We start from the raw sequence: 140,850 nt of genomic DNA, 5'->3' as shown, positions 1-140,850 counted from the left end.
GTCGTTAGCGCTCTAACCAGGCCAGTCGGTCGTTAGCGCTCAAACCAGGTCAGTCAGCTCTTAGTGTTCTGCTAAGCAGGCTGAGTGAGATGAAAGGACACACCCACTGCTTGATGAGGGGTCCTATGTCCTAACTATTAATCTGCTATTACAGTGTTATAGTCACGTTACAACCTCTCCCTCCAGTGTTCTGATTGACAGGTTAAAGGATACACCCACTGCTTGATGAGGGGTCCTATGTCCTAACTATTAATCTGCTATTACAGTGTTATAGTCACGCTACAACCTCTCCCTCCAGTGTTCTGATTGACAGGTTAAAGGATACACCCACTGCTTGATGAGGGGTCCTATGTCCTAACTATTAATCTGCTATTACAGTGTTATAGTCACGCTACAACCTCTCCCTCCAGTGTTCTGATTGACAGGTTAAAGGATACACCCACTGCTTGATGAGGGGTCCTATGTCCTTCCCCGACACGTTGGAGATGGACTTGAGGAAGCTGTGGGTGGATACCAGCATCTGACTCCACATATGTGACTGGTACTTCTGTGAGGACGCTGTACTGGCCAGGCTTAGTAACTTGTTGAACACCTAGCAGATAGGAAACAGAATAATCTAGTTCATGTATCTGACTCCACATGCATCTGGTACTTCTGCGAGGACGCAGTACTGGTCAGACTCAGGAGCTGAACAGGGGAAGAGTCAATGTAGTGCTGGGAGGGACCTGATGTAGTGCTGGGAGGGGCCTGATGTAGTGCTGCGAGGGGCCTGATGTAGTGCTGAGAGGGACCTGATGTAGTGCTGAGGAGGGACCTGATGTAGTGCTGGGAGGGACCTGATGTAGTGCTGAGAGGGACCTGATGTAGTGCTGAGAGGGACCTGATGTAGTGCTGGGAGGGACCTGATGTAGTGCTGAGAGGGACCTGATGTAGTGCTGGGAGGGACCTGATGTAGCGCTGGGAGGGACCTGATGTAGTGCTGGGAGGGACCTGATGTAGTGGGAGGGGCCTGATGTAGTGCTGGGAGGGACCTGATGTAGTGCTGGGAGGGACCTGATGTAGTGCTGGGACCTGATGTAGTGCTGGGAGGGACCTGATGTAGCGCTGAGAGGGACCTGATGTAGTGCTGGGACCTGATGTAGTGCTGGGAGGGGCCTGATGTAGCGCTGGGAGGGACCTGATGTAGTGCTGGGACCTGATGTAGTGCTGGGAGGGACCTGATGTAGCGCTGGGAGGGACCTGATGTAGTGCTGGGAGGGACCTGATGTAGTGCTGAGAGGGACCTGATGTAGTGCTGGGAGGGGCCTGATGTAGCGCTGAGAGGGACCTGATGTAGTGCTGGGAGGGACCTGATGTAGTGCTGGGAGGGGCCTGATGTAGTGCTGGGAGGGACCTGATGTAGTGCTGGGAGGGACCTGATGTAGTGCTGGGAGGGACCTGATGTAGTGCTGGGAGGGACCTGATGTAGTGCTGGGAGGGACCTGATGTAGTGCTGGGAGGGACCTGATGTAGCGCTGGGAGGGACCTGATGTAGTGCTGGGAGGGACCTGATGTAGTGCTGGGAGGGACCTGATGTAGTGCTGGGAGGGACCTGATGTAGTGCTGAGAGGGACCTGATGTAGTGCTGGGAGGGACCTGATGTAGTGCTGGGAGGGACCTGATGTAGTGCTGGGAGGGACCTGATGTAGTGCTGGGAGGGACCTGATGTAGTGCTGGGAGGGACCTGATGTAGTGCTGGGAGGGACCTGATGTAGTGCTGGGAGGGACCTGATGTAGCGCTGGGAGGGACCTGATGTAGTGCTGGGACCTGATGTAGTGCTGGGAGGGACCTGATGTAGCGCTGGGAGGGACCTGATGTAGCGCTGGGAGGGACCTGATGTAGCGCTGGGAGGGACCTGATGTAGTGCTGAGAGGGACCTGATGTAGTGCTGGGAGGGACCTGATGTAGCGCTGGGAGGGACCTGATGTAGCGCTGGGAGGGACCTGATGTAGTGCTGAGAGGGACCTGATGTAGTGCTGAGAGGGACCTGATGTAGTGCTGGGAGGGACCTGATGTAGTGCTGAGAGGGACCTGATGTAGCACTGGGAGGGACCTGATGTAGTGCTGGGAGGGACCTGATGTAGAGTGCTGGGAGGGACCTGATGTAGCGCTGGGAGGGGCCTGATGTAGTGCTGGGAGGGACCTGATGTAGTGCTGGGAGGGACCTGATGTAGCGCTGGGAGGGACCTGATGTAGTGCTGGGAGGGGCCTGATGTAGTGCTGGGACCTGATGTAGTGCTGGGAGGGACCTGATGTAGCGCTGGGAGGGACCTGATGTAGTGCTGAGAGGGGCCTGATGTAGTGCTGGGAGGGACCTGATGTAGCTGCTGGGAGGGACCTGATGTAGCGCTGAGAGGGACCTGATGTAGTGCTGAGAGGGACCTGATGTAGTGCTGGAGGGACCTGATGTAGTGCTGGGAGGGACCTGATGTAGTGCTGGGAGGGACCTGATGTAGTGCTGGGAGGGACCTGATGTAGTGCTGGGAGGGACCTGATGTAGTGCTGGGACCTGATGTAGTGCTGAGAGGGACCTGATGTAGTGCTGGGAGGGACCTGATGTAGTGCTGGGAGGGACCTGATGTAGTGCTGGGAGGGACCTGATGTAGCGCTGGGACCTGATGTAGTGCTGAGAGGGACCTGATGTAGTGCTGGGAGGGACCTGATGTAGTGCTGGGAGGGACCTGATGTAGTGCTGAGAGGGACCTGATGTAGTGCTGGGAGGGACCTGATGTAGTGCTGAGAGGGACCTGATGTAGCGCTGAGAGGGACCTGATGTAGTGCTGGGAGGGACCTGATGTAGTGCTGAGAGGGACCTGATGTAGTGCTGGGAGGGACCTGATGTAGTGCTGAGAGGGACCTGATGTAGCGCTGGGAGGGACCTGATGTAGCGCTGGGACCTGATGTAGCGCTGAGAGGGGCCTGATGTAGTGCTGGGACCTGATGTAGTGCTGAGAGGGACCTGATGTAGTGCTGAGAGGGACCTGATGTAGTGCTGAGAGGGACCTGATGTAGTGCTGAGAGGGACCTGATGTAGTGCTGGGAGGGACCTGATGTAGTGCTGAGAGGGACCTGATGTAGTGCTGGGAGGGACCTGATGTAGTGCTGAGAGGGACCTGATGTAGTGCTGGGAGGGACCTGATGTAGTGCTGAGAGGGACCTGATGTAGTGCTGAGAGGGACCTGATGTAGCGCTGAGAGGGACCTGATGTAGTGCTGGGAGGGACCTGATGTAGCGCTGAGAGGGACCTGATGTAGTGCTGGGAGGGACCTGATGTAGCGCTGGGAGGGGCCTGATGTAGCGCTGGGAGGGACCTGATGTAGCGCTGAGAGGGACCTGATGTAGCGCTGGGACCTGATGTAGTGCTGGGACCTGATGTAGTGCTGGGACCTGATGTAGTGCTGGGACCTGATGTAGCGCTGAGAGGGACCTGATGTAGCGCTGGGAGGGACCTGATGTAGTGCTGGGGGGACCTGATGTAGCGCTGAGAGGGACCTGATGTAGTGCTGGGACCTGATGTAGTGCTGAGAGGGACCTGATGTAGCGCTGGGACCTGATGTAGCGCTGAGAGGGACCTGATGTAGTGCTGGGACCTGATGTAGCGCTGAGAGGGACCTGATGTAGTGCTGGGACCTGATGTAGCGCTGAGAGGGACCTGATGTAGCGCTGGGACCTGATGTAGTGCTATGTAGTGTATTAATAAACTGTAGTGTTGAGTGCCTGTAGGTATCAGTGTTTAAACAACTAGACTTGACGTGTAGCCAGATGTTTACCAGAACCAGCGTGCATACTAGATGATGGATGGATTATTGATGGATTAGAAGTTGCTGACCTGCAGCATGAACTCCATGCTGATCCTGTTCTCAATGAGCCTCATTACCAGGTGGGCTTTACACTGGAACATCTTGTAGTACTTCCAGGACAGGGTGTGAGGGTGCTTGATGGAGAAGTGGAGGTGAGGGGTAGGGCTAAGAGAGGGAGAGACAGAGATGAGAGGAAGGGAGGGAGGGAGAGAGGGAGGGATGAGGAGAGAGAGATGAGAGGGAGGGGGAGAGGGAGGGATGAGGAGAAAGAGAGAGAGAAGAGAGAGGGGGAGAGGAGGGAGAAAGAGAGAGAGAAGAGAGAGGGGGAGAGGAGGGAGAAAGAGAGAGAGAAGAGAGGGGAGAAAGAGAGAGAGAAGAGAGGGGAGAAAGAGAGAGAGAAGAGAGAGGGGGAGAGGAGGGAGAAGAGAGAGAAGAGAGAGAGGGAGAAAGAGAGAGAGAAGAGAGAGGGGGAGAGGAGGGAGAAGAGAGGAGAGAGATGTGAAGGATGAGGAGAGAGATGAGAGGGGGGAGAAAGAGGAAGAGAGAGGGAGGAAGATTAAAATCAGAAAAGAAAACTACTTCTCAACAACTCACTATCTTCCCTCCTTCTCCTCAACTTGTAAACTGTAGCAACTTTAAGATAAACTACAACGTGGAGTTACTAGCCAAGTCATTGACAGGCAGTACACAGACAGGCGTAAGTGTTGGCATAACGTGTAGATAGCTCTCCAAGCCCACTTCAGGAGAGGAGAGAGAGAGGTCTGATTCATGACAAACACTTGAGATGGTGCCAGCGGTTTATTGGGCTGGAATGAATAAACCCCACTCTTCACTTGTTTTTTTACTCTGCAGCAGTGTTGGGAGGTGGAAATCTTCACATGGACATATAGGTTTTTAATTAAAACTAGAACACCACTTCTCTGTGAGACATATAGGCTTGTAGACCAACACCCTCAACAGCAGTAGCAACAGGAATGTCTAACCTGTCATTTACTTGCTACTAGGTGGTTTTAGACTGGTAGAACAGAAAACACATTCATCATCCTCATTGGAGCCACAAATCAAAGTGTGTTGACACTAAAAGTAAGAGGTTGTTTAAGCAATAAGGCACGAGGGGGTGTGGTATACGGCCAATAAACCACGGCTAAGGGCTGTTCTTGACCACGACGTAGCCGTGGTATATTGGCCATATATCATAAACCCCCGAGGTGCCTCACTGCTATTATAAACTGGTTACCAATGTAATTAGAGCAGTAAAAATACATGTTTTGTCATACCAGTGGTATACGGTCTGATATACCACGGCTGTCAGCCAATCAGCATTCAGGGGTCGAACCACCCAGTTTATAACAGAAAACACATTCATCACCCTCATTGGAGCCATATATCAAAGTGTGTTGACACTGAAAGTAGGTGGTTCTCGTGCAATACATCATCCATGTTAAATGACCTTTGAACCAACAGGAAGCTGCTCTCACTTGTCCTTGTCTTTGCCTCCACCGAAGGTCGGGTGTAAGAGAACTCCTCCCATCTTCAGCTCATACTCCACCATCTTGTCCAGTTCCTGAGAGAAAACCACACTTCATATAGTCATGTGTTTATTTGGCAGAGTGGGACCAGCATTACCAATATAGTCATGTGTTTATTTGGCAGAGTGGGACCAGCATAACCAATATAGACATGTGTTTATTTGGCAGAGTGGGACCAGCATAACCAATATAGACATGTGTTTATTTGGCAGAGTGGGACCAGCATAACCAATATAGACATGTGTTTATTTGGCAGAGTGGGACCAGCATAACCAATATAGACATGTGTTTATTTGGCAGAGTGGGACCAGCATAACCAATATAGACATGTGTTTATTTGGCAGAGTGGGACCAGCATAACCAATATAGACATGTGTTTATTTGGCAGAGTGGGACCAGCATAACCAATATAGACATGTGATTATTTGGCAGAGTGGGACCAGCATAACCAATATAGACATGTGATTATTTGGCAGAGTGGGACCAGCATAACCAATATAGACATGTGATTATTTGGCAGAGTGGGACCAGCATAACCAATATAGACATGTGATTATTTGGCAGAGTGGGACCAGCATAACCAATATAGACATGTGATTATTTGGCAGAGTGGGACCAGCATAACCAATATAGACATGTGTTTATTTGGCAGAGTGGGACCAGCATAACCAATATAGACATGTGATTATTTGGCAAAGTGGGACCAGCATAACCAATATAGACATGTGATTATTTGGCAGAGTGGGACCAGCATAACCAATTCCCTATATTTGTATTTTTTATTTAACTAGGCAAGTCAGTTAAGAACAAATTCTTATTTACAATGACGGCCTACCCTGGCCAAACCCCGACGACGCTGGGCCAATTGTGCGCCGCCCTATGGAACTCCCAATCACGGCCGGATGTGATGCAGCCTGGATTCGAACCAGGGACTGCAGTGACTCCTCTTGCACTGAGATACAGCGTCTTTGATCCAGTGGAGGTACTGGTTCACTCCCTACCTCTCTGATCCAGTGGAGGTACTGGTTCACTCCCTACCTCTCTGATCCAGTGGAGGTACTGGTTCACCCCCTACCTCTCTGATCCAGTGGAGGTACTGGTTCACTCCCTACCTCTCTGATCCAGTGGAGGTACTGGTTCACTCCCTACCTCTCTGATCCAGTGGAGGTACTGGTTCACTCCCTACCTCTCTGATCCAGTGGAGGTACTGGTTCACTCCCTACCTCTTTGATCCAGTGGAGGTACTGGTTCACTCCCTACCTCTCTGATCCAGTGGAGGTACTGGTTCACTCCCTACCTCTCTGATCCAGTGGAGGTACTGGTTCACTCCCTACCTCTCTGATCCAGTGGAGGTACTGGTTCACTCCCTACCTCTTTGATCCAGTGGAGGTACTGGTTCACTCCCTACCTCTCTGATCCAGTGGAGGTACTGGTTCACCCCCTACCTCTCTGATCCAGTGGCGGTACTGGTTCACTCCCTACCTCTCTGATCCAGTGGAGGTACTGGTTCACTCCCTACCTCTTTGATCCAGTGGAGGTACTGGTTCACCCCCTACCTCTCTGATCCAGTGGAGGTACTGGTTCACCCCCTACCTCTCTGATCCAGTGGAGGTACTGGTTCACTCCCTACCTCTCTGATCCAGTGGAGGTACTGGTTCACTCCCTACCTCTTTGATCCAGTGGAGGTACTGGTTCACCCCCTACCTCTCTGATCCAGTGGCGGTACTGGTTCACTCCCTACCTCTCTGATCCAGTGGAGGTACTGGTTCACTCCCTACCTCTCTGATCCAGTGGAGGTACTGGTTCACCCCCTACCTCTCTGATCCAGTGGCGGTACTGGTTCACTCCCTACCTCTTTGATCCAGTGGCGGTACTGGTTCACTCCCTACCTCTCTGATCCAGTGGAGGTACTGGTTCACTCCCTACCTCTTTGATCCAGTGGAGGTACTGGTTCACTCCCTACCTCTCTGATCCAGTGGCGGTACTGGTTCACTCCCTACCTCTCTGATCCAGTGGCGGTACTGGTTCACTCCCTACCTCTTTGATCCAGTGGCGGTACTGGTTCACTCCAAAGGTCTTCTTCAGGTACAGACCATAGATGTAGCCAGAGATCCCCTTCAGCACCCACTCATCAGCCCTACAGAACACAGACCAGACAGGTAAGGCGACCGGCCGGGCGACAGGCCAGACGACAGGCTTGGAAGTGGAAGAAAAGCAGAACAACAGGCATGCTGGCAGAACAACAATGGAATGATGTCATTTTAACCAGTTTGGCAGACGTTTAAACTTACCTTACCATATATATATATATATATATATATAAAAAAGAGAGAAACAATGTACTTTATTCAACCATGGTGGTTTTTAACTCACTAATTTAATGAATACTGGCCAGTAGCTTCATGAAGTGAGATGAAATCATGTGAACGACACAGAAAGTGCTAAACCTCTCTTTACAAGCTGGATACGAGCTCAGTTTCAGAAAACAAGCTGACTTCAATTACAGTCTTGAAAATAAATGAAACCAGGCCTGTTTGATTTCTCTGTGGTCTTACACAACTGTGGTTTTTGATACAAGCCACTTCAATAAGACTAAGTGGAGCTTCCACATCTGACTTAGTTTTAAACACTTAATAAGACAGGGGGTCCATTGTTTGCAGTGATCCTTTGAAGGCGTCGTGAAACCTCAGCCTCCCCAACTGACAGCAGCCGCACTTTTGCCAAGACACACACACACCCCCCTCGGCTGTAGACACATTGCCAAACACATACACAGATTCATCATACTGAGACACTCTCAGCTATGCCAAAGCTTTGTTCAATTTATGCCTGGTACTGAATACGATGATGAAATATCATTTCAATAATCTCTCTGTACTAGACTTCTAGAAATCTGGATAGGAACCCACAGTTACCACACTGTTCTTAGGAAACAACAAATCCAAATAACACCGACGAGCTCCTAGGTTACCGACGAGCTCCTAGGTTACCGACGAGCCCCTAGGCCACCGACGAGCTCCTAGGTTACCGACGAGCTCCTAGGTTACCGACGAGCTCCTAGGTTACCGACGAGCTCCTAGGTTACCGACGAGCTCCTAGGTTACCGACGAGCTCCTAGGTTACCGACGAGCTCCTAGGTTAACCGACGAGCCCCTAGGTTACCGACGAGCCCCTAGGCCACCGACGAGCTCCTAGGCCACCGACGAGCCCCTAGGTTAACCGACGAGCCCCTAGGTTACCGACGAGCCCCTAGGCCACCGACGAGCTCCTAGGTTACCGACGAGCTCCTAGGTTACCGACGAGCTCCTAGGTTAACCGACGAGCCCCTAGGTTACCGACGAGCTCCTAGGTTACCGACGAGCTCCTAGGTTAACCGACGAGCTCCTAGGCCACCGACGAGCTCCTAGGTTACCGACGAGCTCCTAGGTTACCGACGAGCTCCTAGGTTACCGACGAGCTCCTAGGTTAACCGACGAGCCCCTAGGTTACCGACGAGCTCCTAGGTTACCGACGAGCCCCTAGGTTACCGACGAGCTCCTAGGTTACCGACGAGCCCCTAGGTTACCGACGAGCTCCTAGGTTACCGACGAGCCCCTAGGTTACCGACGAGCCCCTAGGTTAACCGACGAGCTCCTAGGTTAACCGACGAGCCCCTAGGTTACCGACGAGCCCCTAGGTTAACCGACGAGCTCCTAGGTTACCGACGAGCTCCTAGGTTACCGACGAGCTCCTAGGTTAACCGACGAGCTCCTAGGCCACCGACGAGCTCCTAGGCCACCGACGAGCTCCTAGGTTAACCGACGAGCCCCTAGGTTACCGACGAGCTCCTAGGTTAACCGACGAGCCCCTAGGCCACCGACGAGCTCCTAGGTTAACCGACGAGCTCCTAGGTTAACCGACGAGCCCCTAGGTTACCGACGAGCCCCTAGGTTACCGACGAGCCCCTAGGTTAACCGACGAGCTCCTAGGTTAACCGACGAGCCCCTAGGTTGAACCAGGAGTGCTTCTTACGTTTGACGAGTGTGTGTGAGAGTGTGTGTGTGTGCGTGTGGTTTCTGTAGGCCGCTCCACCACTCCACTATACTCAGTCTGGTAGTACTCAGTCTGGTAGTACTCAGTCTGGTAGTACTCAGTCTGGTAGTACTCAGTACGTTACTCACCAGGACATCCTGGAGATGAAGCAGCCAAAGAACTGCTGGGCCAGGGCCTGAGCTAAACACTGTCTGGTCAGGGGGGTCTGGTCTATGATCATGGCACTGTGGAGCAGATTAGTACTGAGAGGAGAGAGGAAGAGAGAGGGAAGAGCGAGAGAGAGATGGGCAAGAGATAGAGACAAAACAAGTCAGCATTATGAAAAGTGAAAGTGAGAAATGAATGGATGAGGAGAGCTGTTCTTTGTCACCGAGGGAAACTGCAAAAGCACCTGAGGTGCAGGTCTTAACCGAGTAAATATTGACATAATAAATCAGAATTTAATTGGACCTACCAATCGACCTATTTTCAGTGACAACTCGTGGAAAATGTAAAACTTTAAAACAGCGAGAAGTTTCCACAATACAATGTGATATCCAAACGTCGTGAAACATTGTTCAAATGTAAAATGTGTTGTTGACGGAGAGTAAAGCCACATAAAGAACGGAATTAGGACGAGACAAGAGACTGTAGCCACCTGAAGATGCTCATCGACGCGTAGGAAGACACCTGGACGTAGGCCTCGTCCACAAACACAGTCTTGAAGCAGGAGTAAGGATATCGACAGGTCAGGATCTCCTCGTAGAACTCAAAGATCTCATGCAGGTAGGACATGGAGTGTTTCAACAGGGGCAGGAGCTGGGGCAAACAGAAGTGGGTCACCTGGGAAAAGGGAAAATATCTTTAAAAGGTGTCAACGCAGCAACATTCCAGAAGTTCCCTCTGGGGGGCAATACACTTATTCTGTATCTGTTGTATTCTATTCTATCAAAATGTATATTAGAAGAGAGCCATCTTGGACAATATGTCAGCATAGCACGCCGGGTTCCTAGACTGATTCACACATCCCTGAAGCGGCTTCAACTTACAGAGTATAATGACTCAATCTCCACCTAGTGGTCGTAGGTGGAAAGGAAATCTGCTTAAATATACACACAGAGGACAAAACATTAGGAACACCGGCTCTTTCTATGACATGCTGACCAGGTGAATCCAGGTGAAAGCTATGATCCCTTATTGATGTCACTTTGTTAAATCCACTTCAATCAGTGTAGACGAAGGGGAGGAGACAGGTTAAAGAAGGATTTTTAAGCCTTGAGACAATTGAGACATGTGTGTCATTCAGTGGGTGAAAGGGCAAGACAAAATATTTAAGTGCCTTTGAACGGGGTATGGTAGTAGGTGCCAGGCGCACCAGTTTGTGTCAAGAACTGCAACACTGCTGGGTTTTTCACACACAACAGTTTCCCGTGTGGATCAAGAATGATCCACCACCCAAAGGACATCCAGCCAACTTGACACAACTGTGGGAAGCATTGGTGTCAACATGGGCCAGCATCCCTGTGGAACACTTTCAACACCTTGTAGAGTCCCATGCCCCGTCGAAGGTGTTCCTAATGTTTTGTACACTCAGTGTATATATGTCAACATATTTTACCCTATATGGTTGCCCGCCTCTATTCTCTATGGGCGTCTACTAAATCCATTCTCCTTTCAGAACACCCTACTGGCTTCTACTAAATATATTGTGATGGGTAATGCTGGGTTTCTATGCAATGCTTTTCCACACACACAGTACCTCATGCATGTAGGGGTCAACCAGGATCTCAAAGGGCCCGACAGACAGTGAGATGTTGGAGGCGGCGGTGGGGATGGGGAGGACGTAGTGGAAGGTCTTCTTCCTCATGTCATGGGTGTAGACAGTCTCTACCAAGTCCCCACAGGACACAGCCACCATAGAGGCATCCACTGTGAACTCCAGCTTCCAGGTGCACAGCTCAGAGTACGAGTCCACACAGGGGAACCAGAACCTGGGAGAGGAAGACCGGTGGACAAGAGTGTAGGTAGTCAAGGAGCAAGGAAGGATGAGGCTTGTGACATATCTGATAGTATTACATGGAGGAGAATGAGAGGGAATGAAAGGTTGGATGAGGCTTGTCACAACATATCTGATAGTATAATATGGAGGAGAATGAGAGGGAATGAAAGGAAGGATGAGGCTTGTCACAACATATCTGATAGTATAATATGGAGGAGAATGAGAGGGAATGAAAGGAAGGATGAGGCTTGTCACAACATATCTGATAGAATAACATGGAGGAGAATGAGAGGGAATGAAAGCGAGAGAGAGTAGAGAGAATGACAGAGAGAAAGGAGAGAGAGAACGACAGAGAGAGACAGAGAACATGGAGAGAGAGAATGACAGAGAAAGAGAAGAGTGAGGAAAAAGAGAGAGAGAATGACAGCCTAGACAGCACAGAGAATAAAAGTCTCAATATGACATCAATCAATGTCTCCCTCCCCACCTTGTGGAGTTCTGGTATCCGAAGGAGAAGACGTGTGCTCCTCTCTCAGCCATGCTCCCCTCTACGTCAGGCACCACAAAGTGAAGGCCTCCTTTAGGCTGGTCCAGAGAGAACTCTATGTACACCTTCAGCACATTCATCTCTGAAGACACAGAAACAGTCAATTATTTAGAGGGCACTAAGTTCAATTGTACATAAACAATACTTTAAAGCTTCTGATGCTATGCATTAAGCTAAGAGCATTGCAGGACATTAGCCTTGTTCCAGGTGTGTTGGTGCTATATAAACAGATCTAGGACCAATAATGGCTTTCAGAATACGCCTTGAACCTTTATATTCAAACCACAGACCCAAGACTCAAGTCAGATGCAACGGAGGTCAGTCATTCACCAAAGGTCATAATATAGATGAACCCAATTCAGAGACAACATTTCACTGTATTACCGTCTCCTTGCTTCCACAGCTCCGAGGGGACTTTGATGACCAGCTCGCCGTGTCCTGCATCAGGGTCCACAGCACTGACTGCTGCTGTGTAGGCACTGGAGAAATAGTTCAGGTTCCTCCTGCAAGGGACAGAGCAGAGAGAGGAAGAGGTGAGGACTTACTGCAAGTCACTGTTATGAAAGTAGCTGTGGAATTACAGGGGTGAATCTCAAATCTCCTCCATGATTCCTCCTGTCCTCTTCCCCTCCACTTTACATACATTTATGTAATTTAGCAGGAAGTCTTATCCAGAGCAACTTAGTGTGCCTTCCACTAAGGTAGATAAAACATCCACATATCCCAGTCATTGTTTCTTGTGAAAACATCAGAAAGAAGAAAGGAGAATATTGGAGGATAAGATGTAAGATGTTTTCTGTTTCCTTCATGGAGAGTTATGAATACTAGACCATGTGTGTATGAGGACAATACTTACTGCTTGGACTCGTGGTGGCAGACCTCTAGAGTAGGGTCATTGTAAATGAATGGTGCTTCTAGGTCGTTGACTCTAACCCTGTAGATCCTGCACTGCTTGCTGTTGAGTTTGATCCGGTTCAGGTTGACCACAGTTGGGAAGATGGTCAGCTCCACAAAGCCCTGTCAAATAGAGGGGTGTGTCAGTTGACATGGATGAGAAACTAGACTGGTTCTACACGGCCAAATGACTAAGACTACATATACTTCTACTGTTGTTTTCAATGTCTCTCAGTAGAAATATGTTTGGTTCTTAGTCACGTGGCTAGGTTCTACAGATACAACAACAGGGATATAGCCTACAGCTAGGTTCTACAGATACAACAACAGGGATATATCCTACAGCTAGGTTCTACAGATACAACAACAGGGATATATCCTACAGCTAGGTTCTACAGATACAACAGGGATATAGGCTACAGCTAGTTTCTACAGATACAACAGGGATATAGCCTACAGCTAGGTTCTACAGATACAACAGGGATATAGCCTACAGCTAGGTTCTACAGATACAACAGGGATATAGCCTACAGCTAGGTCCTACAGATACAACAACAGGGATATATCCTACAGCTAGGTTCTACAGATACAACAGGGATATAGCCTACAGCTAGGTTCTACAGATACAACAGGGATATAGTCTACAGCTAGGTTCTACAGATACAACAACAGGGATATAGTCTACAGCTAGGTTCTACAGATACAACAACAGGGATATAGCTTACAGCTAGGTTCTACAGATACAACAACAGGGATATAGCCTACAGCTAGGTTCTACAGATACAACAACAGGGATATAGCCTACAGCTAGGTTCTACAGATAAAACAACAGGGATATAGCCTACAGCTAGGTTCTACAGATAAAACAACAGGGATATAGCCTACAGCTAGGTTCTACAGATACAACAACAGGGATATAGCCTACAGCTAGGTTCTACAGATACAACAACAGGGATATAGCTTACAGCTAGGTTCTACAGATACAACAGGGATATATCCTACAGCTAGGTTCTACAGATACAACAGGGATATAGCCTACAGCTAGGTTCTACAGATACAACAACAGGGATATAGTCTACAGCTAGGTTCTACAGATACAACAACAGGGATATAGCCTACAGCTAGGTTCTACAGATACAACAGGGATATAGCCTACAGCTAGGTTCTACAGATACAACAACAGGGATATAGCCTACAGCTAGGTTCTACAGATACAACAACAGGGATATAGCCTACAGCTAGGTTCTACAGATACAACAACAGGGATATAGCCTACAGCTAGGTTCTACAGATACAACAACAGGGATATAGCCTACAGCTAGGTTCTACAGATACAACAACAGGGATATAGCCTACAGCTAGGTTCTACAGATACAACAACAGGAATATAGTCTAAGTGATTGTGATGAGAAACAGCATTTTATTGCGGGTTCTTGGGGGACTATAGTTAACGAATTTATTTACTACGATATACTTACAATCACAGACTTTCTTTGGAAGTTGATGTTGTTGATGCAGACAACCTGGTGAGTCGTGTAGGAATAAACATAACATATAACAGGTTAACACATTGAGATATAACGTCGCTACAGTATTATATCACGTGCCAAGTAATAACTTAAGGACAAACGTGTGTGCACAGCTAAGCCAAAGGTAATAGAAAATACTTATAATTTAAAAGGCCGCGGGCTCTCAAATCCCTTGTCCTTCTTCCTGTTCATCTTGATTTCATGCATTGATACGGCATATGAATTTGATCATGTTCGTGAACTACGGGTTTGACGCGATGGTCGTGTGGATTGGAAAGTTCTTCCTGTATCCACAACAAAAGCACCAGTGATGCTCAAGTGTTTCCACGCATTAAATATTGTAAGACAACTGTAATAATGTAAACGGCTAGCAAGCTATATTTCCAGTCCTAATAAATCCCAACGCAATGAGTTCATGCGCAGTGAATGTGACGGTTTAGCTGGTCAGTTGGCTAGTGCTAACGCTAGCTAGTCAGTTGGCTAGTGCTAACGCTAGCTAGTCAGTTGGCTAGTGCTAACGCTAGCTAGTCAGTTGGCTAGTGCTAACGCTAGCTAGTCGGTTGGCTAGTGCTAACGCTAGCTAGTTAACAGCCAACGTTAACACAACACTTCCAGCCATTCTTCCCCGCTGGCTGTCTATGCAATGCTGTCAGTGTCTCAAACGTTTTTTCCACATATGCACGCCACCAAAGCCTATCATTCAGCTATACAAGAATCAATTCGGCTTCAAATGAGCATTTTTGTCAATGTTGAGCTATAAAAACATTCAACTACATCCTCTCCGTCCGTCCGTCCGACCGCCCAAAGTTCTTGTTCATGTTTAATGATTTTAAAATGGCGGTTGACAACCAAAAGGTGCATTACCGCCAGCAACCGGACTGGAGTGTTAATCCATTACACTTTACTGCTCGAAGTGTTGGGATTGTTGAGCGGCCGTCACTAGTTAACTTTTTTATTAATTTTATTTTACCTTTATTTAACCAGGCAAGTCAGTTAAGAACAAATTCTTATTTACAATGACGGCCTAGGAACAGTGGGTTAACTGCCTTGTTCAGGGCAGAACAACAGATTTTGACCTTGTCAGTTCAGTGATTCGATCTAAAAACCTTTCGGTTACTAGTCCAACGCTCTAACCACAAGGTTACTTGTTTCTAACTTTCTTGTTTCTATCATTGCATTGGGCTTAAAATTAACCTAAACCACACTGATAACCTTATACATAACCCTAACCTTAAATTAAGACCAAACATAAATGTTTTGTTTTCATGAATATTAACGATATAGCCATTTTACAAATACAAAAAATAAAACAAATATCTAGCGGGAACCGGTTGTGATTCGGTCAGTGCTATCTTGGTTCCTCGGGATGTCCCTACTCCATTGAATTTGACATTTAAATGGTTAAGGTTAGGTTAGGACTTTTAGAGCCATTTTTGACTTTTTAACATTAAATAGATTTGGGAATGGATGGAAAAATGAGCTTTTGGATGTCACATCCAGGCCTGTGCTTAACCTCAAGGATCATATCACCTCTACCTTACCTGACACCCTAGACCCACTTCAATTTTCTTACCGCCCTAATAGATCCACAGACGATGCAATCGCCACCACACTGCCCTGTCCCATCTGGACAAGAGGCATACCTATGTAAGAATGCTGTTCATTGTCTGTAGCTCAGCATTCAACACCATAGTACCCTCCAAGCTCATCATTAAGCTCGGGGCCCTGGGTCTGAACCTCACCCTGTGCAAATGGGTCCTAGACTTCCTGACGGGCCGCCCCCAGGTGGTGAAGGTAGGAAACAACACCTCCACTTCGCTGATCCTCAACACAGGGGCCACACAGGGGTGCGTGCTCAACCACCTCCTGTACTCCCTTTTCACCCATGACTGCATGGCCATGCACGCCTCCAACTCAATCATCAAGTTCGCAGACGATACAACAGTAGTAGGCCTGATTACCAACAATGACAAGACACTCTACAGGGAGGAGGTGAGGGCCCTCGGAGTGTGGTGCCAGGAATATAACCTGTCACTAAATGTCAAGAAAACCAAGGAGATGATTGTGGACTTCAGAAAACAGCAGAGGGCGCTGTGACCAATAAAATTTGATTTCACATGAATGTAGTCTTGGACTGGTCATATCTGGGGTGGCAGTGGTTAGAGAATTGGACTAATAACCGAAAGGTTGCAAGTTCAAATCCCCGAGCTGACCAGGTCCAAATCTGTCATTCTGCCCCTGAACAAGGCAGTTCCTAGGCCGGCCCAAGGCAGAACAAGGCACTGTTCCTAGGCCGTCATTGAAAATAGAATTTGTTCTTAACTGACTTGCCTAGTTAAATAAAGGTTAAAAAAATATATATCTAAGTCCAATTTCAAAGTGTACATTCTGTTTGACACTAGAGGGTGCTCCACTCACTCCTCCAGCATATGGTAGGTGTAGGGATGGACTTGGTAAGGGTAAGCTATGGATGTTCTGATTGGCTGAGGAGTCGGGGCGTGTTCTAATATTCTTCACTTTTTCCATATTATGTCCCTTATTCTAAAATGTATTAAATAGTTTCCCCCCCTCAATCTACACACAATACCCCATAATGACAAAGCAAAAATAGGTTTTAGAAATGTTTGCTAATTTATTAAAAATGTAAAACTGATCACATTTACATAAGTATTCAGACCCTTTGTTGAAGCACCTTTGGCAGAGATTACAGCATCGAGTCTTCCTGGGTGTAACGCTAGAAGCTTGGCACACCTGTATTTGGGGAGTTTCTCCCATTCTTCTCTGCAGATCCTCTCAAGCTCTGGATGGGGAGTGTTGCTGTACAGCTATTTTTAGGTCTCTCCAGAGATGTTCGATCGGGTTCTGGCTGGGCCACTCAAGGACATTGAGACTTGTCCAGAAGCCACTCCTGCATTGGAAGGTGAACCATCGCCCCAGTCTGAGGTCCTGAGCAGGTTTTCATCAAGGATCTCAATGTACTTTGCTCCGTTCATCTTTGCCTTGATCCCAGTCCCTGCCGCTGAAAAACATCCCCACAGCATGATGCTGCCACCACCATGATTCACCGTAGGGATGGTGCCAGGTTTCCTCCAGACGTGATGCTTGGCATTCTGGCCAAAGTTCAGTCTTGGTTTCATCAGACCAGAGAATCTTGTTTCTCATGGTCTGATAGTTTGCCTTTTGGCAAACTCCAAGCGGGCTGTCATGTGCCTTTTACTGAGGAGTGGCTTCCGTCTGGCAACTCTACCATAAAGGGCTGATTGGTGGAGTGCTGCAGAGATGGTTGTCCTTCTAAAAGTTTCTCCCATTTCTACATATTAACTTTAGAGCTCTGTCAAAGTGACCATCGGGTTCTTGGTCACCTCCGTGACCAAGGCCCTTCTCCCCTGATTGCTCAGTTTGGCCGGGCAGCCAGCTCTAGAAAGAGCCTTGGTGGTTCCAAATGTCTTCCATTTAAGAATGATGGAGGCCACTTTGTTCTTGGGGACCTTCAATGCTGCAGAAAATGTTTGGTACCCTTCCCCAGATCTGTGCCTCAACACAATCCTGTCTCAGAGCTCTATTGGCAATTCCTTTGACCTGATGGCTTGGTTTTTGTTCTGTCATCCACTATCAACTGTGGGACCTTATATAGACTGTTGTATGCCTTTTCAAATCATGTCCAATCAATTGAACTTACCACAGGTGGACTCCAATCAAGTTGTAAAAACATTGAGGAACAATGGAAACAGGATGCACCTGAGCTCAATTTGAAGTCTCCTAGCAAAAGGTCTGAATACTTAAAGGTATTTCAGTTATTTTTAATACATTTGATAAAATTTCAACAAAAAAATGTACTTTGTCATTATGGGGTATTGTGTGTAGATAGCTGAGGATTTTTTAATTTATTTAACCCATTTTAAAAATTAAGGTGTAACAAAATGTGAAAAAAGTCAAGGGGTCTGAATACTGAACAAAATATAAACGCAACATGTAAAGTGTTGGTCCCATGTTTCATGAGCTGAAATAAAAGATCCCAGAAATGTTCCTTACACACAAAAAGCTTCTCTCAATTGTGCATACGTTTGTTTACATCCCTATTGGTGAGCATTTCTCCTTTGCCAAGATAACCTATCCACCTGACAGGTGTGGCATATCAAGATGCTGATTACACAACATGATCATTACACAGATGCACCTTTTGCTGGGGACAATAAAAGGCCACTAAAATGTGCAGTTTTGTCACACAACACAATGCCACAGACGTCTCAAGCGGAGGTAGCGTGCAATTGGCATGCTGACTGCAGGAATGTCCACCAGAGATGTTGCCAGAGAACTGAATGTTAATTTCACTACCATAAGCTGCCTCCAACGGTGTTTTAGAGAATTTGGCAGTACGTCCAACCGGCCTCAAAACCTCAGAACATGTATAACCACGCCAGCCCATGACCTCCGCTTCCGGCTTCTTCACCTGTGGGATCGTCTGAGAAAGGTGGGGGGGGGGGTGCTGATGAGTATTTCTGTATGTAATAAAGCCCTTTTGTGGGGAATAACTTATTCTGATTGGCTGAGCCCCTGCCCAGTCATGTGAAATCCATCGATTACGGCATAATGTATTTCTATTGACTGATTTCCTATGAACTGTAACTCAGTAAAAATGTTGAAATTGGTGAATTTATATTTTTGTTCCGTATAAATTTAGCCAATGAAATTGTGAGAACGAAACAATTTGTTGTTGCATATTTGACAAACTGGCTTAGATTAATAAAGAGCCCTACAATAATAATAAGAGCTAGTGAGCAGGCAGACTAGTCCCAGTAAACGGCCATCTTGGATGCTGTCTCCAGTTCTTTTATGGTGACTCCACCTTCAGTTGTCACTAGTTACCACAAAGTCAAAATTGTCTAGATCGTAAAAATTAAAAATGGGGGAAAAATAAATAGGTCCTTTATATTTAGACCAAAAAAAGAAAAAGTTATGTTAAGCCTAAGATTATCAGTGTGGTTAATGTAAGATCAGATTTTAAGAAAATACCTTCTAGAAATGGGCTGTGTTAAGTCATAATTAGGACTTTGTGGCTGGGGTAGTGACAACCCGTTTTAACAATGTTTGGCCATTTTATTTAACCATCCTTTGACCCCGGGCCCCTCCCGCACAATTATTTTAAAAATATTTAGGATAAAATCATTTATGGTGCTTTTTATTTATATTTTATCCTAACCTTGTTTCCAACAGTAAAATATTGGGTTGGATAATTTTTTGTGTTCTTTTAGAAATTAAAACAAATTTTCTTTGAAAGCCTTCTTGTCACTGCTCTTCTGCCTCTTGCCACTGGAGGTCACTAAATTATCAAATTGTGACTGTGGTATTATGAATAAAGTAGAAGATATACAGTATAGGTGGGAGGAAAAACACAAAGTCGGTAATAATTACAAAAACATTAGATTTTTATTACAACACTTTAACAAATACAACAATACACTGATTCCAAACAACTTTGCTCGTCAATTAAGATATCCAAGCGTCTTCATGTTGCCACTGGCCTTCTTGAATTGAAGACTTTTATTCCGTTTTGCGTGGACAAACGAGCGTATTTGGTTAGAAGAGCTCCAGTTGTTTGCTTTTCTCCACACAAGTCCCTGCATGAAAATAACAACGATTGGTCCTCAATAATTTAACACAGAAAGCTTTCCAGATTAAGCAAGAACGTTGGACCAACACTACCTAGCTGTGTATCACACCACAAACATCTGGCACACAAGTCTAAATCTCTAATAGTCATTATTGTACAGTACAGAGACAACGGTCATTCTGATGCTCAGTTTTACTCACTGTATGTAAGGGGTGATGTCCTCCTCGGTCCACTTCTCTCTCATGGTGAAGAGATGGGTGAATCTCTCCAGTGTGTCCTCGGGAAGATCTTCCACTCTCAGCAGAGATATGGTCTCTGGTTTGGAGCTGCGGTCCACAAGGGCTAGACTCTGTATAGAAACCCATAACCATCTGGTCATATTACATCTGGATAATCTTGTAATCATGTCTGCCAACAACCATCACGTCTTTAAAATGTGTAATTACCATATTTCTAAAGCTAAAATAAAGCCTAAAACGTAAACATCCATTATGAGATATTTTGCTGTAGAATCTGAGAATAGTCTTGTCCATATGTTAAAAAAAACTGTCGGTAAAGACATGCTCTGGAACTTTGACTAGTCAGTATTTTTCAACCTCCCAACTTGGACTGGATGTGTCAATGTGTAGTTCATACATGCATAATCTGCGCGCAGAAAAACATCCTAACCTCAAATTAGCCACGAAATCCCTAATTTGAAAGCAACTGTTTTCTGGGAGCAATGCGGCGCCATTTTCCCTACATTTTCTGGACCAGGTTTAATCTGGAAAACTGGCCCATCCATCTGTGCACTGCCAGTCTGGCCCCCTCCTCACCTTCAGCTGGTCCAGTCTAGTGCCCATGCCCTCTGGGACACTTTGCTGCCACACCTCCTGGAACTCTGCCAGGTTGAACTTCACTGCGTTCTGCAGCAGCATCTGGGCTGTGGCTCTGCACACCATGTCCTCGTTCAGCGCAAAGAAAACCTCATCTGAAAAATAGGACATTTTCTATTCTGTTCAATATCAATTAAATAGCTATGAAGAGCCAAAATATTGCATGAGGTAGTTGGCTGTGTGTCACTCTACAGCACACCAAAGCATTAAAAACGTACAATAGACAGTACTTTCTTACTTACCGTTGTCCGTGTAGCGCCTTCCATAACAGTTCAAGCTATGCTCTATCATCTCCCTGGGCAGGTGAAGGGGTTTGGATGAGTATTAAAGAAAGACATGAATTCCCTACCCCACACACATGCACACTTCAATGTTGTCATGATGATTACATGCAACAGAACAGAGCTTCTGCACACTTTGGTTCAATGAACATTTAAAGATATTTGTTGTCCTGAGCCTTTAGTCAAATGTGGCCTTTGAACGAGCTTACAACATGATGACTACCTACCTACCTACCTGCTAAGTATTACAACATGATGACTACCTACCTACCTACCTGCTAAGTATTACAACATGATGACTACCTACCTACCTACCTGCTAAGTATTACAACATGATGACTACCTACCTACCTACCTGCTAAGTATTACAACATGATGACTACCTACCTACCTACCTACCTGCTAAGTATTACAACATGATGACTACCTACCTACCTACCTACCTGCTAAGTATTACAACATGATGACTACCTACCTACCTACCTACCTGCTAAGTATTACAACATGATGACTACCTACCTACCTACCTGCTAAGTATTACAACATGATGACTACCTACCTACCTACCTGCTAAGTATTACAACATGATGACTACCTACCTACCTACCTGCTAAGTATTACAACATGATGACTACCTACCTACCTACCTGCTAAGTATTACAACATGATGACTACCTACCTACCTGCTAAGTATTACAACATGATGACTACCTACCTACCTGCTAAGTATTACAACATGATGACTACCTACCTACCTACCTACCTGCTAAGTATTACAACATGATGACTACCTACCTACCTACCTGCTAAGTATTACAACATGATGACTACCTACCTACCTACCTGCTAAGTATTACAACATGATGACTACCTACCTACCTACCTGCTAAGTATTACAACATGATGACTACCTACCTACCTGCTAAGTATTACAACATGATGACCACCTACCTACCTGCTAAGTATTACAACATGATGACTACCTACCTACCTACCTGCTAAGTATTACAACATGATGACTACCTACCTACCTACCTGCTAAGTATTACAACATGATGACTACCTACCTACCTACCTGCTAAGTATTACAACATGATGACTACCTACCTACCTACCTGCTAAGTATTACAACATGATGACTACCTACCTACCTACCTGCTAAGTATTACAACATGATGACTACCTACCTACCTGCTAAGTATTACAACATGATGACTACCTACCTACCTGCTAAGTATTACAACATGATGACTACCTACCTACCTGCTAAGTATTACATGATGACTACCTACCTACCTACCTGCTAAGTATTACAACATGATGACTACCTACCTACCTACCTGCTAAGTATTACAACATGATGACTACCTACCTACCTGCTAAGTATTACATGATGACTACCTACCTACCTACCTGCTAAGTATTACAACATGATGACTACCTACCTACCTACCTGCTAAGTATTACAACATGATGACTACCTACCTACCTACTTACTAAGTATTACAACATGATGACTACCTACCTACCTACCTGCTAAGTATTACAACATGATGACTACCTACCTACCTACCTGCTAAGTATTACAACATGATGACTACCTACCTACCTACCTGCTAAGTATTACAACATGATGACTACCTACCTACCTACCTGCTAAGTATTACAACATGATGACTACCTACCTACCTACCTGCTAAGTATTACAACATGATGACTACCTACCTACCTACCTGCTAAGTATTACAACATGATGACTACCTACCTACCTACCTGCTAAGTATTACAACATGATGACTACCTACCTACCTACCTGCTAAGTATTACAACATGATGACTACCTACCTACCTACCTGCTAAGTATTACAACATGATGACTACCTACCTACCTACCTGCTAAGTATTACAACATGATGACTACCTACCTACCTACCTGCTAAGTATTACAACATGATGACTACCTACCTACCTACCTGCTAAGTATTACAACATGATGACTACCTACCTACCTACCTGCTAAGTATTACAACATGATGACTACCTACCTACCTGCTAAGTATTACAACATGATGACTACCTACCTACCTGCTAAGTATTACAACATGATGACTACCTACCTACCTGCTAAGTATTACAACATGATGACCCCCCCACCTACCTGCTAAGTATTACAACATGATGACCCCCTACCTACCTGCTAAGTATTACAACATGATGACTACCTACCTACCTACCTGCTAAGTATTACAACATGATGACTACCTACCTACCTGCTAAGTATTACAACATGATGACCACCTACCTACCTGCTAAGTATTACAACATGATGACTACCTACCTACCTGCTAAGTATTACAACATGATGACTACCTACCTACCTGCTAAGTATTACAACATGATGACTACCTACCTACCTGCTAAGTATTACAACATGATGACTACCTACCTACCTACCTGCTAAGTATTACAACATGATGACTACCTACCTACCTACCTGCTAAGTATTACAACATGATGACTACCTACCTACCTACCTGCTAAGTATTACAACATGATGACTACCTACCTACTAAGTATTACAACATGATGACCACCTACCTACCTACCTACCTACCTGCTAAGTATTACAACATGATGACTACCTACCTACCTACCTGCTAAGTATTACAACATGATGACTACCTACCTACCTACCTGCTAAGTATTACAACATGATGACTACCTACCTACCTACCTACCTGCTAAGTATTACAACATGATGACTACCTACCTACCTACCTACCTGCTAAGTATTACAACATGATGACTACCTACCTACCTACCTACCTGCTAAGTATTACAACATGATGACTACCTACCTACCTACCTGCTAAGTATTACAACATGATGACTACCTACCTACCTACCTGCTAAGTATTACAACATGATGACTACCTACCTACCTACCTGCTAAGTATTACAACATGATGACTACCTACCTACCTACCTGCTAAGTATTACAACATGATGACTACCTACCTACCTACCTGCTAAGTATTACAACATGATGACTACCTACCTACCTACCTGCTAAGTATTACAACATGATGACTACCTACCTACCTACCTGCTAAGTATTACAACATGATGACTACCTACCTACCTACCTGCTAAGTATTACAACATGATGACTACCTACCTACCTGCTAAGTATTACAACATGATGACTACCTACCTACCTGCTAAGTATTACAACATGATGACTACCTACCTACCTGCTAAGTATTACATGATGACTACCTACCTACCTACCTGCTAAGTATTACAACATGATGACTACCTACCTACCTACCTGCTAAGTATTACAACATGATGACTACCTACCTACCTGCTAAGTATTACAACATGATGACTACCTACCTACCTGCTAAGTATTACATGATGACTACCTACCTACCTACCTGCTAAGTATTACAACATGATGACTACCTACCTACCTACTTACTAAGTATTACAACATGATGACTACCTACCTACCTACCTGCTAAGTATTACAACATGATGACTACCTACCTACCTACCTGCTAAGTATTACAACATGATGACTACCTACCTACCTACCTGCTAAGTATTACAACATGATGACTACCTACCTACCTACCTGCTAAGTATTACAACATGATGACTACCTACCTACCTACCTGCTAAGTATTACAACATGATGACTACCTACCTACCTACCTGCTAAGTATTACAACATGATGACTACCTACCTACCTACCTGCTAAGTATTACAACATGATGACTACCTACCTACCTACCTGCTAAGTATTACAACATGATGACTACCTACCTACCTACCTGCTAAGTATTACAACATGATGACTACCTACCTACCTACCTGCTAAGTATTACAACATGATGACTACCTACCTACCTACCTGCTAAGTATTACAACATGATGACTACCTACCTACCTGCTAAGTATTACAACATGATGACTACCTACCTACCTACCTGCTAAGTATTACAACATGATGACTACCTACCTACCTGCTAAGTATTACATGATGACTACCTACCTACCTGCTAAGTATTACAACATGATGACTACCTACCTACCTGCTAAGTATTACAACATGATGACTACCTACCTACCTGCTAAGTATTACAACATGATGACCCCCCCACCTACCTGCTAAGTATTACAACATGATGACCCCCTACCTACCTGCTAAGTATTACAACATGATGACTACCTACCTACCTACCTGCTAAGTATTACAACATGATGACTACCTACCTACCTGCTAAGTATTACAACATGATGACCACCTACCTACCTGCTAAGTATTACAACATGATGACTACCTACCTACCTGCTAAGTATTACAACATGATGACTACCTACCTACCTGCTAAGTATTACAACATGATGACTACCTACCTACCTACCTGCTAAGTATTACAACATGATGACTACCTACCTACCTACCTGCTAAGTATTACAACATGATGACTACCTACCTACCTACCTGCTAAGTATTACAACATGATGACTACCTACCTACTAAGTATTACAACATGATGACCACCTACCTACCTACCTACCTACCTGCTAAGTATTACAACATGATGACTACCTACCTACCTACCTGCTAAGTATTACAACATGATGACCACCCACCTACCTGCTAAGTATTACAACATGATGACCACCTACCTACCTGCTAAGTATTACAACATGATGACCACCTACCTACCTGCTAAGTATTACAACATGATGACTACCTACCTACCTACCTGCTAAGTATTACAACATGATGACTACCTACCTACCTGCTAAGTATTACAACATGATGACTACCTACCTACCTGCTAAGTATTACAACATGATGACTACCTACCTACCTGCTAAGTATTACATGATGACTACCTACCTACCTACCTGCTAAGTATTACAACATGATGACTACCTACCTACCTGCTAAGTATTACAACATGATGACTACCTACCTACCTGCTAAGTATTACAACATGATGACTACCTACCTACCTGCTAAGTATTACAACATGATGACTACCTACCTACCTGCTAAGTATTACAACATGATGACTACCTACCTACCTACCTGCTAAGTATTACAACATGATGACTACCTACCTACCTACCTGCTAAGTATTACAACATGATGACTACCTACCTACCTACCTGCTAAGTATTACAACATGATGACTACCTACCTACTAAGTATTACAACATGATGACTACCTACCTACTAAGTATTACAACATGATGACCACCTACCTACCTACCTACCTACCTGCTAAGTATTACAACATGATGACCACCCACCTACCTGCTAAGTATTACAACATGATGACTACCTACCTACCTACCTGCTAAGTATTACAACATGATGACTACCTACCTACCTACCTACCTGCTAAGTATTACAACATGATGACTACCTACCTACCTACCTACCTGCTAAGTATTACAACATGATGACTACCTACCTACCTACCTGCTAAGTATTACAACATGATGACTACCTACCTACCTACCTGCTAAGTATTACAACATGATGACTACCTACCTACCTACCTGCTAAGTATTACAACATGATGACTACCTACCTACCTACCTACCTGCTAAGTATTACAACATGATGACTACCTACCTACCTACCTACCTGCTAAGTATTACAACATGATGACCACCCACCTACCTGCTAAGTATTACAACATGATGACTACCTACCTACCTGCTAAGTATTACAACATGATGACTACCTACCTACCTACCTGCTAAGTATTACAACATGATGACTACCTACCTACCTACCTACCTGCTAAGTATTACAACATGATGACTACCTACCTACCTACCTGCTAAGTATTACAACATGATGACTACCTACCTACCTACCTGCTAAGTATTACAACATGATGACTACCTACCTACCTGCTAAGTATTACAACATGATGACTACCTACCTACCTGCTAAGTATTACAAAATGATGACCACCTACCTACCTGCTAAGTATTACAACATGATGACTACCTACCTACCTACCTACCTGCTAAGTATTACAACATGATGACTACCTACCTACCTACCTGCTAAGTATTACAACATGATGACTACCTACCTACCTACCTGCTAAGTATTACAACATGATGACTACCTACCTACCTACCTGCTAAGTATTACAACATGATGACTACCTACCTACCTACCTGCTAAGTATTACAACATGATGACTACCTACCTACCTACCTGCTAAGTATTACAACATGATGACTACCTACCTACCTACCTGCTAAGTATTACAACATGATGACTACCTACCTACCTACCTGCTAAGTATTACAACATGATGACTACCTACCTACCTACCTGCTAAGTATTACAACATGATGACTACCTACCTACCTACCTACCTGCTAAGTATTACAACATGATGACTACCTACCTACCTACCTACCTGCTAAGTATTACAACATGATGACTACCTACCTACCTACCTACCTACCTGCTAAGTATTACAACATGATGACTACCTACCTACCTACCTACCTACCTGCTAAGTATTACAACATGATGACTACCTACCTACCTACCTACCTGCTAAGTATTACAACATGACTACCTACCTACCTACCTACTTGCTAAGTATTACACCATGATGACTACCTACCTACTTGCTAAGTATTACACCATGATGACTACCTACCTACTTGCTAAGTATTACAACATGATGACTACCTACCTGCTAAGTATTACAACATGATGACTACCTACCTGCTAAGTATTACAACATGATGACAACCTACCTACCTACTTGCTAAGTATTACAACATGATGACTACCTACCTGCTAAGTATTACAACAAACTACTCTCCACTCTACCATTTTATTTAACTAGGCAAGTCAGTTAACAATACATTCTTATTTAAAATGACGGCCTACACCGGCCAAACCCGGACGACACTGGGCCAATTGTGCGCCGCCCTATGGGACAGCCATAACGTTGACTAACTGCACCTACTGTGGCTCCAGACGTCCTAACTCCTCCAGACTGACACTAAGAGGGACTTTACTGAAGGACCAGGACTCAGAGTCCACCAGCTGAGTGATGTGACCCAGTAGCTTCATCTCATAGTCAAAATCCAACAGCCTCCAGTAGCCTGGAATACACAAGAGGGGAACATGTGAAAATAGCACAGGACAAACAAACACATCCTCATACATGTGGATACACCAAGGCCAGCATGTTATTTCCTAAATAGACACAAACCACATACAGTAGATCACATATCTAAATGGAAAGTGTGAGAAAATAAACATTTGGAAGATTTGAGAATCATTCTTACCGTTGACCTCACAGGCATGAATAGTCTGTAGTTGGGCCTCCAGTTCCTCCACACTTGCTTGGATTCTTTCAAGCAGGTCTCCCATAGTGTACTGCCAAAATAAACGTTTTATCAAGCAGGTCTCCCATAGTGTACTGCCAAAAGGAAAGGTTTTATCAAGCAGGTCTCCCATAGTGTACTGCCAAAAGGAAAGGTTTTATCAAGCAGGTCTCCCATAGTGTACTGCCAAAAGGAAAGGTTTTATCAAGCAGGTCTCCCATAGTGTACTGCCAAAAGGAAAGGTTTTATCAAGCAGGTCTCCCATAGTGTACTGCCAAAATAAACGTTTTATCAAGCAGGTCTCCCATAGTGTACTGCCAAAAGGAAAGGTTTTATCAAGCAGGTCTCCCATAGTGTACTGCCAAAAGGAAAGGTTTTATCAAGCAGGTCTCCCATAGTGTACTGCCAAAAGGAAAGGTTTTATCAAGCAGGTCTCCCATAGTGTACTGCCAAAAGGAAAGGTTTTATCAAGCAGGTCTCCCATAGTGTACTGCCAAAAGGAAAGGTTTTATCAAGCAGGTCTCCCATAGTGTACTGCCAAAAGGAAAGGTTTTATCAAGCAGGTCTCCCATAGTGTACTGCCAAAAGGAAAGGTTTTATCAAGCAGGTCTCCCATAGTGTACTGCCAAAAGGAAAGGCTTTATCAAGCAGGTCTCCCATAGTGTACTGCCAAAAGGAAAGGTTTTATCAAGCAGGTCTCCCATAGTGTACTGCCAAAAGGAAAGGTTTTATCAAGCAGGTCTCCCATAGTGTACTGCCAAAAGGAAAGGTTTTATCAAGCAGGTCTCCCATAGTGTACTGCCAAAAGGAAAGGTTTTAAAAACAAGAGAACTTTGACATGAACAAGAATCCATAGGTTTATTTAGTCAGTGTACAATAGAGGCGATGTTCTAGTGTGTTCTAGCCTGTCACATGTCTTCTCTTAGCGGGACCAACTTTACTGATAGTTGCTTTACCGAGGAAAAAAGTTGTACTTACTATGAATGTGACAGTCTTACCTTAAAATGAATGGACTAACTGTAAGTCTCTCTGGATAAAAGCGTCTGCTAAAATGGCATATAATATAATACAGTTAGTAAGTACCTTCCCGTCCGTGACGTCCTCCTGCCCACTGATAACTGGGCCCTCGTACGGATTCTCCATCAGAAGTTTCTTCAGCTTCTTTAGTTTGGGATGACGTTTCCTCAACTCCCAGTAACTGTTAGAAAAGCCCCAAATCTGTTAGGAAAAGGGTCATTTCTTAGTCCTGTATACATTTCAGCATATTACTTCACACTACAACATTCTGTAGGTACTGGAGAGCATTATTGGTGTGTAACATTTGGGGAAAGTCGTACAGTATTGAAAACATTGAATGATGTAGGTCAGGTATTCCCAAACTGGGGTAACGCGCAATGCCGTCGGGGGGTACGCCAAAATAAAAGAAAAATCCTTCACATTTTCAAACAGTACATTTATATTTTCTAAACGGGGCTATACATTTGGGTGAGGTTTTTTTCTCGCCCGAGTAGCCTGGTTTCACTGGCTAAAATATAACTAACTATCTAGTGTTCAGCGAAATAACAACACAATGTCAAACACAGGTAGCCTAGTCAAATAATTAACTTCCAATCACATTAACCGGTACTCTCTCGCGCAAAACCGTCACTCTTGCGCAGACATTTAGAAACATGACAATTTGAAAAATAAGCCACGGGAGTTTTTTGAGTGAGAATAAAGACGATTTTCGAGTAGTAAGACATGTATAAAAGCAACAGATACCATTAATATGAAGGGGCTAGAAGAGTCTTATATGGTGAGCTACCGAGTGGCTAGGACAGGAAAGCCCCATACTATTGTGGAGGACTTAATTCTTCCTGCTGCCGCGGATATGGCTGGGACAATGCTTGGGGAAAAGGCCCAAAAAACTATACAGAAAATGCCTTCATCAAACAACTCTGTTTCATGAGAAAATCAGTGACATGGCAGATGTTTTGAATCAATTACTGCTTCTCATACAAGCCAGTGAATTCTATACGTTACAGCTGGATGAGTCAACAGACATGGCGGGCCGGCACAGCTCCTGGTATATGTCTGTTACGTTTATGGGGGGTCAATTAAGGAAGACATCCTCTTCTGCAAACCACTGGAAACCAGGACAACAGGAGAGGATATTTTTAAAGTACTGGACAGCTTTGTGACATCAAATGGACTTCGGTGGTCAAGATGTGTTGGTATCTGTACTGATGGTACAAAAGCCATGACAGGGAGACATAGTGGAGTGGTAACGTGTGTGCAAGCAGTTGCTCCTGACACCACATGGGTACACTGCAGCATCCACCAAGAGGCTCTTGCTGCCAAGGGAATGCCCGACGGCTTGAAAGACGTTTTGGACACTACAGTGAAAATGGTTAACTTTGTTAAAGCAAGGCTCCTGAACTCTTGTGTATTTTCTGCATTATGCAATGATATGGGCAGCGACCATGTAACACTTTTACAACATACAGAGTTCACTGGTTATCAAGGGGCAAAGTATTGACACGTTTCTTTGATTTGAGAGCTTAAAGTTCTTTACTGACCAAAATGTTCACTTGTCTGACCGCTTGCATGATGACGAGTTTCTCACACGACTGGCCTATCTGGGTGATGTTTTTTCTCACCTGAATGATCTGAATGTAGGATTACAGGGACTCTCCGCAACTATATTCAATGTGCGGGACAAAATTGAGGCTATGATTAAGAAGTTGGAACAAGGACAACACACAGGTCTTTCCATCATTGTATGATTTTTTTGTGTGCAAATTAACTGAAGTTTACGGACAATGTCAAATGTGCGAGCTGGCTGCGCAATTACACAGGTACTTTCCCAAAACGGACGACACAAACAACTGGATTCATTATCCCTTTCATGCCCTGCCTCCAGTCCACTTACCGATATCTGAACAAGAGAGCCTCATAGAAATTGCAACAAGTGATTCAGTGAATAAATTGTATTTAATTGGAAGCCACTGCCAGATTTCTGGATAGGGCTGCACTCAGAGTATCCTGCCTTGACAAATCGCGCTGTTAAGACACTGATGCCATTTGCAACCACATACCTATGTGAGAGTGGATTCTTGGCCCTCGCTAGCATGAAAACTAAATACAGCACAGACCGTGTGTGGAAAATGATTTAAGACAGACTCTCTCCAATACAACCCAACACCGCAGAGTTATGTGCATCCTTTCAAGCACACCCTTCTCATTAACCTGTGGTGAGTTATTCACAATTTTCAATGAACAAATAAGGTTTTATATGTAAGATGGCTAAATAAAAGAGCAAAATTATTGATTATTATTATATTATTATTTGTGCCCTGGTCCTATAAGAGCTCTTTGTCACTTCCCACGAGCCGGGTTGTGACAAAAACTCACTCATTCTTATGTTTAATGAATGTATCGTATAGTGTGTGTGTGTGTGGCAGGCTTACAATGATGGCACAAAACAACATTTGAGAGTGCGCTGACCCTGGTGCTTAGAGGGGGTACGTAGCTGGAGGTTGAACGTTTGAAGGGGTACGGGACTATAAAAAGTTTGGCAACCACTAATGTAGGTGAACACAGTAAATTAGAAAAATATTTAATACATCACAGTGAACTCACTGTGTAATGTCTATTAGAGGTTGACCGATTAATAGGGCTGATTTCAAGTTTTCATAACAATCGGAAATCGGTATTTTTGGACGCTGATTTGGCCATTTTTTTATTTATTTTTTAGACCTTTATTTAACTAGGCAAGTCAGTTAAGAACACATTCTTATTTTCAATGACGGCCTAGGAACGGTGGGTTAACTGCCTTGTTCAGGGGCAGAACGACAGATTTTTACCTTGTCAGCTCAGGGATTCAATCTTTCAACCTTATGGTTAACTAGTCCAACGCTCTAACCACCTGCTTTACATTGCACTCCACGAGGTTATGCGAATGCAGTAAGAAGCTAAGGTAAGTTGCTAGCTAGCATTATACTTATCTTATAAAAAACAATCAATCAATCATAATCACTAGTTGATGGTTGATGATATTACTAGTTTATCTAGCCTGTCCTGCGTTGCATATAATCGCTTAGGTACACGTTGCTCCAACCATAAACATCAATGTCTTTCTTAAAATCAATACACAAGTATATATTTTTAAACCTGCATATTTAGCTAAAAGAAATCCTGGTTAGCAGAAAATATTAACCAGGTGAAATTGTGTCATTTTGCGTTCATTGCACGCAGAGTCAGTGTATATGCAACAGTTTGGGTCGCCTGGCTCGTTGCGAACTAATTTGCCAGAATTTTACGTAATTATGATATAACATTGAAGATTGTGCAATGTAACAGGAATAACGTTTTGTTTTCGAGATGATAGTTTCCGGATTCGACCATATTAATGACCTAAGGCTCATATTTCTGTGTGTTATTATGTTATAATTAAGTCTATGATTTGATAGAGCAGTCTGACTGAGCGGTGGTAGGCAGCAGCAGGCTCGTAAGCATTCATTCAAACAGCACTTTCGTGCGTTTTGCCAGCAGCTCTTCACAACACTTTAAGCATTGCGCTGTTTATGACTTCAAGCCTATCAACTCCCAAGATTAGGCTGGTGTAACCGATGTGAAATGGCTAGCTAGTTAGCGGGGTGCGCGCTAATAGCGTTTCAAACGTCACTCGCTCTGAGACTTGGGAGTAGTTGTTCTCCTTCCTCTGCATGGGTAACGCTGCTTCGAGGGTGGCTGTTGTCGATGTGTTCCTGGTTCGAGCCCAGGTAGGAGCGAGGAGAGGGACGGAAGCTATACTGTTACACTGGCAAGACTAAAGTGCCTATAAGAACATCCAATAGTCAAAGGTATATGAAATACAAATCGTATAGAGAGAAATAGTCCTATAATATCTACAACCTAAAACATCTTACCTGGGAATATTGAAGACTCATGTTAAAAAGGAACCACCAGCTTTCATATGTTCTCATGTTCTGAGCAAGGAACTTAAACGTTAGCTTTTTTACATGGCACATATTGCACTTTTACTTTCTTCTCCAACACTTTGTTTTTGCATTATTTAAACCAAATTGAACATGTTTCATTATTTATTTGAGGGTAAATTGATTTTATTGATGTATTATATTAAGTTAAAATAAGTGTTCATTCAGTATTGTTGTAATTGTCATTATTACAAATAAATAAAATCAGACGATTAATCGGTATCGGCTTTTTTTTGGGTCCTCCAATAATCGGTATAGCCATCGGCGTTGAAAAATCATAATCAGTCAACCTCTAATGTCTATAGCTATTTAGTGTGCGTGTGTAAGCACGTTAACGTAATGTCTACTGTACAGACATTCAATTCCAGATCAGTGATTTTCAAAATGGCTGTCACACAAGAAACATTCATTGTGTTCAGATAGTTGATAGACTCCTACCTGTGCATGGACCAGCTGAGAGCTGGCCTGGTTGTCAGTAGTCAGCTGATCTGGAGTCAGGCAGCCAGGCACTAACAGCAGGAGGTTTGAGGTGTCGGCTATCTTCAGGTCATAAGTCTTGTCTTCACTGCACAGGACAGCTCTCTCATCCTGGTCTCCTCTGATAACCAGGCTGCAGGTAGAGAACAAGGATAAAGGAGAGAGAATGTTGAGATCGTTGACATGTAGAGACTCAACATTAAAACAGTCTCTCTACACCTCAACGTTAAACAGACTGTTTAACAGTTGACGTGTAGAGAAAGTGGCAGCAGCTGGATGAGTTGTTTTCACCAGGGCTGAACAACCCTCCTCCTATAGAGGTAGTAGGTGTGTAGCCCTTGACCATCACGCTCAGTTCCATTACATCACACATCAGAGTCATTGGATGAAGGGCTATTCTGAAGGAGGAGTTTAAATAAGAGACACATTAACCCACATCTCTTGCGGTACGTTTTTTTTTATTTTTTTTGTTTTATTTGATATGAAAAGTAGAGGGATTTGTTTTTATAACTGTACTGCAATTGTGAATCGATTCAAGTTTAGTTTGAGTATTTGGCCGTTTTTGGCTTCCGGAGCCAATTTGCCCTTTAAACAGAACATGTAAGGTCCTTGGACTAAGGAGTAATGGTAGACTCCTTAAACCTTTTGACCCATCCCTGTTTCAGTCCAACACACCTGATTCAGCTTATCAAGGTCCTGATGGGGAAGATCAATCATAGAATCAGGTGTGTTGGAGCAAATACCTGCAGACATCCGGTAACACTTCAGGTGGGTTGACAACGCACACTACATACGCGTAATCTCTGAACCCAGAACAAAATCACGCGTAAACCAACCAGTCACCTGTGAATGTTTAGGAGACAACACGCCGCACTTGTCTAACGTAACTAGCTATGTCTATTAACGTAATTGTGTTTAATCTCCTAACTGTGTATTTATATTGAATTAGCTACATTGTAACTATGCAGATACTTTACCTCTTTCCTGCTTCTATGTGTTTACAGAGCGTGTCATCCAGTTCCATCAGGAAGTAGTCTCCGGACGAGACGCTTTCTCCAAAAGTTAAACAGTGAATTGTGTTCTGCAAATCATTCTCTTTTAGTTTGGCGATTTGTATGGTAGCCTGCACCTCTTCTAGTGTTCTCGACATTTGGCCCTAATAAATGCGTTAACTATAAATGTAATAACAAATAATCTATTTTGTAGTGTAGTCCAATCGAATGTGATCCTCGCTAGATTAATTTTCCCGCAATATATACCGGAAGTACGAAGGCATATTTGATTGACAGCTACATAGGCCAATGAAAGTCTCGATGACTTCACGTTGTCCCTCCTCCAGTACAGTGGCTGTATGTCTCCGCAGCACGCTGAGTTCACTCGACATGGGTGCACGGTGATATCACTGGAAATGATCAGATGGAACCCAACCTTCATCTGCGGTCACTGAACCTAACCATAGCGCCAAAGGTGCTGCGCTTGATTTAGGTCGCCCAGCACACCGAGTGAAGTTTGTTGACTTGAGACTAGTCCACTTATCCGATTCTGTAATATTTGCATATATCGCGCCTTCTTGGTCTACTTCCACAGTGCCCACTTGTCTTGAGCGTTTTCAATTTAGCAACTTTGTCACTATATTAAGCGAGTTTTCAGACCCCTCCAGCGACTTTTATTGGTAAAAGTTTTCAGGCTGCCTTTGGGGTTTTGACACAGAGGGTTTCTATGATTTTTGATAGCATTTTGCGACTTTTCCCACTCAATTCTTCCGCAAACAACAGCGGGAGAAGCTGTCTGTGCAACAGAAGTCACAGCAACAACGCACTCACATGCTGCGTTAACGTGCTAGTTGGAACGAGGAAACTTGGACATTTCCTGGTTGCACTCGTGTATAACTACAACCTATTAGCAAGTCGACATTTCCGAGTTTCTTAGTTCTGACTAGCACTTGAACGTGGCAACAATCAGAGAAGCATAACGTGTGGCGGAAGAGGGCGAAAACGCGATGTGGGGTCCGCAGTTGTGCCGCATCAAGGCAAATTCGTGATGTGACGTCGTTGCGGAAACGGCCAAACGTAATCCAGCGTCTTTTAGCGACAAATCAAGGAGCCAATAGCAGTAATCACTGAAAAATAGTCGGCAATACTGCACGGTGTCAACGTGCTTTTCATGGTAGGATCGCGTAGTAAACAGGCAGAGGTGCGAGTGGAGCTCATTACTACTGAAGAATTATATGCACATTTCACAAGAAATCGCTGTTCGTTGAATGAAGCTTTACCGACTAGAAAATAATATGCATACCTTTAGATGGTTAGCGGACCAGTTTAATTTTCAGAATACAAAAGAAGTTCAACATCAACCTAGTGTCCCCTCTTGCGCAATAGATAGCGTCTGTCCATTTTTCACTGTGTGAAACTTGTTTTTTTTAATGCATTTCTCAGATTATGCTGCTGGTTTGCAAATCTAGGACAACGTGATCTCGAGGAACAATAAATAAGCTTTTTTTTTTATCCATGGTGTTTCCAAGGTAAATCATTTTTTTTTATGTTATGCATTTAAATGTGCAAGTAATGGTGAAATACTACATCACATGTGTGTCAGATGGCCCACAGCACGGTGTTTTACCTGTCATTATGGAGGATATGATTGCACTGTGAGCCAACGTTATTTACACCATCCCGTTTATTTCAATAGATTGTGCTGTTGATATTCTGCAATTTTTGGGGGATATACAAATGGCTGGTTACGTCACAGTTATGACACTAATACAGTATAGCAACAGTCATTAGGACAGAATACAGTGGAGCTATCCAGACGGCTTGTCAATGACATAAGGATAGGCAGCTATATATGGTGTATATATGGTGTACTGTAGCTCGTTTTCACAGGCTATGATGCCTTTGGCTTGTGTACAGTATTTACAGTGGCAGTAATATTTCCGTTATTTTAACAGTTGTAAAGAGATGGATGGTATCGGGAACACAATGCAGAAGAAGGCTGCGGAGCTCGAGCGCATGGCCGAGGTTCTGGTCACCGGAGAGCAGCTGAGGTAGGAGTGGCTGGCTCGAGCTGACAGCTCTGTGTGATGCTGTTCAAACTGTGTTGCGGCTTTTCAAACAAAGGCGTGAATTGTACCCATTCAAACCAACGCACAAATACAATACATTTTCTGCAATGCCAATGTGTATTGCGTTGTACTGCCCAAGTGCACACAATATGATCATTTTAAGTGTCAAAGGTTTTTTTGCATTGTGAACTGAAAGCAATTCATTTATTCATTGTGGTGTTAATCCGAAGATCACTGCTGCTTGTTTTAGTGGAGAGAAGTAACACTTGCTATTTGTGGAACAACAGAGCACACACACACACACACCCTTGGCCCATATTAGTGGTGCCTTAAAAAGCAAGATTGAGATAGCAGTGAGTGTCAACATCAGTGAAATGACTCATTATAATTGGCATTGAAACGTTTTATCACCTGTTGGGGGAGTTGCTGTGTGTTTACAGATCTTTAGCTTCATCATGGTCAAATCACATAGGTCAGTCAATAAACTCAATGTCAGTGTTCCCTATCACGGTTAATCTTTGACCCTCTCTAAAATTGTCATTTAACTAGGGCTGTGATAATATCACTATCGCATTTTTTTCTATGGCAAAAATGAAAACAGGAAGCAGGCCAAACTCTTTGGTTCTTTTAAAAACCTGCTGTGTGTAAAATATTGTGTGCTGTAACTTTGAAAATAAATACATGTCTCTGAATAACAACGTAATGTTTTCCTAAAGAAGTTAAATCCGCTTTATGTTTCCTTGCCACAATACTAACAAGTATTCTCCCGGGCCCTACTTTTAACCTGCCACAGCATGGCACAGTACTAGTCTGGTCTAGTTGGCATGTCTTTTAACCTACCACAGCATGGCACAGTACTAGTCTGGTCTAGTTGGCATGTCTTTTAACCTGCCACAGCGTGCCGCAGTACTAGTCTGGTCTAGTTGGCATGTCTTTTAACCTGGCACAGTACTAGTCTGGTCAAGTTGGCATGTCTTTTAACCTGCCACAGCGTGCCGCAGTACTAGTCTGGTCTAGTTGGCATGTCTTTTAACCTACCACAGCGTGGCACACTACTAGTCTGGTCTAGTTGGCATGTCTTTTAACCTGCCACACTGCTAGTCTGGTCTAGTTGGCATGTCTTTCTCCCAACAAAGTAATGACCTCATGCTTAATGTAACAACGAACAGGAAGACTTGTCTCTAAATCATATCATTGACTAGAGGTCATCTGGGGACAGGCTGTCTGCCTCCCAAATGGCCCCCTGTTGCCTCTCTAGTGTATGGGAATAAGGTGTCCTGTCTTAGACATGCTGAGACAGATGTTGCTGGCTACTGGCTAGCACTAGTAGCGCTGCCTGGAATAATTGGTCACAGCTGAACATAGTGCACCTGCCCCCTTTTGGCCCAGTTGAACAAGAGTACAAGACGTGCTGAAGATTAGCTAGTAGCTAATCGGCAGGTAGCCTAGTGGTCAGAAAGGTTGCTAGATCGAATCCCCGAGCTGACAAGGTAAATCTTTTGTTCTGCCCCTGAACAAGGCAGTTAACCCACTGTTCCTAGGCCGTCATTGTAAATAAGAATTTGTTCTTAACTGACTTACCTAGCTAAATAAAGGTTAAATAAAATAAACATTATAACAGGACATAAGCCTGCTTCCTTGAATTCTGTAGGGTTAGAATGGGATTTTTGACCCCTGGCTTTATAATTATAGTGAGGAAACCAAGCCATGTGGATTCATGGCAGTTTGCCCTGTGGGTTTAGGTTACTCGCTACATAGTGCACTACTTTGACGAGAGCCCTATAGGGCCTCGAGGCTCGGACTGAGCTGCCAAATCTAATCCAGGAGATGCTAGCCAGTAGTAGATTCTACAGAGACCTCTAATCCAGGAGACGCTAGACAGTAGTAGATTCTAGAGACCTCTAATTCAGGAGACGCTAGCCAGTAGTAGATTCTACAGAGACCTCTAATTCAGGAGACGCTAGCCAGTAGTAGATTCTACAGAGACCTCTAATCCAGGAGATGCTAGCCAGTAGTAGATTCTAGAGACCTCTAATCCAGGAGATGCTAGCCAGTAGTAGATTCTAGAGACCTCTAATCCAGGAGAGACTAGACAGTAGTAGATTCTACAGAGACCTCTAATCCAGGAGAGACTAGACAGTAGTAGATTCTACAGAGACCTCTAATCCAGGAGAGACTAGACAGTAGTAGATTCTACAGAGACCTCTAATCCAGGAGACACTAGACAGTAGTAGATTCTACAGAGACCTCTAATCCAGGAGAGGCTAGACAGTAGTAGATTCTAGAGAGACCCAAAAGAGCCAGAGGAGCAGCTGTAATGAACAATGGCTGTTTTGTTATCTTTCTCCATTTAACATTATAGTGAATCACCCTGATAAACACAAGGGCTATTCAGAACACGTCTTGAGGAACATGCCTTTTATTCCTAGTTGTTCTTTAACTAATCTGCCGTCTAGTGGTTGTAGTGTTGTTCATGGGTCACTCTCACTGACCAGTCCAAGAGGCTACATAACATTTGCATTACTCCGCTATGAACGTGTACTGTAGGTACACTTTGAGACAGTGTCCTTGTTAAGGTTAAAGGATCATTCATTTCGACATCTAGTTTCGCTTTTGTTGGCCAATCAATGAGTTTTGTCTTGTCTGCCTCAACCCCTCCTCTCCTGCTGGATTTAGTTGCACATCTGCTGTCTTTCGTCATCTTCGTACTGAAAGAGGAGCCAGAATACACAAGGAACCCAGAGTGTGTAAAGAGTTCTTGTTCTATCCTGTCTGTCTGCTGAGGCCTGGGACATTTATTCAACTGTGCATTGAATGACCTGGACAGACACTCCAAATCACTCAGCCCTGACTCATTTATATGACATGCACCACCTACATAACAGCCCCTTATACATACTGAGGTATCAGATTCAAAAATGGTTAATCCTTCATTTTTTAAAATGTTTCAGTTAGTTAATTTGTAATGAGGACACCTGTCAAATTTTATTGGAAGTGCACCACCTACATAACAGCCCCTTATACATACTAAGGTATCAGATTCAAAAATGGTTAATCCTTCATTTTTTAAAATGTTTCAGTTAGCTAATTTGTAATGAGGCCACCTGTCATTTTATTGGAAGTGCACCACCTACATGAGGACTTCTAAATCTCTTCATCCATCCTCCTCAGACCTGTCTACTTTATCCCTCCCTCCGTCCATCCTCCTCAGACCTGTCTACTTTATCCCTCCCTCCGTCCATCCTCCTCAGACCTGTCTACTTTATCCCTCCCTCCGTCCATCCTCCTCAGACCTGTCTACTTTATCCCTCCCTCCGTCCATCCTCCTCAGACCTGTCTACTTTATCCCTCCCTCCGTCCACCCTCCTCAGACCTGTCTACTTTATCCCTCCCTCCGTCCACCCTCCTCAGACCTGTCTACTTTATCCCTCCCTCCGTCCACCCTCCTCAGACCTGTCTACTTTATCCCTCCCTCCGTCCACCCTCCTCAGACCTGTCTACTTTATCCCTCCCTCCGTCCACCCTCCTCAGACCTGTCTACTTTAGGGCATACAAACAGTACCAGTCAGAACCAGTACCAGTAGAAAACACCTACTCATTCAAGGGTTTTTTATTTTTACTATTTTCAAGACATCAAAACTATGAAATAACACACATGGAATCGTGTAGTAACGAAAAAAGTGTTTTATATTGTAGATTCTTCAAAGTAGCGACCCTTTGCCTTCATGACAGCTTTGCACACTCTTGGCATTCTCTTAACCAGCTTCACCTGGAATGCTTTTCCAACAGTCTTGAAGGAGTTCCCACAAATGCTGAGCACTTGTTGGCTGCTTTTCCTTCACTATGCGGTCCGACTCATCCCAAACCATCTCAATTTGGTTGAGGTCGGTTGATTGTGGAGGCCAGGTCATATGATGCAGCACTCCATCACTCTCTCCTCCTTGGTCGAATAGCCCTTACACAGCCTGGAGGTATGTTGAGTCGTTGTCCAATCGAAAAACAAATGATAGTCCCACTAAGCCCAAATCAGATGAGATGGTGTATCACTGCAGAATGCTGTGGTAGCCATGCTGGTTAAGTGTGTCTTGAGTTCTAAATAAATCAGTGTCACCAGCAAAGCACCATCCAACCTCCTCCATGCTTCACGGTGGGAAATGCACATGCAGAGATCATCCGTTCACCTACTCTGCGTCTCATAATGACAGTGGTAGGAACCAGAAATCTCAATTTTGGACTCGGTCTTATGTCCAGTGTTTGTTTCTTGGTCCAAGCAAGTCTCCTCCTTATTGGTGTCCTTTTTAGTATTGATTTCTTTGCAGCAAATCGACCATGAAGGCTTGATTCACACAGTCTCCTCTGAACAGTTGATGTGTCTGTTACTTGAACTCTGAAGCATTTTTTGGGGCTGCAATTTCTGAGGCTGGTAACTCTAATGAACTTATCCTCTGCAACAGAGGTAACTCTGGGTCTTCCTTTCCTGTGGTGGTCCTCATGAGAGCCAGGTTCATCATAGCGCTTGATGTTTTTTGCGACTGCACTTGAAAAAGCTTTCAAAGTTCTTGGAATTGACTGACCTCCATGTCTTAAAGTAATGATGGTCTGTTGTTTCTCTTTGCTTATTTGAGCTGTTCTTGCCATAATATGGACTTGTTCGTTTACCAAATAGGTCTATCTTCTGTATACCACTCCTACTTCGTCACAACACATCTGATTGGCTCAAACGCACTAAGAAGGAAAGAAATTCCAGAAATTAACATAAAAAAGCACACCTGTTAATTGAAATGCATTCCAGGAGAGAATACCTACAGTACAATGCTGTCATCAAGGCAAAGGGTGGCTAATTTGAAGAATATCAAATATATTTTGATTTGTTTAACACTTTTTTTGGGGGGTTACTATATACTTCCATATGTGTTATTTCATAGTTTTGATTTCTTCACTATTATTCTACAAATGTAGAAAATAGTAAAAATAAAAAATCCTGACATGAGTAGGTGTATTCAAACTTATGACTAGCACTGTACCTACATAAGGAAACCATAACACAATCCTAATTCATCCATACACATCCTCCTCAGACCTGTCTAACTAACGCAGTACTGACAGATGTTCTACCCGCTAACACTTTATCTGAGGAACAAAACCCACTAGGTTACACAGAGGCTTCATAACACATTGATAATCCATACACACTGCACTCATTAGCAGAATGCTCTGAATATCCTCGTTACATAATTTAAAATGAAGGATATAAAACAAGTGTAACTTATTGACTTGAAAAGTAAAAAACAGCCTATACTGTGAGTCAGCATGCTGTTGTGTAACTGACTATCTAACATAACCACATGTGCACCACACTGTTTGTTGGCACTTCCTCTTGGTGACAACCACCAAGAAACTGGAACATGTGCTACGAATACACAATACATGTACATGCATGTCCTTCCTGAGAGAGTGAACATGGAGTACAGACGAGTGACCGAACATCTAAAGCTATAAGAGACTGTACATACATACAGGGGGGGTGTAGACATAATATGACATTTGTAATGTCTTTATTCTTTTGGAACTTCTGTGTGTAATGTTTACTGTTCATTTTATTGTTTTTCACGTTTGTATATTATCTATTTCACTTGCTTTGGCAATGTTAACATGTTTCCAATGCCAATAAATCCCATTGAATTGAGAGGGAGAGCAGTATGTCACTAGGCTACATAATAACAAGTGTAAATACAGTTACAACACATGACGGAGAGAGAGGAGCTACACTACTGTATGTCAATAGCCTGACATTGTGGTGTTCCACAGACGATGTAAGAATAGCCTACATTACTAGCTGTAGGCCTAATCTTTTCCTGAACAAGTGTACTATAGTTACAGTATATGACGGAGGGGGAGAAGCTACAATTTGTCAATAGCCTGACGTTGTGTTTTTCAAACCACAGGCTGCGTCTCCATGAAGGGAAGGTGGTTAAGGACCGCAGGCATCACCTGAGGACGTATCCCAACTGCTTTGTGGCCAAGGAGCTGATCGACTGGCTGCTGGAGCACAAGGAGGCGTCAGACAGAGACACAGCCATCAAGATCATGCAGAAACTCCTGGATCAAAGCATCATCCATCACGGTAGGGCCTTCTGACATGACCAGACACGTCTGGGCTGTGTTCATTAGGAACCAAATGGAAGGCAACGGGGAGACATTTCCTGGACCTGTCCAATAAGAAACACTCTTTCGTTTTCCATTGCTAAGCGTTTTGTTATGGTGCGCCCTAATTAATACTCCTCTGAGCTTGGGGTTTTCTGGGAACAGCCAGATCCTGCTTCTCTACAGACTTCAAATAAAATTGTATTCATCACATGCGCCGAATACAACAGGTGTATACCTTACAGTGAAATGCTTACTTACGAGCCCCTAACCAACAATGCAGTTTAAAAAAAAATACGGATAAGAATAAGAAATAAAAGTAACAAGTAATTAAAGAGCAGCAGTAAAATAACAATAACAAACCTGCTTCTCTACAGCCTTCTGACATGACTTCTATCTGGTTGTCATTCATTAGGACACTCAACAGAAAATGTTTTGCATCAGGTTTTTAGTTTTTCTGTATGCAGATTGTCCCTGCCTGTTTCAAACGTTTTGTTGTTGTTTTGTTTAGTACCTAATGTTCTTCCATTTTAATGTGAAGAGACAAATCCTCTGTCTCTCTCTAGTGCTGTTGGTTGTCTTTCTCTCAGCCAGTTTGGATGTAGCCTAGTACAAAATGTCTTGTTGGAGGTTTATGTATGTATGTATGTATGTATATACGTCAAGGATACACAGTGTATAGCTTCTGTCTGATGACCTATGAGTTTCCAGAAAGCGGAGTAGCTAACATAACACTTTAAATTCAGACCTCACCACTCAAAGATCAGCAAAGTGCTTCATTTGGCAAATTTCGTTCACTTCAGAGGATTGACTGGCACTGGGTTGTCGAGAGAAACGTAATGGCATTATTAACTACGAAGCTTTCGTGTAAACTCGCCTCTGTTTAGTGGGCTGGGAAAAGATGATGCCATTAGCAGTTAGCTAACTCAGCTCTGTTTAGTGGGCTGGGAAAAGATGATGCCATTAGCAGTTAGCTAACTCAGCTCTGTTTAGTGGGCTGGGAAAAGATGATGCCATTAGCAGTTAGCTAACTCAGCTCTGTTTAGTGGGCTGGGAAAAGATGATGCCATTAGCAGTTAGCTAACTCAGCTCTGTTTAGTGGGCTGGGAAAAGATGATGCCATTAGCAGTGAGCTAGCCCTGTTTAGTGGGCTGGGAAAAGATGATGCCATTAGCAGTGAGCTAGCTCTGTTTAGTGGGCTGTTAGTGTGGGGATAAAGATGCCATTAGCAGTTAGCTAACTCAGCTCTGTTTAGTGGGTTGTTAGTGTGGGGATAAAGATGATGCCATTAGCAGTTAGCTAACTCAGCTCTGTTTAGTGGGCTGTTAGTGTGGGGATAAAGAGGATGCAGTTAGCTAACTCAGCTCTGTTTATTGGGCTGTTAGTGTGGGGGATAAAGATGACACAATTGTCAGTTCACTAAATGTAAACAAACATTGTTCCTCTTTTTGTGTTGCAGTTTGTGACGAGCACAAGGAGTTCAAAGACATGAAGCTGTTCTATCGCTTCAGGAAAGATGACGGGACGTTTCCGCTGGACAACGAAGCCAAGGTCTTCATGAGGGGACAACGGATATATGAAAAGTAGGTTTTCTTTCAAGTGATAATATATTAGTTTATCATTCAATGAACCCAGATTGTCTTTTGATCTGTTGATGGAGAGAGAAATTATATCCAGGGGAAAAACCAAGTAAAAAGCTTTTACTCATTACAGCTTACTCGTTATATACAATCAATGAAATATGTTCTGAACAGTTATTTTTAGGGGGTAGGCATCTTGTTTGTGTTGTTTTTACCAGTCTAGTACATGGTGTTGTTCAGCAGGCAGGCGAGAGTGGTTAGAGCCTAATAGTTTCCATAGAAACCCCCTCCTCAACCAGATAGATCTCATACAGTCACTCTGCCAGCTACAGTCATCTCTCTCTTTCTCTCGCTCTCTCTCTCTCTCATGAGAAAACAAGTTTTGATCAGTCATGGACATAAAAGTGCTGAAAACAAATTGTCTCCCTGTTTAAAAAGAAGATGGAGAACAAGCTATGAAGGATACATACTGGAGTTTTGGTGCAGGTACAGCCAACTAGCATGAAAATAATAGTGTGATATTATCAAAACAATTCGAAACAATATTTCGTCATTAATAATATCACTACATCAAACCCCAGTCGCCAAGAGGGATGAGTGGTCTGGAGTTGGCTTAGTGTGGGGTAGGCCAGTTGAGAACAAGTTCTCATTTACAGCTGCGACCTGGACAAGATAAAGCAAAGCAGTGCGACACAAACAACAACACAGAGTTACACATGGAATAAACAAACGTACAGTCAATAACACAATAGAAAAATCTATGTACAGTGTGTGCAAATGTAGTAAGGTTAGGGAGGTAAGGCAATAAATAGGCCATAGTGGCGAAATAATTACAATTGAGCAATTAACACTGGAGTGATGGATGTGCAGATGATGATGTGCAAGTAGAGATACTGGGGTGCAAAAAGTAAATGCTTTGTTACAATGCGTTAACTGACTACTTAAATAGTACACTCCACTCATGACAGAGACAGTTGTTATCCCTGTTGCCCAGAGAAAGTGTTTCTGTTGTAGTTCAGTGTGTTGATTAGTTGTGAACATTGTTTGGAAGGCGGTATGTTGAAATTCACCCTCAGGCATCTTGTATTGGCTGCTACTACCTAACTTACTACGCAGTAAGAATGCAAGTGTCTCTCTTTTAGTTTTTTCTTTAAGGCTGGCCTCCCTGCCCCCTCTCCTCAGGCTGGCCTCCCTGCCCCCTCTCCTCAGGCTGGCCTCCCTGCCCCCTCTCCTCAGGCTGGCCTCCCTGCCCCCTCTCCTCAGGCTGGCCTCCCTGCCCCCTCTCCTCAGGCTGGCCTCCCTGCCCCCTCTCCTCAGGCTGCCCCCTCTCCTCAGGCTGGCCTCCCTGCCCCCTCTCCTCAGGCTGGCCTCCCTTGCAGTTTTACATGCCTGCAGAATGTAGGTCTAGTGCCTCTCTAGTTCAGTAATATTGTCTGTCTGTGTTGTAGCTATCTGCCAGCTCCACAGAAGCCTTCTTTGTGCCAGCTCCTGCTCCAGCTCCAGCTCCTGCTGCAGCTCCAGCCCCTGTGGTGGTTGAGCCATCCTCCCCCTGAGCTGTGTGTGGTGTAACAGGAAGACAGGCAGGGCCAGTGTTAGGGTGTATTTATGTAGTCACCATGGTAGAGGGACACACAGCCTGGTTTAGTGGAAGTATGCAGGCTACACCTCAGTCTTCACACTCACCAGACTAGAGACTGGGGCCACGATTCAAACAAGCACAGCTACAAACAAACTACCTGTGCAGTATGTGTGTGTGTGTGTGTGTGTGTGTGTGTGTGTGTGTGTGTCCTGGAATCCCTGCCCAAGTTCCCAGTACAGGAAGAGCTGTTGTATTGTTGTTGTGCACAGTCTCGAAGCAACGGGGATAAGTCAACGGGGACAATCTCAAGGCGATATTTAACCACCTTGTTTGACTGACTATTGTCTTCCTGCCTGAACAACCAGGGTGAAGATAAACTTTAGTTCCTGGTTGCCTGGTAAATGGGCCTATAGTGTTTAGAGGGTGGTGAACGAACACTTTGGAGAATCAACATTTCCTTCTCACAACAAGCAGGGTGGTCTCAGCCTGGGCGGTGGTAATGGTGGTGACTGCTTCCTCCTTCCTCCTTCACAAGCAGTTTAACCATAATGTTTCCACATGTCTCATTTGAAGGAGTTGGGAAGTCTACAGTGGTAATTAAACGTTGGGAAGTCTACAGTGGTAATTAAACGTTGGGAAGTCTACAGTGGTAATTAAACGTTGGGAAGTCTACAGTGGTAATTAAACGTTGGGAAGTCTACAGTGGTAATTAAACGTTGGGAAGTCTACAGTGGTAATTTAACGTTGGGAAGTCTACAGTGGTAATTTAACGTTGGGAAGTCTACAGTGGTAATTTAACGTTGGGAAGTCTACAGTGGTAATTTAACGTTGGGAAGTCTACAGTGGTAATTTAACGTTGGGAAGTCTACAGTGGTAATTTAACGTTGGGAAGTCTACAGTGGTAATTTAACGTTGGGAAGTCTACAGTGGTAATTTAACGTTGGGAAGTCTACAGTGGTAATTTAACGTTGGGAAGTCTACAGTGGTAATTTAACGTTGGGAAGTCTACAGTGGTAATTTAACGTTGGGAAGTCTACAGTGGTAATTTAACGTTGGGAAGTCTACAGTGGTAATTTAACGTTGGGAAGTCTACAGTGGTAATTTAACGTTGGGAAGTCTACAGTGGTAATTTAACGTTGGGAAGTCTACAGTGGTAATTTAACGTTGGGAAGTCTACAGTGGTAATTTAACGTTGGGAAGTCTACAGTGGTAATATAACGTTGGGAAGTGTAAGAGTTCATCTGCTTACAGCGAGCAGGGCTCCTGTTCCAGGGTAGTACAGTATCCATGTATCCTGTTATGTGTTGACTCATGGCTGTCACTGTCTAACTGCCCGCTTGGGATGAATAAAGTTTATTGAACGGAACAGACTGGAGTGGGAATGTGGACAGGCTTTTCTGTGGACCATTCAGTAGTGTAATCCTGCTGTGCCTGATTTGTTTTATATCTTGGTACCAGCCGGGTCAAATTCTGCAAACTTTTATTTACTGTTCTGTTGATAAGAAATACAAATAATTGTTTTGAAGGAGTTTTTGAAGGATGGAGCTCAGACCTTGGTGTGATTCAGGCACGTGTTTAATCCTGCTAGTTGGGCTGGCAGGACTAAAGCTGGCAGTCTGACAGTCACAGGAGACAGTGTTGGCACCCTATCCCCTACACAGTGCACTACTTCTGACCAGAGCTCTAAGGGCCCTAGATAGGAGTACACCAAGAGGACAAAACATTAGGAACACCTGAACTTTCCATGACAGACTGACCAGGTGAATCCAGGTGAAAGCTATGATCCCTTATTGATGTTACTTGTTAAATCCACTTCAATCAGTGTAGATGAAGGGGAGGAGACACATTAAAGAAGGATTTTTAAGATAATTGAGACACGGAGTGTGTGTCATTAAGGGTGAATGGGCAAGACAAAAGCTCAAAGTGCCTTTGAACGGGGAGTGGTAGTAGCAGCCAGGCGCGTCAAGAACTTCAATGCTGCTGGGTTTTTAATGTTCAACAGTTTCCCGTGTGTATCAAGAATGGTCCACCACCCAAAGGACATCCAGCCAACTTGACACAACTGTGGGAAGCATTGGAGTCAACATGGAATGCTTTTGACACCTTGTAGAGTCACATGCCCCAACCAATTGAGGCTGTTCTGCGGGCAAAAGGGGGTGCAACACAATATTAGTACGGTGTTCCTAATGTTTTGTAAACTTGGTGTAGGTTGTCATTTGGGACGCAGCTTGTATGTAGGATAGAACAGGTTGTGTGTCCCAGTTAAGTTCAGGACATCCATTACCATGTGATGGCTGTGGTAGCTTAACAGCAGAGCATATTTACTGTACAATCAAGGACAACTATGCCACTTTTAACATGTGGCTTGTTATTGTCAAGTATTTGGTGATGACCTACACAGTTTAGTGTAATTTTATGATTTCATGTCTGTCGACTGTTTAGTGGTGAGCAATACCGGAGATTGTTTCTCTGTGACGTTTTCAAGTAGGATCCCTGAGATGACTAATACAATAAATGATTTTCAGCGACCTATATCACCCGTCTGTAGTTTCCTGATCATCAATCAAATTCTATTGGTCACAGACACATGGTTAATCATATTGGACCTCCCTACGATATGTTGATCTGGTTGTCTTTGTCTAACACATGGAAATATTTTAAATAGATGCTGAAAAACCTACACTCTTAAAAAAAGGGGTTCCTAAAGGGTTCTTCGGTGTCCCCATAGGAGAACCTTTTTTGTTTCCAGGTAGAACTCTTTTTGGGTTCCATATAGAATCTTCCGTGGAAAGAGTTCTACCGGGAACCAAAAAGGGTTCTTCAAAAGCGTCTCCTATGTGGACAGGCAAAGAACTGTTATTGGCTCTAGATAGCAATTTTTTTTTTCTTCCAAAGAATGTATATGATATTTATAGTCAGCTTACTCCAATTTTCTTCTGTTGTTCAAGGCTCAAACTCGGAGTCCATTCGGCAAAACCACTCCCACCATCACCAATGAAGTTGCTGCTCCGGCGGCCATTTTGCCCTTTCCAAATAACCTATGTTTTCGTAGTGAATTGCTTGTAAACTTCATACTTTTTATTTTAAAGTTCCAATAGGCCCACAGTGTTGTTGGATGGATGGTTGCTTGGACATTTACAGAGGCTGTATTTGGCTGTTATCGTTGAAAACACTTTATTTCAGATGCAGCCGGTTTAGCTACTTAGTTAGCTAGCATTGCTAACGTTAGCACCAAAGATGCAGGCTGCGAAACTAGGATTCCATAGTGATTTGCCTGTAAATTTCATAAATGTTGTGTTAGAACAGGCCTACATGTTGTTTAAGACAGTCGCTAAGATGAAACACTGCCTTTATTGTTGCAAATACAATTATTTTGGATGTAGCAGTCGGGCTAGCTTGCATGCTAACTAGATACAGTAACTTATCTAGCATAGTTAGCATTTAAATAAATTTTTTGTGTAATGCAGTTGATTGGTGATAATGACATGAACATATATCGGGCATGACTTTCATGCAAGCATATATGATTACAACCTAAAAGTAATGTGCAATGCACTCATAACTTATGACACAAGCAATATATTTAGAATAAGCTTTGTCTTGGCTTGCTAGCCAGCTATGCTTACTGCATGCAGCTAACTAAGCAGAGCATTGCATCATGGGAGGAGAATTACAGATCTTTCCAAAATGACAAAAACAAGGAATTGTGCAGTATGGCTAATAAACGATAAAACATCAATGTGTAGCCAATCTTACAGTAGTGGATGTACACTAACAACATAATAACTGGTTATAAAGTTGCAGAGTTGTCCTGTTTAATGACTGGCCAGACCTGCCTAGGTGGTTTATATCAGATGTGGATTCATGCTGCATTCTGAAAGGCACACTATTACTTACCTTGGTCAAAAGTAGTGCACTATATAGGGAATAGGGTGCAATTTGGGATGTATCCTGGGTGTGTGGGTCAGAGGTCGACTTGGTAATCTTTCACATGTCAAGCATCCAGACTAAGGTGAGGTTAATGGGTGGGTTAGTTGACTCAGTGATAAGGTGGTGAAACGTCACACGTCATTGCATCTTATGGAAAGAGGAATTAAGCTGTAAAGAAAGAATCAGTGCTCTGCCTTGGAGAAAACAAGCTGTACTGTAGCCTCACCATGATGACGTGCTCTGCCTTTGTCTCAATGCAAGCAGTAACATGTACGTTATAGTTCATACTGTATATTCCCATCATAGCTCCACCTGTTCCCACACGGGTTTGATATTTACCTAGTGTGTGTGTGTGTGTGTGTGTGTGTGTGTGTGTGTGTGTGCCAAACATGGCACGTGTATTCTCTGTCTGTTGGGATTCCACCCTTCTTGGGATATTTATCTTGTACCAGGATCACTCAGTAGGAGACTGCTGTGGTTAACTGACATCCATCTTGTACCAGGATCACTCAGTAGGAGACTGCTGTGGTTAACTGAACTTGTTGACCTTCAGTCCTAGTGCTCTTCCTGGAAGTTCAGCTTTATAAATAGTACAGGGGTGGCCAAGCTACCCTCCTCCTTGGGACATGGGAACTACCCATCAGCAAGGTTTTGATTCCAACCCTACGCTAACACACCTGATTTTACTTAGTCATTCATTAGCTAAATCAGGTGTTTTTGGTCGGAGCAAAAGCCTGCACAGATAACTATTTAGAAAGAGGTTGATGGGGAAAAGTCTTATTGTGTTGAATCAGGATGGAAAACAACGTACAACTGATTTACACGTCATATATAGTAGTCTGTATCTAAATCTGTCCTTCTCAACAGACTGATGATGAACACAGAGACGTCCATCCTAGTGACTAGTCTATATAAATCTGTCCTCAACAGACTGATGATGAACACAGAGACGTCCATCCTAGTGACTAGTCTATATAAATCTGTCCTTCTCAACAGACTGATGATGAACACAGAGACGTCCATCCTAGTGACTAGTCTATATAAATCTGTCCTCAACAGACTGATGATGAACACAGAGACGTCCATCCTAGTGACTAGTCTATATAAATCTGTCCTTCTCAACAGACTGATGATGAACACAGAGACGTCCATCCTAGTGACTAGTCTATATAAATCTGTCCTCAACAGACTGATGAGGAACACAGAGACGTCCATCCTAGCGACTAGTCTATATAAATCTGTCCTCAACAGACTGATGAGGAACACAGAGACGTCCATCCTAGTGACTAGTCTATATAAATCTGTCCTCAACAGACTGATGATGAACACAGAGACGTCCATCCTAGTGACTAGTCTATATAAATCTGTCCTCAACAGACTGATGATGAACACAGAGACGTCCATCCTAGCGACTAGTCTATATAAATCTGTCCTCAACAGACTGATGATGAACACAGAGACGTCCATCCTAGCGACTAGTCTATATAAATCTGTCCTCAACAGACTGATGAGGAACACAGAGACGTCCATCCTAGCGACTAGTCTATATAAATCTGTCCTCAACAGACTGATGATGAACACAGAGACGTCCATCCTAGCGACTCGGGAAGAAGATGGTGAGACGTTTGAACGGACGCTGGTGGCCTCCGAGCTTGTTGATTGGCTGCTGGCGGAGGGAGAGATGGCGACCCGAGAGGAGGCGGAGCATCTTGGACGGAGGCTTCTAGAACACGGGATCATGCAGCATGGTGAGTGGAAGGAGCGTTTTCATCTGTTGGATTTTTTATAATATTTTTTTTTTGAGACATCCGAACTAACAAGGTCACGGTCAGTACCCCACCTGTCACACTGATGAAATGACATATCACTGAGTCCTGAGTAAGGTTAGTCCTGCAGTTTGGGAACCACTTCCCTAAGCGAATGTAATTATAGACCATTTTTGAAGAAGCAGTTATGAAAGATGAATCTTTGGCTCATGCTGTACTAGTGTAGTCTACTATTTATCCCTACCTGGTATTCACTGAGGATTTACATGGTAATATGGTCAAATGGTAGTTACACAATAATTACCTATTGTGGTAATAACATTTTGCACTGTTGTCAGTTGCTGCTTTAATTCTATGGCTCTGTAATTTCTAAGTTGACTTTGTTAGGTGAAAGAGGAGACTTGGAGTGTTGATGTTAACACATGGTGGGCAGTCACATTGGGTCCTCTCTTCCAAAGGGCATGCTGTAAGGATCCTATTTTAGTCAGGGAACACGGTGTCTTCTCTGGTCAGACAGGGATCAAGGGCATACTGGTATCATCATCACCCACTTGGATTGGATCTGTCCTGTTTTTATACACACACACACACACACACACACACACACACACACACACACACACTTTATTTTACTATCCTTGTTGGGACCAAACAATTGATTTCCATTCAAAATCGTATTTTTGATAACCTTAATTCTTAACCCTAATTGTAAACTTAACCCACTAGGCCTAAAATTTCCACACTTGTCCAAATGTTCCTTGTTTTACTGTCCTTGTGAGGATTTCTGGTCCCCACAAGGATGGTAAAACCAAACACACACACACACACACACGTTTGAAAGTTTAGCAGAGACTTTACTTGGCTCCCAGTATTTCAGATTGACAGAAGATTGAGTTAACTTTGGAAATGTTTTCATCGCACAACCAGTTTCATAAAAAAACACGTCACATTTATCTGCGAGAAACGCGTGCTTCGTGCCCCATGATCCTCAAATGACAGACACAGGGCTCTGGTCAAAACTAGTATAGGGAATAAGCTGCCATTTTAGGATGTGCCCTGGTCTGGCTCACATGACTGACTGAAAGGACTTGTGTTGTCACGGTGACATGACTGTTTGGTCACAGTAGATCATTATAGGATGTTAGTCTCTCTTTCGTCAGAGGTCAGCTGTGGTCTGGTTGCCAAGGTCAGGAGTGGGGAGGAACACGGTGAAAGGCTTCTCTTATCAGGCCTGGTGGAATTCCTCTCTGTATAGTAACAGGACAGTCATTGGAATTAGCCCGGTAGAACACTGAGGAGGTGAATCCATCTCCAATAGGCCCTTGACTCCACTAGGAGTTAAAAGGAGGAAGTCCCAGCAGTTACTCATGTACAGGGCATGACCACCTGCATGGCTACAGAGTGAATGTTCTGAGTCTGGTGACAGTAATGTTACTGTACTACTGCAGCTTAGGAGATGTTTTCCAGCTGAGTTTTCCAGCTGAGTTGTGCTGAGAGGTGGTTCCACTACGGGGTGAATCCCTGCTCAGAGACAGATGGACGTCATGCCTCTGGTCCCTGGCCAGGGGGTTCCAGACAGATCAGCTGCTCACCTCTGGACAACGGTGTGTGAACTGACCTACATTCATACATACAGCACACACAATCCTCGACCCAGATACACACACACACACACCAATCACATATACAGCACACACACACGCATACAGCACACACACACACACACCAATCACACATACAGCACACACAATCATCAACCCAGATACACCAATCACACATACAGCACACACAATCATCGACCCAGATATACACACACACACACCAATCACACATACAACACACACACACACACACACACACACCAATCACACATACAACACACACACACACACACCAATCACACATACAACACACACACACACACACACACCAATCACACATACAACACACATACAGCACACACAATCATCGACCCAGATACATGCATACATACATGCCCGCATGCATGCATGCATACATACATACACACATACACACACCAATCACACATACAGCGCACACAATCCTCGACCCAGATACACACACACACACACACACACACAATCATTGACCCAGATACACACCCACACACACCGGTGGCATGTATCACACATGCGCGGCATACCAATGTCACGTGCACACCCACTAGACGCTCTCTGTCCTCCTCTCTGTCCTGCTGCTCTCTGTCCTGCTGCTCTCTGTCCTGCTGCTCTCTGTCCTCTACCCAGGCTGCTGCTGGAACTGGGCTTCCTCTGTGTGACAGAGACAGACTAAAATACAGCAGGGTGTAGAGCTGTTACTGAGCCAGTCAACCTCCTCTTTCTACAGGATCACCTGTCTCTCTGTCTCTATTACTGAGCCAGTCAACCTCCTCTTTCTACAGGATCACCTGTCTCTATTACTGAGCCAGTCAACCTCCTCTTTCTACAGGATCACCTGTCTCTATTACTGAGCCAGTCAACCTCCTCTTCCTACAGGATCACCTGTCTCTATTACTGAGCCAGTCAACCTCCTCTTTCTACAGGATCACCTGTCTCTCTGTCTCTATTACTGAGCCAGTCAACCTCCTCTTTCTACAGGATCACCTGTCTCTCTGTCTCTATTACTGAGCCAGTCAACCTCCTCTTTCTACAGGATCACCTGTCTCTATTACTGAGCCAGTCAACCTCCTCTTTCTACAGGATCACCTGTCTCTCTGTCTCTATTACTGAGCCAGTCAACCTCCTCTTTCTACAGGATCACCTGTCTCTCTGTCTCTATTACTGAACCAGTCAACCTCCTCTTTCTACAGGATCACCTGTCTCTCTGTCTCTATTACTGAACCAGTCAACCTCCTCTTTCTACAGGATCACCTGTCTCTCTGTCTCTATTACTGAACCAGTCAACCTCCTCTTTCTACAGGATCACCTGTCTCTCTGTCTCTATTACTGAGCCAGTCAACCTCCTCTTTCTACAGGATCACCTGTCTCTATTACTGAGCCAGTCAACCTCCTCTTTCTACAGGATCACCTGTCTCTATTACTGAGCCAGTCAACCTCCTCTTTCTACAGGATCACCTGTCTCTATTACTGAGCCAGTCAACCTCCTCTTCCTACAGGATCACCTGTCTCTATTACTGAACCAGTCAACCTCCTCTTTCTACAGGATCACCTGTCTCTCTGTCTCTATTACTGAGCCAGTCAACCTCCTCTTTCTACAGGATCACCTGTCTCTCTGTCTCTATTACTGAGCCAGTCAACCTCCTCTTTCTACAGGATCACCTGTCTCTATTACTGAGCCAGTCAACCTCCTCTTCCTACAGGATCACCTGTCTCTATTACTGAACCAGTCAACCTCCTCTTTCTACAGGATCACCTGTCTCTCTGTCTCTATTACTGAGCCAGTCAACCTCCTCTTTCTACAGGATCACCTGTCTCTATTACTGAGCCAGTCAACCTCCTCTTTCTACAGGATCACCTGTCTCTATTACTGAGCCAGTCAACCTCCTCTTTCTACAGGATCACCTGTCTCTATTACTGAGCCAGTCAACCTCCTCTTCCTACAGGATCACCTGTCTCTATTACTGAACCAGTCAACCTCCTCTTTCTACAGGATCACCTGTCTCTCTGTCTCTATTACTGAGCCAGTCAACCTCCTCTTTCTACAGGATCACCTGTCTCTCTGTCTCTATTACTGAGCCAGTCAACCTCCTCTTTCTACAGGATCACCTGTCTCTATTACTGAGCCAGTCAACCTCCTCTTCCTACAGGATCACCTGTCTCTATTACTGAACCAGTCAACCTCCTCTTTCTACAGGATCACCTGTCTCTCTGTCTCTATTACTGAGCCAGTCAACCTCCTCTTTCTACAGGATCACCTGTCTCTCTGTCTCTATTACTGAGCCAGTCAACCTCCTCTTTCTACAGGATCACCTGTCTCTATTACTGAGCCAGTCAACCTCCTCTTCCTACAGGATCACCTGTCTCTATTACTGAACCAGTCAACCTCCTCTTTCTACAGGATCACCTGTCTCTCTGTCTCTATTACTGAGCCAGTCAACCTCCTCTTTCTACAGGATCACCTGTCTCTCTGTCTCTATTACTGAGCCAGTCAACCTCCTCTTTCTACAGGATCACCTGTCTCTCTGTCTCTATTACTGAGCCAGTCAACCTCCTCTTTCTACAGGATCACCTGTCTCTATTACTGAGCCAGTCAACCTCCTCTTTCTACAGGATCACCTGTCTCTCTGTCTCTATTACTGAGCCAGTCAACCTCCTCTTTCTACAGGATCACCTGTCTCTCTGTCTCTATTACTGAACCAGTCAACCTCCTCTTTCTACAGGATCACCTGTCTCTCTGTCTCTATTACTGAACCAGTCAACCTCCTCTTTCTACAGGATCACCTGTCTCTCTGTCTCTATTACTGAACCAGTCAACCTCCTCTTTCTACAGGATCACCTGTCTCTCTGTCTCTATTACTGAGCCAGTCAACCTCCTCTTTCTACAGGATCATCTGTCTCTCTGTCTCTATTACTGAGCCAGTCAACCTCCTCTTTCTACAGGATCACCTCTCGCTCTCTCCATCTCTCTCTCTCTCTCCATCTCTCTCTGTGTTTCTGTGTCAATAAATGAATGCAGTGGTAGCTAGAAGGGCCATCTGCCGCACTGATTTAAAGCCTGCTGCCTCCCTTCCTCTCTCCCCCCGTCCCGTCTCCTCTCTCCCCCCTCTCCTCTGTCATCCCTCCATCCACTGCTCTAAAGCAACATGAGGCTTCCCTGACCACCCACAGGGTCTCCTCTCTCTCCTCTCTCCCCCTCTCCTCTGTCATCCCTCCATCCACTGCTCTACAGCACTGATCCAGTGTATTAAAGCAACGTGAGGCTGCCCTGACCACCCACAGGGTCTCCTCTCCTCTCTCCCCCCTCTGTCATCCCTCCATCCACTGCTCTACAGCACTGATCCAGTGTATTAAAGCAGCGTGAGGCTACCCTGACCACCCACAGGGTCGTGGACTCATTACACAGACGGCATCTGTAACAGGAGCTACAGAGTGGAGACATGGGTGGTATGTGTACAGTACTTCAGTCCTGCATCCTGCCCACGCACTACTGCAGTAGGGAAGACCAGCATCAACCCTCTTAAGATATTTCATATTTTATGACTTTGAGAGCTTGAGGGCTGTTAGGTTCATACTTCCTTGGTTGACCACAACCTCAACACTATGTCACTGTAGTGGACTGTATGGTAAAAACACAGGGCTTTTCTATGGCTAGTTGGAGAGCTTTTCTCTAGTCAGTCTGAAGGAGTTGTAGATGTATTGCTGTAAAGACTGCAGCCTGTCGTGTAGTCGAAGAGGCTCAACAGAACTTCATCTGAGCGTTCAGACTCTATGTGAAAGAGTCTGAAGGAATTCCTAGGATAGGATAAAGTAATCCTTCTAACCCCCCCTTAAAAGATTTAGATGCACTATTGTAAAGTGGTTGTTCCACTGGATATCATAAGGTGAATGCACCAATTTGTAAGTCGCTCTGGATAAGAGCGTCTGCTAAATGACTTAAATGTAAATGAAGTCGGAGGGAAGCATTTAACAATGCCACCTCCTCTCTGCCCTGCCCTCTGCCCTCCTCTCTGCCCTCCTCTCTGCCCTCAGCTCTCCTCTCTGCCCTCCTCTCTGCCCTCTGCCCTCTGCCCTCCCCTCTGCCCTCCCCTCTGCCCTCCCCTCTGCCCTCCCCTCTGCCCTCCCCTCTGCCCTGCCCTCTGCCCTGCCCTCTGCCCTGCCCTCTGCCCTCCTCTCTGCCCTCCCCTCTGCCCTGCCCTCTGCCCTCCTCTCTGCCCTCTGCCCTCCTCTCTGCCCTCCCCTCTGCCCTGCCCTCTGCCCTCCTCTCTGCCCTCTGCCCTCCTCTCTGCCCTCCCCTCTGCCCTCCTCTCTGCCCTCCCCTCTGCCCTCCTCTCTGCCCTCTGCCCTCCTCTCTGCCCTCCCCTCTGCCCTCCCCTCTGCCCTCCCCTCTGCCCTCCCCTCTGCCCTCCCCTCTGCCCTCCCCTCTGCCCTCCCCTCTGCCCTCCCCTCTGCCCTCCTCTCTGCCCTCAGCTCTCCTCTCTGCCCTCCTCTCTGCCCTCTGCCCTCCTCTCTGCCCTCTGCCCTCCCCTCTGCCCTCCTCTCTGCCCTCAGCTCTCCTCTCTGCCTTCCTTTCAGCCCAGGCTCCCCAACCCAGTCTCAGGATCTGTCCCAAGTAGCAACCTAGACATTCCCTTTATAGTGCACTACTTTTGACCAGATCCCCATTGGCCCTGGTCAAAATAAGTGCCCCATAAAGGGAATAGGGTGCCATTTTGGACACAGCCTCAGTGTCTTGTCCTGACTTGAGCTGAACGGTGAACCTGACACTGATTCAGAGGATAATTACTGGTAATTAAATTGTTGACATGGAGAGGAAGATATCATTACGGGGACTTTGAAATGGGAATTTGAAATTAAACTGGTGAACGGCACACTAAACAAATGTACTGTGTGATTCCACTTGCTACAATAGGATGAAAAGTCCCATGTACTGTTCACCTTGTCGTGGTGGTCACCTTGTCGTGGTGGTCACCTTGTCGTGGTGGTCACCTTGTCGTCGTGGTCACCTTGTCGTCGTGGTCACCTTGTCGTCGTGGTTACGTGTTCAGCACTTTAATATAATCAGCTCTGGTTCTCTTGACTGTGGCACATCAGAATGTTCTCCCATCCAGGCCCAACACTGCTTATCAGTCATCAGAGCCAGCAGCGGGTTGCAGCAGGATGCTAGTGTGTGGGTACTGCTTGCTGCATGCTGGATCAGTACAGGCTCTGAGATACTATCTGTTTCCAGTGTGCTGGGCTGTGTAGTGCAGAGTGTCTGTTTCCAGTGTGCTGAGCTGTGTAGTGCAGAGCATGCGGTGTTTCCAGTGTGCTGAGCTGTGTAGTGCAGAGCATGCGGTGTTTCCAGTGTGCTGGGCTGTGTAGTGCAGAAGCGTGTCTGTTTCCAGTGTGCTGAGCTGTGTAGTGCAGAAGCGTGCTGTGTTTCCAGTGTGCTGAGCTGTGTAGTGCAGAAGCGTGCTGTGTTTCCAGTGTGCTGGGCTGTGTAGTGCAGAAGCGTGCTGTGTTTCCAGTGTGCTGGGCTGTGTAGTGCAGAAGCGTGCTGTGTTTCCAGTGTGCTGGGCTCTGTAGTGCAGAAGCGTGCTGTGTTTCCAGTGTGCTGGGCTGTGTAGTGCAGAAGCGTGCTGTGTTTCCAGTGTGCTGGGCTGTGTAGTGCAGAAGCGTGTCTGTTTCCAGTGTGCTGGGCTGTGTAGTGCAGCAGAGGGTCTGTTTCCAGTGTGCTGAGCTGTGTAGTGCAGAAGCGGGTCTGTTTCCAGTGTGCTGGGCTGTGTAGTGCAGAGCGGGTCTGTTTCCAGTGTGCTGGGCTGTGTAGTGCAGAAGCGTGTCTGTTTCCAGTGTGCTGAGCTGTGTAGTGCAGAAGCGGGTCTGTTTCCAGTGTGCTGAGCTGTGTAGTGCAGAGTGTCTGTTTCCAGTCTGTTCTTCTCGGGGCCTGTGTCTGTGTGACAGCAGGACAATGAGCTAAGCAGGGAGCAGGCAGGCAGGGCTCTAACCCCAGAGAGACTGCATCACCGCTGGGTTCACACTCACCATCCACACCCTGCCTCTGTCTGCATTCCTCTCCTCCGCTGGCACAGAAAATACTGGTACGAAACCAATAAGTAGCCTACTGATGTTGCTGCACTGGTTCATTGTCTTACATCAGATTCCTCCACTGATCTGTCTCGTATCTCGCAAAGGATAATGGGATGGATCAGAAGTAGTCCGGCTACGATGGGCTGCCGTAACATTAGAAAATATTACCTAGGCGACATCGTCTGCTGAACCCCATTCCTGCCTCAAAACTGTCTGAATGAATCTTAGATAAAACAGTAAATATATATATATTTTTTTAAATGTTGTGAGTAAGTCTTAGTAGCCACATTTGACATCTAGCTAATGATTATTGTGCTTAAATGAGCAGTATTTCTGAAGTTTGACTATGGGCACGAAAACTAGCATAAAACAGTCGAGCTAGTCACTAAAATGATCTTTGACTGAAACTATGCTTCTAACCAACCAGCTATCTACTTAGTGCTGCACACACAATGTTGAAATCTTCCAACAAAAGCTAGCTAGCAAGCTACTGTAGCAAGTAATGCTAACGTTATTATGAGTTTTCATGAAAGTAGCTGTTTTTCTACCACGAGCCATTGCCGTCGTCTCCCGAGTCATCTGCTGTGCTCAGCTGACCTGAAATGACCACCACGGTGAAACATGCTGATCTATGGACTGATGTTTGATAAGTCAGTTCCTCTTCGTTGTGGGGCTCCCTGTCTACAACGCCAGGGTCATTTAAACAGGCTAAGCAAGCTTTTTATGTCAGTGAAGGAAGAGCTAGCTGACTAGCTAGCTATAACAGTTAGCTACACAGCTGATCAATGTGTGCAGGAGATAGCCACCGGTTTGTTTTAAACTATTAAATCACTGTCAACGTTTGTTATAATTTAGCTACTTAGTTTTTCTGCCTATTTCATGTAGAGTCAGATGAGAGCGCAGTGAGTTTCAAATGTTTTATATATGTTTTCATTTTTTTAATGGTGGTTGCTCTACATTCCAATTTGAGTTCCACGTCCTACAAGACAGAACGGTTGAGGGACAAGCATCGTGGAGGAGTGACGCTGTCTGACGTGAGAAAATGGCACTCGTTATGTCTAGGGGTCTTAGGCCAAGCTACGTGGTCTGTAACCTGACTTTTAAGATGTGCATCTGTGAGAAATCAGCATATGAGGACTGTGTTGTATGTACATGTCCCCAGGAGATGGCAAACTTACCTTCGGTCCAGCTCAGCCCCTTTGGTCCAGGGCCAGCTCAGCCCCTTCGGTCCAGCTCAGCCCCTTCGGCCCAGGGCCAGCTCAGCCCCTTCGGGTCCAGGGCCAGCTCAGCCCCTTCGGGTCCAGGGCCAGCTCAGCCCCTTCGGGTCCAGGGCCAGCTCAGCCCCTTCGGGTCCAGGGCCAGCTCAGCCCCTTCGGGTCCAGCCCTTCGGTCCAGCCCTTCGGTCCAGGGCCAGCTCAGCCCCTTCGTCGGCCAGTCCAAGCAGATTAGTCTTTTGTTCAAAGTGGTGACCCAAAATAAATGTATACACTAAAAAAAACTACAGAGGCGGGCCTGTCTAAAGAGGCGGGCCTGTCTAAAGAGGCGGGCCTGTCTAAAGAGGCGGGCCTGTCTAAAGAAATGAACAAAGACTGTGAGAGGCTTCTGGCCTCTCAGAATCAACTTGATCACTCGCACCTGAGGAATTATCAAGGCTGCTTGGCAGAACCCAGCAGTGACCCGGTTGGTGCTGCCACCCGGGGTTGGAGTGTGGAAGTGTGCCATGGTAGTGTGTTTGTCAATGTCCTAACACTAACCTTCGCCCACATCATAACAATACACATGCATGCACACGACAGCGTACACACACACACACACTGCATACTTTAAATGGCTGAACTGTAGAACAATAGCAGCCCTGCCTGGATGGATCCACATTGTGGGTTGTTTTGGTTCAGTTGCCCCACACAATCACTGCATTCCTGGTTGATAGACTCACAGAGGGCTGGTGAGTTGATCTTTGTGGCTCAACACCATGTGCAAACGAGTCAATGGGTGGCTGAATAAACATAACCAAGAGTCACTGAACATGTTGTTGTTTGGTTCGATTATATTTCAATTACAGTGAGCTGATATTTAGATGGTTGTGAATCAGCACCATGGCAACAAGCGTTCTGAATACACATAATCGAACCCCTTTAATCCTGATCATCCCCTTTTAGGGCACAAGGTGCCAAAACATGATCAGAAACTGTTTGGTTGTGGACCAGATTATGATTGAATCATTATGAATGTTTTGGATTGCTGATATGTGTGTGTGGCAACTATGTTTTAGACTGGGTAATTGGACTGTCACTACCAATGTAAGGAGAACACTTCCTCCTGGGATTACAAAAAACTGTGGATGAGGAATATTTCCTTACTTCTCATTTAATGACGCCAGACAGGACAATCCATCACTATAAACCACAGAATGAAAAACACTTCATACAGTCACAACAGAAGCTTCATAGCATCACAAGGTGCATCCATAACCAAACCAGGAAGTAGATCAGACCTTCTGGATTTTGAAAGTTCTATATCTTAACTTGTTTGCTGACATGCAAAACATTTTGGGACTATATCAACAATGGACTAATGAAACAAATACCAAAATATAGTTTTTGGGTGGAGTGTTCCTTTAAATCCTGAGTCCTAACCCCTTGGCACAGTTATGCAGGCTTTATGGCTTAGTTACACAAGTGACAGTCAGATTTTGATTCCTGGATGGCTTTAGTCGTATAGTCAGTCAGAGTTGGTTTCATGTCTTTCAAGGGATTTGGAGATTTAAGGGGCATTCAGAGCCCCCCCCCCCCCCCCCGTACTGAGCGTCAGCCAAGTGAGTGTTGGCACAATGACGGCCCAAGCTGAGAGAGGGAGAGTGTGTGTGTCCAACCCTAAGAGACTTAGCTGATTACTGGCATTGGAGGCACTGTCAGAGGTGTTCTGTCTGAGAGGAATAATTGAAGAGTTACAGGATTTGGAACTGAACTACCTCCTATTCTACAGTTACCAGGACTTACAGTCAGTAACTATAGTTACCAGGACTTACAGTCAGTAACTATAGTTACCAGGACTTACAGTCAGTAACTATAGTTACCAAGATTTACAGTCAGTAACTATAGTTACCAGGATTTACAGTCAGTAACTATAGTTACCAGGATTTACAGTCAGTTATATGGAACAGTAACTGAATGATCCTAAACAATGGTTTTGTTCTGTGTTTCTCCCTGACAGTGACCAACAAGCACCACTTTGTGGATGGAGGGCTGCTGTACCAGTTCAGACTGAACTTCAGAAGGAGACGGCGTCTGATGGAGCTGCTGAACGAGCGCTGTCGTACCATCCCAGAGAGCCATGACAGCCCCTTCTGTCTCCGCAAACAGAACCCAGACGGAGGCAACACCAGCTTCCTATCTGGTAAACCTCAATGTCTAGCATCAAATGTCTTTAAAAAGCCATTTTTACATCAGGAGTTGTTGTACCCACACTATCTACTGTCACACTGGGGCTGAATCCCACTATAACCCTTAGCCCCTACTCCCTACTCACTATCTACTGTCACACTGGGCCCGAATCCCACTATAACCCTTAGTCCCTACTCCCTATCTACTGTCAGACTGGGGCTGAATCCCACTATAACCCTTAGTTCCTACTCCCTACTCACTATCTACAGTCACACTGGGGCTGAATCCCACTATAACCTTTAGTCCCTACTCCCTATCTACTGTCAGACTGGGGCTGAATCCCACTATAACCCTTAGCCCCTACTCCCTACTCACTATCTACTGTCACACTGGGGCTGAATCCCACTATAACCCTTAGTCCCTACTCCCTACTCACTATCTACTGTCAGACTGGGGCTGAATCCCACTATAACCCTTAGCCCCTACTCCCTACTCACTATCTACTGTCAGACTGGGGCTGAATTTTACATTTACATTTAAGTCATTTAGCAGAAGCTCTTATCCAGAGCGACTTACAAATTGGTGCATTCACCTTATGATATCCAGTGGAACAACCACTTTATGATAGTGCATCTAAATCTTTTAAGGGGGGGGGTTAGAAGGATTACTTTATCCTATCCCAGGTATTCCTTAAAGAGGTGGGGTTTCAGGTGTCTCCGGAAGGTGGTGATTGACTCCGCTGTCCTGGCGTCGTGAGGGAGCTTGTTCCACCATTGGGGTGCCAGAGCAGCGAACAGTTTTGACTGGGCTGAGCGGGAACTGTGCTTCCTCAGAGGTAGGGAGGCGAGCAGGCCAGAGGTGGATGAACGCAGTGCCCTTGTTTTGGGTGTAGGGCCTGATCAGAGCCTGAAGGTACGGAGGTGCCGTTCCCCTCACAGCTCCGTAGGCAAGCACCATGGTCTTGTAGCGGATGCGAGCTTCAACTGGAAGCCAGTGGAGAGAGCGGAGGAGCGGGGTGACATGAGAGAACTTGGGAAGGTTGAACACCAGACGGGCTGCGGCGTTCTGGATGAGTTGTAGGGGTTTAATGGCACAGGCAGGGAGCCCAGCCAACAGCGAGTTGCAGTAATCCAGACGGGAGATGACAAGTGCCTGGATTAGGACCTGCGCCGCTTCCTGTGTGAGGCAGGGTCGTACTCTGCAAATGTTGTAGAGCATGAACTTACAGGATCGGGTCACCGCCTTGATGTTAGTGGAGAATGACAGGGTGTTGTCCAGGGTCACGCCAAGGTTCTTAGCACTCTGGGAGGAGGACACAATGGAGTTGTCAACCGTGATGGCGAGATCATGGAACGGGCAGTCCTTCCCCGGGAGGAAGAGCAGCTCCGTCTTGCCGAGGTTCAGCTTGAGGTGGTGATCCGTCATCCACACCGATATGTCTGCCAGACATGCAGAGATGCGATTCGCCACCTGGTTATCAGAAGGGGGAAAGGAGAAGATTAATTGTGTGTCGTCTGTATAGCAATGATAGGAGAGACCATGTGAGGATATGACAGAGCCAAGTGACTTGGTGTATAGCGAGAATAGGAGAGGGCCTAGAACAGAGCCCTGGGGGACACCAGTGGTGAGAGCACGTGGTGCGGAGACAGATTCTCGCCACGCCACCTGGTAGGAGCGACCTGTCAGGTAGGACGCAATCCAAGCGTGGGCCGCGCCGGAGATGCCCAACTCTGAGAGGGTGGAGAGGAGGATCTGATGGTTCACAGTATCAAAGGCAGCCGATAGGTCTAGAAGGATGAGAGCAGAGGAGAGAGAGTTAGCTTTAGCAGTGCGGAGCGCCTCCGTGACACAGAGAAGAGCAGTCTCAGTTGAATGACCAGTCTTGAAACCTGACTGATTTGGATCAAGAAGGTCATTCTGAGAGAGATAGCAGGAGAGCTGGCCAAGGACGGCACGTTCAAGAGTTTTGGAGAGAAAAGAAAGAAGGGATACTGGTCTGTAGTTGTTGACATCGGAGGGATCGAGTATAGGTTTTTTCAGAAGGGGTGCAACTCTCGCTCTCTTGAAGACGGAAGGGGCGTAGCCAGCGGTCAAGGATGAGTTGATGAGCGAGGTGAGGTAAGGGAGAAGGTCTCCGGAAATGGTCTGGAGAAGAGAGGAGGGGATGGGGTCAAGCGGGCAGGTTGTTGGGCGGCCGGCCGTCACAAGACGCGAGATTTCATCTGGAGAGAGAGGGGAGAAAGAGGTCAAAGCACAGGGTAGGGCAGTGTGAGCAGGACCAGCGGTGTCGTTTGACTTAGCAAATGAGGATCGGATGTCGTCGACCTTCTTTTCAAAATGGTTGACGAAGTCATCCGCAGAGAGGGAGGAGGGGGGGGGGGGAGGATTCAGGAGGGAGGGGAAGGTGGCAAAGAGCTTCCTAGGGTTAGAGGCAGATGCTTGGAATTTAGAGTGGTAGAAAGTGGCTTTAGCAGCAGAGACAGAAGAGGAAAATGTAGAGAGGAGGGAGTGAAAGGATGCCAGGTCCGCAGGGAGGCGAGTTTTCCTCCATTTCCGCTCGGCTGCCCGGAGCCCTGTTCTGTGAGCTCGCAATGAGTCGTCGAGCCACGGAGCAGGAGGGGAGGACCGAGCCGGCCTGGAGGATAGGGGACATAGAGAATCAAAGGATGCAGAAAGGGAGGAGAGGAGGGTTGAGGAGGCAGAATCAGGAGATAGGTTGGAGAAGGTTTGAGCAGAGGGAAGAGATGATAGGATGGAAGAGGAGAGAGTAGCGGGGGAGAGAGAGTGAAGGTTGGGACGGCGCAATACCATCCGAGTAGGGGAAGAGTGAGAAGTGTTGGATGAGAGCGAGAGGGAAAAGGATGCAAGGTAGTGGTCGGAGACTTGGAGGGGAGTTGCAATGAGATTAGTGGAAGAACAGCATCTAGTGAAGATGAGGTCAAGCGTATTGCCTGCCTTGTGAGTAGGGGGGGACGGTGAGAGGGTGAGGTCAAAAGAGGAGAGGAGTGGAAAGAAGGAGGCAGAGAGGAATGAGTCAAAGGTAGACGTGGGGAGGTTAAAGTCACCCAGAACTGTGAGAGGTGAGCCATCCTCAGGAAAGGAACTTATCAAGGCGTCAAGCTCATTGATGAACTCTCCAAGGGAACCTGGAGGGCGATAAATGATAAGGATGTTATGCTTGAAAGGGCTGGTAACTGTGACAGCATGGAATTCAAAGGAGGCGATAGACAGATGGGTCAGGGGAGAAAGAGAGAATGTCCACTTGGGAGAGATGAGGATCCCAGTGCCACCACCCCGCTGACCAGAAGCTCTCGGGGTGTGTGCGAGAACACGTGGGCAGACGAGGAGAGAGCAGTAGGAGTAGCAGTGTTATCTGTGGTAATCCATGTTTCTGTCAGCGCCAAGAAGTCGAGGGACTGGAGGGTAGCATAGGCTGAGATGAACTCTGCCTTGTTGGCCGCAGACCGGCAGTTCCAGAGGCTGCCGGAGACCTGGAACTCCACGTGGGTCGTGCGCGCTGGGACCACCAGGTTAGAGTGACAGCGGCCACGCGGTGTGAAGCGTTTGTGTGGCCTGTGCAGAGGGGAGAGAACAGGGATAGACAGACACATAGTTGACAGGCTACAGAAGAGGCTACGCTAATGCAAAGGAGATTGGAATGACAAGTGGACTACACGTCTCGAATGTTCAGAAAGTTAAGCTTACGTTGCAAAAATCTTATTGACTAAAATGATTAAAATGATACAGTACTGCTGGCTGGTGAAGTAGGCTAGCTAGCAGTGGCTGCGTTGTTGACTTTGTTTGAAAGTGTAGCTGGCTAGGTAACCTCGATCGTTTCAGTACTACACCTTATCATGATACAAAGGCAACTATGTAGCTAGCTAACATAACACTAATCAAGACGTTCCTTTGTAATGTATTTTGTTTCTACAATGCTGCTCGTCGGTAATGGTTGGCTAGGTTTGGAAATGACGTCGCGGGGGACGAAAATAGCTGGCCAGCTAACCTCGATAATTACTCTAAACTACACAATTATCAAACTATGACAAACTATGACAAAGACAACTTATTGACAAAAATGACTAAAATGATACAGTACTGCTGGCTGGTAAAGTAGGCTAGCTAGCAGTGGCTGCGTTGTTGACTTTGTTTGAAAGTGTAGCTGGCTAGGTAACCTCGATAGTTTCAGTGCTACACCTTATCATGATACAGAGGCAACTATGTAGCTAGCTAAAAAATTGCTCAGATCAAACAAATCAAACCGTTGTAATGTAATGAGATGTAATATTACCTGCGGAGTGGAGTGCAGCACGACTACTCGCTCCAAACTTACAGTAGTAGTGAATCCCACTATAACCCTTAGTCCCTACTCCCTACTCACTATCTACAGTCAGACTGGGGCTGAATCCCACTATAACCCTTAGTCCCTACTCCCTACTCACTATCTACAGTCACACTGGGGCTGAATCCCACTATAACCCTTAGTCCCTACTCCCTATCTACTGTCAGACTGGGGCTGAATCCCACTATAACCCTTAGTTCCTACTCCCTACTCACTATCTACTGTCACACTGGGGCTGAATCCCACTATATCCCTTAGTCCCTACTCCCTACTCACTATCTACTGTCAGACTGGGGCTGAATCCCACTATAACCCTTAGTCCCTACTCACTATCTACAGTCAGACTGGGGCTGAATCCCACTATAACCCTTAGCTCCTACTCCCTACTCACGATCTACAGTCAGACTGGGGCTGAATCCCACTATAACCCTTAGCCCCTACTCCCTACTCACTATCTACTGTCACACTGGGGCTGAATCCCACTATAACCCTTAGCCCCTACTCCCTACTCACTATCTACAGTCACACTGGGGCTGAATCCCACTATAACCCTTAGCCCCTACTCCCTATCTACTGTCAGACTGGGGCTGAATCCCACTATAACCCTTAGTTCCTACTCCCTACTCACTATCTACTGTCACACTGGGGCTGAATCCCACTATAACCCTTAGCCCCTACTCCCTACTCACTATCTACTATCAGACTGGGCCCGAATCCCACTATAACCCTTAGTTCCTACTCCCTACTCACTATCTACTATCAGACTGGGCCCGAATCCCACTATAACCCTTAGCCCCTACTCCCTATCTACTGTCACACTGGGGCTGAATCCCACTATAACCCTTAGCCCCTACTCCCTACTCACTATCTACTGTCAGACTGGGGCTGAATCCCACTATAACCCTTAGTTCCTACTCCCTACTCACTATCTACTGTCAGACTGGGGCTGTATCCCACTATAACCCTTAGTTCCTACTCCCTACTCACTATCTACTGTCACACTGGGGCTGAATCCCACTATAACCCTTAGCCCCTACTCCCTACTCACTATCTACAGTCACACTGGGGCTGAATCCCACTATAACCCTTAGCCCCTACTCCCTATCTACTGTCAGACTGGGGCTGAATCCCACTATAACCCTTAGTTCCTACTCCCTACTCACTATCTACTGTCACACTGGGGCTGAATCCCACTATAACCCTTAGCCCCTACTCCCTACTCACTATCTACTATCAGACTGGGCCCGAATCCCACTATAACCCTTAGTTCCTACTCCCTACTCACTATCTACTATCAGACTGGGCCCGAATCCCACTATAACCCTTAGCCCCTACTCCCTATCTACTGTCACACTGGGGCTGAATCCCACTATAACCCTTAGCCCCTACTCCCTACTCACTATCTACTGTCAGACTGGGGCTGAATCCCACTATAACCCTTAGTTCCTACTCCCTACTCACTATCTACTGTCAGACTGGGGCTGTATCCCACTATAACCCTTAGTTCCTACTCCCTACTCACTATCTACTGTCAGACTGGGGCTGAATCCCACTATAACCCTTAGCCCCTACTCCCTACTCCCTACTCACTATCTACTGTCAGACTGGGGCTGAATCCCACTATAACCCTTAGTTCCTACTCCCTACTCACTATCTACTGTCAGACTGGGGCTGAATCCCACTATAACCCTTAGCCCCTACTCCCTACTCACTATCTACAGTCACACTGGGGCTGAATCCCACTATAACCCTTAGCCCCTAGTCCCTACTCACTATCTACAGTCACACTGGGGCTGAATCCCACTATAACCCTTAGCCCCTACTCCCTACTCACTATCTACTGTCAGACTGGGGCTGAATCCCACTATAACCCTTAGTCCCTACTCCCTACTCACTATCTACTGTCAGACTGGGGCTGAATCCCACTATAACCCTTAGTCCCTACTCCCTACTCACTATCTACAGTCATGCTGAGGCTGAATCCCACTATAACCCTTAGCCCCTACTCACTATCTACAGTCACACTGGGGCTGAATCCCACTATAACCCTTAGCCCCTACTCCCTACTCACTATCTACTGTCACACTGGGGCTGAATCCCACTATAACCCTTAGTCCCTACTCCCTACTCACTATCTGCAGTCACACTGGGGCCGAATCCCACTATAACCCTTAGCTCCTACTCCCTACTCACTATCTACAGTCACACTGGGGCTGAATCCCACTATAACCCTTAGCCCCTACTCCCTACTCACTATCTACAGTCACACTGGGGCTGAATCCCACTATAACCCTTAGTCCCTACTCCCTACTCACTATCTACTGTCAGACTGGGGCTGAATCCCACTATAACCCTTAGTCCCTACTCCCTAGGCTCCTCTGTATATCTGAGAAGACCGTGAAGGTTTAACCAATGTGATGATTGGTTCTCCTTGCCTTCTAAAAGCCTTGGTGGATGTTTGGCCATATTGCTTACAGACACCTATCCAATCATTGTGGACCTGAGGGAGTGCTGTAGCGTGTACAGTATGTGGATGAAGGCTGTCAGTAGGTTTGTGGACCTGAGGGAGTGCTGTAGAGTGTACAGTATGTGGATGAAGGCTGTCAGTAGGTTTGTGGACCTGAGGGAGTGCTGTAGAGTGTACAGTATGTGGATGAAGGCTGTCAGTAGGTGTGTAGACCTGAGGGAGTGCTGTAGAGTGTACAGTATGTGGATGAAGGCTGTCAGTAGGTTTGTGGACCTGAGGGAGTGCTGTAGAGTGTACAGTATGTGGATGAAGGCTGTCAGTAGGTTTGTGGACCTGAGGGAGTGCTGTAGAGTGTACAGTATGTGGATGAAGGCTGTCAGTAGGTTTGTGGACCTGAGGGAGTGCTGTAGAGTGTACAGTATGTGGATGAAGGCTGTCAGTAGGTTTGTGGACCTGAGGGAGTGCTGTAGAGTGTACAGTATGTGGATGAAGGCTGTCAGTAGGTTTGTGGACCTGAGGGAGTGCTGTAGAGTGTACAGTATGTGGATGAAGGCTGTCAGTAGGTTTGTGGACCTGAGGGAGTGCTGTAGAGTGTACAGTATGTGGATGAAGGCTGTCAGTAGGTGTGTGGACCTGAGGGAGTGCTGTAGCGTGTACAGTATGTGGATGAAGGCTGTCAGTAGGTTTGTGGACCTGAGGGAGTGCTGTAGAGTGTACAGTATGTGGATGAAGGCTGTCAGTAGGTTTGTGGACCTGAGGGAGTGCTGTAGAGTGTACAGTATGTGGATGAAGGCTGTCAGTAGGTGTGTGGACCTGAGGGAGTGCTGTAGAGTGTACAGTATGTGGGTGAAGGCTGTCAGTAGGTTTGTGGACCTGAGGGAGTGCTGTAGAGTGTACAGTATGTGGGTGAAGGCTGTCAGTAGGTTTGTGGACCTGAGGGAGTGCTGTAGAGTGTACAGTATGTGGATGAAGGCTGTCAGTAGGTTTGTGGACCTGAGGGAGTGCTGTAGAGTGTACAGTATGTGGATGAAGGCTGTCAGTAGGTTTGTGGACCTGAGGGAGTGCTGTAGAGTGTACAGTATGTGGATGAAGGCTGTCAGTAGGTTTGTGGACCTGAGGGAGTGCTGTAGAGTGTACAGTATGTGGATGAAGGCTGTCAGTAGGTTTGTGGACCTGAGGGAGTGCTGTAGAGTGTACAGTATGTGGATGAAGGCTGTCAGTAGGTTTGTGGACCTGAGGGAGTGCTGTAGAGTGTACAGTATGTGGATGAAGGCTGTCAGTAGGTTTGTGGACCTGAGGGAGTGCTGTAGAGTGTACAGTATGTGGATGAAGGCTGTCAGTAGGTTTGTGGACCTGAGGGAGTGCTGTAGAGTGTACAGTATGTGGATGAAGGCTGTCGGTAGGTTTGTGGACCTGAGGGAGTGCTGTAGAGTGTACAGTATGTGGATGAAGGCCGTCGGTAGGTGTGTGGACCTGAGGGAGTGCTGTAGAGTGTACAGTATGTGGATGAAGGCTGTCAGTAGGTTTGTGGACCTGAGGGAGTGCTGTAGAGTGTACAGTATGTGGATGAAGGCTGTCAGTAGGTTTGTGGACCTGAGGGAGTGCTGTAGAGTGTACAGTATGTGGGTGAAGGCTGTCAGTAGGTTTGTGGACCTGAGGGAGTGCTGTAGAGTGTACAGTATGTGGATGAAGGCTGTCAGTAGGTTTGTGGACCTGAGGGAGTGCTGTAGAGTGTACAGTATGTGGATGAAGGCTGTCAGTAGGTTTGTGGACCTGAGGGAGTGCTGTAGAGTGTACAGTATGTGGATGAAGGCTGTCAGTAGGTTTGTGGACCTGAGGGAGTGCTGTAGAGTGTACAGTATGTGGATGAAGGCTGTCAGTAGGTTTGTGGACCTGAGGGAGTGCTGTAGAGTGTACAGTATGTGGATGAAGGCTGTCAGTAGGTTTGTGGACCTGAGGGAGTGCTGTAGAGTGTACAGTATGTGGATGAAGGCTGTCAGTAGGTTTGTGGACCTGAGGGAGTGCTGTAGAGTGTACAGTATGTGGATGAAGGCTGTCAGTAGGTTTGTGGACCTGAGGGAGTGCTGTAGAGTGTACAGTATGTGGATGAAGGCTGTCAGTAGGTTTGTGGACCTGAGGGAGTGCTGTAGAGTGTACAGTATGTGGATGAAGGCTGTCAGTAGGTTTGTGGACCTGAGGGAGTGCTGTAGAGTGTACAGTATGTGGATGAAGGCTGTCAGTAGGTTTGTGGACCTGAGGGAGTGCTGTAGAGTGTACAGTATGTGGATGAAGGCTGTCGGTAGGTTTGTGGACCTGAGGGAGTGCTGTAGAGTGTACAGTATGTGGATGAAGGCTGTCAGTAGGTGTGTGGACCTGAGGGAGTGCTGTAGAGTGTACAGTATGTGGATGAAGGCTGTCAGTAGGTTTGTAGACCTGAGGGAGTGCTGTAGCGTGTACAGTATGTGGATGAAGGCTGTCAGTAGGTTTGTGGACCTGAGGGAGTGCTGTAGAGTGTACAGTATGTGGATGAAGGCTGTCAGTAGGTGTGTGGACCTGAGGGAGTGCTGTAGCGTGTACAGTATGTGGATGAAGGCTGTCAGTAGGTTTGTGGACCTGAGGGAGTGCTGAAGAGTGTACAGTATGTGGATGAAGGCTGTCAGTAGGTGTGTGGACCTGAGGGAGTGCTGTAGAGTGTACAGTATGTGGATGAAGGCTGTCAGTAGGTTTGTGGACCTGAGGGAGTGCTGTAGAGTGTACAGTATGTGGATGAAGGCTGTCAGTAGGTTTGTGGACCTGAGGGAGTGCTGTAGAGTGTACAGTATGTGGATGAAGGCTGTCAGTAGGTGTGTGGACCTGAGGGAGTGCTGTAGAGTGTACAGTATGTGGATGAAGGCTGTCAGTAGGTGTGTGGACCTGAGGGAGTGCTGTAGCGTGTACAGTATGTGGATGAAGGCTGTCAGTAGGTTTGTGGACCTGAGGGAGTGCTGAAGAGTGTACAGTATGTGGATGAAGGCTGTCAGTAGGTGTGTGGACCTGAGGGAGTGCTGTAGAGTGTACAGTATGTGGATGAAGGCTGTCAGTAGGTTTGTGGACCTGAGGGAGTGCTGTAGAGTGTACAGTATGTGGATGAAGGCTGTCAGTAGGTTTGTGGACCTGAGGGAGTGCTGTAGAGTGTACAGTATGTGGATGAAGGCTGTCAGTAGGTGTGTGGACCTGAGGGAGTGCTGTAGAGTGTACAGTATGTGGATGAAGGCTGTCAGTAGGTTTGTGGACCTGAGGGAGTGCTGTAGAGTGTACAGTATGTGGATGAAGGCTGTCAGTAGGTGTGTGGACCTGAGGGAGTGCTGTAGAGTGTACAGTATGTGGATGAAGGCTGTCAGTAGGTTTGTGGACCTGAGGGAGTGCTGTAGAGTGTACAGTATGTGGATGAAGGCTGTCAGTAGGTTTGTGGACCTGAGGGAGTGCTGTAGAGTGTACAGTATGTGGATGAAGGCTGTCAGTAGGTGTGTGGACCTGAGGGAGTGCTGTAGAGTGTACAGTATGTGGATGAAGGCTGTCAGTAGGTTTGTGGACCTGAGGGAGTGCTGTAGAGTGTACAGTATGTGGATGAAGGCTGTCAGTAGGTTTGTGGACCTGAGGGAGTGCTGTAGAGTGTACAGTATGTGGATGAAGGCTGTCAGTAGGTGTGTGGACCTGAGGGAGTGCTGTAGAGTGTACAGTATGTGGATGAAGGCTGTCAGTAGGTTTGTGGACCTGAGGGAGTGCTGTAGAGTGTACAGTATGTGGATGAAGGCTGTCAGTAGGTTTGTGGACCTGAGGGAGTGCTGTAGAGTGTACAGTATGTGGATGAAGGCTGTCAGTAGGTGTGTGGACCTGAGGGAGTGCTGTAGAGTGTACAGTATGTGGATGAAGGCTGTCAGTAGGTTTGTGGACCTGAGGGAGTGCTGTAGAGTGTACAGTATGTGGATGAAGGCTGTCAGTAGGTTTGTGGACCTGAGGGAGTGCTGTAGAGTGTACAGTATGTGGATGAAGGCTGTCAGTAGGTTTGTGGACCTGAGGGAGTGCTGTAGAGTGTACAGTATGTGGATGAAGGCTGTCAGTAGGTTTGTGGACCTGAGGGAGTGCTGTAGAGTGTACAGTATGTGGATGAAGGCCGTCGGTAGGTTTTAAGCCACATAATGAGAAGCTAATGTCAGCTAAATGAACCACCTCGTCCGCTACATTCCTTTAACATCCCCTTCAGCAGGAGCTAGCAGACAATGCAATTATATCAAACGGTTTTCCGACTCCTAATAAATAGGATCTTCAAGGTTACAGAGGAAAGTGCAGTACTGTGAGTTCCTCTGTGCTCCAGTTAGCTGGTCTGTCTCTTATCGTTGAGATTCTCTGGAATGAGGAAGGAACGAGGGAACAGCCCCTCCACAACCTACAGATGTATGATACCTGCTGCTGGCTTTGGTTCCTGACAAAAACATCTATGTGAGGGTTTTCTGCTAAACATATATTTTTTAATATAACTTTTATTTAACTAGGCAAGTCAGTTAAGAACAAATTCTTATTTACAATGACGGCCTACCGGGGAACAGTGGGTTAACTGCCTTGTTCAGGGGCAGAACAACAGATTTTTACCTTGTCAGCTCGGGGATTCGATCCAGCAACCTTTCGGGTTACTGACCCAACTCTCTAACCACTAGGCTACCTGCCTGCCCCTACACTCAAACCACTAGGCTACTGTTAAGAGAATTATGTTCTCAATGTTAACTTGAATTAAAATACTCAGTCTGCCATCCAGAATGTGTAAGATTCTGGTGTAATAACACAGACAGAGGACCAGTTTACAAGAATCAGAATGTTTATTCAGGACAACGTTCTACATTTCATTGTACAGAGACATCATTAAATACCAGGCTCCTTATTTACACACATTACACACTACACGAAGGAGAGTTAATTGTTCGTCCCCAGAACTCTCAACACCGTAAATTGTTACCCAGCCGACAGTTTCATATCTCTTAGATTAGGGAAACCTAGAGGGTTCAAGCTAGGTCAGGTCAACCACAGTTTAACAGTTCTTTATGTTTACTTAAACACACAGACCCCCATTCCTCTCCTATTCTAGTCAATCTCATGAGATTTATGCTCAACCCTTTAGTTACTTATGCTACAGGCTATATAGACCATATCCCTAAATTCAGGGTAGAATTATTTAATCATTTACACTCAAGCAGGAATTCCTTTAACAGCTACCTGCCGTCCCTACGCTCTAACCACTAGTCTACCTGCCGCCCCTACACTCTAACCACTAGGCTACCTGCCGCCCCTACACTCTAACCACTAGTCTACCTGCCGCCCCTACACTCTAACCACTAGACTACCTGCCGTCCCTACACTCTAACCACTAGGCTACCTGCCGCCCCTACACTCTAACCACTAGGCTACCTGACATCCCTACACTCTAACCACTAGGCTACCTGCCATCCCTACACTCTAACCACTAGGCTACCTGCCGCCCCTACACTCTAACCACTAGTCTACCTGCCGTCCCTACACTCTAACCACTAGGCTACCTGCCGCCCCTACACTCTAACCACTAGTCTACCTGCCGCCCCTACACTCTAACCACTAGTCTACCTGCCGTCCCTACGCTCTAACCACTAGTCTACCTGCCGCCCCTACACTCTAACCACTAGGCTACCTGCCGCCCCTACACTCTAACCACTAGTCTACCTGCCGTCCCTACACTCTAACCACTAGTCTACCTGCCGTCCCTACACTCTAACCACTAGTCTACCTGCCTGCCCCTACACTAACCACTAGTCTACCTGCCGTCCCTACACTCTAACCACTAGTCTACCTGCCGTCCCGAAACTCTAACCACTAGGCTACCTGCCGTCCCTACACTCTAACCACTAGTCTACCTGCCTGTCCCTACACTCTAACCACTAGTCTACCTGCCTGTCCCTACACTCTAACCACTAGTCTACCTGCCTGTCCCCACACTCTAACCACTAGTCTACCTGCCGTCCCTACACTCTAACCACTAGTCTACCTGCCGTCCCTACACTCTAACCACTAGTCTACCTGCCTGCCCCTACACTCTAACCACTAGGCTACCTGCCGCCCCTATACTCTAACCACTAGGCTACCTGCCGCTCCTACACTCTAACCACTAGTCTACCTGCCTGCCCCTACACTCTAACCACTAGTCTACCTGCCCCTATACTCTAACCACTAGGCTACCTGCCGCCCCTATACTCTAACCACTAGGCTACCTGCCGCTCCTACACTCTAACCACTAGTCTACCTGCCTGCCCCTACACTCTAACCACTAGTCTACCTGCCCCTATACTCTAACCACTAGGCTACCTGCCGCCCCTATACTCTAACCACTAGGCTACCTGCCGTCCCTACACTCTAACCACTAGTCTACCTGCCGTCCCTACACTCTAACCACTAGGCTACCTGCCGTCCCTACGCTCTAACCACTAGTCTACCTGCCGTCCCTACGCTCTAACCACTAGGCTACCTGCCGTCCCTACGCTCTAACCACTAGTCTACCTGCCGTCCCTACACTCTAACCACAAGGCTACCTGCCGTCCCTACACTTTAACCACTAGGCTACCTGCCGTCCCTACACTCTAACTACTAGTCTACCTGCCGCCCCTACACTCTAACCACTTGGCTACCTGCCGTCCCTACACTCTAACCACTAGGCTACCTGCCGCCCCTACACTCTAACCACTAGTCTACCTGCCGTCCCTACACTCTAACCACAAGGCTACCTGCCGTCCCTACACTTTAACCACTAGGCTACCTGCCGTCCCTACACTTTAACCACTAGTCTACCTGCCGCCCCTACACTCTAACCACTAGGCTACCTGCCTGCCCCTACACTCTAACCACTAGGCTACCTGCCGTCCCTACACTCTAACCACTAGGCTACCTGCCGTCCCTACACTCTAACCACTAGTCTACCTGCCGTCCCTACACTCTAACCACTAGACTACCTGCCGTCCCTACACTCTAACCACTAGACTACCTGCCGTCCCTACACTCTAACCACTAGTCTACCTGCCGTCCCTACACTCTAACCACTAGTCTACCTGCCGTCCCTACACTCTAACCACTAGTCTACCTGCCGTCCCTACACTCTAACCACTAGGCTACCTGCCGTCCCTCCACTCTAACCACTAGTCTACCTGCCGTCCCTACACTCTAACCACTAGACTACCTGCCTGTCCCTACACTCTAACCACTAGGCTACCTGCCGTCCCTACACTCTAACCACTAGTCTACCTACCGTCCCTACACTCTAACCACTAGGCTACCTGCCTGTCCCTACACTCTAACCACTAGTCTACCTGCCTGTCCCTACACTCTAACCACTAGTCTACCTGCCGTCCCTACACTCTAACCACTAGTCTACCTGCCGTCCCTACACTCTAACCACTAGGCTACCTGCCGTCCCTACACTCTAACCACTAGGCTACCTGCCGTCCCTACACTCTAACCACTAGACTACCTGCCTGTCCCTACACTCTAACCACTAGGCTACCTGCCGTCCCTACACTCTAACCACTAGTCTACCTACCGTCCCTACACTCTAACCACTAGGCTACCTGCCTGTCCCTACACTCTAACCACTAGTCTACCTGCCTGTCCCTACACTCTAACCACTAGTCTACCTGCCGTCCCTACACTCTAACCACTAGGCTACCTGCCTGTCCCTATGATGCTGTTAACACGGTCGGGTTTTAAAGCTGCACGTCACTGTGTCACACTAATACATGGACAACAGGCTCTCTAGTTAAACAACTGTGGCTTTATAGAGGCTTCATAACATGTTCATAAGCACTACACATAGATGCAACTATGTTTTATCCATCTTTCATTCTCTATGTTCAGCAGGATTCAGGGTTCTCTACGTTCTTCAGGGTTCTCTACGTTCTGCAGGATATTGCAGAGCACTGATGCACATTCCACAGTGACATGATTCTTTCGACTTTGCCCAAGCGCCTGCCACAGTCTAGAGGTGTCCTGCTTTATGGAGGCAGTAAAGAGTTTACCTGGAAAGAGTGCTTTCATTATAGACTGATTAGATACACCTACACATCCTTTCACAACTAACAACACAAACCTCTGATGACAGTAATACTGCTTTTACACTGTCCTTTTCCCTTTAGTGCACTACTATTAACTAGGACCCATAAGGGTCTGGTCCCAAGTAGTGCACAGAGAAAAGGGTTCCATTTGGGACATAATTAGTGTTCGCTCTGAAATGAAACAAACGTTGAATTGAAAAAAAGTCTCTCAGACCTTCAACATTTGTTTTGACAACATCAAGGGGGAAAAATGTGCCAATGAATAAAGGACGTCTCCTCTCTCTGTCTCCTCTCTCTGTCTCCTCTCTCTGTCTCCTCTCTCTGTCTCCTCTCTCTGTCTCCTCTCTCTGTCTCCTCTCTCTGTCTCCTCTCTCTGTCTCCTCTCTCTGTCTCCTCTCTCTGTCTCCTCTCTCTGTCTCCTCTCTCTGTCTCCTCTCTCTGTCTCCTCTCTCTGTCTCCTCTCTCTGTCTCCTCTCTCTGTCTCCTCTCTCTGTCTCCTCTCGCTGTCTCTCCTCTCGCTGTCTCCCCTCTCGCTGTCTCCCCTCTCTCTGTCTCCCCTCTCTCTGTCTCCCCTCTCTCTGTCTCCCCTCTCTCTGTCTCCTCTCTCGCTGTCTCCTCTCGCTGTCTCTCTCTGTCTCTTTGTCTCTCAGTGAGTCCCACTAAAGAGATCAAGTTGATAGTGGGTATCCGTCGTAGCAGCATGAGCAGCAGCTGTGGTAGCAGTGGTTACTATAGCAGCAGCCCCACCCTCAGTAGCAGCCCCCCGGTGCTCTGTAACCCAAAGTCAGGTAAGAGGCTCTCCGTTCTCCCAGGGTGACCTTACACACACACACACACACACACACCCACAGTCAGGTAAGAGTGTGAATAGGAGCCCTGTGCACAGCAGTGTGTCTTCAATGTGCTGGTACCCTCTCCTCCCCAAGACTGATGGTCTGAACTACTGACTATCCAGAACACATGGAAAAACACTTGGAGGGTTTTGGATCCTCACTTTAGGTAACGGTATCATGCAGATAGAACCAGGCTGTTCTGGACTGCTGTCTGTACCAGTGACTAGTGGTCACACGGGCAGAACCAGGCTGTTCTGGACTGCTGTCTGTACCAGTGACTAGTGGTCACACGGGCAGAACCAGGCTGTTCTGGACTGCTGTCTGTACCAGTGACTAGTGGTCACACGGGCAGAACCAGGCTGTTCTGGACTGCTGTCTGTACCAGTGACTAGTGGTCACACGGGCAGAACCAGGCTGTTCTGGACTGCTGTCTGTACCAGTGACTAGTGGTCACACGGGCAGAACCAGGCTGTTCTGGACTTCTGTCTGTACCAGTGACTAGTGGTCACACGGGCAGAACCAGGCTGTTCTGGACTGCTGTCTGTACCAGTGACTAGTGGTCACACGGGCAGAACCAGGCTGTTCTGGACTGCTGTCTGTACCAGTGACTAGTGGTCACGGGCAGAACCAGGCTGTTCTGGACTGCTGTCTGTACTAGTGACTAGTGCCTACAGCTACATGACATCTTGAGTCTTGGAAGAATCACACCACATGTGGTTCAGCCACAGTGCAGTGGAGCATCTCATCATCTGTAAGATGATCTCATGGCTGTATTATCTGAAGTGTACAATCTGTTTAACCCTTTAGTTTTCTATCCTGTGGGTCAGACTTCTAAACCCTTCTCCATTCTGCTGTCTTTTAGCCTAAAGATATCCAGGCTCTAGTCTTGTATAGAAGGCTGTGTTTCAGATATCCAGGCTCTAGTCTTGTGTAGAAGGCTGTGTTTCAGATATCCAGGCTCTAGTCTTGTATAGAAGGCTGTGTTTCAGATATCCAGGCTCTAGTCTTGTGTAGAAGGCTATGTACTCAGAATATTGAAAAATGTGCTTTCTCCGTAAAGCTATTTTAAAATCTGACACAGCGGTTGCATCAAGGAGTAGTGTATCTATAATTCTTTAAATAATTGTTATGTATTTTGTCAACGTTTATGATGAGTATTTTTGTAAATTGATGTGCTCATTCACCGGAAGTTTTTGGTGGGAATACATTTTCTGAACATCACGCGCCAATGTAAAATGCTGTTTTTGGATATAAATATGAACTTTATCGAACAAAACATACATGTATTGTGTAACATGAAGTCCTAGGAGTGTCATCTGATGAAGATCATCAAAGGTTAGTGATTCATTTAGCTGTATTTGGGGTTTTTGTGACACATCTCCTTGCTTGGAAAATGTCTGTGGTTATTTTTGTCTATGTACTCCCCTAACATAATCTAATGTTTTGCTTTCGCTGTAAAGCCTTTTTGAAATTGGACAATGTGGTTCCATTAAGGAGAAGTGTATCTTTAAAATGGTGTAAAATAGTCGTATGTTTTAGAAATTGAAATTATTAGATTTTTTATGTTTTGTATTTCGCGCCCTGCAGTTCCATTGGATGTTGGCTAGGCTGGTTCCGCTAGCGGAACGTCTGTCCTCAACAGGTGTGTGTAGCTGTGTGTCAATGCTGTCTTCGGGACATTGTGTTCTCCTATTTCTCTGAACGAGAGAGAAGGATGTTGAAAGCGGCTGTTGAAAGTTGTGAGTCTGTGGGTGACAGGGTTTGAGGCCAGGGTTAGGTCAGGGGAAAGTTGTGGGTGACAGGGTTTGAGGCCAGGGTTAGGTCAGGGGAATGTTGTGTGTTTTTGTCTGTGACCGTAAACGTTTCATTAGCTAGTGTGCGAGCGTGCATGGATATTTCAGGTTAGCCACGGGGGAGTCCTGCTATTTCTTCCTGTTGAACTCTCTCCTGACCTCACCTACAACATGAGCTGAGAAATGGAAAGTGTGTGTCTACAGTATGAACCATATGACCCAATAAGGGTTGTTCTAGCAAGAGCTGGAACAGGGGGAGTAGCCCTTAGTTGGCAGTCACATACACACACAAATATACACACACAGAGACACTCACTCACTGTGGGGCAGCTGGGGACTTACACCAGCAGACCTGCCTGAGGTGCTGCACTCCCCACTGAGACAGAGGGGGACTGTTTATACCGTCGCACAGCACCGGGACAGAGGGGGACTGTTTATACCGTCGCACAGCACCGGGACAGAGGGGGACTGTTTATACCGTCGCACAGCACCGGGACAGAGGGGGACTGTTTATACCGTCGCACAGCACCGGGACAGAGGGGGACTGTTTATACCGTCGCACAGCACCGGGACAGAGGGGGACTGTTTATACCGTCGCACAGCACCGGGACAGAGGGGGACTGTTTATACCGTCGCACAGCACCGGGACAGAGGGGGACTGTTTATACCGTCGCACAGCACCGGGACAGAGGGGGACTGTTTATACCGTCGCACAGCACCGGGACAGAGGGGGACTGTTTATACCGTCGCACAGCACCGGGACAGAGATGGACTGTTTATACCGTCGCACATCACCGGGACAGAGATGGACTATTAATACCGTCGCACATCACCGGGACAGAGATGGACTGTTTATACTGTCACACACAACCCCCCCACCCACTATGACAAATCCCAGCAGTCAGCACCATGACAACGGAGCGGGGGGTCTCTGCCGTGGCCATAACGGAGCGGGGGGGTCTCTGCCGCGGCCATAACGGAGCGGGGGGGTCTCTGCCGCGGCCATAACGGAGCGGGGGGGTCTCTGCCGCGGCCATAACGGAGCGGGGGGTCTCTGCCGCGGCCATAACGGAGCGGGGGGGTCTCTGTCGCGGCCCCAACGGAGCGGGGGGGGTCTCTGTCGCGGCCCCAACGGAGCGGGGGGGGTCTCTGCCGCGGCACCAACGGAGCGGGGGGGGGGTCTCTGCCGTGGCCCCAACGGAGCGGGGGGGGGACTCTGCCGTGGCCCCAACGGAGCGGGGGGGTCTCTGCCGTGGCCCCAACTGGTTGGAACAGCTGGAATAAAAAGACCTTGTCACTGCCTTACACCGGGACACAGGCTTTGACCCAGAACAATACACTGATTATTCACACTGTTCATTCACAACATGGACGTTTTTAATCATATCTGATTACTCTTTTACAACCAAGTCACACTGGCACATGGAGGGTGGCATGTATATTTAGACTAGCTACTAAAGCTTACTAAAGTGATTACATAAACTAAAGCAGATGTGATTTAGTTTAACTCTGATCCTCTCAACTCCTCAGCCTTCTTGGTGAATTACTAACTTTTCACAATGCAGAGAAAAAGGTTGATGCCGGTGTTCTCTCTCTCTGTTGTCCATTTTTAAAGGAGTTTTAAACGGTCAGCAGCTGTATGGAGGAGAGGAGCTGGAAGGCCAGAGAGAGGCTGTATACAATTGTTCTGGAATACACAGGAAGTCTTTGAATCAGATTCTTGGAAAAGATGGGAAGTGGGTTTTCTCAGTAAGTAAGTCCCAAACACTGGAAGGTGAGGGTGAGCCATGCAGGCAGCTGCTCTCAACTTCCTGCCCCGAGAAGTCTGACAAGAACTGCTATTTTTCCTCTACAGCTATAGATGAGCCTTGGTGATTTAAATAGACGCTGAGGAAATGTATGTGATTAAAGTGTGATTGACAACACTTGACAAAACAAACATACTTTTTGGGGGGGAAATGTACGTACTGTGATATGTGGTTGTCTCACCTAGCTATCTGAAGATGAATGCACTAACTGTACGTCGATCTGGATAAGAGTGTCTGCTAAATGACTCAATGTCATGTAAATGAGTGTTGAGAGGGATCCCGTCTGTTTGGCGCGAGGGATCCCGTCTGTTTGGCGAGAGGGATCCCGTCTGTTTGGCGAGAGGGATCCCGTCTGTTTGGCGAGAGGGATCCCGTCTGTTTGGCGAGAGGGATCCCGTCTGTTTGGCGAGAGGGATCCCGTCTGTTTGGCGAGAGGGATCGCGTCTGTTTGGCGAGAGGGATCGCGTCTGTTTGGCGAGAGGGATCGCGTCTGTTTGGCGAGAGGGATCGCGTCTGTTTGGCGAGAGGGATCGCGTCTGTTTGGCGAGAGGGATCGCGTCTGTTTGGCGAGAGGGATCGCGTCTGTTTGGCGAGAGGGATCCCGTCTGTTTGGCGAGAGGGATCCCGTCTGTTTGGCGAGAGGGATCCCGTCTGTTTGGCGAGAGGGATCGCGTAACGTCCGTTTGGCGAGAGTCGTGAGAGGCTTAAGCCTGTAGATTACATTAGTGGTCCCAGATCACTCATCATGGCCTCATTGACTTGAGTAGGGAGGCCGTTCTTGTAATTGTATTTCTATGGCTATGGCCTCCCTGAACACAGCTCTTCTCTTCCTGTATTCCAGCTGTGGGGTGGAAGAGAATCTACATCACTGCAGTGTCCAGGGGTTACCTGAGGTCAATGTTAGTGAGTCACTCTCTAGGAAGAGAGTAACCCTTTCATACTGACTCAGTGCTGCTACCACCAAAACAAGGAATTGTGGGTGGGCAAGAGAACTGGTTTGAGTTTGAAGGCCGGACGTCGGTTATAAGGGTTGAAAGAGTTCATCTATACTCAGTGAACAGTAGCTACCTACAGTGACTTCAGGAAGTATTCAGACCCCTTAACCTTTTCCACATTTTGTTACGTTGCAGCCTTATTCTAAAATGGATTACATCGTTTTTTTTTCTCTCATCAATCAACATACAATACCCCTTAATGAATTTTTTACAAATGTATTAAAAACAACAGAACTTTTTTACATAAGTTTGCAGACCTTTGCTATGAGACTCAGTTGAGCTCAGGTGCATCCTGTTTCCATTGATCATCCTTGATGTTTCTACAACTTGATTGGAGTCCACCTGTGGTAAATTCAATTGATTGGACATGATTTGGAAAGCCACACACCTGTCTAAATAAAGGTCCTACAGTTGACAGTGCATGTCAGAGCAAAAACCAAGCCATGAGGTCGAAGGAATTGTCCGTAGAGCTCCGAGACAGGATTGTTTCAAGGAACAGATCTGGGGAAGGGTACCAAAACATTTCTGCAGCATTGAAGGTCCCCAAGAACACAGTGGCCTCCATCATTCTTAAATGAAAGAAGTTTGGAACTACCAAGACCCTTCTTAGAGCTGGCCACCTGGCCAAACTGAGCAATCAGGGGAGAAGGGCCTTGGTCAGGGAGGTGACCAAGAACCAGATGGTAACTCTGACAGAGCTCCAGAGTTCCTCTGTGGAGATGGGAGAACCATCTCTGCAGCTCTCCACCAATCAGGCCTTTTATGGTAGAGTGGCTAGACAGAAGCTCTGTCTGTAAAAGGCACATGACAGCCTGCTTGCAGTTAATCTGTTCTGATGAAACCAAGATTGAACTCTTTGGCCTGAATGCCAAGCATCACGTCCGGAGGAAACCTGGAACCATCCCTACGGTGAAGCATGGTGGTGGCAGCATTATGCTGGGGGGGATGTTTTTCAGCAGCAGGGACTGGGAGACCAGTCAAGATCAAAGGAAAGATGAACGGATGTACAGAGAGATCCTTGATGAAAACCTGCTCAAGAGCTCAGACTGGGGCGAAGGTTCACCTTCCAACAGGACAACGACCCTAAGCACATAGCCAAAACAAAGCAGGAGTGGATTCGGGACAAGTCTCTGAATGTCCTTGAGTGGCCCAGCCAGAGCCCGGACTTGAACCCGATCGAACATCTCCGGAGAGAACTGAAAATAACTGTGCAGCGACACTCCCCATCCAACCTGACAGAGCTTGAGGATCTGCAGAGAAAAATGGGAGAAACTCCCCAAATACAGGTGTGCCAAGCTTGTAGCGTCATACCCAAGAACACTCGAGGCTGTAATCGCTGCCAAAGGTGCTTCAACAAAGTACTGATTTAAAATGTCTGAATACTGGAAATGTGATATTTACATATTTTTATCCATTTGTAAAATTTTCTAAAAACCTGTTTTTGCATTGTCATTATGGGGTATTGTGTGTATATTGATGAGGAAAACAAACAATTTAGAATAAGGCTGTAACGTAACAAAATCCGGAAAAAGGGAAGGTCTGAATACTTTCCAAATGCACTGTACATTCATATCCTCGACAGTACTATACTAAGTATACAGTAGCTACCTGTATTCATATCCTCAACAGTACTATACTAAGTATACAGTAGCTACCTGTATTCACATCCTCAACAGTACTATACTAAGTATACAGTAGCTACCTGTATTCACATCCTCAACAGTACTATACTACTACACACACACTGAATGTCTTAAAACCAGCTCTAAGAAGCAGGGAAATTGTGTCCCTCGAGGCACAGTCATGTCACTGCATGCTTTTCTCTGTTCCTTTTAAATAAAAGTAGCCATGTTGTCCTCCTCCTGCACACAGGACAACATGAGACTACTGCTGCAGGAGGAATGTTCAACAGTAGCCATGTTGTTCTCCTCCTGCACACAGGACAGCATGATGAGACTATAGCTACTGCTGCAGGAGGAATGTTCTGCAGCGTGTGTGTGTGTCTTATTACATTCATTATCCTCCCCAACTCGTGTGTGTGTGTGTGTGTGTGTGTCAGTACTTACAGTGTGTTTACCTTGCAGTGTTGAAGAGACAAGTGAGTCCTGAGGAGCTGCAGACCCCAGGAGGCCCTTACATAAAGAAGACATTCACAGTACGTCACACACACACACACACACACACACACACACACACACACACACACACACACACACACACACACAGGAGGTGAGGAGGGTAATGAATGTAATGACATGCCATAGACTGTTCTCTCTGCTTCCGCACGGCAAGTGTTACCAGTGCCAAGTCTGACACCAGCAGGTTCCTGAACAGCTTCTATCCCCAAGCCATCAGACTGATAACCAGCTTCTATCCCCAAGCCATCAGACTGATAACCAGCTTCTATCCCCAAGCCATCAGACTGATAACCAGCTTCTATCCCCAAGCCATCAGACTGATAACCAGCTTCTATCCCCAAGCCATCAGACTGATAACCAGCTTCTATCCCCAAGCCATCAGACTGATAACCAGCTTCTATCCCCAAGCCATCAGACTGATAACCAGCTTCTATCCCCAAGCCATCAGACTGATAACCAGCTTCTATTCCCAAGCCATCAGACTGATAACCAGCTTCTATCCCCAAGCCATCAGACTGATAACCAGCTTCTATCCCCAAGCCATCAGACTGATAACCAGCTTCTATCCCCAAGCCATCAGACTGATAACCAGCTTCTATCCCCAAGCCATCAGACTGATAACCAGCTTCTATCCCCAAGCCATCAGACTGATAACCAGCTTCTATCCCCAAGCCATCAGACTGATAACCAGCTTCTATCCCCAAGCCATCAGACTGATAACCAGCTTCTATCCCCAAGCCATCAGACTGATAACCAGCTTCTATCCCCAAGCCATCAGACTGATAACCAGCTTCTATCCCCAAGCCATCAGACTGATAACCAGCTTCTATCCCCAAGCCATCAGACTGATAACCAGCTTCTATCCCCAAGCCATCAGACTGATAACCAGCTTCTATCCCCAAGCCATCAGACTGATAACCAGCTTCTATCCCCAAGCCATCAGACTGATAACCAGCTTCTATCCCCAAGCCATCAGACTGATAACCAGCTTCTATCCCCAAGCCATCAGACTGATAACCAGCTTCTATCCCCAAGCCATCAGACTGATAACCAGCTTCTATCCCCAAGCCATCAGACTGATAACCAGCTTCTATCCCCAAGCCATCAGACTGATAACCAGCTTCTATCCCCAAGCCATCAGACTGATAACCAGCTTCTATCCCCAAGCCATCAGACTGATAACCAGCTTCTATCCCCAAGCCATCAGACTGATAACCAGCTTCTATCCCCAAGCCATCAGACTGATAACCCGCTTCTATCCCCAAGCCATCAGACTGATAACCCGGCTTCTATCCCCAAGCCATCAGACTGATAACCCGGCTTCTATCCCCAAGCCATCAGACTGATAACCCGGCTTCTATCCCCAAGCCATCAGACTGATAACCAGCTTCTATCCCCAAGCCATCAGACTGATAACCAGCTTCTATCCCCAAGCCATCAGACTGATAAACAGCTTCTATCCCCAAGCCATCAGACTGATAACCAGCTTCTATCCCCAAGCCATCAGACTGATAACCCGGCCTCTATCCCCAAGCCAGCAGACTGATAACCCGGCCTCTATCCCCAAGCCAGCACACTGATAACCCGGCCTCTATCCCCAAGCCAGCACACTGATAACCCGGCCTCTATCCCCAAGCCAGCACACTGATAACCCGGACTCTATCCCCAAGCCAGCAGACTGATAACCCGGACTCTATCCCCAAGCCAGGAGACTGATAACCCGGACTCTATCCCCAAGCCAGCAGACTGATAACCCGGACTCTATCCCCAAGCCAGCAGACTGATAACCCGGACTCTATCCCCAAGCCAGCAGACTGATAACCCGGACTCTATCCCCAAGCCAGCACACTGATAACCCGGACTCTATCCCCAAGCCAGCACACTGATAACCCGGACTCTATCCCCAAGCCAGCACACTGATAACCCGGACTCTATCCCCAAGCCAGCACACTGATAACCCGGACTCTATCCCCAAGCCAGCACACTGATAACCCGGACTCTATCCCCAAGCCAGCAGACTGATAACCCGGACTCTATCCCCAAGCCAGCAGACTGACTCTACACACACACACACACACACACACAGGCACATACAATCATCATTTACACTGCTAATACTCTGTTTATCATATATTCTGTTGCCTAGTCACCTTACCCCTATACATATCTACCTCTATCACTCCAGTATCCCTGCACATTGTTAATATGGTACTGAACTGACCCTGTATATATACAATGCCTTCAGAAATAATTGCCTTATTCAAATGTTGTTACAGCCTGAATTCAAAATAGATTAAATAGTGTTTTTCTCGCCCATCTACACACAATACCCCATCATGACAAAGCGAAAATATGTTTTTAGACATTTTTGCAAATTTAGTGAAAATGAAATACAGCAATATCTAATTTACATAAGAGTTCACCTTTGACAGCGATTTACAGCTGTGAGTCTTTCTGGGTAAGTCTCTAAGAGCTGTGAGTCTTTCTGGGTAAGTCTCTAAGAGCTGTGAGTCTTTCTGGGTAAGTCTCTAAGAGCTGTGAGTCTTTCTGGGTAAGTCTCTAAGAGCTTTCCACACCTGGATTGTACAATTTTTTTCCCATTTCAGCTCTGTCAGGTTGGTTGTTGATCATTGCTAGACAGATATTTTCAAGTCTTGCCATAGATTTTCATGCCAATTTAAGTCAAAACTAACTAGGCCACTCAGGAACATTCAATGTCGTCTTGGTAACCAACTCCAGTGTATATTTGGCCTTATGTTTTAGGTTATTGTCCTGCTGAAAGGTGAATTCATCTCCCAGTGTCTGTTGGAAAGCAGACTGAACCAGGTTTTCCTCTAAGATTTTGCCTGTGCTTAGCTTTATACCATTTATTTTTACCCTAAAAAAACAATACTCCCTCGTCCTTGCCGATAACCAGCATACCCATAACATGATGCAGTCACCACCATGCTTGAAAATATGAAGAGTGGTACTCAGTGACGTGTGGTGTTGGATTTGGCCCAAACATAACGCTTTGTATTCTGGACATTTTTTTTCTCCGCTTTTCCCTGGCCTGTGGTTGAATCTGTTTTTGAAATTCACTGCTCAACTGAGGGACCTTACAATTATCTGTATGTGTGGGGTACAGAGATGATGTAGTCATTCAAAACGCATGTTAAACACTTATTGCACAGAGTGAGTCCATGCAACTTGTTAAGCACATTTTTACTCCTGAACTTATTTAAGCTTCCCATAACAAAGGTGTTGAATACTTATTGATGCAAGACATTCAGCTTTTCATTTTTTTATTAATTTGTAAAAATGTTTAAAAACGTAATTCCACTTTGACGTTATGGGGTATTGTTTGTAGGCCAGTGACACCAAATCTCAATTGAATTCCGTTTTAATCCAGGCTGTAACACAACAAAATGTGTAATAAATCAAGAGGTGTGAATACTTTCTGAAGGCACTGTAGGTTTTTACTTTCTCCTGTGATATTTTTTATAAATCCTTACGTTACAACATAATGGTAGTTTACTGGTAAAGTTTCCAGTAATTAAACCCTCCCTTTGCCACCCAAAACCACACACACGCACAAACATTCTACTGTCACCGGAAGATGGCATGGCCACATCCCACACACACTGTGGAAAAGTCTCTGGTCTGCATGGTCTGATCCAGAGGATTCTCCCCCTTACTGGGTCTGATATTCACCAGGGAACCAGGCTGAATACACTACTGATACCAGTTCATATTAGACTGGGTGGGACATAATCACTCCTAACAGACTGACTGGATTGGCTCTGGGCTCTGCCTTAGATGACCCTCTTGTGTTCTGAAATGGAATGCTTGTCTGTGTAGATTCTTGGAAGCCTCATGAGAGAGCTCTGATAAGGGCTATGTTACAGCACGCGCAAACACACACACACACACACACACACACAGCATACAGTGGTTTACTATCCTTGTGGGGAACAAAAACATGTATTTCCATAATCCTTACTGTAAGCCTACCCCCTAACCCTAAAATAGCCTCTGTCCTCGTGGGGGTGCAGGAAATGTCCCCTACTTTTGGGGAATTCCAGTATCCACGAGGATAGTAATATACATGAACAGACACACACACACACACACACACACACACACACACACACACACACACACACACACACACACACACACACACACACACACAGAACAGACACGCGCCGAACACACACACACAACACAGTTAAAAACAACACTTCATGTTACTTCTGCATAACAAACATTACAGTTCCTGACAGATACATTTTAGAGAATGATGAAACATCAAAATCATCCTACAACACTGTTGTTGCATCTCATGTCATGCCCCTGTAGCACGGTGCCAGCCCCTGTAGCACGCGGTGCCAGCCCCTGTAGCACGGTGCCAGCCCCTGTTGTTTCTAGCTCTCTACTTTGCTTTTATGCTCTTTTAAATACATTTTGACTTGAACTTGACTGCCTCCTCAGATCGTGGGGGATGCAGTGGGCTGGGGCTTCGTGGTGCGGGGCAGTAAGCCCTGCCACATCCAGGCTGTCGACCCCAGTGGTCCCGCAGCTGCAGCTGGAATGAAGGTATGTAACACACAAACACTCATACACATACCATCACACGCACCATGGCACACACACATACTCCACTGCCAGCTGGGAGTAGAGAGCACTGACCTAAACAATGGGGAGGGGAGGCGGGATGTGGGGGAGGAAGGGAGAGCGGCCAAGGGAATTAGTGAGGGAGGAGAGAGGGGGCAGGGTGAGGAGAGGGGGCAGGAGAAGAAGTGAGAGAGGGTTCAGGAGAGGAGAGATGTGGAAGAGAGGGGCAGGGTGAGGAGAGAGACCAGGGGAAGGAGTGAGTGAGGGAGGGGAACAGGGAGAAGGGGAACAGGGAGAGAGGGAGAAAGGGGGAGGAGAGAAGTGAACTAAGATAAAGGAGCCGTAGCTAAAATAACTTTAGTTAAAAAAAAAAAGCTGTTATCAATATGGAAGATATAGTATCACTTATGTCACATTTTATCACCTTAAAAACATGTGCTATGTTTCTCCCTCCGCTCCCCTTTCTCCTCATCTCCTCTCCTCTCGCCCTCTTCCCCTCCCTTTCTCCTCATCTCCTCTCCTCTCGCCCCCTTCCCCTCCCTTTCTCCTCTCTCCCCCTTCCCCTCATCTCCTCTAAGTCGAGAGCAGAGCTGGCTCCATCCCATAGAAATCAAGCTGATGCAGTAATAACGGATCTGTGCAGCCAAGGGTTGTGTCCCAAATGGTACCCTATGCCCTATGTAGTGCACTACTTTAGACCATAGACCTATGGGCCCTGTTCAAACGTAGTGCACTACATAGGGAATACTGTGATATTCTGGACACAGGCAAGTCAGTTACGCAACACTAAATGCTGTTCTCTCTGCATGGTTGTTGATGCTTCTTATATAAGCCATGTTGGTCAGACAGTCTGAAGACTTGCGTTTACTGCCTGCCTTTCCTCTGTGGTAAAACAGGCTCTGACTGAAGCCTTGCGTTTACTGTCTGCCTTTCCTCTGTGGTAAAACAGGCTCTGACTGAAGCCTTGCATTTACTGCCTGCCTTTCCTCTGTGGTAAAACAGGCTCTGACTGAAGCCTTGCGTTTACTGCCTGCCTTTCCTCTGTGGTAAAACAGGCTCTGACTGAAGCCTTGCGTTTACTGCCTGCCTTTCCTCTGTGGTAAAACAGGCTCTGACTGAAGCCTTGCGTTTACTGCCTGCCTTTCCTCTGTGGTAAAACAGGCTCTGACTGAAGCCTTGCGTTTACTGCCTGCCTTTCCTCTGTGGTAAAACAGGCTCTGACTGAAGCCTTGCGTTTACTGCCTGCCTTTCCTCTGTGGTAAAACAGGCTCTGACTGAAGCCTTGCGTTTACTGCCTGCCTTTCCTCTGTGGTAAAACAGGCTCTGACTGAAGCCTTGCGTTTACTGCCTGCCTTTCCTCTGTGGTAAAACAGGCTCTGACTGAAGCCTTGCGTTTACTGCCTGCCTTTCCTCTGTGGTAAAACAGGCTCTGACTGAAGCCTTGCGTTTACTGCCTGCCTTTCCTCTGTGGTAAAACAGGCTCTGACTGAAGCCTTGCGTTTACTGCCTGCCTTTCCTCTGTGGTAAAACAGGCTCTGACTCTCACGTTGATCACATGCTGCTGCCTCTTAAACAGTGGCTATCCACTCGGTATGGCACTAAAAGCGAGTCACAGCTCTTGAAGTGGCCCATAAACACTCATTCTATGGGGACCTTTGGAAGGAGATAATGACAGAGTTGACTCACTGCTTCCAAATGTTACGTCTAACGTTGCTAGAGTGGCAGTTTTATAATGTTGGTCTAACGTTGCCAGAGTTGAGGCAGAACATCTCCGTCATGGCAACCACAGCCATGTAATGCAAATAATCAGACACCACAACAGGAGACAGTAGAGGTCTGCTGAGACTCGGACCACAACAGGAGACAGTAGAGGTCTGCTGAGACACAGACCACAACAGGAGAGGTCTGCTGAGACTCAGACCACAACAGGAGACAGTAGAGGTCTGCTGAGACACAGACCACAACAGGAGACAGTAGAGGTCTGCTGAGACTCGGACCACAACAGGAGACAGTAGAGGTCTGCTGAGACTCGGACCACAACAGGAGACAGTAGAGGTCTGCTGAGACTCGGACCACAACAGGAGACAGTAGAGGTCTGCTGAGACTCGGACCACAACACAACAGGAGACAGTAGAGGTCTGCTGAGACTCAGAACACAACACAACAGGAGACAGTAGAGGTCTGCTGAGGCTCGGGCCACAACAGTAGAGGTCTGCTGGGACTCGGGCCACAACAGTAGAGGTCTGCTGGGACTCGGGCCACAACGGTAGAGGTCTGCTGAGACTCGGGCCAGAACGGTAGAGGTCTGCTGAGACTCGGGCCAGAACGGTAGAGGTCTGCTGAGACTCGGGCCACAACGGTAGAGGTCTGCTGAGACTCGGGCCACAACGGTAGAGGTCTGCTGAGACTCGGGCCACAACGGTAGAGGTCTGCTGAGACTCGGGCCACAACGGTAGAGGTCTGCTGAGACTCGGGCCACAACGGTAGAGGTCTGCTGAGACTCGGGCCACAACGGTAGAGGTCTGCTGAGACTCGGGCCACAACGGTAGAGGTCTGCTGAGACTCGGGCCACAACGGTAGAGGTCTGCTGAGACTCGGGCCACAACGGTAGAGGTCTGCTGAGACTCGGGCCACAACGGTAGAGGTCTGCTGAGACTCGGGCCACAACGGTAGAGGTCTGCTGAGACTCGGGCCACAACGGTAGAGGTCTGCTGAGACTCGGGCCACAACGGTAGAGGTCTGCTGAGACTCGGGCCACAACGGTAGAGGTCTGCTGAGACTCGGGCCACAACGGTAGAGGTCTGCTGAGACTCGGGCCACAACGGTAGAGGTCTGCTGAGACTCGGGCCACAACGGTAGAGGTCTGCTGAGACTCGGGCCACAACGGTAGAGGTCTGCTGAGACTCGGAGACATTTAGCTAAACAGATTCAGCAGGTACAAGATGAACATGCATTTAAAAGCAGAAGTTTCATGCTGTAAACCACCTGGATAAACATCTCAAATGTAGGATATCTTAATCCTAGTCCCAGCATAGTAACATTTAGAGTACGGCTGAATTAATCTGCTTGAGTCACCTGTCAAATGTTCTTCTATCCGTCTCCAATCATCTGGAGTGATTGGTAAAGAAAAATATAACACAGAACAATGACTTATACCCTGTAGCAGTGGTAACACAGAACAATGACTTATACCCTGCAGCAGTGGTAACACAGAACAATGACTTATACCCTGCAGCAGTGGTAACACAGAACAATGACTTATACCCTGCAGCAGTGGTAACACAGAACAATGACTTATACCCTGCAGCAGTGGTAACGCAGAACAATGACTTATACCCTGCAGCAGTGGTAACGCAGAACAATGACTTATACCCTGCAGCAGTGGTAACACAGAACAATGACTTATACCCTGCAGTTTAACATGGCTCCTTCTCTACAAATTCTCTGCAGCCTAAGATCCAGTATCTCATTCATTTCAGCCACAGCCTGGCCATGAAACAGTTAACAAAAGCTTTTTCTTAGAAATCCTCAAGTGCCCTTTTCTAGGAGTATTAACTCCTGAGTGACTGGGGCCCTCTGGGTAATGGTTGACCCGTTGCCAAGAAAAATAAGGGATTGTGTTTTGATGTAAATTGCAGCGAGGGGATGCTCTAGAATTCCTTCACTACATGAAATAAGGGCGAAGTTGACTCAATGACCTGTCATGTGGCAGCCATAGAACCATGTTGCCAAACAGTCCTAAAACATGTTTGTTTTTGCCAACACACTGACTGTTGCAATAGTGAGTCAGCAATCAAAATTAGAAAGGTGTGTTTCTGTTTAGTCCATAACTGAGCTAACTCTCCTCTCCCTTTCTCTGTGTTTCTCCCATCGAGAGCTAACTCTCCTCTCCCTTTCTCTGTGTTTCTCCCATCGAGAGCTAACTCTCCTCTCCCTTTCTCTGTGTTTCTCCCATCGAGAGCTAACTCTCCTCTCCCTTTCTCTGTGTTTCTCCCATCGAGAGCTAACTCTCCTCTCCCTTTCTCTGTGTTTCTCCCATCGAGAGCTAACTCTCCTCTCCCTTTCTCTGTGTTTCTCCCATCGAGAGCTAACTCTCCTCTCCCTTTCTCTGTGTTTCTCCCATCGAGAGCTAACTCTCCTCTCCCTTTCTCTGTGTTTCTCCCATCGAGAGCTAACTCTCCTCTCCCTTTCTCTGTGTTTCTCCCATCGAGAGCTAACTCTCCTCTCCCTTTCTCTGTGTTTCTCCCATCGAGAGCTAACTCTCCTCTCCCTTTCTCTGTGTTTCTCCCATCGAGAGCTAACTCTCCTCTCCCTTTCTCTGTGTTTCTCCCATCGAGAGCTAACTCTCCTCTCCCTTTCTCTGTGTTTCTCCCATCGAGTGCTAACTCTCCTCTCCCTTTCTGTGTTTTTCCCATCGAGAGCTAACTCTCCTCTCCCTTTCTCTGTGTTTCTCCCATCGAGAGCTAACTCTCCTCTCCCTTTCTCTGTGTTTCTCCCATCGAGAGCTAACTCTCCTCTCCCTTTCTCTGTGTTTCTCCCATCGAGAGCTAACTCTCCTCTCCCTTTCTCTGTGTTTCTCCCATCGAGAGCTAACTCTCCTCTCCCTTTCTCTGTGTTTCTCCCATCGAGAGCTAACTCTCCTCTCCCTTTCTCTGTGTTTCTCCCATCGAGAGCTAACTCTCCTCTCCCTTTCTCTGTGTTTCTCCCATCGAGAGCTAACTCTCCTCTCCCTTTCTCTGTGTTTTTCCCATCGAGAGCTAACTCTCCTCTCCCTTTCTCTGTGTTTCTCCCATAGAGAAATGCATGTGTAGACATGGCTAACTCCTCTGTTCCTCTCCCTCTAGGTGTGTCAGTTTGTGATCTCGGTCAACGGGCTAAACGTGCTGTCTCTGGACTACAGGACAGTCAGTAACCTCATCCTGACCGGGCCCAGGACCGTTGTCATGGAAGTCATGGAGGAAGCAGATTACTGAAGAGGCAGGCTATCATGTGGCAGGGGGCGTGGCTGAGCAGAGTAGACCCAAGGCAGACCCTAAAGACACCATAGAGATAGAAGTGCCTTTATGGAACTCTATGGGAAACTTTCTCTGGGCTTCTAACTCTATGGGAAACTCTCTCTGAGCTTCTAACTATATGGGAAACTCTCTCTGGGCTTCTAACTCTATGGGGAAACTTTCTCTGGGCTTCTAACTCTATGGGAAACTCTCTCTGAGCTTCTAACTCTATGGGGAAACTTTCTCTGGGCTTCTAACTCTATGGGAAACTCTCTCTGGGCTTCTAACTCTATGGGGAAACTCTCTCTGGGCTTCTAACTCTATGAGGAAACTCTCTCTGGGCTTCTAACTCTATGGGAAACTCTCTCTGGGCTTCTAACTCTATGGGGAAACTTTCTCTGGGCTTCTAACTCTATGGGAAACTCTCTCTGGGCTTCTAACTCTATGGGGAAACTCTCTCTGGGCTTCTAACTCTATGGGGAAACTTTCTCTGGGCTTCTAACTCTATGGGAAACTCTCTCTGGGCTTCTAACTATATGGGAAACTCTCTCTGGGCTTCTAACTCTATGGGGAAACTCTCTCTGGGCTTCTAACTCTATGGGGAAACTCTCTCTGGGCTTCTAACTCTATGAGGAAACTCTCTCTGGGCTTCTAACTCTATGGGAGACTTTCTCTGGGCTTCTAACTCTATGGGAAACTCTCTCTGGGCTTCTAACTCTATGGGAAACTCTCTCTGGGCTTCTAACTCTATGGGGAAACTCTCTCTGGGCTTCTAACTCTATGGGAAACTCTCTCTGGGCTTCTAACTATATGGGGAACTCTCTCTGGGCTTCTAACTCTATGGGGAACTCTCTCTGGGCTTCTAACTCTATGGGAAACTCTCTCTCTGGGCTTCTAACTCTATGGGGAACTCTCTCTGGGCTTCTAACTCTATGGGAAACTCTCTCTGGGCTTCTAACTATATGGGAAACTCTCTCTGGGCTTCTAACTCTATGGGAAACTCTCTCTGGGCTTCTAACTCTATGGGAAACTCTCTCTGGGCATCTAACTCTATGGGGAAACTCTCTCTGGGCATCTAACTCTATGGGGAAACTCTCTCTGGGCTTCTAACTCTATGGGGAAACTCTCTCTGGGCTTCTAACTCTATGGGGAAACTCTCTCTGGGCTTCTAACTCTATGGGAAACTCTCTCTGGGCTTCTAACTCTATGGGGAAACTCTCTCTGGGCTTCTAACTCTATGGGAGACTTTCTCTGGGCTTCTAACTATATGGGAAACTCTCTCTGGGCTTCTAACTATATGGGAAACTCTCTCTGGGCTTCTAACTCTATGGGAAACTCTCTCTGGGCTTCTAACTCTATGGGGAAACTCTCTCTGGGCTTCTAACTCTATGGGGAAACTCTCTCTGGGCTTCTAACTCTATGGGGAACTCTCTCTGGGCTTCTAACTCTATGGGAAACTCTCTCTGGGCTTCTAACTCTATGGGAAACTCTCTCTGGGCTTCTAACTCTATGGGAAACTCTCTCTGGGCTTCTAACTCTATGGGGAAACTCTCTCTGGGCTTCTAACTCTATGGGAAACTCTCTCTGGGCTTCTAACTATATGGGGAACTCTCTCTGGGCTTCTAACTCTATGGGAAACTCTCTCTGGGCTTCTAACTCTATGGGAAACTCTCTCTCTGGGCTTCTAACTCTAGGAAAGACTCAGTCAAGCTCTGCCAGCCACCACCCACTGTCTCTTTCCTATTGGACACTGCTTCCCTCTGTAGGCCTCCAATAGAACTGCTTGGAGAAGAGAGGGGACATTAGCTACTCTGTTAGATACACATCTTGTTATTGTCCTCCTGTCTCATCTGTCTAGTTGATGTTGAGACGGCAGATGGACCCTGATAACATAACAGCCCCCTGCTCCATGATTAGGGAGCTGTGCTCTGCTGTCCCCTTCTGGGTTCTCACTGTCTCCTGTGGGCTGGGCTGGGTTTCTTTATGTATTGATGGTACTACCTACCCATGTATGAAGCTGTGTGGGGAGAGACACTTCTGGACCTGTCTAGATCTGTCTTTCTCCATCCCAGGACGAGATGTGGTGAAGTTCAAGACAGACCTGAAGGAGACAGACAGCATATCATCCAGGACAGACCTGAAGGAGACAGACAGCATATCATTCGGGACAGACCTGAAGGAGACAGACAGCATATCATTCGGGACAGGAGTGTGAAGCATTAGCAAGTGACTGTTCAATCCGCTGCGCCACATGATAATGCAAACCACGTCCAACTAATCCACAGCTATTTGGGTGTGTAACACAGATACCAACCTGGTTACACTGTGTAGTTGTGTATAGATCACTCACTATACATTGTGGTAGTTGTGTGAAGTTGGCCTTCGTTTAACCAAGCAAACAGGGTTGAATAATGTTCATGTTTATGCAGGACTAATTGTTGTCAATGATGTGTCTTTTCCCAGTACACTTAGGGCGAGTTTCCCGGACAACAAATCCTGGACTAAAAAGTCCAAATCAACGGATAATCTCCATTTGAAAGTGTTTTTTTTTTTTAAGTCCAAGATTATTCTTTGTTCGGGAAACCGTCCCTTGAAGACAAAGTAGGTAGCTACTAGCTAGTTAATGAGGTAACACTTGACTGGATGGTTCCGTTCTACTGTCTGTAGGGCTGAATATCATGGTTATAATTACCACATAAAGGATATGACTCAGTATGTAGACAAAAAGCTTGTGCTACTAACAACTACCATCACTCTGTCATGACACAACAAACCATTACCCATCAGGCCCCTTTCCCAGACATGCTTGTTGCCTAGTCTTAGACTAGAAAGCAAGCTGAATGGAGAGTCTCTGTTGAAAGAGCTTTTTAGTCCAGGGAAACTGCTCGTAGTGATATAAATGGGGTGGTTTGCATAGTTTTCTAAGATTTATAATGTGTAATGACCGTGATGAGTCCGTTTTTCTAGCACCGGCATTGAGGCCTATGACGACACCCACCTGTTACCGTTAGCCGAATGTTAATGTCGTATATCCACTAGTCCCTAGTCTTTCAAAAGTGGCATGTTCTACACTACCGTAAATTCTATAATATATGGATATGTTAACATATATATTTAATGTAGATCTATGTATGGATTTAGGCTGACTAAGGCACTTTAAATATGAAAATAACTGTTTGCATCAGTTTGTTTTCTAGTTAAAATGTCAAATTGTTAATGTGTTAAGACGTCACAATACTGTACCATCCTGAAACATAAACGTATTAAGAATTAGCAACCCATTTTATTTGCCATCAGACCCGATCTACTTGTATTTAAGAAGGAAACAGGGTTTTATTTCGGTAGCTAGCTGTGAATTTAAAGTAGAAGAACTATTGATGGCATGAGAAAAACAATCTATGGCAGTATTTAATAACTGTATGATAACAGAATCATCTGTAGTTCAGTGTACCAGGTCAACTGTTGTCTTATGACATCACTTCCTGGTCAGATAAAGTAGCCTAGATTCATTGTAAGATTTAATAATAAAAAAATAGCAGTACAAGCTCTATGTTCCATGTTCACCTTTCTTCAATATGCGGTGTTGTTGTTTACCATAATGTCAAGCCTCAAATCATAGGTTTGGTTTTTTTATTTGGAAAACAACAGTCACTTTGACAAGCTAGGATTCTGTCCCTTTTTTAATAATGTGGTTAAATGTGTAAAGCAACGAAATGCATAATTCAAGAAACTATGTAAGTGTATGAAATGCTTGCTTACAATCCAGGGTTCGTTTTTCAGGACTGATACAATATCATTGGTTAGCTCTCACTAAGAACATTAGACATCAGTGATTGGGTGAATGGCTGCCCCGCTGCTCAGGGGGGGGCTGCCCACAGAACATTAGACATCAGTGATTGGGTGAATGGCTGCATTGCATGAGGTTTTCTGGTATATATTTTTACCCATTTCTACTCCTCCACGTAGTTTCACTGTTGTTCTGTAATTAATTATTGGTTCTGTCATACAAGGAAAGGCTTGTGTTGTTTGTTAAGCAAGAACTTAGAGAAATGCACATTACGATGAGTCATTTTATACTAAAGCTGTTTTGGGTTACACTTTACTGAAAGCATCCAGGTTAAAATGCATGATAACTTGTTATTAGCATGAGCCTTTTATAATGTCTTATCAGACTTATAAAAATGCTCATCATGTATTAACACCTGTGTGCTTTAAACGGACACAATGACCAGAAAGAGCTGGAAATCCAGTCATTATTGGACTTTTAATGTGCCAAGTTATAATCTTGAAACATTTGCCTTAATAACTTTTGATTTTGCTGCTAGTCATCTAATATTTGAATATCTTCTGTTATCCATAAAGGGTTCACTATGCAATCCTCTTCCTGATCTGTCTTACTATACTAACCTTCTGCTGCTTATTTTACAGACTGATCATCTTTTATTTCTTGACAATCAGTGTTCTCTTGATACACAAGGTCTGCGTTCCAAATGGTAGTGCACTACTTTTGACCAGGGCCCAGTGGGGGGTTATATCACTATATAGGGAATAGAATGCCATTTGAGACGCAACCGAGATCTGAACAGCACATAGACTGACGACAGAACGGATAGAGCTACAACCTGCCACGTACTCTCTGCTTCCTAGCAGGTTTTACTCATGGTAATGAATCAATGACTTTTTGATAAAAATAAAAATCAGTTTATTTTTACCAGTCAGCAGCTCATTTAAAGGGATTCATTAATCTACAGATCCTTATGTTCATTAATAATCTATGTAGATTTAATGATCTAGATGATATAGTCACTGCGTGAGCCCAGAGTGTAAAGGCTTTAATAGCAGGTTGTGTACATACATTTGATAAAATACATTGTGTGGATAAATGAATGTCAGGACAATGAGAATAAATAAGCTCACATATGGTATCACGTCTGTTGTGCAATGCAGCTAAAGGCATACAGTTCATATGTAAAGTTCAAATGTAAAGTTCATGTGTTTAAATAAACATACTGGTTTGGTTCAAAATATGTCTTTACTTATTTATGGCAGCATACTTCCTGTTAAAGTTTGGTGAAATGACCTAACTAATCATGTATTAATTAATGATTAGTAAATATTCCCAAACTAAGGCCCACTCTCAGATGGACCACTTGGTCTTTATATCAGGTGTATTCAACTCTGACCCGACGAGGTCTGGAACCTGCTGCTTTTCTGTTCTACCTAAACATTAACTGCACCCACCTGGTGTCCCAGATCTAAATCAGTCTCTGATTAGAGGGGAACAATGACTGGTGTCTCAGATCTAAATCAGTCCCTTATTAGAGTGGAACAATGACTGGTGTCTCAGATCTAAATCAGTCACTTATTAGAGTGGAACAATGACTGGTGTCCCAGATCTAAATCAGTCTCTGATTAGAGTGGAACAATTACTGGCGTCTCATCTCCGGTCTAAATCAGTCCCTTATTAAAGGGAAACAATGACTGGTTAATCCCTACCATTGTGACGCAGAGTTGTCATAATGCTTCAGTAATTGTACATTACACCAGGGGCGTCAGTAGACACAATATAAGTAACCTAATTTATGTCCCTTTAACTGCCCTGAATGCCTCTACTGATCCTACAGCTATTGTATGCAGTAATCATGTGCCTATGAACCAGATTTATACTGTTAGCACTGAGCCGATGTCCCCTAGGAGGAAGTCCACTGTGAGCAGCTCACCCTTCACCAGCATAAATAACATGAACACATCTACTGCTGCTAAGCTTCCCAGTAAAGCAATGAAACCAAGTAAGCTTCCCAGAAGAAAAGTGCTCAAAATAACCCACGGTAATATATGTAGCTTAAGAAACAAGGTTCATGAAATCAATCATTTGCTAGTAACAGATGACATTCATATTCTGACTACCTCTGAAACTCATTTGACGATACAGTGGTAGCAATACAAGGTTAGAACATTTATAGAAAAGATAGAAATGCCAATGGGGGAGGTGTTGCTGAGGGTGCTAGAGTGTGCTAGACAGGCTGAAAGAACTTGACCATTCCAAAGGGACTGGCCTTGACAACATTCCTGCCAGATTTCTAAAGGATGCTGCGGTAATGATCACCCCCTGTGTAACTCACATTGAGAATCTATTGAACTTGGGTGTTTTCCCAGTGAACTAAAACTTGCAAGGGTCATTCCTTTATATAAAAAAAGGGAATAAGTTGGATCATGGAAACTATTGGCCTGTCTCAATCCTGATTCAGGGTCATGGAAAAGATTGTTCAAGCAGATTGACAGTTATATTTCCTTACATAACCTATTATATGAGTTCCAATCTGGCTTCAGGAAATCCCATTCCACTGACATCTGCCTACTATATCTGACTGACCACATAAGGAAGGAAGTAGACGGAGGGAAATTGTGTGGAATGGTTATGTTAGATCTCCAAAAGACGTTGGATACAGTGGATCATGAGATTCTGTTAATCAAACTAAGAGTCACGGGCTTTAACAACTCAGCAGTAAAATGGGTCAGCTCTTACCTGCAAGGAAGAAAACAGATGGTGGATGTGGATGGGACCCTGTCTAAACCCCAAATCTTGAACTGCGCGGTACTAAGGGATTGTGCTGGGTCCACTTTTATTTGTATTGTATATAAATGATCTGAAATCTGCCTCTACATGTGACATTTTCCTATATGCAGATGCACTGTTGGTTTCCCACAAAGACAACAATGTGGTTGAGAAAGCCCTCAGTGCTGAACTTCTGAATGTCAGTAAATGGCTATATGACAGCAAGATGTTACTTCACCTTGGAAAAACAGAGTCCATCTTGTTCGGGTCCAAAGTGAAACTGAGGAAATCCCCAGATTTTAAGGTGGTAGTCGGTGACATAATAGTCGCAGCAAAATACTCTGTTAAGTATGTTAGATGTGTGCTAGATAACCATCTGACAGGGGAGAGCATGGCACAAAACGTTATCGCCAAAGTGAACCATCAAATTAGGTTCCTGGCTAGAACCACCAAATATCTGGATAAGAATACAATGGGGACATTGGCAGGGGCTCTTGGTCAGTGGCACTTCGACTATGCATGCTCTTCCTGGTACAATAGTGCCCCCGAGATATAAAAAAATCGATTGCAGACATCTCAGAACAAATTAGTCAGGATTATTCTTGAACTTCCAGCATTATGCATCTTGACTATTCCCACTTTGAAAGCATTAGACGACTTAAAGTGGAGGAGAGAGTTGCTCGGATAAAATTGTGTCTTGTACATCAGATTGTCCACAGTAAGGTCCCCAGGTACCTATATAACTACTTTAACTTAGTAACCACAACTATTCAACCAGAAGGAGTGAAACTAACGCTGTTCCTTTTAGATTTAAAAGTGGTATGGAGAAAGAAACACTTTAATACTCGGCTGCCATTCTTTGGAATAATTTTCCAAAGTATTTGAAACTTATAACCTCTATATGTAGTTTCAAGATCTCACTGAAAAAATGGCTAAATAGTAGCATGTCTCAAAAGTGAGTGTTGAGATTAAAGTAGGTGACGGGGAGGGAAATGCCCGGGATAGCATATGGTCTGCCTTTTTGGTGCTTGTTGTTTATAATATTGTGATTGTCTCGTGTTTTATATATATATATATATATATATATATATATACTGCTCAAAAAAATAAAGGGAACACTTACACAACACATCCTAGATCTCAATGAAAGAAATAATCTTATTAAATACTTTTTTCTTTACATAATTGAATGTGCTGACAACAAAATCACACAAAAATAATCAATGGAAATCCAATTTATCAACCCATGGAGGTCTGGATTTGGAGTCACACTCAAAATTAAAGGGGAAAACCACACTACAGGCTGATCCAACTTTGATGTAATGTCCTTAAAACAAGTCAAAATGAGGCTCAGTAGTGTGTGTGGCCTCCACGTGCCTGTATGACCTCCCTACAACACCTGGGCATGCTCCTGATGAGGTGGCGGATGGTCTCCTGAGGGATCTCCTCCCAGACCTGGACTAAAGCATCCGCCAACTCCTGGACAGTCTGTGGTGCAACGTGGCGTTGGTGGATGGAGCGAGACATGATGTCCCAGATGTGCTCAATTGGATTCAGGTCTGGGGAACGGGCGGGCCAGTCCATAGCATCAATGCCTTCCTCTTGCAGGAACTGCTGACACACTCCAGCCACATGAGGTCTAGCATTGTCTTGCATTAGGAGGAACCCAGGGCCAACCGCACCAGCATATGGTCTCACAAGGGGTCTGAGGATCTCATCTCGGTACCTAATGGCAGTCAGGCTACCTCTGGCGAGCACATGGAGGGCTGTGCAGCCCCCCAAAGAAATGCCACCCCACACCATGACTGACCCACCGCCAAACCGGTCATGCTGGAGGATGTTGCATGCAGCAGAACGTTCTGCACGGCGTCTCCAGACTCTGTCACGTCTGTCACGTGCTCAGTGTGAACCTGCTTTCATCTGTGAAGAGCACAGGGCGCCAGTGGAGAATTTGCCAATCTTGGTGTTCTCTGGCAAATGCCAAACGTCCTGCACGGTGTTGGGCTGTAAGCACAACCCCCACCTGTGGACGTCGGGCCCTCTTACCACCCTCATGGAGTCTGTTTCTGACCGTTTGAGCAGACACATGCACATTTGTGGCCTGCTGGAGGTCATTTTGCAGGGCTCTGGCAGTGCTCCTCCTGCTCCTCCTTGCACAAAGGCGGAGGTAGCGGTCCTGCTGCTGGGTTGTTGCCCTCCTACGGCCTCCTCCACATCTCCTGATGTACTGGCCTGTCTCCTGGTAGCACCTCCATGCTCTGGACAATACGCTGACAGACACAGCAAACCTTCTTGCCACAGCTCGCATTGATGTGCCATCCTGGATGAGCTGCACTACCTGAGCCACTTGTGTGGGTTGTAGACTCCGTCTCATGCTACCACTAGAGTGAAAGCACCGCCAGCATTCAAAAGTGACCAAAACATCAGCCAGGAAGCATAAGAACTGAGAAGGGGTCTGTGGTCACCACCTGCTGAACCACTCCTTTATTTGGGGTGTCTTGCTAATTGCCTATAATTTCCACCTATTGTCTATTCCATTTGCACAACAGCATGTGAAATGTATTGTCAATCAGTGTTGCTTCCTAAGTGGACAGTTTGATTTCACAGAAGTGTGATTGACTTGGAGTTACATTGTGTTGTTTAAGTGTTCCCTTTATTTTTTTGAGCAGTGTGTATATATGTGTATATATATATATATATATATATACATACATACATACATACATACATACATACATACAACCAGTTGAAGTCGGAAGTTTACATACACTTAGGTTGGAGTCATTAAAACCCGTTTTTCAACCACTCCACAAATTTCTTGTTAACAAACTATAGTTTTGGCAAGTCGGTTAGGACATCTACTTTGTTCAGGACACAAGTAATTTTTCCAACTATTGTTTACGGACAGATTATTTCACTTATAATTCACTGTATCACAATTCCAGTGGGTCAGAAGTTTACATACACTAAGTTGGCTGTGCCTTTAAACAGCTTGGAAAATTCCAGAAAATGATGTTATGGCTTTAGAAGCTTCTGATAAGCTAATTGACATCATTTGAGTCAATTGGAGGTGTACATGTGGATGTATTTCAAGGCCTACCTTCAAATTCAGTGCCACTTTGCTTGACATCATGGGAAAATCAAAATAAATCAGTCAAGACCTCAGAAAAAAATTGTAGACCTCCACAAGTCTGGTTCATCCTTGGGAGCAATTTCCAAATGCCTGAAGGTACCACGTTCATCTGTACAAACTATAGTACACAAGTATAAACACCATGGGACCACACAGTTGTCATACCGCTCAGGAAGAAGACGTCTTCTGTCTTCTAGAGATGAACGCACTTTGGTGCGAAAAGTTCAAATCAATCCCAGAACAACAGCAAAGGACCTTGTGAAGATGCTGGAGGAAACAGGTACAAAAGTATCTATATCTACAGTAAAACAAGTCCTATATCAACAGAACTTGAAAGGCTGCTCATCAAGGAAGAAGCCACTGCTCCAAATCCGCCATAAAAAAAAACAGACTACTGTTTGCAACTGCACATAGGGACAAAGATCATACTTTTTGGAGAAATGTCCTCTGGTCTGATGAAACAAAAATAGAACTGTTTGACTTATATTTGGAGGAAAATGGGGAGGCTTGCAAGCCGAAGAACACCATCCCAACCTTGAAGCACGGGGGTGGCAGCATCATGTTGTGGGGGTGCATTGCTGCAGGAGGGACTGGTGCACTTCACAAAATAGATGGCATCATGAAGCAGGAAAATTATGTGGATATACATCTCAAGACATCAGTCAGGAAGTTAAAGCTTGGTCACAAATGTGTCTTCCAAATGGACAATGACCCCAAGCATATTTCCAAAGTTATAGCAAAATGGCTTAAGGACAACAAAGTCAAGGTATTGGAGTGGCCATCACAAAGCTCTGACCTCAATCCTATAGAAAGTTTATGTGGGCAGAACTGAAAAGGCGTGTGCGAGCAAGGAGGCCTACAAACTTGACTCAGTTACACCAGCTCTGTCAGAAGGAATGGGACAAAATTCACCCAACTTATTGTGGGAAGCTTGTGGAAGGCTACCCGAAACGTTTGACCCAAGTTAAACAATTTGAGGACAATGCTACCAAATACTAATTGAGTGTATGTAAACTTCTGACCTACTGAGAATGTGATGAAAGAAATAAAAACTGAAATAAATCATTCTCTCTACTATTATTCTGACATTTCACATTCTTAAAATAAAGTGGTGATCCTAACTGACCTAAAACAGGACATTTTTTACTAGGATTAAATGTCAAGGATTGTGAAAAACTGAGTTTAAATGTATTTGGCTAAGGTGTATGTAAACTTCCAACTTCAACTAATATATATATATTAGGGATTGATTGTTTATATATTAAGGGTATGTGAGACAAGAAAGATGTATCTGTCCATAGTTGTTTATTAGGAACGGAAATTGTATTCATTATCAGATGTTGTGAAACAAACAACAATTGTGTCTGTCATTGTCTGTTGTCATTACAATTGCTGCCTAACCTTGTTGTATTCCCCCTTTCCCGCAAAAGGACCGCAATGGAAATAACCTGTTAAGCTTTATTGTGTTATCCTTGATGATTTTCTTAAATTGTATGTGGAGGCGTCACCAGCTGGAGCGCCCTTATGTATGGATTTTACAAATTGTCAAATACATTCAATCAATCACTGTAAAGATTATAGAGGATCTCATGTCAAATACTGTTAAAGTAATATGTCTACAGGTTCATCAGCCTCACCCAAAGCCCATTCTGGTGGGAAGCTGCTATAGACCACCAAGTGATAACAGTCAGTATCTGGATAACATGTGTGAAATGCTTGATAGTGTTTGTGATTTCAACAGAGAAGTATATTTTCTGGGTGATTTAAATAGTGACTGGCTTTCATCAAGCTGCCCACTCAAGAAAAAACTTCAAACTGTAACCAGTGCCTGCAACCTGGTTCAGGTTATCAGTCAACCTACCAGGGAAGTTACAAACAGCACAGGAATGAAATCATCAACATGTATTGATCACATCTTTACTAAAGCTGCAGAAATTAGCTTGAAAGCAGTATCCTGATCCATCGGATGTACATCCAAGTATGTCTGACAAAATTATGAAAGCATTGTAATTTTAAATTCCATAAAGTTAGTGTGGAAGAGGTGAAACAATTATTGTTGTCTATCAGCAATGACAAGCCACCGGGGTCTGACAACTTGGATGGAAAATTACTGAGGGGAATAACAGACGATATTGCCACTCCTATTTACCACATCTTTAATTTAAGCCTACTAGAGAGCGTGTGCCCTCAGGCTTGGAGGGAAGCAAAAGTCATTCCGCTACCTAAGAATAGTAAAGCCCCCTTTACTGGCTCAAGTAGCCGACCAATCAGCCTGTTATCAACCCTTAGTAAACTTTTGGAAAAAATTGTGTTTGACCAGATACAATGCTATTTTAAAGTAAACAAATTGACAACAAACTTTCAGCACGCTTATAGAGAAGGACATTCAACAAGCACAGCACTTACACAAATGACTGATGATTGGCAGAGAGAAATTGATGATAAAAAGATTGTGGGGGCTGTTTTGTTAGACTTCAGTGTGGCCTTTGACATTATCGATCATAGTCTGCTGCTGGCGAAACCTATGTGTTTACAAGCCCTGCTATATTGTGGATAAAGTGTTAGCTGTCTAACAAAACACAAAGGGTGTTCTCCAACATAATCCAGGTAGAATCAGGAATTCCCCAAGGCAGCTTTCTAGGCCCATTACTTTTTTCAATCTTTACTAATGAATTGCCACTGGCTTTGAGGAAAGCCAGAGTGTCTATGTATGCGGATGACTCAACACTATACATGTCAGCTACTATAGTGACTGAAGTGACTGCAACACTTAACAAAGAGTTGCAATTAGTTTCAGAATGAGTGGCAAGGAATAAGTTAGTCCTAAATATTTCTAAAACTAATAGCATTGTATTTGGGACAAATCATTCACTAAACCCTAAACCTCAACTAAATATTGTAATAAATAATGTGGAAATTGAGCAAGTTGAGGCGACTGAACTGCTTGGAGTTACCCTGGAGTGTAAACTGTCATGGTGAAAACATATTGATACAACAGTAGCTAAGATGAGGAGAAGTATGTCCATGATAAGGTGCTGCTCTACCAGCACTGTCAACAAGACAGGCCCTACAGGCTCTAGTTTTGTCACACCTGGACTACTGTTCAGTCGTGTGGTCAGGTCCCACAAAAAAATATTTAGGAAAATTGCAATTGGTTCAGAACAGGGCAGCACGGCTGGCCCTTGGATGTACACAGAGAGCTAATATTAATAATATGCATGTCAATCTCTCCTGCCTCACAGTGGAGGAGAGATTGACTTCATCACTGCTTGTATTTATGAGAGGTATTGACATGTTGAATGCACCGAGCTGTCTGTTTGAACTACTGGCACACAGCTCGGTCACCCATGCATACCCCACAAGACGTGCCACAAGAGGTCTCTTCACAGTCCCCAAGTCCAGAACAGACTATGGAAGGCGCGCAGTACTAAATAGAGCCATGACTACATGGAACTCTATTCCACATCAAGTAGCTCATGCAAGCAGTAAAATTTGATTTTATAAACAGATTAAAAAAACACCTTATGGAACAGCGGGGACTGTGAAGCAACACAAACATAGGCACAGATACATACATACACACACATGATAACATGCTCACTATACACACACGTACACATGGATTTTGTACTGTATATATGTGGTAGTGGTGGAGTAGGGGCCTGAGGGCACACAGTCTGTGAATGTATTGTAATGTTTTTAAAATTGTCTAAACTGCCTTAATTTTGCTGCCTTGGCAGCAGCTAATGGGGATCCATAATAAATACAAATACTGGTGCCTCAGGTCTAAATCAGTCCCTGATCAGAGGGTAACAATGACTGGTGTCCCAGGTCTAAATCAGTCTCTGATTAGAGGGGAACAATGACTGGGGTCTGGGACTGGGAAACAATGAAGAAATGCAGTGGAACTGGCTTCGAGGTCCAGAGTTGAGTTTGAGGGCCCTATGCACTAGAGATCGGAAAGGATTTGCCTAATATAAGCAATATGGTGAAACTTCCACCTAGCCTATCAGAGGGCAGGGTTGAGCTACTACCAGATTGGTTGCACTTATCAAATCCTCTCAGATCTCCACAAGTGCGTAGGGTCTAGCGGTCATCTTTGTCAAATCATATTTGCTGTACTCATCTTCAATGTTCCTGCAATGCCCCCTGGGTTTTAATGTGTAATGTACTGTATCATCAACGGGGGGCAGTGTTACACTATATTTGGTTAATATTGGTACCCTCCTTCCTCTACACGCTGATTCTCAATCAGAGTCAGACCTGGCTACAGGCCTTAAAGCTGTAGAATCCTCTCCCTACCAACTCCATTACTTCAGGATGACAGGTGACAGGTTAACAGAAGACTTTATTTAGCCCTCTAGACTTGTTCCTCTGGTCAACAGTAGTCCACTATAGGGAATAGGGTATAATTTGGGACCTACCGTTGGGCTAAAATTCCAGACCTGTCCCTGTCCCACCTCTGTCACAGATCCGTAGGTAAGCCTGAGAGAGATGGATTTAACATCCCTGAGCCCCTTTACTCTCCACTAGGCAGTTGTGTAGATATGAAGGGAGTGGATAGGTGTAAACAAAATGGTTCTTGTCTTCTGATAAACTGGATGTATCGCTGCCATATTGCTTTCACATGTCCAGCCCCCTTCAGATCTACAGGAGGGGCTAAGGGTCACTTTGGAATTCATTCAACGATACCGTCTGTCTCTCACTGTTTTACTCCACTGTTAGATCCATAGACCTGACAACATTGTCACCTAGCAACAGAGCCCCATTTTTATTTTACATTTTAAATTTCACCTTTATTTAACCAGGTAGGCAAGTTGAGAACAAGTTCTCATTTACAACTGCGACCTGGCCAAGATAAAGCAAAGCAGTTCGACAACATACAACAACACAGAGTTACACATGGAGTAAAACAAACATACAGTCAATAATACAGTAGAAAAATAAGTCTATATACAATGTGAGCAAATGAGGTGAGATAAGGGAGGTAAAGGCAAAAAAGGCCATGGTGGCAAAGTAAATACAATAGAGCAAGTAAAACACTGGAATGGTAGATTTGCAGTGGAAGAAAGTGCAAAGTAGAAATAGAAATAATGGGGTGCAAAGGAGCAAAATAAATAAATAAATAAATACAGTAGGGGAAGAGGTAGTTGTATGGGCTAAATTATAGATGGGCTATGTACAGGTGCAGTAATCTGTGAGCTGCTCTGACAGCTGGTACTTAAAGCTAGTGAGGGAGATAAGTGTTTCCAGTTTCAGAGATTTTTGTAGTTCATTCCAGTCATTGGCAGCAGAGAACTGGAAGGAGAGACGGCCAAAGGAGGAATTGGCTTTTGGGGTGACCAGAGAGATATACCTGCTGGAGCGCGTGCTACAGGTGGGTGCTGCTATGGTGACCAGTGAGCTGAGATAAGGGGGGACTTTACCTAACAGGGTCTTGTAGATGACCTGGAGCCAGTGGGTTTGGCGACGAGTATGCAGCGAAGGCCAGCCAACGAGAGCGTACAGGTCGCAGTGGTGGGTAGAATATGGGGCTTTGGTGACAAAACGGATGGCACTGTGATGGACTCCATCCAGTTTATTGAGTAGGGTATTGGAGGCTATTTTGTAAATGACATCGCCGACGTCGAGGATCGGTAGGATGGTCAGTTTTACCAGGGTGTGTTTAGCAGCATGAGTGAAAGATGCTTTGTTGCGAAATAGGAAGCCAATTCTAGATTTAACTTTGGATTGGAGATGTTTGACAACTTATTTTTAGCTTTTTTTTTAAAGTATACAGTATTTGGGGGGGGGCTTGCCTGTTTTGCATGTTATTTTGGCATTAATATGTGTCACATATCAGTTTGCAAACAATGTAAAAAAAAATGTATCATTGAGTTAATAAAGCTGCATACAAACAGGCAGCTCTAAAATGCAGGTGTTTCAGCCTTGCTCAGTGCTTTCTGTGGTGGTGGGGCAGGCCAGCAGAAAATAGGAGCATTGCACCGTGATTGGCTCAGTGTTCTGTCACTCATGGGGACGCTACGTCACCCGCCTTTAGTAAGGGTAGACTTCAAGAATGTGAGCCCAACTCGGAATTGTAAATCTTTCTCTTTCTTTGATGACAAAATTTGCCAATGTAGGACTGCCGCGCACAACAAGGGGAGTCCAAAAATGTCTTATATCCTGCTGCATAAACGATGTAATATGCCAGGGAGATATGGTCAGCCATATCAGTTAGGTTTTTTAAAAGGCTGTAAACGAGGCTGAATGAATTATTTCGCTGCCAGACAAGGCTCCGCTGATAGCCAGGTGTAGCAGTGGTAAGGATTCACTCCATTGTGCTGGAAAGAAAGCTCTGCTGTTGGGACAGCTTTATGTAGGCCCTAACAGTTTGTCACCATTATAGTGCAATTCATGTATTGTTTAGTGTTGTGAAGTGGCTTTGCTGGCATTCATCAACAACAAAAAATTGGGGGGAGTTTGCCCCACCAAGATTTACATGCTAAAATGGCCACTGTATATATATTTTTATTTTATTTAGCTAGGCAAGTCAGTTAAGAACAAATTCTTATTTTCATTGACGGCCTAGTAACAGTGGGTTAACTGCCTTGTTCAGGGGCAGAACAACAGATTTCTACCTTGTCAGCTCAGGGATTCAATCTTGCAACCTTCCGGTTACTAATCCAACGCTCTAACCACTAGGCTACCTGCCGCCCCATATCTCATGTGATGTGGTTAGCTCAACTGATATGTTAAACACCTATACAGACGATTTTGAAGTCGAGGAGGAACTGGAGCAAAGCCAAAGGCCATCATATCATCCGTGCCACATCAGCAGACTGAAGCAACAACCCCATGGAGGAGGAGGGACTGACAGGTGACCCCTGTTACATCAGCAGGCTGAGGAGGAGGGACTGACAGGTGATCCCTGTTACATCAGCAGGCTGAGGAGGAGGGACTGACAGGTGATCCCTGTTACATCAGCAGGCTGAGGAGGAGGGACTGACAGGTGATCCCTGTTACATCAGCAGGCTGAGGAGGAGGGACTGACAGGTGATCCCTGTTACATCAGCAGACAGGAGGAGGGACTGACAGGTGATCCCTGTTACATCAGCAGGCTGAGGAGGAGGGACTGACAGGTGATCCCTGTTACATCAGCAGGCTGAGGAGGAGGGACTGACAGGTGATCCCTGTTACATCAGCAGGCTGAGGAGGAGGGACTGACAGGTGATCCCTGTTACATCAGCAGACAGGAGGAGGGACTGACAGGTGATCCCTGTTACATCAGCAGGCTGAGGAGGAGGGACTGACAGGTGATCCCTGTTACATCAGCAGGCTGAGGAGGAGGGACTGACAGGTGATCCCTGTTACATCAGCAGGCTGAGGAGGAGGGACTGACAGGTGATCCCTGTTACATCAGCAGGCTGAGGAGGAGGGACTGACAGGTGATCCCTGTTACATCAGCAGACAGGAGGAGGGACTGACAGGTGATCCCTGTTACATCAGCAGGCTGAGGAGGAGGGACTGACAGGTGACTGATGAGATCATAGAGATACTGGTATTTCTATGGATGAGCTTTATCAGATGGAAGAAGCATCAGATTGTAAACCCTCCCACAGACTGTGCTGTTCCCCCAGATGGCTGATCTACTGTATAAACCAGGAAATTAGAGCAGGTTTGTTCAAGACGGTATGTGTGGTGGGTAGAATACCATGACAACGATAAAATAATACCACTACCCATAGCAAAAATAACAGTCTGGTGGTCCAGTCTGCTTGTAGCCTTGCCAGCCAGCCTGATCTCACCAGGTGACATGCATGGCTCTCTACACTGAAACTGATAGTGCAGCAGTAATCAGCCTGGTAATAAGAGGCTATAGATACTGATAGATAGTGCAGCAGTAATCAGCCTGGTTATAAGAGGCTATAGATACTGATAGATAGTGCAGCAGTAATCAGCCTGGTAATAAGAGGCTACAGATACTGATAGATAGTGCAGCAGTAATCAGCCTGGTAATAAGAGGCTACAGATACTGATAGATTGTGCAGCAGTAATCAGCCTGGTAATAAGAGGCTATAGATACTGATAGATAGTGCAGCAGTAATCAGCCTGGTAATAAGAGGCTACAGATACTGATAGATTGTGCAGCAGTAATCAGCCTGGTAATAAGAGGCTACAGATACTGATAGATAGTGCAGCAGTAATCAGCCTGGTAATAAGAGGCTACAGATACTGATAGATAGTGCAGCAGTAATCAGCCTGGTAATAAGAGGCTATAGATACTGATAGATAGTGCAGCAGTAATCAGCCTGGTAATAAGAGGCTATAGATACTGATAGATAGTGCAGCAGTAATCAGCCTGGTAATAAGAGGCTATAGATACTGATAGATAGTGCAGCAGTAATCAGCCTAGTAATAAGAGGCTATAGATACTGATAGATAGTGCAGCAGTAATCAGCCTGGTAATAAGAGGCTACAGATACTGATAGATAGTGCAGCAGTAATCAGCCTGGTAATAAGAGGCTATAGATACTGATAGATAGTGCAGCAGTAATCAGCCTGGTAATAAGAGGCTACAGATACTGATAGATTGTGCAGCAGTAATCAGCCTGGTAATAAGAGGCTATAGATACTGATAGATAGTGCAGCAGTAATCAGCCTGGTAATAAGAGGCTACAGATACTGATAGATAGTGCAGCAGTAATCAGCCTGGTAATAAGAGGCTATAGATACTGATAGATAGTGCAGCAGTAATCAGCCTGGTAATAAGAGGCTATAGATACTGATAGATAGTGCAGCAGTAATCAGCCTGGTAATAAGAGGCTATAGATACTGATAGATAGTGCAGCAGTAATCAGCCTGGTAATAAGAGGCTATAGATACTGATAGATAGTGCAGCAGTAATCAGCCTGGTAATAAGAGGCTACAGATACTGATAGATAGTGCAGCAGTAATCAGCCTGGTAATAAGAGGCTATAGATACTGATAGATAGTGCAGCAGTAATCAGCCTGGTAATAAGAGGCTACAGATACTGATAGATTGTGCAGCAGTAATCAGCCTGGTAATAAGAGGCTATAGATACTGATAGATAGTGCAGCAGTAATCAGCCTGGTAATAAGAGGCTACAGATACTGATAGATAGTGCAGCAGTAATCAGCCTGGTAATAAGAGGCTATAGATACTGATAGATAGTGCAGCAGTAATCAGCCTGGTAATAAGAGGCTATAGATACTGATAGATAGTGCAGCAGTAATCAGCCTGGTAATAAGAGGCTATAGATACTGATAGGTAGTGCAGCAGTAATCAGCCTGGTAATAAGAGGCTATAGATACTGATAGATAGTGCAGCAGTAATCAGCCTGGTAATAAGAGGCTATAGATACTGATAGATTGTGCAGCAGTAATCAGCCTGGTAATAAGAGGCTATAGATACTGATAGATAGTGCAGCAGTAATCAGCCTGGTAATAAGAGGCTATAGATACTGATAGATAGTGCAGCAGTAATCAGCCTGGTAATAAGAGGCTATAGATACTGATAGATAGTGCAGCAGTAATCAGCCTGGTAATAAGAGGCTATAGATACTGATAGATTGTGCAGCAGTAATCAGCCTGGTAATAAGAGGCTATAGATACTGATAGATAGTGCAGCAGTAATCAGCCTGGTAATAAGAGGCTACAGATACTGATAGATAGTGCAGCAGTAATCAGCCTGGTAATAAGAGGCTATAGATACTGATAGATAGTGCAGCAGTAATCAGCCTGGTAATAAGAGGCTACAGATACTGATAGATTGTGCAGCAGTAATCAGCCTGGTAATAAGAGGCTATAGATACTGATAGATAGTGCAGCAGTAATCAGCCTGGTAATAAGAGGCTACAGATACTGATAGATAGTGCAGCAGTAATCAGCCTGGTAATAAGAGGCTATAGATACTGATAGATAGTGCAGTAGTAATCAGCCTGGTAATAAGAGGCTATAGATACTGATAGATAGTGCAGCAGTAATCAGCCTGGTAATAAGAGGCTATAGATACTGATAGGTAGTGCAGCAGTAATCAGCCTGGTAATAAGAGGCTATAGATACTGATAGATAGTGCAGCAGTAATCAGCCTGGTAATAAGAGGCTATAGATACTGATAGATTGTGCAGCAGTAATCAGCCTGGTAATAAGAGGCTATAGATACTGATAGATAGTGCAGCAGTAATCAGCCTGGTAATAAGAGGCTATAGATACTGATAGATAGTGCAGCAGTAATCAGCCTGGTAATAAGAGGCTATAGATACTGATAGATAGACTCCCATGTGTTTCTTCGTTGTCATGGCAGCAGTTGGCTACAGCACATACAGAAATAATCATGTTAACAGCCTAAAATATGAAGGTAACAGTTGATAAATATACATCATGGATCTCAAACAAGCTCTTAAAGTCAAAATACCTCAGAAAACAAATCCCCTTTGATTATTCAGGAGGTTATGTGCTATAAAATCTTAAATTCTATCGTTGCCATGCAGATCTATTAACAGAGGGTCTTGGCGAACATTGTTGTTGATGTTTTTGGGGGGTTTGGCTGTTTTACAAGTGTAATACAGTCTGGCCACTCTGGCCAACAACGACCAGTAATAACATTCTAATTCACAGACTGTTTGAAAAACAAAATGCAAGCGGCTCAGTACAAGAAGCAATTATTCCTTATATGTAGATGAAAATCATTTTAAACACTTTGAAAACAAATAAAATAAGTTTGTAAATAGTTATTAAGCAAAATAATATATTTATGGTCTGTCGCAAAGACAAATCCAATATGATACAAAGTGGTGATTTATTGTAATCTTTTAGGGTCAGAATGAGTGTGTGTTTTTAGGCCTGTAGGGGAAATGACCCCAATCACCTCCTGAATAACCATTCTACTTTCAAATACATTCACAAAGAGAGATCTGAATTATGAAATTATTGATTGAAGAGTGATTTAAAGCAGTTTTTGGAGGTATTGGGCGCGTTCCACACCATATTTGACCTATATCTATACCTATATCTATACCTATATCTATCCTACCCTGCCTTTCTAAGGTCTTCGAAAGCCAAGTCAACAAACAGATTACCGACCATTTCGAATCCCACCGCACCTTCTCCGCTATGCAATCTGGTTTCCGAGCTGGTCATGGGTGCACCTCAGCCACGCTCAAGGTCCAAAACGATATCGTAACCACCATAGATAAGAAACAATACTGTGCTGCCATATTCATCGACCTGGCCAAGGCTTTCGACTCTGTCAATCACCACATCCTCATCGGCAGACTCAATAGCCATGGTTTCTCAAATGATTGCCTCGCCTGGTTTACCAACTACTTCTCTGATAGAGTTCAATGTGTCAAATCGGATGGCCTGTTGTCCGGGCCTCTGGCAGTCTCTATGGGGGTGCCACAGGGTTCAATTCTTGGGCCAACTCTTTTCTCTGTATACATCAATGATGTCGCTCTTGCTGCTGGTGAGTCTCTGATCCACCTCCACGCAGACGACACCATTCTGTATACTTCTGGCCCTTCTTTGGACACTGTGTTAACCCTCCAGACGAGCTTCAATGCCATACAACTCTCCTTCCGTGGCCTCCAACTGCTCCTAAATACAAGTAAAACTAAATGCATGCTCTTCAACCGATCGCTGCCTGCACCTGCCCGCCCGTCCAGCATCACTACTCCGGACGGTCCTTACTTAGAATATGTGGACAACTAGGTGTCTGGTTAGACTGTAAGCTCTCCTTCCAGACTCACATCAAACATGTCCAATCCAAAGTTAAATCTAGAATTGGCTTCCTATTTCGCAACAAAGCATCCTTCACGCATGCTGCCAAACATACCCTCGTAAAACTGACTATCTTACCGATCCTCGACTTCGGCGATGTCATTTACAAAATAGCCTCCAATACCCTACTCAATAAACTGGATGCAGTCTATCTGTCACGTCCTGACCAGTAAAAGGGGTTGTTTGTTATTGTAGTTTGGTCAGGGCGTGGCAGGGGGTGTTTGTTTAGTGTGTTTCGGTTTTTGGGGGGGTATGTTCTAAGTTAGTCTATTTCTATGTCTGTGTCTAGTTATTCTATTTCTATGCTTAGTTTACTGGGTTGACCTTCAATTGGAGGCAGCTGTTCCTCGTTGCCTCTAATTGAAGGTCCTATTTAATAGGGGTGTTTTTTCATTGGGATTTGTGGGTAGTTGTTCCGTGTGTAGCTGTGTGCCTCACAGGACTGTTTTTCGTTGTTGTTTTTTGATTAAGTGTTTAGTTTGGTTTTCCTCTAAATAAAGAAGATGAGTATTCACATTCCAACTGCGTTTTGGTCCCATCCTTACGACGAACGTGACACTATCACAGTGCCATCCGTTTTGTCACCAAAGCCCCATATACTACCCACCATTGCGACCTGAACACTCTCGTCGGCTGGCTCTCGCTTCATACTCGTCGCCTAACCCACTGGCTCCAGGTCTTCTACAAGACCCTGCTAGGTAAAGTCCCCCCTTATCTCAGCTCACTGGTCACCATAGCAGCACCAACCTGTAACACGCGCTCCAGCAGGTATATCTCTCTGGTCACCCCCAAAGCCAATTCCTCTGAAACTGGAAACACTTATCTCCCTCGCTAGCTTTAAGTACCAGCTGTCAGAGCAGCTCACAGATCACTGCACCTGTACATAGCCCATCTATAATTTAGCCCAAACAACTACCCCTTCCCCTACTGTATTTATTTATTTATTTTGCTCCTTTGCACCCCATTATTTCTATTTCTACTTTGCACTTTCTTCAACTACAAATCTACCATTCCAGTGTTTTACTTGCTATATTGTATTTACTTTGCCACCATGGCCTTTTTTACCTTTACCTCCCTTATCTCACCTCATTTGCTCACATTGTATATAGACTTATTTTTCTACTGTATTATTGACTGTATGTTTGTTTTACTGCATGTGTAACTCTGTGTTGTTGTATATGTCGAACTGCTTTGCTTTATCTTGGCCAGGTCGCAATTGTAAATGAGAACTTGTTCTCAACTTGCCTACCTGGTTAAATAAAGGTAAAATAAATAAAAATTAAATTAAAAAAATAATTTTACAACGTCTGGATAGGTATTTATCACATAAAGCTAACCCAATGATATGTTACAGCAATCTGTCAGTCGAGGAAATAGTCAATGACGTGGCACGCAACCATTGGTAAGAGGTGAGTGTGTTAGGCCTGTGGGGGAAATGACCCAATCATTTCCTCTCATAACCATGACCATAGTCAGACCTGGCTACCACCATCCCGAACATGACCCTATCCAGAAACATCCTTGGACCCTGGACTACTTCTGAACAATTCCTAGACAACTCCTAACTCCAATCATATAGCCACTAGACAACTCCTCCAATCATATAGCCACTAGACAACTCCTGCTATCATATAGCAACTAGACAACTCCTATCATATAGCCACTAGACAACTCCTATCATATAGCCACTAGACAACTCCTCCTATCATATAGCCACTAGACAACTCCTATCATATAGCCACTAGACAACTCCTCCTATCATATAACCACTAGACAACTCCTCCTATCATATAACCACTAGACAACTCCTCCTATCATATAACCACTAGACAACTCCTCCTATCATATAACCACTAGACAACTCCTATCATATAGCCACTAGACAACTCCTAACTCCTATCATATAGCCACTAGACAACTCTTTCTATCATATAACCACTAGACAACTCCTATCATATAGCCACTAGACAACTCCTCCTATCATATAACCACTAGACAACTCCTCCTATCATATAACCACTAGACAACTCCTCCAATCATATAACTACTAGACAACTCCTCCAATCATATAGCCACTAGACAACTCCTCCTATCATATAGCCACTAGACAACTCCTATCATATAGCCACTAGACAACTCCTATCATATAGCCACTAGACAACTCCTCCTATCATATAGCCACTAGACAACTCCTATCATATAGCCACTAGACAACTCCTATCATATAACCACTCCTATCATATAACCACTAGACAACTCCTCCTATCATATAACCACTAGACAACTCCTCCTATCATATAACCACTAGACAACTCCTCCTATCATATAACCACTAGACAACTCCTATCATATAGCCACTAGACAACTCCTAACTCCTATCATATAACCACTAGACAACTCCTCCTATCATATAACCACTAGACAACTCCTCCTATCATATAACCACTAGACAACTCCTATCATATAGTCACTAGACAACTCCTCCTATCATATAACCACTAGACAACTCCTATCATATAACCACTAGACAACTCCTCCTATCATATAACCACTAGACAACTCCTATCATATAGTCACTAGACAACTCCTCCTATCATATAACCACTAGACAACTCCTCCTATCATATAACCACTAGACAACTCCTATCATATAGTCACTAGACAACTCCTCCTATCATATAGCCACTAGACAACTCCTCCTATCATATAACCACTAGACAACTCCTATCATATAGCCACTAGACAACTCTTAACTCCTATCATATAGCCACTAGACAACTCCTCCTATCATATAACCACTAGACAACTCCTATCATATAGCCACTAGACAACTCCTCCTATCATATAGCCACTAGACAACTCCTCCTATCATATAACCACTAGACAACTCCTCCTATCATATAACCACTAGACAACTCCTATCATATAGCCACTAGACAACTCCTCCTATCACATAACCACTAGACAACTCCTACTATCATATAACCACTAGACAACTCCTATCATATAACCACTAGACCACTCCTATCATATAACCACTAGACAACTCCTCCTATCATATAGCCCCTAGACAACTGTCACGTCCTGACCAGTAATAGGGGTTATTTGTATTGTAGTTTGGTCAGGACGTGGCAGAGGGTATTTGTTTTATGTGGTTCGGGGTGGTGGTTTGCTTAGGAGGGTGTTTGATTTATTATTTCCGGGTTTTGGGTTATGTTCTATGTTTTTTTGTATTTCTATGTTCTCTCTAGTTTAGTATTTCTATGTTAGGTAATTGATGTTGGACTCTCAATTGAAGGCAGGTGTTTGTAGTTGCCTTTGATTGAGAGTCCTATATATAGGTATGTGTTTTGTTTGTGTTTTGGGGGAGATTGTTCTGTGTATAGCCTTGTGCCTTACCAGACTGTTATTCGTCGTTGTGTCTTTTTGGTGTACGTGTTTATTTTGGTTTTTCCTTCTTTGTCCTATTAATAAAGAAGATGAGTGCACATTTCCCTGCTGCGTCTTGGTCCGCTTTATCCGACAATAACCGTTACAACAACTCCTATCATATAGCCCCTAGACAGCTCCTATCATATAACCACTAGACAACTCCTATCATATAGCAAATAGACAACTCCTCCTATCATATAACCACTAGACAACTCCTATCATATAACCACTAGACAACTCCTATCATATAACCACTAGACAACTCCTATCATATAACCACTAGACAACTCCTATCATATAGCCACTAGACAACTCCTCCTATCATATAGCCACTAGACAACTCCTATCATATAACCACTAGACAACTCCTCCTATCATATAACCACTAGACAACTCCTATCATATAACCACTAGACAATTCCTATCATATAGCCACTAGACAACTCCTCCTATCATATAACCACTAGACAACTCCTATCATATAACCACTAGACAACTCCTCCTATCATATAACCACTAGACAACTCCTATCATATAGCCACTAGACAACTCCTCCTATCATATAGCCACTAGACAACTCCTATCATATAACCACTAGACAACTCCTCCTATCATATAGCCACTAGACAACTCCTCCTATCATATAACCACTAGACAACTCCTATCATATAACCACTAGACAACTCCTCCTATCATATAGCCACTAGACAACTCCTATCATATAACCACTAGACAACTCCTCCTATCATATAACCACTAGACAACTCCTATCATATAACCACTAGACAATTCCTATCATATAGCCACTAGACAACTCCTCCTATCATATAACCACTAGACAACTCCTATCATATAACCACTAGACAACTCCTCCTATCATATAACCACTAGACAACTCCTATCATATAGTCACTAGACAACTCCTCCTATCATATAGCCACTAGACAACTCCTCCTATCATATAAACACTAGACAACTCCTATCATATAACCACTAGACAACTCCTCCTATCATATAACCACTAGACAATTCCTATCATATAGCCACTAGACAACTCCTCCTATCATATAACCACTAGACAACTCCTATCATATAACCACTAGACAACTCCTCCTATCATGTAACCACTAGACAACTCCTATCATATAGCCACTAGACAACTCCTCCTATCATATAACCACTAGACAACTCCTCCTATCATATAACCACTAGACAACTCCTATCATATAACCACTAGACAACTCCTATCATATAGCCACTAGACAACTCCTCCTATCATATAGCCACTAGACAACTCCTATCATATAGCCACTAGACAACTCCTCCTATCATATTGCCACTAGACAACTCCTATCATATAGCCACTAGACAACTCCTCCTATCATATAGCCACTAGACAACTCCTATCATATAGCCACTAGACAACTCCTCCTATCATATAGCCACTAGAGAACTCCTCCTATCATATAACCACTAGACAACTCCTATCATATAACCACTAGACAACTCCTATCATATAACCACTAGACAACTCCTCCTATCATATAACCACTAGACAACTCCTCCTATCATATAACCACTAGACAACTCCTCCTATCATATAGCCACTAGACAACTCCTATCATATAGCCTCCAGTATTTATGCTGCAGTAGTTTATGTGTCGGGGGGCTAGGGTCAGTCTGTTACATCTGGAGTATTTCTCTTGTCTTATCCGGTGTCCTGTGTGAATTTAAATATGGTCTCTCTAATTCTCTCTTTCTCTCTTTCTGTCTTTCTCTCGGAGGACCTGAGCCCTAGGACCATGCCTCAGGACTACCTGGTATGATGACTCCTTGCTGTCCCCAGTCCACCTGGCCGTGCTGCTGCTCCAGTTTCAACTGTTCTGCCTGCGGCTATGGAACCCTGACCTGTTCACCGGACGTGCTTGTTGCACCCTCGACAACTACTATGATTATTATTATTTGACCATGCTGGTCATTTATGAACATTTTAACATCTTGACCATGTTCTGTTATAATATCCACCCTGCACAGCCAGAAGAGGACTGGCCACCCCTCATAGCCTGGTTCCTCTCTAGGTTTCTTCCTAGGTTTTTGGCCTTTCTAGGGAGTTTTTCCTAGGGAGTTTTTCCTAGCCACCGTGCTTCTTTCACATGCATTGCTTGCTGTTTGGGGTTTTAGGCTGGGTTTCTGTACAGCACTTTGAGATATCAGCTGATGTACGAAGGGCTATGTAAATAAATTTGATTTGATTTGATTTAGACAACTCCTCCTATCATATAGCCACTAGACAACTCCTCCTATCATATAGCCACTAGACAACTCCTCCTATCATATAGCCACTAGACAACTCCTAACTCCTATCATATAGCCACTAGACAACTCCTATCATATAGCCACTAGACAACTCCTATCATATAGCCACTAGACAACTCCTATCATATAGCCACTAGACAACTCCTCCTATCATATAGCCACTAGACAACTCCTCCTATCATATAACTACTAGACAACTCCTATCATATAACCACTAGACAACTCCTATCATATAACCACTAGACAACTCCTATCATATAACCACTAGACAACTCCTATCATATAGCCACTAGACAACTCCTCCTATCATATAACCACTAGACAACTCCTATCATATAACCACTAGACAACTCCTATCATATAACCACTAGACAACTCCTATCATATAACCACTAGACAACTCCTCCTATCATATAACCACTAGACAACTCCTATCATATAGTCACTAGACAACTCCTCCTATCATATAACCACTAGACAACTCCTATCATATAACCACTAGACAACTCCTCCTATCATATAACCACTAGACAACTCCTATCATATAGCCACTAGACAACTCGACCATGCCTCACACAGGAAGCGGCGCAGGTCCTAATCCAGGCACTTGTCATCTCCCGTCTGGATTACTGCAACTCGCTGTTGGCTGGGCTCCCTGCCTGTGCCATTAAACCCCTACAACTCATCCAGAACGCCGCAGCCCGTCTGGTGTTCAACCTTCCCAAGTTCTCTCACGTCACCCCGCTCCTCCGCTCTCTCCACTGGCTTCCAGTCGAAGCTCGCATCCGCTACAAGACCATGGTGCTTGCCTACGGAGCTGTGAGGGGAACGGCACCTCCGTACCTTCAGGCTCTGATCAGGCCCTACACCCAAACAAGGGCACTCCGTTCATCCACCTCTGGCCTGCTCGCCTCCCTACCTCTGAGGAAGCACAGTTCCCGCTCAGCCCAGTCAAAACTGTTCGCTGCTCTGGCACCCCAATGGTGGAACAAGCTCCCTCACGACGCCAGGACAGCGGAGTCAATCACCACCTTCCGGAGACACCTGAAACCCCACCTCTTCAAGGAATACCTGGGATAGGATAAAGTAATCCTTCTAACCCCCCCCTTAAAAGATTTAGATGCACTATTGTAAAGTGGTTGTTCCACTGGATATTATAGGTGAATGCACCAATTTGTAAGTCGCTCTGGATAAGAGCGTCTGCTAAATGACTAAAATGTAAATGTAAATGTAACTCCTAACTCCTATCATATAGCCACTAGACAACTCTTTCTATCATATAACCACTAGACAACTCCTATCATATAGCCACTAGACAACTCCTCCTATCATATAACCACTAGACAACTCCTCCTATCATATAACCACCAGACAAGTCCTATCATATAACCACTAGACAACTCCAATCATATAACCACTAGACAACTCCTCCTATCATATAACCACTAGACAACTCCTCCAATCATATAGCCACTAGACAACTCCTCCTATCATATAGCCACTAGACAACTCCTATCATATAGCCACTAGACAACTCCTATCATATAGCCACTAGACAACTCCTCCTATCATATAGCCACTAGACAACTCCTATCATATAGCCACTAGACAACTCCTATCATATAACCACTAGACAACTCCTATCATATAACCACTAGACAACTCCTCCTATCATATAACCACTAGACAACTCCTCCTATCATATAACCACTAGACAACTCCTCCTATCATATAACCACTAGACAACTCCTATCATATAGCCACTAGACAACTCCTAACTCCTATCATATAACCACTAGACAACTCCTCCTATCATATAACCACTAGACAACTCCTCCTATCATATAACCACTAGACAACTCCTATCATATAGTCACTAGACAACTCCTCCTATCATATAACCACTAGTCAACTCCTATCATATAACCACTAGACAACTCCTCCTATCATATAACCACTAGACAACTCCTATCATATAGTCACTAGACAACTCCTCCTATCATATAGCCACTAGACAACTCCTCCTATCATATAACCACTAGACAACTCCTATCATATAGTCACTAGACAACTCCTCCTATCATATAACCACTAGACAACTCCTATCATATAGCCACTAGACAACTCCTCCTATCATATAGCCACTAGACAACTCCTCCTATCATATAACCACTAGACAACTCCTCCTATCATATAACCACTAGACAACTCCTATCATATAGCCACTAGACAACTCCTCCTATCATATAACCACTAGACAACTCCTACTATCATATAACCACTAGACAACTCCTATCATATAACCACTAGACCACTCCTATCATATAACCACTAGACCACTCCTATCATATAACCACTAGACAACTCCTCCTATCATATAGCCCCTAGACAACTTTCACGTCCTGACCAGTAATAGGGGTTATTTGTATTGTAGTTTGGTCAGGACGTGGCAGAGGGTATTTGTTTTATGTGGTTCGGGGTGGTGGTTTGCTTAGGAGGGTGTTTGATTTATTATTTCCGGGTTTTGGGTTATGTTCTATGTTTTTTTGTATTTCTATGTTCTCTCTAGTTTAGTATTTCTATGTTAGGTAATTGATGTTGGACTCTCAATTGAAGGCAGGTGTTTGTAGTTGCCTTTGATTGAGAGTCCTATATATAGGTATGTGTTTTGTTTGTGTTTTGGGGGAGATTGTTCTGTGTATAGCCTTGTGCCTTACCAGACTGTTATTCGTCGTTGTGTCTTTTTGGTGTACGTGTTTATTTTGGTTTTTCCTTCTTTGTCCTATTAATAAAGAAGATGAGTGCACATTTCCCTGCTGCGTCTTGGTCCGCTTTATCCGACAATAACCGTTACAACAACTCCTATCATATAGCCCCTAGACAGCTCCTATCATATAACCACTAGACAACTCCTATCATATAGCAAATAGACAACTCCTCCTATCATATAACCACTAGACAACTCCTATCATATAACCACTAGACAATTCCTATCATATAACCACTAGACAACTCCTATCATATAGCCACTAGACAACTCCTCCTATCATATAGCCACTAGACAACTCCTATCATATAACCACTAGACAACTCCTCCTATCATATAACCACTAGACAACTCCTATCATATAACCACTAGACAATTCCTATCATATAGCCACTAGACAACTCCTCCTATCATATAACCACTAGACAACTCCTATCATATAACCACTAGATAACTCCTATCATATAGCCACTAGACAACTCCTCCTATCATATAGCCACTAGACAACTCCTATCATATAACCACTAGACAACTCCTCCTATCATATAGCCACTAGACAACTCCTCCTATCATATAACCACTAGACAACTCCTATCATATAACCACTAGACAACTCCTCCTATCATATAGCCACTAGACAACTCCTATCATATAACCACTAGACAACTCCTCCTATCATATAACCACTAGACAACTCCTATCATATAACCACTAGACAATTCCTATCATATAGCCACTAGACAACTCCTCCTATCATATAACCACTAGACAACTCCTATCATATAACCACTAGACAACTCCTCCTATCATATAACCACTAGACAACTCCTATCATATAGTCACTAGACAACTCCTCCTATCATATAGCCACTAGACAACTCCTCCTATCATATAACCACTAGACAACTCCTATCATATAGTCACTAGACAACTCCTCCTATCATATAGCCACTAGACAACTCCTCCTATCATATAACCACTAGACAACTCCTATCATATAACCACTAGACAACTCCTCCTATCATATAACCACTAGACAATTCCTATCATATAGCCACTAGACAACTCCTCCTATCATATAACCACTAGACAACTCCTATCATATAACCACTAGACAACTCCTCCTATCATATAACCACTAGACAACTCCTATCATATAGCCACTAGACAACTCCTCCTATCATATAACCACTAGACAACTCCTCCTATCATATAACCACTAGACAACTCCTATCATATAACCACTAGACAACTCCTATCATATAGCCACTAGACAACTCCTCCTATCATATAGCCACTAGACAACTCCTATCATATAGCCACTAGACAACTCCTCCTATCATATAGCCACTAGACAACTCCTATCATATAACCACTAGACAACTCCTCCTATCATATAACCACTAGACAACTCCTATCATATAACCACTAGACAATTCCTATCATATAGCCACTAGACAACTCCTCCTATCATATAGTCACTAGACAACTCCTCCTATCATATAGCCACTAGACAACTCCTCCTATCATATAACCACTAGACAACTCCTATCATATAACCACTAGACAACTCCTCCTATCATATAACCACTAGACAATTCCTATCATATAGCCACTAGACAACTCCTCCTATCATATAACCACTAGACAACTCCTATCATATAACCACTAGACAACTCCTCCTATCATATAACCACTAGACAACTCCTATCATATAGCCACTAGACAACTCCTCCTATCATATAACCACTAGACAACTCCTCCTATCATATAACCACTAGACAACTCCTATCATATAACCACTAGACAACTCCTATCATATAGCCACTAGACAACTCCTCCTATCATATAGCCACTAGACAACTCCTATCATATAGCCACTAGACAACTCCTCCTATCATATTGCCACTAGACAACTCCTATCATATAGCCACTAGACAACTCCTCCTATCATATAGCCACTAGACAACTCCTATCATATAGCCACTAGACAACTCCTCCTATCATATAGCCACTAGAGAACTCCTCCTATCATATAACCACTAGACAACTCCTATCATATAACCACTAGACAACTCCTATCATATAACCACTAGACAACTCCTCCTATCATATAACCACTAGACAACTCCTCCTATCATATAACCACTAGACAACTCCTCCTATCATATAGCCACTAGACAACTCCTATCATATAGCCTCCAGTATTTATGCTGCAGTAGTTTATGTGTCGGGGGGCTAGGGTCAGTCTGTTACATCTGGAGTATTTCTCTTGTCTTATCCGGTGTCCTGTGTGAATTTAAATATGGTCTCTCTAATTCTCTCTTTCTCTCTTTCTGTCTTTCTCTCGGAGGACCTGAGCCCTAGGACCATGCCTCAGGACTACCTGGTATGATGACTCCTTGCTGTCCCCAGTCCACCTGGCCGTGCTGCTGCTCCAGTTTCAACTGTTCTGCCTGCGGCTATGGAACCCTGACCTGTTCACCGGACGTGCTTGTTGCACCCTCGACAACTACTATGATTATTATTATTTGACCATGCTGGTCATTTATGAACATTTTAACATCTTGACCATGTTCTGTTATAATATCCACCCTGCACAGCCAGAAGAGGACTGGCCACCCCTCATAGCCTGGTTCCTCTCTAGGTTTCTTCCTAGGTTTTTGGCCTTTCTAGGGAGTTTTTCCTAGGGAGTTTTTCCTAGCCACCGTGCTTCTTTCACATGCATTGCTTGCTGTTTGGGGTTTTAGGCTGGGTTTCTGTACAGCACTTTGAGATATCAGCTGATGTACGAAGGGCTATGTAAATAAATTTGATTTGATTTGATTTAGACAACTCCTCCTATCATATAGCCACTAGACAACTCCTCCTATCATATAGCCACTAGACAACTCCTCCTATCATATAGCCACTAGACAACTCCTAACTCCTATCATATAGCCACTAGACAACTCCTATCATATAGCCACTAGACAACTCCTATCATATAGCCACTAGACAACTCCTATCATATAGCCACTAGACAACTCCTCCTATCATATAGCCACTAGACAACTCCTCCTATCATATAACTACTAGACAACTCCTATCATATAACCACTAGACAACTCCTATCATATAACCACTAGACAACTCCTATCATATAACCACTAGACAACTCCTATCATATAGCCACTAGACAACTCCTCCTATCATATAACCACTAGACAACTCCTATCATATAACCACTAGACAACTCCTATCATATAACCACTAGACAACTCCTATCATATAACCACTAGACAACTCCTCCTATCATATAACCACTAGACAACTCCTATCATATAGTCACTAGACAACTCCTCCTATCATATAACCACTAGACAACTCCTATCATATAACCACTAGACAACTCCTCCTATCATATAACCACTAGACAACTCCTATCATATAGCCACTAGACAACTCGACCATGCCTCACACAGGAAGCGGCGCAGGTCCTAATCCAGGCACTTGTCATCTCCCGTCTGGATTACTGCAACTCGCTGTTGGCTGGGCTCCCTGCCTGTGCCATTAAACCCCTACAACTCATCCAGAACGCCGCAGCCCGTCTGGTGTTCAACCTTCCCAAGTTCTCTCACGTCACCCCGCTCCTCCGCTCTCTCCACTGGCTTCCAGTCGAAGCTCGCATCCGCTACAAGACCATGGTGCTTGCCTACGGAGCTGTGAGGGGAACGGCACCTCCGTACCTTCAGGCTCTGATCAGGCCCTACACCCAAACAAGGGCACTCCGTTCATCCACCTCTGGCCTGCTCGCCTCCCTACCTCTGAGGAAGCACAGTTCCCGCTCAGCCCAGTCAAAACTGTTCGCTGCTCTGGCACCCCAATGGTGGAACAAGCTCCCTCACGACGCCAGGACAGCGGAGTCAATCACCACCTTCCGGAGACACCTGAAACCCCACCTCTTCAAGGAATACCTGGGATAGGATAAAGTAATCCTTCTAACCCCCCCCTTAAAAGATTTAGATGCACTATTGTAAAGTGGTTGTTCCACTGGATATTATAGGTGAATGCACCAATTTGTAAGTCGCTCTGGATAAGAGCGTCTGCTAAATGACTAAAATGTAAATGTAAATGTAACTCCTAACTCCTATCATATAGCCACTAGACAACTCTTTCTATCATATAACCACTAGACAACTCCTATCATATAGCCACTAGACAACTCCTCCTATCATATAACCACTAGACAACTCCTCCTATCATATAACCACCAGACAAGTCCTATCATATAACCACTAGACAACTCCAATCATATAACCACTAGACAACTCCTCCTATCATATAACCACTAGACAACTCCTCCAATCATATAGCCACTAGACAACTCCTCCTATCATATAGCCACTAGACAACTCCTATCATATAGCCACTAGACAACTCCTATCATATAGCCACTAGACAACTCCTCCTATCATATAGCCACTAGACAACTCCTATCATATAGCCACTAGACAACTCCTATCATATAACCACTAGACAACTCCTATCATATAACCACTAGACAACTCCTCCTATCATATAACCACTAGACAACTCCTCCTATCATATAACCACTAGACAACTCCTCCTATCATATAACCACTAGACAACTCCTATCATATAGCCACTAGACAACCCCTAACTCCTATCATATAACCACTAGACAACTCCTCCTATCATATAACCACTAGACAACTCCTCCTATCATATAACCACTAGACAACTCCTATCATATAGTCACTAGACAACTCCTCCTATCATATAACCACTAGTCAACTCCTATCATATAACCACTAGACAACTCCTCCTATCATATAACCACTAGACAACTCCTATCATATAGTCACTAGACAACTCCTCCTATCATATAGCCACTAGACAACTCCTCCTATCATATAACCACTAGACAACTCCTCCTATCATATAACCACTAGACAACTCCTCCTATCATATAACCACTAGACAACTCCTATCATATAGCCACTAGACAACCCCTAACTCCTATCATATAACCACTAGACAACTCCTCCTATCATATAACCACTAGACAACTCCTCCTATCATATAACCACTAGACAACTCCTATCATATAGTCACTAGACAACTCCTCCTATCATATAACCACTAGTCAACTCCTATCATATAACCACTAGACAACTCCTCCTATCATATAACCACTAGACAACTCCTATCATATAGTCACTAGACAACTCCTCCTATCATATAGCCACTAGACAACTCCTCCTATCATATAACCACTAGACAACTCCTATCATATAGCCACTAGACAACTCTTAACTCCTATCATATAGCCACTAGACAACTCCTCCTATCATATAACCACTAGACAACTCCTATCATATAACCACTAGACAACTCCTATCATATAACCACTAGACAACTCCTATCATATAACCACTAGACAACTCCTATCATATAGCCACTAGACAACTCCTCCTATCATATAACCACTAGACAACTCCTATCATATAACCACTAGACAACTCCTATCATATAACCACTAGACAACTCCTCCTATCATATAACCACTAGACAACTCCTATCATATAGTCACTAGACAACTCCTCCTATCATATAACCACTAGACAACTCCTATCATATAACCACTAGACAACTCCTCCTATCATATAACCACTAGACAACTCCTATCATATAGCCACTAGACAACTCGACCATGCCTCACACAGGAAGCGGCGCAGGTCCTAATCCAGGCACTTGTCATCTCCCGTCTGGATTACTGCAACTCGCTGTTGGCTGGGCTCCCTGCCTGTGCCATTAAACCCCTACAACTCATCCAGAACGCCGCAGCCCGTCTGGTGTTCAACCTTCCCAAGTTCTCTCACGTCACCCCGCTCCTCCGCTCTCTCCACTGGCTTCCAGTCGAAGCTCGCATCCGCTACAAGACCATGGTGCATGCCTACGGAGCTGTGAGGGGAACGGCACCTCCGTACCTTCAGGCTCTGATCAGGCCCTACACCCAAACAAGGGCACTCCGTTCATCCACCTCTGGCCTGCTCGCCTCCCTACCTCTGAGGAAGCACAGTTCCCGCTCAGCCCAGTCAAAACTGTTCGCTGCTCTGGCACCCCAATGGTGGAACAAGCTCCCTCACGACGCCAGGACAGCGGAGTCAATCACCACCTTCCGGAGACACCTGAAACCCCACCTCTTCAAGGAATACCTGGGATAGGATAAAGTAATCCTTCTAACCCCCCCCTTAAAAGATTTAGATGCACTATTGTAAAGTGGTTGTTCCACTGGATATTATAGGTGAATGCACCAATTTGTAAGTCGCTCTGGATAAGAGCGTCTGCTAAATGACTAAAATGTAAATGTAAATGTAACTCCTAACTCCTATCATATAGCCACTAGACAACTCTTTCTATCATATAACCACCAGACAAGTCCTATCATATAACCACTAGACAACTCCAATCATATAACCACTAGACAACTCCTCCTATCATATAACCACTAGACAACTCCTCCAATCATATAGCCACTAGACAACTCCTCCTATCATATAGCCACTAGACAACTCCTATCATATAGCCACTAGACAACTCCTATCATATAGCCACTAGACAACTCCTCCTATCATATAGCCACTAGACAACTCCTATCATATAGCCACTAGACAACTCCTATCATATAACCACTAGACAACTCCTATCATATAACCACTAGACAACTCCTCCTATCATATAACCACTAGACAACTCCTCCTATCATATAACCACTAGACAACTCCTCCTATCATATAACCACTAGACAACTCCTATCATATAGCCACTAGACAACCCCTAACTCCTATCATATAACCACTAGACAACTCCTCCTATCATATAACCACTAGACAACTCCTCCTATCATATAACCACTAGACAACTCCTATCATATAGTCACTAGACAACTCCTCCTATCATATAACCACTAGTCAACTCCTATCATATAACCACTAGACAACTCCTCCTATCATATAACCACTAGACAACTCCTATCATATAGTCACTAGACAACTCCTCCTATCATATAGCCACTAGACAACTCCTCCTATCATATAACCACTAGACAACTCCTCCTATCATATAACCACTAGACAACTCCTCCTATCATATAACCACTAGACAACTCCTATCATATAGCCACTAGACAACCCCTAACTCCTATCATATAACCACTAGACAACTCCTCCTATCATATAACCACTAGACAACTCCTCCTATCATATAACCACTAGACAACTCCTATCATATAGTCACTAGACAACTCCTCCTATCATATAACCACTAGTCAACTCCTATCATATAACCACTAGACAACTCCTCCTATCATATAACCACTAGACAACTCCTATCATATAGTCACTAGACAACTCCTCCTATCATATAGCCACTAGACAACTCCTCCTATCATATAACCACTAGACAACTCCTATCATATAGCCACTAGACAACTCTTAACTCCTATCATATAGCCACTAGACAACTCCTCCTATCATATAACCACTAGACAACTCCTATCATATAGCCACTAGACAACTCCTCCTATCATATAGCCACTAGACAACTCCTCCTATCATATAACCACTAGACAACTCCTCCTATCATATAACCACTAGACAACTCCTATCATATAGCCACTAGAGAACTCCTCCTATCATATAACCACTAGACAACTCCTACTATCATATAACCACTAGACAACTCCTATCATATAACCACTAGACCACTCCTATCATATAACCACTAGACAACTCCTCCTATCATATAGCCCCTAGACAACTGTCACGTCCTGACCAGTAATAGGGGTTATTTGTATTGTAGTTTGGTCAGGACGTGGCAGAGGGTATTTGTTTTATGTGGTTCGGGGTGGTGGTTTGCTTAGGAGGGTGTTTGATTTATTATTTCCGGGTTTTGGGTTATGTTCTATGTTTTTTTGTATTTCTATGTTCTCTCTAGTTTAGTATTTCTATGTTAGGTAATTGATGTTGGACTCTCAATTGAAGGCAGGTGTTTGTAGTTGCCTTTGATTGAGAGTCCTATATATAGGTATGTGTTTTGTTTGTGTTTTGGGGGAGATTGTTCTGTGTATAGCCTTGTGCCTTACCAGACTGTTATTCGTCGTTGTGTCTTTTTGGTGTACGTGTTTATTTTGGTTTTTCCTTCTTTGTCCTATTAATAAAGAAGATGAGTGCACATTTCCCTGCTGCGTCTTGGTCCGCTTTATCCGACAATAACCGTTACAACAACTCCTATCATATAGCCACTAGACAGCTCCTATCATATAACCACTAGACAACTCCTCCTATCATATAACCACTAGACAACTCCTATCATATAACCACTAGACAACTCCTATCATATAGCCACTAGACAACTCCTCCTATCATATAGCCACTAGACAACTCCTATCATATAGCCACTAGACAACTCCTCCTATCATATTGCCACTAGACAACTCCTATCATATAGCCACTAGACAACTCCTCCTATCATATAGCCACTAGACAACTCCTATCATATAGCCACTAGACAACTCCTCCTATCATATAGCCACTAGAGAACTCCTCCTATCATATAACCACTAGACAACTCCTATCATATAACCACTAGACAACTCCTATCATATAACCACTAGACAACTCCTCCTATCATATAACCACTAGACAACTCCTCCTATCATATAACCACTAGACAACTCCTCCTATCATATAGCCACTAGACAACTCCTATCATATAGCCTCCAGTATTTATGCTGCAGTAGTTTATGTGTCGGGGGGCTAGGGTCAGTCTGTTACATCTGGAGTATTTCTCTTGTCTTATCCGGTGTCCTGTGTGAATTTAAATATGGTCTCTCTAATTCTCTCTTTCTCTCTTTCTGTCTTTCTCTCGGAGGACCTGAGCCCTAGGACCATGCCTCAGGACTACCTGGTATGATGACTCCTTGCTGTCCCCAGTCCACCTGGCCGTGCTGCTGCTCCAGTTTCAACTGTTCTGCCTGCGGCTATGGAACCCTGACCTGTTCACCGGACGTGCTTGTTGCACCCTCGACAACTACTATGATTATTATTATTTGACCATGCTGGTCATTTATGAACATTTTAACATCTTGACCATGTTCTGTTATAATATCCACCCTGCACAGCCAGAAGAGGACTGGCCACCCCTCATAGCCTGGTTCCTCTCTAGGTTTCTTCCTAGGTTTTTGGCCTTTCTAGGGAGTTTTTCCTAGGGAGTTTTTCCTAGCCACCGTGCTTCTTTCACATGCATTGCTTGCTGTTTGGGGTTTTAGGCTGGGTTTCTGTACAGCACTTTGAGATATCAGCTGATGTACGAAGGGCTATGTAAATAAATTTGATTTGATTTGATTTAGACAACTCCTCCTATCATATAGCCACTAGACAACTCCTCCTATCATATAGCCACTAGACAACTCCTCCTATCATATAGCCACTAGACAACTCCTAACTCCTATCATATAGCCACTAGACAACTCCTATCATATAGCCACTAGACAACTCCTATCATATAGCCACTAGACAACTCCTATCATATAGCCACTAGACAACTCCTCCTATCATATAGCCACTAGACAACTCCTATCATATAGCCACTAGACAACTCCTCCTATCATATAGCCACTAGACAACTCCTCCTATCATATAACTACTAGACAACTCCTATCATATAACCACTAGACAACTCCTATCATATAACCACTAGACAACTCCTATCATATAACCACTAGACAACTCCTATCATATAGCCACTAGACAACTCCTCCTATCATATAACCACTAGACAACTCCTATCATATAACCACTAGACAACTCCTATCATATAACCACTAGACAACTCCTATCATATAACCACTAGACAACTCCTCCTATCATATAACCACTAGACAACTCCTATCATATAGTCACTAGACAACTCCTCCTATCATATAACCACTAGACAACTCCTATCATATAACCACTAGACAACTCCTCCTATCATATAACCACTAGACAACTCCTATCATATAGCCACTAGACAACTCCTAACTCCTATCATATAGCCACTAGACAACTCTTTCTATCATATAACCACTAGACAACTCCTATCATATAGCCACTAGACAACTCCTCCTATCATATAACCACTAGACAACTCCTCCTATCATATAACCACCAGACAAGTCCTATCATATAACCACTAGACAACTCCAATCATATAACCACTAGACAACTCCTCCTATCATATAACCACTAGACAACTCCTCCAATCATATAGCCACTAGACAACTCCTCCTATCATATAGCCACTAGACAACTCCTATCATATAGCCACTAGACAACTCCTATCATATAGCCACTAGACAACTCCTCCTATCATATAGCCACTAGACAACTCCTCCTATCATATAGCCACTAGACAACTCCTATCATATAGCCACTAGACAACTCCTATCCTATAGCCACTAGACAACTCCTCCTATCATATAGCCACTAGACAACTCCTATCATATAACCACTAGACAACTCCTCCTATCATATAGCCCCTAGACAACTGTCACGTCCTGACCAGTAATAGGGGTTATTTGTATTGTAGTTTGGTCAGGACGTGGCAGAGGGTATTTGTTTTATGTGGTTCGGGGTGGTGGTTTGCTTAGGAGGGTGTTTGATTTATTATTTCCGGGTTTTGGGTTATGTTCTATGTTTTTTTGTATTTCTATGTTCTCTCTAGTTTAGTATTTCTATGTTAGGTAATTGATGTTGGACTCTCAATTGAAGGCAGGTGTTTGTAGTTGCCTTTGATTGAGAGTCCTATATATAGGTATGTGTTTTGTTTGTGTTTTGGGGGAGATTGTTCTGTGTATAGCCTTGTGCCTTACCAGACTGTTATTCGTCATTGTGTCTTCTTGGTGTACGTGTTTATTTTGGTTTTTCCTTCTTTGTCCTATTAATAAAGAAGATGAGTGCACATTTCCCTGCTGCGTCTTGGTCCGCTTTATCTGACAATAACCGTTACAACAACTCCTATCATATAGCCACTAGACAGCTCCTATCATATAACCACTAGACAACTCCTATCATATAGCAAATAGACAACTCCTCCTATCATATAACCACTAGACAACTCCTATCATATAACCACTAGACAACTCCTATCATATAACCACTAGACAACTCCTATCATATAGCCACTAGACAACTCCTCCTATCATATAGCCACTAGACAACTCCTATCATATAACCACTAGACAACTCCTCCTATCATATAACCACTAGACAACTCCTATCATATAACCACTAGACAACTCCTATCATATAGCCACTAGACAACTCCTCCTATCATATAGCCACTAGACAACTCCTATCATATAGCCACTAGACAACTCCTCCTATCATATTGCCACTAGACAACTCCTATCATATAGCCACTAGACAACTCCTCCTATCATATAGCCACTAGACAACTCCTATCATATAGCCACTAGACAACTCCTCCTATCATATAGCCACTAGAGAACTCCTCCTATCATATAACCACTAGACAACTCCTATCATATAACCACTAGACAACTCCTATCATATAACCACTAGACAACTCCTCCTATCATATAACCACTAGACAACTCCTCCTATCATATAACCACTAGACAACTCCTATCATATAGCCTCCAGTATTTATGCTGCAGTAGTTTATGTGTCGGGGGGCTAGGGTCAGTCTGTTACATTTGGAGTATTTCTCTTGTCTTATCCGGTGTCCTGTGTGAATTTGAATATGCTCTCTCTAATTCTCTCTTTCTCTCTTTCTGTCTTTCTCTCGGAGGACCTGAGCCCTAGGACCATGCCTCAGGACTACCTGGTATGATGACTCCTTGCTGTCCCCAGTCCACCTGGCCATGCTGCTGCTCCAGTTTCAACTGTTCTGCCTGCGGCTATGGAACCCTGACCTGTTCACCGGACGTGCTTGTTGCACCCTCGACAACTACTATGATTATTATTATTTGACCATGCTGGTCATTTATGAACATTTTAACATCTTGACCATGTTCTGTTATAATATCCACCCTGCACAGCCAGAAGAGGACTGGCCACCCCTCATAGCCTGGTTCCTCTCTAGGTTTCTTCCTAGGTTTTTGGCCTTTCTAGGGAGTTTTTCCTAGGGAGTTTTTCCTAGCCACCGTGCTTCTTTCACATGCATTGCTTGCTGTTTGGGGTTTTAGGCTGGGTTTCTGTACAGCACTTTGAGATATCAGCTGATGTACGAAGGGCTATGTAAATAAATTTGATTTGATTTGATTTAGACAACTCCTCCTATCATATAGCCACTAGACAACTCCTCCTATCATATAGCCACTAGACAACTCCTCCTATCATATAGCCACTAGACAACTCCTAACTCCTATCATATAGCCACTAGACAACTCCTATCATATAGCCACTAGACAACTCCTATCATATAGCCACTAGACAACTCCTATCATATAGCCACTAGACAACTCCTCCTATCATATAGCCACTAGACAACTCCTATCATATAGCCACTAGACAACTCCTCCTATCATATAGCCACTAGACAACTCCTCCTATCATATAACTACTAGACACCTCCTATCATATAACCACTAGACAACTCCTATCATATAACCACTAGACAACTCCTATCATATAGTCACTAGACAACTCCTCCTATCATATAACCACTAGACAACTCCTATCATATAACCACTAGACAACTCCTCCTATCATATAACCACTAGACAACTCCTATCATATAACCACTAGACAACTCCTATCATATAGCCACTAGACAACTCCTCCTATCATATAACCACTAGACAACTCCTATCATATAACCACTAGACAACTCCTATCATATAACCACTAGACAACTCCTATCATATAACCACTAGACAACTCCTATCATATAACCACTAGACAACTCCTATCATATAGTCACTAGACAACTCCTCCTATCATATAGCCACTAGACAACTCCTCCTATCATATAGCCACTAGACATCTCCTCCTATCATATAGCCACTAGACAACTCCTCCTATCATATAACCACTAGACAACTCCTCCTATCATATAGCCACTAGACAACTCCTCCTATCATATAACCACTAGACAACCGTGGCTTGCTAGTTGCTATTTAGGGTGACACACCCAGCAGTTTGGTCTCTTCAATATTGCGAATAACTCTCCTATCCTTTCTATATCTATATGAAGTCCCTACACTCCAACCACCTCGGGTCTCTTGGCCCTCCCAGCCATATGGGAGGGCAGCTCCCTCTCAACCCAGTCCAAGCTCTTCTCTGTCCTGGCACCCCGATGGTGGAACCAGCTTCTTCCTGAAGCTAGGACAGCAGACTCCCTGCCCATCTTCTGAAAACATCTGAACCCCCCCTCTTCAAAGAGTATTTTAAACAATCCCACAGCACCCCCCCTCCCTATAATTATAATAATTTATACACTGTAAATTGACAACAACTAAGACCAAAAAGAGATTATATTTGAGAAGAACAATTATTTCCTACCTTGATGACATAGAGACACCATCACGGCTTATTTTTTATTTGTGGGAATACTTGGGAACAGATTTCCGAAATTAAACTAATTAAACAAATGTAATGAATTCCTGGTGATTATACGATATTTTTTGCCCCAAAACAAAACAAAAATTACAATATATGTATATATATATATATATATTACATGACCAAAAGTATGTATATCATTTTGTTGTTGTTGTTTGTGGACAGGAGCTGTGTCTACACAGCTGCATTCCCCAGCACCAAGTCTTCCTGTTGAAACACATCCTCCTCCTCTTCAATAGAAGTCAGTAAAGTGTAAACTTCAGAGAGCTTCCTTTGTGGGTTCTGGCTGCCTCCCCCTGTATATATACCTCACTAGTTACACTAACCTGAACACACTGACCCGACTCACTAGTTACACTAACCTGAACACACTGACAGACTAACTAGTTACACTAACCTGAACACACTGACCCGACTCACTAGTTACACTAACCTGAACACACTGACAGACTAACTAGTTACACTAACCTGAACACACTGACCCGACTCACTAGTTACACTAACCTGAACACACTGACCCGACTCACTAGTTACACTAACCTGAACACACTGACCCGACTCACTAGTTACACTAACCTGAACACACTGACAGACTAACTAGTTACACTAACCTGAACACACTGACAGACTAACTAGTTACACTAACCTGAACACACTGACAGACTAACTAGTTACACTAACCTGAACACACTGACAGACTAAGTAGTTACACTAACCTGAACACACTGACAGACTAACTAGTTACACTAACCTGAGCACACTGACAGACTAACTAGTTACACTAACCTGAACACACTGACAGACTAACTAGTTACACTAACCTGAACACACTGACAGACTAAGTAGTTACACTAACCTGAACACACTGACAGACTAACTAGTTACACTAACCTGAGCACACTGACAGACTAACTAGTTACACTAACCTGAGCACACTGACAGACTAACTAGTTACACTAACCTGAACACACTGACAGACTAACTAGTTACACTAACCTGAGTACACTGACAGACTAACTAGTTACACTAACCTGAACACACTGACAGACTAACTAGTTACACTAACCTGAACACACTGACAGACTAACTAGTTACACTAACCTGAACACACTGACAGACTAACTAGTTACACTGACCTGAACACACTGACAGACTAACTAGTTACACTAACCTGAACACACTGACCCGACTCACTAGTTACACTAACCTGAACTCACTGACAGACTAACTAGTTACACTGACCTGAACACACTGACAGACTAACTAGTTACACTAACCTGAACACACTGACAGACTAACTAGTTACACTAACCTGAACACACTGACAGACTAACTAGTTACACTGACCTGAACACACTGACAGACTAACTAGTTACACTAACCTGAACACACTGACCCGACTCACTAGTTACACTAACCTGAACACACTGACAGACTAACTAGTTACACTAACCTGAACACACTGACAGACTAACTAGTTACACTGACCTGAACATACTGACCCGACTCACTAGTTACACTGACCTGAACACACTGACATACTAACTACTTACACTAACCTGAACACACTGACAGACTAACTAGTTACACTAACCTGAACACACTGACAGACTAACTAGTTACACTAACCTGAACACACTGACAGACTAACTAGTTACACTAACCTGAACACACTGACAGACTAACTAGTTACACTGACCTGAACACACTGACAGACTAACTAGTTACACTGACCTGAACACACTGACATACTAACTAGTTACACTAACCTGAGCACACTGACAGACAGCTCTGTTTCTTCAAACCCTCCACTTCATCTAAGAGGTGTATTCATGAAACTAAACCCCACTTTAATGGTTGTTTGCTTTGTTACAGCATGCATGCAGCAAACTCACACACCGAGGGCTACACAGAGGCCCCGACCCTTGAACCCAGGTCCGGCCAGCTAATTACAAGATGGAGGACAAATATCAGGGTTGTGTCGTGGAGCTAAGTGACTATAGTGTCCAGACCTAATGATAAGGCCACAGTTAATCGTTATTA

General features: G+C 44.8%; 4 protein-coding genes across 8 annotated transcripts in view; 2 read left to right on the top strand and 2 right to left on the bottom strand.

The window, feature by feature from the left end:
- Positions 1-15,190, bottom strand: part of LOC106598295 (transcription initiation factor TFIID subunit 2) — a 47,341-nt gene extending 32,151 nt beyond the window's left edge. For both annotated transcript variants that reach the window (XM_082975961.1, XM_082975962.1), the window contains exons 1-12: positions 14,492-15,190; positions 14,299-14,353; positions 12,783-12,943; positions 12,311-12,429; positions 11,867-12,008; positions 11,140-11,371; positions 10,039-10,223; positions 9,530-9,643; positions 7,407-7,506; positions 5,319-5,404; positions 3,870-4,005; positions 438-592 (exon numbers count right to left, since the gene is read on the bottom strand). In XM_082975961.1, the coding sequence (XP_082832087.1) occupies positions 438-592; positions 3,870-4,005; positions 5,319-5,404; positions 7,407-7,506; positions 9,530-9,643; positions 10,039-10,223; positions 11,140-11,371; positions 11,867-12,008; positions 12,311-12,429; positions 12,783-12,943; positions 14,299-14,353; positions 14,492-14,556 (1,550 nt within the window). In that variant the 5' untranslated portion in view covers positions 14,557-15,190. The remainder of the gene's footprint in view (positions 1-437; positions 593-3,869; positions 4,006-5,318; positions 5,405-7,406; positions 7,507-9,529; positions 9,644-10,038; positions 10,224-11,139; positions 11,372-11,866; positions 12,009-12,310; positions 12,430-12,782; positions 12,944-14,298; positions 14,354-14,491) is intronic.
- Positions 15,191-19,754: 4,564 nt separating this feature from the next.
- LOC123739007 (sister chromatid cohesion protein DCC1) lies at positions 19,755-35,266 on the bottom strand. Its single transcript, XM_082975960.1, has 9 exons — positions 34,949-35,266; positions 33,933-34,104; positions 29,599-29,733; positions 28,477-28,567; positions 28,152-28,290; positions 21,078-21,130; positions 20,776-20,930; positions 20,161-20,309; positions 19,755-19,967 (listed from the first exon to the last, which is right to left on the bottom strand). The coding sequence occupies exons 1-9, from the start codon at positions 35,119-35,121 to the stop codon at positions 19,856-19,858; spliced, it is 1,179 nt and encodes a 392-aa protein (XP_082832086.1). The 5' UTR covers positions 35,122-35,266; the 3' UTR covers positions 19,755-19,855.
- Positions 35,267-35,891: 625 nt separating this feature from the next.
- Positions 35,892-98,732, top strand: LOC106572931 (DEP domain-containing mTOR-interacting protein). Of its 4 annotated transcripts, none has more exons than XM_082975958.1 (11): positions 35,892-36,137; positions 36,407-36,492; positions 36,919-37,014; positions 42,978-43,156; positions 44,636-44,759; positions 51,832-52,013; positions 62,951-63,133; positions 78,682-78,819; positions 85,545-85,615; positions 90,072-90,176; positions 95,039-98,732. In XM_082975958.1, the coding sequence occupies exons 2-11, from the start codon at positions 36,479-36,481 to the stop codon at positions 95,165-95,167; spliced, it is 1,221 nt and encodes a 406-aa protein (XP_082832084.1). In that variant the 5' UTR covers positions 35,892-36,137; positions 36,407-36,478; the 3' UTR covers positions 95,168-98,732. The 4 variants fall into 4 exon arrangements, with proteins under 4 accessions (XP_082832084.1, XP_082832083.1, XP_082832082.1 ...); XM_082975957.1 differs by having other exon boundaries at positions 35,892-36,164; XM_082975956.1 differs by having other exon boundaries at positions 35,892-36,275.
- LOC145879603 (uncharacterized) lies at positions 69,633-72,557 on the top strand. Its single transcript, XM_082975955.1, has 2 exons — positions 69,633-71,272; positions 71,393-72,557. The coding sequence occupies exons 1-2, from the start codon at positions 69,990-69,992 to the stop codon at positions 72,555-72,557; spliced, it is 2,448 nt and encodes an 815-aa protein (XP_082832081.1). The 5' UTR covers positions 69,633-69,989.
- Positions 98,733-140,850: the final 42,118 nt, after the last annotated feature.

The sequence above is a fragment of the Salmo salar genome, chromosome 05 (genome assembly GCF_965601325.2).
Source record: "Salmo salar chromosome 05, fSalSal1, whole genome shotgun sequence".
NCBI classification, from domain to species: Eukaryota; Metazoa; Chordata; class Actinopteri; order Salmoniformes; family Salmonidae; genus Salmo; species Salmo salar.
The sequence above is the reverse complement of the archived record's forward strand: the minus strand, read 5'-3'. Positions and strand labels throughout refer to the sequence as shown.

Bases quoted from the DNA above. Each gene is read 5' to 3' on its own strand.
- LOC145879603 (XM_082975955.1), top strand. From the start codon at position 69,990: ATGTGGATGAAGGCTGTCAGTAGGTTTGTGGACCTGAGGGAGTGCTGT. The intron at 71,273-71,392 runs GTTTGTGGACCT...GGCCGTCGGTAG, and splicing joins TGGATGAAGGCTGTCAGTAG to GTGTGTGGACCTGAGGGAGT.
- LOC106572931 (XM_082975958.1), top strand. The intron at 37,015-42,977 runs GTAGGAGTGGCT...TTCAAACCACAG, and splicing joins GTCACCGGAGAGCAGCTGAG to GCTGCGTCTCCATGAAGGGA. The intron at 44,760-51,831 runs GTAGGTTTTCTT...TGTCCTCAACAG, and splicing joins GGACAACGGATATATGAAAA to ACTGATGATGAACACAGAGA.
- LOC123739007 (XM_082975960.1), bottom strand. From the start codon at position 35,121: ATGTCGAGAACACTAGAAGAGGTGCAGGCTACCATACAAATCGCCAAA. The intron at 29,734-33,932 runs GTAGGAGTCTAT...TTTTCCTAACAG, and splicing joins CTCAGCTGGTCCATGCACAG to ATTTGGGGCTTTTCTAACAG. The intron at 20,931-21,077 runs GTAAGTAAGAAA...CCTATTTTTCAG, and splicing joins AAGGCGCTACACGGACAACG to ATGAGGTTTTCTTTGCGCTG.